The sequence below is a fragment of the Saccostrea cucullata genome, unplaced genomic scaffold (assembly GCF_032062105.1).
Source record: "Saccostrea cucullata isolate Sc308-1 unplaced genomic scaffold, CSIRO_AGI_Scuc_v1 ctg459, whole genome shotgun sequence".
NCBI classification, from domain to species: Eukaryota; Metazoa; Mollusca; class Bivalvia; order Ostreida; family Ostreidae; genus Saccostrea; species Saccostrea cuccullata.
In genome coordinates, this window is record NW_026928692.1 from 87,229 (window position 1) to 231,407 (window position 144,179).

At 35.0% G+C, this 144,179-nt stretch overlaps 4 protein-coding genes across 4 annotated transcripts in view; 2 read left to right on the forward strand and 2 right to left on the reverse strand.

Annotated features, from left to right (window-relative positions):
* Positions 1-14,711: 14,711 nt before the first annotated feature.
* On the forward strand, positions 14,712-15,965 carry LOC134278461 (uncharacterized). The gene has a single exon (XM_062760777.1). The coding sequence runs from the start codon at positions 14,712-14,714 to the stop codon at positions 15,963-15,965; it is 1,254 nt and encodes a 417-aa protein (XP_062616761.1).
* An 18,903-nt stretch (positions 15,966-34,868) lies between these two features.
* On the reverse strand, positions 34,869-121,663 carry LOC134278473 (uncharacterized). The gene is given in 55 exon segments (XM_062760792.1): positions 34,869-36,379; positions 37,546-37,575; positions 38,008-38,157; positions 39,364-39,498; positions 39,748-39,892; positions 41,963-42,083; positions 42,221-42,289; positions 42,810-42,959; positions 43,191-43,292; positions 45,588-45,649; positions 45,926-46,110; positions 46,227-46,355; positions 49,096-49,807; positions 50,050-50,194; positions 51,649-51,715; positions 56,428-56,545; positions 56,647-56,680; positions 56,770-56,888; positions 57,182-57,317; positions 59,056-59,211; positions 59,354-59,490; positions 59,753-59,876; positions 60,372-60,603; positions 61,460-61,603; positions 62,393-62,527; positions 65,067-65,238; positions 68,516-68,803; positions 71,570-72,019; positions 72,111-72,195; positions 73,689-73,797; positions 80,180-80,253; positions 89,942-89,965; positions 97,174-97,265; positions 97,710-97,799; positions 98,158-98,244; positions 98,440-98,494; positions 98,872-99,001; positions 99,259-99,346; positions 101,210-101,329; positions 101,544-101,645; positions 101,793-101,989; positions 102,270-103,798; positions 108,113-108,243; positions 108,430-108,585; positions 108,697-108,846; positions 109,074-109,277; positions 109,481-109,573; positions 109,774-109,867; positions 109,954-110,067; positions 115,471-115,530; positions 117,480-117,613; positions 118,437-118,544; positions 119,576-119,691; positions 119,880-120,656; positions 121,485-121,663. Coding segments are annotated over 54 exon segments (9,156 nt in total). The 5' UTR covers positions 120,205-120,656; positions 121,485-121,663; the 3' UTR covers positions 34,869-36,137.
* Positions 121,664-131,532: 9,869 nt separating this feature from the next.
* Positions 131,533-135,598, reverse strand: LOC134278474 (GDP-Man:Man(3)GlcNAc(2)-PP-Dol alpha-1,2-mannosyltransferase-like). The gene is made up of 4 exons (XM_062760793.1): positions 135,192-135,598; positions 134,752-134,970; positions 132,275-133,197; positions 131,533-131,866 (listed from the first exon to the last, which is right to left on the reverse strand). The coding sequence occupies exons 2-4, from the start codon at positions 134,967-134,969 to the stop codon at positions 131,589-131,591; spliced, it is 1,419 nt and encodes a 472-aa protein (XP_062616777.1). The 5' UTR covers position 134,970; positions 135,192-135,598; the 3' UTR covers positions 131,533-131,588.
* Positions 135,599-138,955: 3,357 nt separating this feature from the next.
* The window catches only part of LOC134278476 (BTB/POZ domain-containing protein 17-like), a 7,284-nt gene continuing 2,060 nt past the window's right edge, over positions 138,956-144,179 (forward strand). The window contains exons 1-2 of the mRNA XM_062760794.1: positions 138,956-139,719; positions 143,431-144,179. The exon at positions 143,431-144,179 is cut by the window's right edge and continues 2,060 nt beyond it. Coding sequence (XP_062616778.1) covers positions 139,621-139,719; positions 143,431-144,179 — 848 coding nt within the window. The 5' untranslated portion in view covers positions 138,956-139,620. The remainder of the gene's footprint in view (positions 139,720-143,430) is intronic.

Here is a 144,179-nt window from a genome sequence, read left to right on the forward strand (position 1 = left end):
ATATAATGATAGAAATCACACCTATACAGCACAGCTGATAAAGGGAGATCAGAAAGCTGACTGTAATCTCAGAGCTGGTGTCCCACAGGGCTTTATAAAATATACCCCAGGGGGGTGCCAGATAAACAACAATTATCCACTTATTGCTTGAAAAATTAAGACACATAATTTTAATACAAAATAAATTTAAACACTTATAGACATGTACATCAATGTAAATTGACTTTAAAATTAAAGAACTTCTTCAAGATTTGTTAAATGTTTGGTCTAGCTGATAGATGTTTTTTAACAATTGGACAAAAATCTTTTCATATAATTAATGAAGCAGGTTCCCTCAGGTACTGAATTTTTACGTTAATTTAGTCAATTTTTAAAAATTTTTAAATACTTAAAAATACAAGGGACAATGTATATTAACAACCACTAGTAACAATATCTTCGATTTCACATTGTATTGCCTATATTTTACCAAACAAAGGGGAAAATATTTATCTAGATTCATAGATATCTGAAACTGTCTCAGTTTAAAAAGTACCTCAATCTCATAGAAGATAAACAAATATTTACTTACATAAAGCAGTGCATGAGAGAAATATAAAGAGTTAATTAGGCTCCACAGATTACAAAACCAACAAAGAACTGGACTCACTGGATTCCTGTAGAAACTGGACCCCCGATTGATGTAGCGGTCCCTAACAGATGTTCACTCTGTTTATAGTCTGATTGTTTATGGTCAGTTTGTCAGACAATAGTATCAGTGTAAGATTGTGCTCTAACTGTGACATACAGGTAACTCACACCTGTGTAATAATGCAGCATTCCCAGCAGGTGAAAACAGGTGACACACAGATGATAAGGTACACAATGACACTCACAGAGTAAGGAACTGATAAGGGCCCTCGGAAAACGACAGGGACCCCCCTGAAAACCCACGCAGGGCACCCAAAACGACAGATCGGATATTGACAAGAGGGGATTCCGATGACTCAATATTCACAAATTCTGTGTCAACAACAAACATAGCGATAACACAGAAAAAGAATTATTTCTGCAAAAGAGTGAGCACCTGATGTAAATAGACTGCGCTGAATTTTAAATATTTACATCTCAAAATAATGAACAGTTCAAATTCTAATTAAAACTGTTAATGGAAAAGCTTTCAGTGAGTAAACTGTGTAGAAAAAAAATCAACAGACACTTAAAAGGTTGTTATCAACAGAGAGAGTAACAAGTAAAGGATTATTGGACATTAGGGGGGCCTCAGATAACTATTTCTTTATTTAAAAGAAACAGAAAGTGAGATGATTCTTACAGATATGCTAAAATGGCCCCGAAAAATGAATAATGTCGCAGTTATCAAACAATGCGATCAAACACTTTGATATTTGGACAAGAGCTTCACCTTGCACAAAAGGTCTATAGGCAAAGTTAGTGAAATTATTAAAAAAAAAAACTTTCACCTGGAAATGATTCTTAAAAGTAAATTTTCAAAGAAATAAATGAAAATCTGTACCTTTTGCTGCATTGTGACTGGTAGGTCTCAACAGGCTGCTATAATCCCTGCCACTTCAAACAAAGCCATAAAAATGCTGGTAAACATGTAATAATGCTCTGAACACAAACTCGGGGGATGACAAAATCAACACTACTGCATTCTACCAACTGGGCCTCCCTTTCAACCTTCTATTCACCCGTGTTTACCCACAATTAGTAACTCAACAAGCACCAATCAGCCGGCAACAAGAGGACCCAAAAGTTCCCAACAGTCCCATGATGCAAACAAATCATAAAAGTTTGGCTGCCATTAGCGGCCTCCATCAGTGGCCCAGATTGGATTATATTTACTCACTACGGTAGACCTGTTTGTTCTGTGGGGAGATAATAAGCTCTCAAATTACATTATGAACTTGTGTTGCCACTTCCCTGACTAAGGTTCCATTATAGGTATATATAATACATCATATGAAATCAAATCTCTATCATGCATCCAATTAAATAGAAAACTTGTAACCTGATGGTCCCTTCCGACTTGCAATTCTAGCTCTATATGGTAAACTGGCATAAGACACACCATCATTTATTCATAAACTAAAAATTAATTAAATAATGTCACATTAATTTTAACTAATAGTGAGACTCACTTAAAAATTTGTGATAACTTTTAAATGTATTGATTGTGTCACACTGTAAAAATCACCCACATGGTGCAGAGGGAAGAGCATTTTCTCTAGAGTCACAAATCAGCATGATCAGTAAGGAGTCAATCCTTTCATTGCTGGTTCATATGTACTATGTAGCAAGGAGACTGGTCTTTTGGATAAGCCCATATATAATAGTCCCTTAATTGACACAGTAGTTCGAAAAAAGTACCTCATTGCTCAATGGCTAGCAGTGAAATTTGAAAATAAATAAATTTAAAAAATACACAAACTTTTAAAGAGTAGAAATTACCTCCTCAATAGCTCCTAAAGTAAGCCCTTAGTTGTGCACACTCCTATGTTCACTAGTCCTATATCCCCAGAAGAAGAGGTCTCCCTTCCTTTAACTGTTAATTTCTACCAATGCTCTGTTTGTATAAGGACTTACTACAGAACACATCAGAGCTCCAATCCGCCAGGCAAAACACATCTTTTCTATCGGCAGAACAATTAACATTTAAACCTTTACACAAATACCCCGCATATTTTTAGAAAGTGAACTGAGGATAGGGTTTAACATTGGAACATATTTGTTATCTTGTGCATTTCACAAAGAAATTCATTATATCGGGCAGGTACTCCAACAATATGTAGTCGATGAGACCAATGTATACCCTCAGATTTCTCTTGTGTTTGCAGATTAAAATCAGTTTGCATTAAAGGCAATATAAACAGCAGTTTGCACTTTAGAAATGAAATGAGAAAAAGTTTCCAAAAAGGATTACGATTGTGGATTCCTTTTTACGGGATTGACAGTGTTGCGGAGTGTAATCACCAATTTAAATGAAATCATTCATCAGAAATGCAAATATATCACCAGACCATTTATCAGGTTTTCGCTTCCAAATGATAAAAATCTTGATTAAACTAAAATTTAAATTGAACATGGTAGTATAAAGCAGCTGATAAAGGAACCGGAAATGATAGGTAAAATTTTTGACAATCCTAAATATGATATAAATGACATGTACTTATTGACAGGTTATTAATAAGCGATTTACATGTACGATACAGCAGTGACGTAACCTACGAAAACTTCCGAGATCAGCACACGAAAAAGTTACTGAGGAGTGATCTAAAAATTGTCAAAATGTGAGATGTTCGGCTCCCGATACTAAGCTACATAACTGTCCCCCATAAATATGTAAAGACACATGGCTCCGGTGACAAAATCTGGTGTAGGATCTGATAAAATCAGAGAAAAGAAAAATGAACTCCATTGCCTTAGTCCTATGTTTGTAAAAATCAAATATACTAATCAAGGTCTGAAGAGGTGGAACAAACAAAATGACAAGGGGATTAAGATAGATAAACAAAAACAGACTTTATCTGGCTGATAAAACACAACTCTCCGTAGGAGACAAAGCAGTGAATCACACAGATAACAAAAGTCTACATTTAATGAAAATTCCTACATCACAGTATTGAGGAGTTACATGTACATGTGGAGGGGGTAGAGAGAGTGTCATCATTACATTAGTATGTGTCAACATGAAAGTCAGAAAGAGTACAATATGCCAGCAGCAACAACACCCACCCATTATCTGTCAAATCCCAGCTCTGTATGCAGAAAGATTCTGAAAGGAAAAATTCCAGTAGGGAAAAAAAAGAGACACTGAACATATGGTGATCAGTTGGGTTTGATTACCAGTGGCCAGTTGGTTCAGTGGTAGAGCACCTGACTAGTCAGAGGGCCCAAGTTTGAATCCTGGTTTGGTCCATTACATTTTCTTCTCTAAATTGTACAGTTTTCCTGAGAAGGGGAGTATTTATCAGGAGCTCTTGATGTCCACCATTATCCTTAATTATAATGCAATGATACAAAGGATTGTTCTTTATTACCTAGTATATATATTCACTAAATGTTATGCAACAAAATGAAGTAAAATTCATTACTTAATATAATCATTCATTTTTTTTTTCTCCTTGATTTTCTTCACCAGCAAGACTGAAGTATTTTTTAAAATTTCACCAAAGTATCTAGGTTTTATCCCCCCCCCCACCCCCAAGTGACAATAAATCATTATGAAATTTAAAAAAAAAAATTGCCAGCATCCTTTTCCCCATAACTTTGTTAATTACTTCAACACAATGTTGATAATTACCCATTTTAATTTCTTTGAAGTAGCTGTGACAGTAGACAAATTAACTGATCCAATCTTACCTCATTAAGACCAGGCAGACATCCCTTTGATTTGAAATTTAATGTTGGAAATTTATCATCATTTCTGGGAAAGCGGGCACCTGAATTGAACAATTACCTGAGCAGAGGTGAACAATTACCTGTAGCCAGGTAATCAATAGCTGAACCAATCAATCACCTGAGTTATCCAATATAAATAAAGCCCCTCCAGAACCCGCATCCAGCTCTCCACAAAGCATCTGATGTAACAGGACGTTTGTTTTTGTTCTCTGACACCATATTTACTAATTAATAAGAACAAACAATTAACAGACTCGTTACAATCTATCCATAGTGCCCCCTAGGATTTATCTGTAGTACTTGAAGCATTGTCAGGTTTAATAGCTTGTAAAGTCGCACTTCTACAACATACTCTATCAAACTAAATAAATAATTTGTGGCAAAAAGAACACAGAATTGTATAAATCCCTAACTGAACACAATAACTCCGTCTAAATTTGTAACATATTGCAGTTTTCAAGTAATATTATATGAAGAAATCTTCAAATTTTGTCTGCAACAAAAATTGATATTTTCTAAGGTCCATTTCATTAAAAGTGACATTAATTGTATTAAATACAATTTTATTTTTCAAGTATTATTATCATGATTATTGTTTGAGCTCAAGTCAAAAGAAGACATCAGAATTTGTTCAATGCATGCAGGGGGCTGCTTGTCCAGACATTTCATTAGCCACTGCAATCGAGACCCACTCGGGTCTGAATTATTTAAACTAATGCTATTTCTGAGCACAAAAGATCTGCGTTAATTCAATAATCGGCCTCATCCTGGAGAAAAAATGTCCCGGCTGAATGATGCTAATTCCAGCTTGTATAAATAATTTTAGTTTATTGGCAATTATAAAATTGTGTTAGGAATCTAAGGTTCTCAATTCCTTGGATAAAAGAGGACCTTACTTCAACCATGGAGACTGGACGCTGTGTTCCCATGACAATCAATATTAGTTACACCATAAACAGGCAAAACGCAGGAAATTCAATCATCTATTGGACTATATAGTTCAGATATGCAAATAACACTAATGAGGCATTCACTAAGGCTAGAAGAATAATCAAGGAAATTGTTTTCTACAAGCACCTACATTTATTTGATTTCCAGGGTACTTAAGCTACATTTTAAAGAACTACAAATAATCCATTCCAATGAATGTAATGCTGCTTATTTTTTTGTATATACACTTTTATGTTTGTTTTTAATAAGTGCCCCCCTTCCCTCAAAGAGGCATGCTTTCTTAAATCATTTGACTTAAGGCAGCAGTCTATAATTTTTTTTAAAAATTGTGTAAAGTGAGACTCTAAGACTCTGTATCACTTCATCATTGTGTCTTGTATGGTGTCCACAATGACTATTAAACTGGTTCCCACTTGACTGATGAGACGTCGCTAGTGTCCCCTGCTTGCCCTCTGATGTCACGATGATAGCGTTCCGCTAAAGGACAATCTCACAGTTCAGTAAATATCCTTTATTTCTTTTACAGTTTTTGTTTCCATTTTTTGCCTCTGTAATTATTTTGTGATCAATTTCCATCATATTTTTTTCTTTAGCGAAAAAAAAAAATTTAATTGAGAAGGAAACTAGTTAGAAATAATGAGGAACTGTGACAAATGTGGAACTTGTGCATCATCAATCTTTGTGTGATAATATGATTTAAATGCTCAAACTGGAAACTTTGTAATAGTTTCTGTATTTTTCTCAGGAAACAGGAATTATCTTGTTCTATTTGTGTTTCTTTGATTTCAGGAAACTTCTCACCACAGAAGCTTGGTCAGGAAGATGAGAGAAAATGATTGAGACACATGACCACATTGACACTCCTCACCATGATCACTTTGATCACAATTGGTTCTATAATTTTTTTAAACACTTTTTCATCTTATGTGCATGGTAAAAAGTTGATGAATTTATCTTGTTCCTACAACTTTTATGATATCGTTGAGTGCAATAATCTTATTGTCCCCTTATAAAATACTGAGGACATTGACACCATTTTGTTACATAACATAAATTAAGAAGCTTTATACAAAGAGCTGAAGAATCAATATTTCATTTTATAAAACTGTCCATGCATCTCAAAACTGCAATGAGGGATTATATACAGCCCCATAAAATGCAAAGAAATGTTTGCTTCATCAACACTGAAAGACTTATATCAAGATTTCAAAGAAATGCCCATTTAAGTACATAAAATACAGAGACAGTAAACAGCACCAATCCCAAAGCTTCACAGAAAAAAATAACACAAACGATGAGCAGAGAAACAAGGACATCTAAAACATCAGAGGTGGGATCAGGAGCCATAAAGGAACATCCCCTGTCAAACTAATGTTGCATATGATTTTCTTTCTCTCATATTTATCCTGATATTGATATTTCTTGATATTCTAGGAATAAGACATAAAGTTCCCTAAATTAGCCTTAATTTTTTTCCATAAATCATCTTTCAAATACTACAGTAATCCTCTTTGAGAAAGAGAGAGAGAGAGAGAGATTTTAAAGGCAGTTAAGGTTCAATGGTAGAGTTGCTTCTTAGATGACCTCTCCTCCATGGCTCCATGACCCATTTCCAGAGTCCAAAGATAAGCAGTGCCACCACTGCCAGTCTCTAATAATTCTCACATTTCAGAAATAGACCAGTCTACCTCCACAACTGGAGGTGCTGGGACTAAAAATTCCTCCAATGACTGGAGAGCTCCTTATCTTCACAGTCACAGTCTTCTAGAGCTCTTACAATGGAGACCCAGTAAATCAGAAATCAAGATTGACAATTCCTAATTAAAACAATCATCTTCCATGCAAAAACCCATTTGGACTGGTGATTTGAAATAATTTGCATATCTTCTCAATTATGGTGGTTGATGGAGAGTCAATCTGTTACAGAGACTGAAATTAATGGATTTTCTTGCCAGAGTAGTCAGTAACCTTCTTAAAGTCTAGAAATAAACAATTTTTATTATCACTTACTCCTTAATTTCAAAAAAAATTATCTGTATATTGGCACTCTATTCCATGTAAAACAATAACTATGTTCATGTAGATAATTCCTTCTCAAGAAAGTTCACTTTAAAATCGGCATATTAAAAAGAAAACCTAAATGCACCACGTAATCATTATCTTGTGCAATCTTTTTTTCCTTTCATTTTGAAATCAGAGTTAACTCAGAAAGGGAAGATGTTGGCAACATTGTAAATTAAACATAAAAATGCTAAGACTTTATATGACTCAACTCAGCAATGTTTTGGATGTAATTTATGTTTCTCTGGGTCCCTGTAAATTTTAAGATAACACAAAACACAATTAGGGAGGTACAGTTACAATGACACAATGTCCCTCGTAAAGAAAATGTGCTGCAAGGAAATCTTACCCCCAAATACCTCGGGCCCATGCAGCTCTGACACAATGCAGCCAACATACCTAACTCGTCAGACACAGGGAACTTTAATTATTACCTAAGATTAATGCAATCAAGGATCAATTTCCCCTAAAATCCTGGGATCCAATGATCAGAATACAGATCACACAATAGTCCTTTGTATGGTAGAGAGCAGCTTGGCTACAAGAAAGAAGCAATTTTGTGCCCTCTTCTTAATAAAGTCATGAAAATGTTTAACCTTTTCATACCCAAAACAAATTTAACATTTTACATAAGCTCTGTTTTGTTTACTGCGTGTCTTATGTGCAACAAAACCACACTTTGATAAAATTCTTGATCTGTTCTAATAGCAGCTGGGTTTCATTTTCCCAGAATCTATCAGCAATCACTGATAAAACAACTTTTTGAACATAAATCTAAACTTCAATTGACACATGATTTTTGCTATCTTACAATGAACTCAGATCATTCTGATAACTAACACATACATTAATGTCAGGCCGTGTTGAAAAATAAATTTGAAGTCTCCGAATTATGCTCCCTTTTCCCAATTACTTTTGATTAGATTGAGATTATCATGAAGAACGAGAACAAAAATATATGGCTTACCTTTCAAAGTTGTTGTCCAAAAAAATCAGGAAAGAGAGTCTTCATAGCTCCACAATTCATTTGGAAAGTATTGAGTATTGTACAGCTACAAAGAGAAAAAGTCCAGAGTTAAACAGAAATAGTCTACACGCTTCCTCTGTATTGTATCAAGGTGGGAGAACTGATCCAGTTTGTAAATAATGACAACACACACACAGCTATTGGACAGAGTGAAGCCCTGGACTACAGGTACACAGATAAACCCGTCTTAAACCTTCACCAAAGATAAAGTCCTTGTCACCTGCTATCACGTATTTAATCTCAAGAAGCTCTTTTTTTCTCCGGAGTCACAGAAATGTGGCTAAAGTCGTTATAGAATTAAGGGATCCCTCCTGCTGGACTTGGTCAATAAGTAACTTCTTTGAGAGGACTTTTCACCGTGTCTTATAAAATGCTCTACCGACTGTCTCCTTAAATCTACTTCTACTGTGATAACCCAGTATGTTATCTCAGAAAGAAAAAAAAATCCCTTCACTGATTTATATGCAACTTCACTAACAATTTACCCGTCAATAACTTATCCATTCATCCAGTCAATTTTTTAAAACTCAATTTAAATAGGGGGAAAAAATATCTTCTCTACTAGCGTTGTTGGTTCATTGTGCGGACGGCCTAATTGAGACACACATACACATTCAATTTGTGTCAATTGAGGCTATTAACTTTCTGAAATACCTCTTGTGTAAGAGAATCGGTGTTTTGTTGTAAAGAAGGGATGCCTCTGATAATTACTCTAAATTCAAAGCTGGAATTATTTTGAGAAATTGAAAATGGAAATCGATTTTTGACTTTACTTAAATTAAAACGCAAATGATTGTTTCCACGTAAAAGGAATTAAATTTTCTTTTTGTCTGTGCGTGTAAAATCATTTTAAAGCCATATTTCTTGCACAATAGGGGTTGCTCATAAACATGCATTTTAACTAATAGCTCTGCTAATTGTGAAATATATCTTTTAGAAATTACTAAAGAGGCTCGGAGAAGCCATAATGCCGGCATGTCAGGCAATGTCTTCATTGATCGGCCACGGACGTAAAGAAGAAAGCCCGACAAGATACCATCCTCAAGGAGAGGTCTATCAGACTGGTAATGTAAGGAGATTTTGGTAAGAAGCAGTATGGAACTTTCATAAAAAAAATAAATTAATAGTTACATTAACATCTGCTGTCCAGCAGAAACCATACAAAAGAATAAACTATTGCAACGGTAGATGCTAGATTACATTTACCCTATACAGATACTGCCTACCTTTGACAAGAATTACATCAAAAATTTATCTCCAACAAAAAGGGGTATAGCACCTTAAATATTATATACTAGTACCCTACGACAGAATAACCGTTTAAGTGATGTGGTGGTATATCTTGGTCCATTTTTAAGTGGCGTAGTAGTGTACCATAACTCGGTCGGTAGGTCAATGCCACAGGTGCCACATACCTCTGCTGCTTGTACATTTCCTAGTTAACACCTGTTTATTGTTCAGACACCTTAACCATTGTACTGTTTGTTTACTTACAACTATAAACCATCTCAACATTGGGATAATAAGTACCCTCAAAATCAAGTCACTGACCGACTAAAAAGCCAGCAATCCTCCCCAAGACACAAACCATCTTAAAATTCCATTTACTAAAATAAACTCAGACAAGCTTTTTAATCAACTGACAAGAAAAGGCTTTTTTAATTTACTTACAAAGGGGTTTCCTGTCTAATTCTTCATTCACACTTTTTCATGACATTATCATATTGGAAGGTAAATGTTTTGCACTTATTCTTTGGACATCAGTCAGAAACCAATGATTCAGAAGTTTTCTTTTTCAGTTCAATATAAGGATCACACTGTATTTTTCCCTTCTTTCTGCATGATGTTCATCTGATGTAAAGACAAAGTCAGATAGATATAAAAACTCAACACAACAGATTCGATGGAAAGACAAAATTTTCCAATAAACAATTGTTACAACAGATGTTCCTAGAATGATGGGTCAGTAGGGAAACTTCATCAGAGCTTCTAATGTTTACAGAACCTAAATAAACATGTACCTCTGTCTTTAAATCAATACTACTCCCTCTCTTTACTTGACACAAATTTAAACTGTCTTTTAGTACTTTGTTCATAGTGATTAAGTTTTACTGCTTATCAACTTCTCATCACCCATCCCCCAACTCCAATCTTCTTAGTGTATTGACAGATAATAACCAGCTACTAGTATTTCATTACTTGTCCAGGAGATGCAACAAATTTTGAAATGGAAAGGGTTTATTTTCTAATAAATCCCTGGACTGACTAGTTAATGCACATTTCGAGAAGTTAAACTATAATATCCTAGCTCTGCTAGATTTCAATATACACCAAAGCTTCTTCAGATCTTGGTTTAAGATGAGATAAGCTCTACAAAACAGAAAGTGCTGCAATCAATTCCAGGGCATTTATCCTGAGAGAACTTTTAAGTCTCTTTATTCACCTCAAAGACATCAGGAAATTCCAGCATATGCACATCATTTATTTTAAGAACCCAGTCTTACAGGATCCAAGACACATAAAGCCGTGACCTGCAAGTGATTTCTAATGGATAATGCTGGAGAAATAAGCTCTTAAAAAGGCACAAAGGAATCGACTCAAATGAAATGATTATGCGTGAATCATGAAAACTGAACATAGGGCTTTTTGGTTGGTTTCAAGTGAACAAAATTGCACCTGATTTACCAGTGTATAAAGGTGTATCATACTGTCTGATGTATGCTGATGGAGCCACACTGCCTACAGATAGATTCTCACCGATGCCAGAGGACCTTCTTTTGTTAGCCAAGCAGAAAAACAATGCAGTGTAACTTCTTAATGTGCAGAAAGACTGATAGATTAGGGGGCTGTTTACATATAGATCAGGTATCTAATTGTGGTCAACACTGAAAGATTACATCACTCTTAAATGTTTTAAATTTCTACTGTAACACCAAAAAACAGGAGTCACTGCAGACTCACTAACCATACATCTTAGTGAAAAGGTGAAAATCAACAGATTCTTAAAAGGACAAAAATTGACCTTGACCTCAAAAATATTTGTTTGGAAGGTCAATCTCAGGTTTTAGAACTTCACAGGTTGCGGTATCAACAGTACAAACCAAAACCATTTACTGAAACCTCTGACCTCATACTTGCAAATTTGTTAAAATATTTTAAAGTCCATATGACTAATGTTTTAAAATGTTTGTTACATGCTCATTATCTCTACATGATACACAATAAATATGATACAAATTACCTCATCAGCTCCACAAAGCAGCTGCCAATTCTCTAGTTAAACAATATCAGTGCCCCAGCAAAGTAATGAAATTTGATCACTTTTTTTAATGTTACAGTTTTTCAATCTGTTAGAATTTGATCACTTAACAGTTTCAGCTGTTGAATTGGAGCAAGAGTATGCATTACGCAGCCATAAAATATTCAGCACATTAGAAAGATAAGACTCTCAGATAGAGCAGTTAGCTGTAATAAATAAAACAGTAACAAATCTTCATAAAAATCTCTCTCTCCATCTCCATAAACTTCACACATAAACAAAGAGTAAATGACTGGTTATTTTTAACATCCCCCTTGTGTTGGGATTCTTATTAAAAACAATCTTCTCTGGTCATATATCATAGAACAGTCATAAAATAGGGTTGATCTTAAATAATTTTCACCAAGGGAATTCCAAATGAGATTGTTTTTATTTTCTTTGATATATAAAGCAGAATACTTTCATCATAATTCATAATTCATTCATGATTTTCCTTTATGTAGTTGAATACAAAATCAGAGACAAGTGAAGTACAATTAAATTGAATTTAAACTTTTGTCACCAACAAAAAATAATGTCCACAGATGTCCTTTGAAACTAAATTCATACACTAACAATTGTCTCACATATGTGGCAGAAACAAATCTCTCTAATTGAGGAGTCTTTTGTTGGAGCCTCACAAAGTGCAACATGTTGCTGGGTCAATCAGCTTACCGTCTTTACGCCCTGATGTACCACAAATAGGACTCAAATCTGCCGATCAATGCCAAATAAACAACTAATTAAACTGCAACAAAAACTGACTGTCTGCCACCACGGACAGAATGGAGGGATAATTTGTGCTCCATTGTTGTGGGACACCATGCGGGGCCTTAATCCTCCCAGGTCTCCGGTATATACTGGGGGACTGCGAGATATCATCTGATTGGTCAGTCTAGCTAGAAAGTCTGCTTCCTAAAACTAATGGCCATAGTTAAATTTACCTGAAAGTGGGCTAGAAAAGTCTGCATGATCCATGAAATTGACAGGTCAAAGCCTAACGAATATGGTCAAATTTTACCTCAAAGTGGACTTGATGATTGCAAATATAGGTATATCCATGAAGAACTTGAGCTGGGATTATTGTAGGTCTTCAAAATTTGAAATACTATTTTTTTGCCCTTTTTCAAGACATGCTTTATAACGGCACCGTGTAATTCATGGACTGGAGTCTTGGAGTGGAGTTATGGAGTGGAGTTTGGAGTGGAGTTATGGAGTGGAGTTTGGAGTCAATTTTTGGAGTCTGAGAATTTTCTTTAAATATAATTATGCAGAATTTTTTTTTCAGAAACGGCATTTGTATGATTGTCTTCAATATTCTAAAATAATTTATTGGCAAGATAAACCTCTAATTTAATATTTGGTACATTTGTATATACATGTACATTGTAAGTATGTTGAACATTATTATTGAACTAATAACCACCTAAATCAAAATTAATCGATAACTTCCTACAACTACTAACCTAAATAAAACTGATTGATAATGTGGTCAAAGACCTAATAATTGTAATAAACAGATGTAATATCTGAGAACAACAAAGTCAGCTAGGGGTCATGTCACTACATGTAAAAAAAATAAGTCAATTAAAGCAAGGTAATTTTTCAGTTTATTATACCCCTCTTAAAAACCAGGAGGGTATATAGTAATGAGATGTCTGTCCGTCCATCTGCCTGTACCTCAATCCGTCTGTTACGCTTTGTTGTACCCTCAGGGAATCTTTATTATATAATGCCAATGTGCACTTCCTATTTTACTTTTTGATCCGGCACATATTTTGGGTTTCCCATAGCAAAACATGGAAACTGCCATTATATTCATATGTGAGGCAGGGGTATCATTTATGTCAAATAAACCAAAAAAAATGAAAAGAGGGTGCAGTGTGTTCCGCTTCAACGATTTTTTATGGTTGTAAGGCACTCGTATCCCTTATGCAATACTCTCAGAATGTTTAGGGTTTTATTTTATAAGACCAACATAAAAACAATAGAGGTTATTATGTATGTGTACAAATTTCCAAAAATCAAACAACCTTGTAACAGTTTACTAATCTACATATACAGCTGTGTGGTACAAATCCTGTAAAAGTTTCAACAGACATAACAGAGATGTGAGAGAAAGATATATTTTAGATTAGGGGTTTTTATCACCTTCCAATTATGCACTGAAAGCAATTGGGTTCATAATTGATATAACAGTTAAATTTAATTAAACAGGATATACTGTCACTGTTTTAGGTAGCATAATAATTAATAATGAAAGATCTTTCAGTTACATAATCTCAAAGAATTGTTATTCTAAGTGTTACACTCAAAAATTGAACCCAATCATAGCGATGTCAACAATTTATTCCATGCGTGTAACATTGACAAGAATTAACTGAAGACTGAATAAAATTTCACTTACAAAGGATTATGAATATGAAATCTATGACTAAATGGAATTTACGGAAAGTTACACAGTTTCCACGGACAGGATGTGAATGAAGCTAAAATATACATAAATAAAGATAACGTAACCAGCTTGATAATTACATTGAAACAAAAGTCACGAGAGTCCCTTAACTGGAAGAGTTGTAGCAATTAAAATATCAAATTGTTAGGTGAACTGTCAAATTCGTTTACCGGTACTCACATCTGGTTGATAAACTCAAAATGCTGAGTTAGAAAGAATAAAGGGAAATGATATCTATATAGATAATTAACAGAATTTTGGATTTTTGGGGGTAAAATCAAAGTTCATTTCAATATTTACACTTACCTGCCTCCTTAACTATTTGCAATTTCCCTCTAGTTCCCCATACAATGCGTCGATATATTTTTTAGAGTAACTACGGTATCACCTCCAGTTATCCCCCTTAACTATAACTCTTCAGTTTTCTCTCGACGCCATATTGGACATGCGGTTTTCCTCATACAGTGCAAAATAAAGTTTATATTGGCGTTTTTGGAAGCGTTTATCCCGTTGTAATTATGGAGAAAGAGTTTAAAGACTGTTCTAAATGTTCGGGTAAGATGAACATTCTAGATGATCACGTTTTTTGTTATAAACATCGTCTCTGTAACGAGGCCTTTCCATGTGACACTTGTAAAACCTGGTCAAAGGAACGGCGGGATAAAATAACGAAGATGATCGAGAAAAGTGTACAGAAAACAATTAAAATGAACAGTAGGGTGCCTCAGTCCGTCTGTGGAGACGGCATGGCAGTGCAGGACGTAAGTCCGTCTGTGGAGGCGGCAGTCCAGGAGTCAAACGACAATGCCTTACTGAATGCCGAACGTAACAGACCCGACGTCGTGGATTTATCCGCAATTATTCAAGAACAAGTAAGACAGCAGGTCGAATTGTTACTTAAACAAAAGAATGTTGATGAAAATTTTAATGATCAACATAACATATCGGCATTGGCAGCAAACGAGGCAAGGTTGACCAGAGGAAATGAGACCACCAATTCCAAAACGGCAACCATTAGCAGACCTCATTTTGACAAGTTTAAGGCTTATGATGAACATATGTCAGCCTTTGAGTCCAGTGTTGCAGATGTGTTGTCTGTTAATGCACGAGATAATGATTTTGAGGATATAGATTCTAATGCATCATTTGGTGGTTTGTGTACCAATTCAGATGCGGCCGTAGAGGTGCCTTTTGGTGCACCAGATTCTTCTGATCCACTACAGTGGAACGGTTTTGTTTCAAAGATGGCAAAAGTGCTCAATATTGATCTTGAAGCTGAGGATCCATTAGAAAATGAAAGAAAATCATTTATTTCTTCGCGATTGAAGGGAGACAAGAGTGACAAGAAAAAGTCTCTCCTTAAAATGCCTATTGAAGGAACACTCATTGATATGATTAAGACGGTTGAGAAAGAAGCTACTTCGGGGCATTTGAAAAATAGGTCAGTACGTGGCAGAGATGATAAAGCATTTATGGTTAAAAAGGATGACTTTGACGCCTTTTGTAATCCTCCAAAGTTGGATGACAACATTGAGGAGGGATTAGTAGTAGGCCAGAAGGGTAGTTTTGGAAAATCAAAAGTGAATCTTTCTCCTTTTCATAAGGAGTTAGATAATGACTTTCGGCGAATTGACAATTCAGCAAGAGCCTTATTCAGAGCCATTTCATATGGCACTATGATAGCAGCTTTCTTAGATGAGGCTGAATGTGAGGATGATGAGTGGAAGGACGTAAAGCCCTCATCAACTGTTTCAGAAGCATGGCTGATTTGACAGCAAGAGTGATGGCAAATTCAGTCTTGAGTAGAAGAAAAGTTTTTCTTAAAAATGTAGATTTTATAAGCAAGGCAACGGAGAAGAAATTGCTAAAACTACCCATTTTTGGCAACCAGTTGTTTAATGGACAGTACTTTGATTCTCTCCATACTTCTGCAGAGAATCTACGAGATGCTAGAGAAACCCAAAATGTTTACAACGCATCAAAGGGTTATAATAAGAACTACAAGAGTAGAGAGAATAGGAACTCTACCGAGTTGAGCAGAAAGAGGAAAGCAGATGTAAATGAGACCTCTGCTCATTCTGCAAAAGTCCCTAAGTCTAATGAGACTAATGCCTTAAGTTCTGATCACAGCAAGGACAATTTTCGTTCAGGACAAGGGAACAGGAAAAATTCTTTTTCCAGGCGAACCTTTGGGAACCAGAAAGGGTTTCCAACTCCAAGGAAGTAAATCTCGTAAACAGCCAGTCTGTAAATATGTTTCCCCAGGTAGGGGCACGTTTGCTAGAATTCCACAGGAAGTGGACCGTAATCACGCAGGATCAGTGGGTAATAGAAACCCTAAGGGAAGGGTTAAAATTGGAATTAATGATTCAACCCAATGTAAATATCAAGGAAACATGTGTACCAAGATATGGTATTCACGAATCAGTTATTTTAGCAGAAATAAACATGTTGTCAGGAAAAAATGTTATAGAACCTGTGCCTGCAGGGCAAGAAAACGAAGGGTTTTACAGCACCATTTTTGTGGTGCCAAAGAAACAAGGAGGGCTTCGGACAATTCTAAATCTAAAACCTCTAAATCAGTTAATAGTGCCTCGACATTTCAAAATGGAAACTTTGTGTTCTATAATGAAAGCAATGAAAAAAGGGGACTTTGCAATCTCACTAGATTTGACCGATGCCTATTTCCACATTCCAATTCACACAGATTTCCAGAAATTTCTAAGATTCAGATTTCTAGGCCAGAGTTACCAGTTTCGAGCAATGCCATTTGGACTTCGTTCTGCTCCAAGGGTCTTCACAAAGATAATGGCAGTTCTAGCGGCACACTTGAGAAAAATGATAATCCAAATATTCATGTACCTAGACGATTGGTTGATGATCAATCCAGACAAGAGAACTCTTCTTCAACAGAGAGACTATGTATTACATCTAGTTCAGGAGCTGGGGTTATTAGTGAATTGGGAAAAGTCGTCTCTAGTGCCATCCCAACATATAGAGTACCTGGGAGCACATTTCAATCTGGTAGAGGGCATTGCGACACCAACAGAGGCCAGGTTTCAGAGTATTTCAGACATAGTGCAGACTTTATCAATAAGTCAACACACTCAAGCAGTAGTTATCCTCAAATTGTTAGGACTGATGGCTTCATGCATTTATTTGGTTCCGATGGGAAGGTTACACATGCGTCCCATACAGTTATACCTGTTGGCAATGTGGAGACCAAAGATTCACCCTCTTACTCATGTGATAGTGATCCGGCCAATCCTAATTCAGCACCTTCAGTGGTGGATGAATCGGGAAAACTTTTTCAAAGGAATGCCTTTACAGGATCTGCCAATTCAACTGACATTGATAACAGATGCCTCAGAACAGGGTTGGGGAGCACACCTGGAGAACTGGGAGACGTCAGGGGTCTGGCCGCAGCAATATCAACAGAAGCATATAAATTGGCTGGAGCTAAAGGCAGTTCAGTTGGCTCTTCAAGAAGCTCTGTTTTTGATAAAGGGAAAAGTGATCCTTATACGGTCAGACAACACAACAGTGATAAGCTATATCAACAAACAAGGGGGGACACACTCACCAGAACTGTGTTATCTAACTTGGGAGTTGTTCCAGTGGTGCATGGAGAACAAAATTACAATACGAGCTGTTCACATTCCAGGGAAGAAGAATTTTCTTGCAGATGCACTTTCCCGGGGGAAAAAAGTTCGAATGACAGAATGGTCACTCAACAAAACTGTTGTAAATTTATTGTTCCAACAATTAGGAACTCCATGTATAGACTTGTTTGCAACTGCGCAAAACAAGAAGTTGCCAGTCTATTGCTCCCCGTTTCCGGACATCAATGCTTTTCAAGTAGATGCCTTAGCAATGAGTTGGGAAGGGATTTATGCTTATGCATTCCCACCACCTATTCTTGTGCCCAAAGTCTTGCAGAAGATACGGGAAGAGCAAAGTGTTGTACTTCTCATTGCTCCAATGTGGCCCAGACAGTCGTGGTATCCTCAGATAATAGATCTTCTGATCGACGTACCAGTCAAACTACCACTGTGGCCAGATCTTCTCTCTCAAAATCGCAATCAGATTTTCCATCAAAATCTAGAAACTCTCAATCTTGTAGCATGGAAACTGTCAAATTGCAACACAAGTCAAGAGGATTTTCTGAAGAAATTGCAGAAATTATGGCAAATGCCAGAAAGACATCTACACAAACAGTTTATGATGCAAGACTCAGAATATATAACAGTTGGTGTAAAGAACAGGGTGTTAATCCCATTACAACATCTATACCAGAGTTAGCACAATTTTTTATGTATCTCTTCAATGTGAGGAAGTGTAAACCACAGACTATAGCTGGATACAAGTCAGCAATAGCAATAGTTCATCAGAATGGGAGCAGTATTGGTACAAGTACAGAACTGTCTTCATTGTTGAAAGGTTTGTTTAATAAACACCCATCTGTACGTCAGTTGACACCGAACTGGAATTTACCACTGGTTTTGTTAACTCTCACAAAACATCCATTTGAACCACTAGAGTCAGCAGATCTAAAGTTTTTGACTCTTAAAACTGTTTTTCTGGTAGCCATAGCTTCAGCTTCGAGAGTGAGCGAGATTCATAGCCTCACTTTAGATGATGGTCACTTTAGAATAGAGAGGAAAGGAATAAAAATGTTACCAAATATGGAATTCCTGGCAAAGACTCAAACTATAAATAGACCATGGGACCCTATTTATATTCCTGCATTTGATTCATTCGCCACAGATTCAGAGGATTTAAAATTGTGTCCTTGTCGTGCATTGAAGATTTATATCAATAGAACGAAAACTATTCGGAAGTCAAATAGGTTATTTGTGACATACCAACAGAATAACCACAAGGAAGCGTCAAAAGACACTATTGCAAGATGGATAGTTAGCATGGTTCGTTTTGCTTATGATAATGCAGAAGAAGCAACATTGAATCTAGTTAGAGCACATGACACTAGACGTTTGTCAACTTCCTGGGCTTTGTTCTGTGGTGTATCTGCAGAGGAGATTTTACGGGCAGCACACTGGGCATCTGAATCTACCTTTACATCATTTTATCTGAAAGATGTTCCAGATCATCAGTCCATTTTTGCCAAGGCAGCAATTTTGGATTCATCAAGGAGAGGGAAGCAAAAATAGGTAATTATGTACCTTTTATGTACTTTTGTCACTTACTTTTCCTCTCCCACCTCCAAACTGGGCTGCAAATTCTTTTGCAAATAGTTAAGGAGGCAGGTAAGTGGAAATATTGAAATGAACTTGGATTTTTGGGGGTAAAATCCGTGTTCATGAGATATTTACACTTACCTGCCTCACCCAGCCCACCTCCCCTCTCGAGGAAGTAAGGTCAGGCTTGTTCACACAGTTTCAGAGATGCTGATTTAACTGTGGCGAATGACCGTTTAATTTTAGTCTATGTAATGTCAGGATACCTTAATCCAAATAAGCTGGGGGACACAGAGGGGTAATTGATATTTATGCAAGCATTACAACTGCGAAATACGTGAAAAAATTATTTTTACAAAATATGAATATGCTAAATATCAAAAATTTATTCCTCATGGTTCAATTATCACCATATATGAAAGTAAGAAATATTCTTAAAAATTCTATCAAAGGTTATGTCTGTGTGTTTTTGATTGTCTTGTCTATTTATTAATATGTCTATTCATCCCACAGTTCAAGATAAGGTGTTATCTATGGACAAACAGAAAAAGGACGTGTGTTCCATTAATGTTTATGCTTTAGGTGAAAAAACTAGTTTCTTCTGAACTCTATTTCTATTAACAAACGCAATTTTGCTTGACTCCAAAAATTGACTCCAAACTCCACTCCAAACTCCACTCCATAACTCCACTCCAAGACTCCAGTCCATGAATTACACGGTGCCCTTTATAATATACAATTCAGTGCAACTTATCACTGAAATCTGGAATGTGTGTATATGAAGCATGCATTCTATTTACTCTAATATAAGATCTTGCATCAAAGCAGATATTTTTGGTCTCCTGTAGCAATTAAATCTACTTTGATACAAAACTCCAAAACAAACATCAAATTCTGATCCTGTTTATTTTTAGGTATACAAATAACTGTAATTTTCATAATCAAATTCGGTGAATATTGCTACTTTATAACATAATACAATCAGAGCCCGCAATCTAACCTGTCTGCATTGAGAGTGTTACAACTCTTTGTGTTCTATGACATCTGTTTGGCAAATTTGCATTCCAATTTCTTGATAAAGAAGTCATACATCATTTCAGACCTTTTTCTGAATTTCCGGAGCCTGGCCATAAAAGTAATCAACAGTTCTACCCCAGTTGAAATCTGCGGTACATCGGGATGGTTCGTGACTCGAAAGCAGTCAGGCATCCATATGATAAGCAACCCGGTCCTTATAAATGATTGGCTATAATTGTGAGATAATTATACTCTATTCAATATGCAAGATGTTTTGATTAAATGCATTTAATGGGTCTCAATGCTGTACTGTGTTTCAATATTTATAATAGTTTGTGGGTTTTCTTCCTCTCTGACTAATAAATCAACATTGGAGGGCCCGTCTATTACTCACGGAGACTGACAGATGATGCTGGAAAAACAAAGGAGATTATCTCCACTTGTGGGTGATTTAGCCACCTGTGACCTGTGGACTGGACACAATAGCCCCCAGAGACAGGCGGATTTCTTGTGAATGTCACAGCACTGGTCAACTCAGCATCCATCTTAATCAGCCTCACTTTCATCTTAAGTCTCGGAACTGTTTCTCCTGTTGTCTTATATGGTCTCATATGGTCAAGCATGCTTTATTTATTTTTCACCCTAGCAATTTGTTCTTTTAGGTCATAATGACATGTCAGGTCATCTTCAATTTTTTTTTTTTTTTTTACAAAAATGAAGTGTTTCATCATGATGAATTTATGCAAAATCACATGCTTGTTCATAGGCTGTTTTCAAGAATAATTTAAAGCACCAGATAAAATATCAATGTTATTATTTGTCAGAACCAGGCATATCTGTTTGTCCAGACATGTAATTTCTGTTCTCACCTGACAAAAGCTTTGGCCATGGACTAGAAGCAGATGTAAACTTAGGGTACTTATCCTGGTCTATGTACCTTACATAATGACCCTCATGAGACAGTCTACTTATGTGATAAACTAATCAGCTAGAAGACACCAGATCCATTCACTGATAGGTCTGCCTTTGAAGTCCTGGTTATAAACTAATAACCATATCCCCCTCCAATGGCTGGTTGGTGATTAACTCATTGAACTAACTATCCATAAAGCACACTAAGTTTAGGCTCAGACCAGTTCTCAAAAGGGGAAGCTCACAATTAGTCTAATGAAATCACACTCCTGAAGTAAGCTCACCATACAAAGCTTGTATAGGGGATCTTATTATTTTCTTTTTTTCACCTGAGAACTGTAAAACCCTTGGGAGATTTGTTATTACAGACTTTATGATTTTCCGTATATATTCTTTGCAAATTGTCATATCTCATAAACTCGGTGAATTCTCAGATTTGTACTTTATTGCCACTCAAGAATCAATACCAGGATGAGATTTCCTGAATATGTTGCACTGCAGAAAGCTTCTAGAAAGTCATTAAAATATTACCGGAAATTTTGAATCTTTTTCAAGGTCCCTCTATCTTCTTAATTTAATAACCTTGAAAACTGGTAGCTGATGTAAACGACAGAGGATTAATTTTAAAACTATAGGCCTAACATTCAGTAAAATATTACCAGAAATTTGGAATCTTTTTCAAGGTCCATCTTTCTTCATAATTTAATAACATCAAGGCTTGTAGCTGATGTAAATGACAGGGGATTTGTTTTTAAAGTATAGGCCTAACTAGGTGGCTGCTTAGGCAAATGGATGCAATAATTTAATGCCACAAGAAATCATAACTTCCCTTTATAATGATCAGGGGCTTTTGATTGTCGATGAATTTTCATTGGTACTTGATGACAAGCAATTACTTTGCGCAAATGAATTTCATGAGGAAAATTATTTTCTGTGAATCAATTTTCCCAGAGAGCCATGGTGCTTCTACCATGTCAGTCGCTCTCTTGGTCTGAGACTTTGGTCCTCCAATCTTATGAATCATACGAAGTATTCATAAAAGTAAATATTGCCCACTTCTAATCAACAATGTTTGTCGATTTCCGAAGAAGACAAAGCGAGATGAGACTATATCTTTGGTGTTTCTCCGAATACGACAGAAATGCCCGACAGCGGCTAGGAAATAGCGGCGGTTTGACACGTGGTCTCTCTATAATCAGATACGTACATCTGTCAGTGTTTTGTATATTGTGGGTGGTACAGGTAATATTTGAGTGAATGAAGTCAGTGAACTGTACATACCCAACGCAATCTGTTTACCTGAATATATCTACATAAAACACGGGATGGCTCATGACTAAAGACAAATGATTTGCAAAACAGCCCGGTCAATATCCCAACATCAATTATTCAGGCTGCATCAAATTCATGCATATACATGGGAGATTTTTTTGTCCCAAGTCTTAAATATTGACAAGGACAAATATTTTATGAAGTTTTGAGATTGAATAGAAAAGTTCAATACATTTCAGATCAAAAATCTCTGTATGAAAAGTTCATACACAAACAATACAATTCTTTGCTATATGCAGGCCTTCTATAAAATTAGAATAAGATTTCTCCTTTTGCTTTGCACTCTGCTTCAATCCCCTCTTCCCTTGTTCAAATTAAACCCTTTAATATTTCCATAGGTCTGACTCTGGAGCTCTATAGCCCGAGATCATAATGAGTGGTCATGATCAGGATGTAGGGGTCGGAGGCCACGAGTCACCTGTCCCGCTCAATCTACCACACAAAAAGATCTCAACCAATAATTACAGTTATTTCTTCAATTCCACACACCATGATTATAGACTTTAGAAGATTAAATACTTAATGAGAACAGAGCATGTTATTTATCTATTATAATACAATTCATGAACTTCCTGAAGTTTGGCTATAAAAACGATTTGTGTGAACCATGGTATCTTACTCTTAAAAAGGATATTTAGAGAAATAAGCTTAATCATAAGAAAATTGTCCTATTAAAAATATAAAGTTATATATTAAGAACCATCTCAACCATATAGTAACACACAAGGGTTGCTGACTGAGTAAATTTTACAAAAGTGTAACATGTTACATATAAAACATCATTATTAGCTATTTTGGCTGGCCAAGGGCAGTAATCCCCCCTTATCTCAGCAAGCTATCCTAATTACATTTACTTATCTCAGCACACAAATTATCAGAATTTATGATGCTTACCTATCTCAGCACATAAACTAGCGAACTATTACATTTACCTAGCTATCTCAATCAGCACATAAGCTGTCAGACTATTACTGTTACATATCTAAGCATACTTCCGAAATTATTCTCACGTATATCTCAGCACTCTTAGACTTACCTTATCCCAGCATGTGACAAGAATTAGCTAGAATGTTGCATTACTTCACACTCTTTTACACAATTTCAAAATGCACTAAATTTAAAGAGCCTCAGAAATGAAATTCGTACTCTTTGAATCATGGGAAAAAGCTCAATTCACAAAATTCACAAACCCTAAACAAAAGCCGATTTCTGTTGAAGCTTTCACTTACCTAACCATGAGTTCATCTGTTTCTGAATTCCTAGTGCTCAGAATCTATACAAATCAACAGACCTCTCTGTGACTGAGGACTTCACGACCAGCCCCCAATAAACATGTGTTATTTGATTAATCCAACAAAACACACTGGCATGCTATAAAACAGGCCGATATTGGGCTTTCACTAGAAGACTGGAATTATTCAATACTAATTAAATCCAATTTCTGTCATGCACAATAGGTCCCGCTTTTGATATGATTTATTAAAATTCAATTTTGCGTTTCTGTTGATCTGGGCACAATCTGATGGCCTTTGATTAACGATTTAATTACGACCCGTGTTCAATTTCAAAAACTAAATTCTCCTGACTTTGACATATGCAATCATTTAAGGGTATTGGATAATTCACTGTAATTACATTACATACTCAACATTTTTTTTTTTTACAAATCTTGATAAAAGATTTCATTTTTTATCTATACCCAAGGACAGGAAAATTATATAACAAGTCTATTAATATAACACAGATATATCTTCATGAAGCTTTGGTTGGTTAAAAGGTGACAACTGCCCCAGAGGGAAAGTGAACAAAAGTTAATCTCATATGTGTTATTGCAATGACCGGAGATGACATTTGTATATTAAAAACATGACAGATTAATTAATTAATTTACGTGTTAATGATCCCTTGGTACCTCTGGTCATTTGCCATAGTCTTACATTTCATCCAAGTCTTTTATTCCTCTCAGACAACTCTTAAAACGCCAGGGGTGTGCAATTAGCATCACCCGACGCCCGGGGCTACCACTTTTTGGGGTCGGACTAGTGATTTTCTGCATAGAGGTAGCCCGTCAGGCTAGTAAAAATTATAACTACACACGCAATACATGAAAAGCACAACCTATATTTTCACTCGTTTTTGCTATCAAATTCCCAACCAGTGAAAATTTTTCTGACAACATGCTCCTACTCTCAATAAATCTCCATAATCTTGTCTGTTTTGCAGCACTACCTGACTTATTTATTTCCAAAAACAATCGTCTTTTCCTAATCCGAATTTCCTCTATTCTTTCGTTTATGGTAAATACATGCAGATATCTCATTAAATTATTTACGATCACGCAATCAACTGAAAGATAAGTGTTTTATGACTCAAATTTCATTCCAAATGAGCTAGTGCAATGTTCAGAAAAAGGGAAGATAATTTATTTAAATTCATTTTAATCTTCTTTCATTATAATTCATACATGATTTAATTTCATAGTGAGAATTAATTTTAAAAAGAATGACCTCAGTACCCTGACTTTTTCAACAATTAATTTCTTTTCAACGTATAGTTTTTTATTTTAATTTTTGCCCCTATATTATGGCTAGTAACTTTTCACTTGGGGCTAGTAACTTTATAGCTGCCACTAGCCCGTGGGCTAGTTATTGATTTTTCTAATTGCACACCCCTGAACGCGATTAAATATACTCAGTGGGCTGATCAAGGGATGCATTTTCAAGGCTTAAAAAAGTTGGAGAATTTTAAATGATTCTTGGCTTACAGAGATTATAGAAAACTGGTGACAAACTATCGGGGAATGTGGACCTTCTATTTGATGGGGTCACAACAAAGGAGACTCAGGCATCTTATATCAAGACAAGATTTTACCAAGTCTGCATCACGTTTGAACTTTGTCCCTACAATAGAACACATGCAGCTTAGAGCTGTACCATTTCAAATAATTGCTGTCATTACATAACACGGTAAGCTTTTGCGCTTTTTTCCAGAGAGGGAAACATGTAATTATGACTATGTATAACCAACTATTATTGAAACAATTATTCACAATAAATTGCACTCCAAAATAGTTCATATCCAATTGCTAATTAATACCCTGCAACCAAATGCAATTATTTGTACCGATAGCATCACTAAATAACTGGATTAAATTTCTAGATATGTTACCATGCATTCTAAATAAAACTTACTACTTCATACAATCCTTTGAAGTTGGAATATCTGATCAACACAAACAAAAATGTACCTGAATAAAATCACTCACCTGTGACAAGGTGTCAATCAATTCCAGAGGTGTAAGTAATATTAGTGTTCTCATCAGTCAGCTGTTGTCTCACTGAAGTGGGCTCTGTCAGGCATCAATCAATTCCCAATACACACTTCACACCTACTGCCAGGACAGTTACACCACAATAAACACTGATCGGTCCTGGTGCATTACCTTAGTGCAGTCACTCCAGGTCCAACACATCACCTATAAACTGTTTACAATATCAAACAGCAATAGTAGTCCATCAAAATAGCGATTTATCACTTTCACATCAGAATGTAAACCAAATTAACTCCCTTACAAAGTGTATGCATAATCCCCCTTGGCTATACCGTGACATAACGAGAGGACTCATTATTAATCAGCTTCGCCATCATTTCTTTCCGGCCCCGAATCGCTGAAAGTGAAACCAAAATTATGTATGATCTATAGGCCTTTCGTACAAGAGCAAACCACAATCTCTTATCGCAAGATATAGCAAGGAGTTTTTAAAGCTATTCGAAAAGACATATCGCTTAAAACTATTTAAAACATTAATTAACCACAAAAAAGATTGATTAATGTATGTAATGAAAATAAATAACAGTTAGATATTTGACTCTGGATCCTTAGAAAAAATTGACTTTAGTCCTCACGAACTTCCAGCAGCCCAAACGTCACGTGCCCCCTGGTTTCAGTGACAGTGGTGCCCCCTGACGGTCACGTCATGTAATTGGTCGTACGCAGGTTCTGTTATACAAATGTACGACATTGATTTTTTTTTGTTGTAATCAAATTGTCGGTTCGTCTAAAATTAATCTCTCCAGGTTCCTCTAATATAGACTTCTGGATAAAGCCCTCAGCTGAAATTGATCAGGCACGGCTTTTACTTTTTCATTTGATTTTATGTCCACTGCCCCGAAAGCTCGCTTTTTTTTTAAACTTGGAACACGACAGAGTTAGTATAGTTCAGTTCAGTTATGGAGTTCCCTCCTATGTATAAGGAGCACCCGAGAAGGTGGTTTCATAAAAGGCATAAAAATTAAAAATAAAAGAAATAAATTGATGAAAAGACAGTTAGTAAAATTTATTCTATATAGTGCTGTAAAAATAAAGTTAGAGGTGATAGACCAAACTAAAATAAAACAAGAATTTACAGACTATACAATAACTTAGCTGGCCCTAAAAGTACTTAAAAAAAAAACATAATTAAACAGAAGCTTAACACCAGTATCGTGACTGTTTCTATTTTAAAAGTTAACTTTGTATGTGTACTCTATACTCGTTTACATTTGGACACTTAATATGGAAATGAATATTATCTTCTCAGTTTCATTTTTTTTATTAAAATCAAAGGGCCATAATTAATTTCATGTGTATGTTTTAATTTCTTCATTCTTTTAGTTTAGGTCTGTTTGTTTCAGTAATAAAATGTTTTCAGTTTTAATCCCCCCCCCTTTAACGTTTAATGGCATCGGCATTCTTCATTACCTTGCATAAGTTTTGCGATTATAAACACTTAACATAGGGTCGGTACTAATGCTATATACGTTTTCCCGGGTGTGTTCGATTTTCTTAGTAACAATCACACATCACTGGGTGAACTGATGACACTAGGTTTTCTTACATTACCACTCTCACTTTTCTTGATTATAGTTCTAAACGCCCGATTTTCAAGCGTAGGATATAATATAAATAATGTATTAAGGTCAAGGTCACAAAATTTAAAAAAACAAAAAACGAGTACCCTCGGACAGACCTTAAAACAGGTAATGGACATGGGCAAAAATAAAGGATTACCTGCTCTCATTCAAAAGATATCTGATTCAGCAATTTTATTTTATTTTTTTTAATATTAGGCCTTACTTTTGAGTCAAGGCAACTGTTAAAAAAAATCATGACATCACTTGCATTTGGAAAGGTCTTGCAATATGTACCAATATAAATGTCTTATTTTCTGTCATTCAGAAGTTATCAGCAATGTTAATTTTTTTTGAAAATTAGTTCAAAATCTAAGGTCAAGACCATGGAGTTTAGAGGAAAATCTTGTCAAGGGAATTGTACATATTTCATTGTTATATATATATATATATATATATATATACAATGGGATTGGACACAGGTTCTCAAAGGGTATTGCACAGGTCAAGATAATAGCACTCTTACTTCTCTATATATTCAAAGGTTATACATCGTATACGACAACGTTTATTTCTTTTAAATATGGTCAGGTCTCAAGGTCATTTGAAGTCAAAGGGTAAAACATCATGGCAGAAAATAGACGGACGCCTTATCAACATGCACAAATACAAGCTTCTAGGCCATTTGGCCACTGCGAAATCTAATGATAAAACAGTAATAACAAGCAAAAGCAAAGAATTGTGCCCCCCCCCCCCCGCTTTCGATGTCTTTGTTTGTGAGATGTTATTAATTATGTCATTATTTATGGTATATTTTGTCAAATATGAATGCCCTATCATATGTTAATCAAACGTAAACACCAAAGTTGTTTTTTTTAAAGGGTCAAACATGAAGGTCAAGGTCAAGTGGTCATAAATTATAGCATGCTCGGAAATATCTTGTCATAGATAATGCACATGTCAAATATGAGCCCTATCTCTTCTCAATCAAATGCTATAACGAAAAAATAAAATTTTTGAAAAGGTCAAACGTGAAGGTTCAAGATCAATGGGTCAAAAATCATAGTGTATTTAGAAGGCCATGTCACGGGTAATATTCATGTGAAATGCACGTGAAAGCCCTATCTCTTCTCTTTCAAAAGTTAGTTTTTCAGTTAGATAGCTGAAGATAGGACCGAAAAAAGATAGCCACAGTTCCATCAACATTCATTTTTGGTCTCAAAACTTCATATATACATGTTTATCAATTCTGTCAAGTTAAGAGCTTCTTTGGGCAATGATATAAAAATGTGATGGACAGACCAAAGAGCCACACAGTTCCATGAACTATTCATGTTTTTGTAAGAAATCAATTTTTTTTTCATTAATGTGAAAAAAAACAATTCTTGTATACATGTATATCAATATCTGTCAAGCTAAGAGCTTCTTTGGACAATAATATAAAAAAAAGCTTAAGATTAACTTGTGCATTGTGTTTAGTTGAAGTTGCTTAAACAAAAACAGATGGTAACAAATTATTGCAGAATTTTATAAAGTCATACACGTAAAACTTAAAAGCAATTATAGGATGAAAATCTTAAAACTGGCCCTGGCATGGCGTTTTACAGCACTGGCAAGTCATCTTGATCAATTTTTAAAAATGTGGTCCTTCCATTTAAAAAAATTTAGATCGGAAAAAATTTGGCCACGTTGGGAATTTCCAAAGAAATTAAAGATACATTAAGTGGATGCAAAGTGGCACACATTACAGTTGAAATGTTAGTTCTAACCAAGTTAAATAATAAACTTTTAAGCACTGGTAGTTTAACTTATCAGTAGCATTAACCCAACTTAGTTACTGGTTTTGCATGGTTACACTATGTTACCATGGCAACCATAAAAGTTATTTATAGAATAATAATTAGTCGTTGATTGAGTTTGAGCATGTAACACCTACCATTAGTGAATGCTAGATCTCTAAACAGTTTCTTTACAGTATGTAACTTAGTGCCATCTCGATTTTTCAAATACGTAAGAAATTTTGTTTGAATTTTTTTTTTTCAGTTTCATCAAAATCGGTGACCATGCGTGGCAACGAAGTTTAAGTGGTTACAGAGAATGGTTATTAATGTGTATTTTGTTGCATTTGAATTGTAAAACCAATGGGATGTTTATTCCTGGGAATAAAGCACTGAACAGAAGAAGAAGAGAATCAATAAATAAAAGCCAGACAGAAATGTGGTCAGGGAAAATTGTCCTTAGAATGACCACTCGTGGTGGCCAATAGGTGGACAACTGCTTCCGGTTATGGAGGACAAATGAGGCTTTGTTTCTGTGTCCGAAGACCAAAAGAGTGAACTCAAAATGTTAATATTGTGATTTCTTGGCTCTGGTTATTGCCACACTCTTAAGTTAATGCCAATCGTCCAACAGTCAAACATAATACATCTATTAAATGGATAATGTTGGCCCTTAAAAACTCAATTTCCGGTGAAAGATGACTGCATTTCGAACACGCGATTTCAACGCCATTTGTAGCAAAATGCACGGATAATGGCATTAACTGGGCAATCAGTGATTAAAACGCAGAGTCGATCAAGAAAGGGTAGTAAATGTTACTCAAACGTTCTCTAAACAAGACAATGGCATGAATGGGATGAGCAATGCTCTAGAAATTAGCATGTTTGACAGCCTGATTTTAGCAGTAAATGTCCATTATATCCCTATTTATAAAACACATTTCCCTTTTCCGTGAGTGTCCGGACACCGCGTTTCTTTCAGGATAAGTTTGAGAGTTCACTCAGCTGTATTTGTGCATGAAAGCAATAAATGTCAATAAAATAATCTGCATCTTTGTCAGAACTTCTCACAAATGTACAATTTATACTTACAAATCATCATTTTTAAAAATACACTCCACACTAAGGAGTTCTAGTTACGTGGTTTTTATTGCATTTTGAATGACAAAATACATATTTTATTGCTAATATCTAAAGCAAGTATGTATAAAATAGTTCTGACTTATAGTATTTAGGAATATATAAATCATTTATTGTAAATTAAAGAAAACTCTTTCAAAACTATACCATCTATACATGTATCCTCTTCTCCAAGTAATATAAATCTGCAATGATGATTAAGATGCTGTTACGGGTTGCTAATGCTAAACGCTAATGAAGTTATACTTCAACCATTCTGTTGCAGCCATACTTTAACCATGTTGCGGCTATACTTAAACCATGTTGCGGCTATACTTTAACAGTGTTGCGACTATTCTTTTAACATGTTGCGGCTATACCTTAACTATGATGCGACTATACTTTAACCATGTTGCGGTCTGCTTTAATCATGTTGCGGCTATATTTTAACTACTAGCATGATGAGGCCATACTTTAACCATGTTGCGGCTATACTTTAACCATGTTGTTGCAGATATACTTTAACCATTATGTTGTCGGTATATTCTAACCATGCTGGTGTGGATATAATTTATATAGATTCTGTTGCGGATATATTTTATTTTACCGATATATTTTAACCATATAGAGTCAGATACACGAAAAACCGTGCTTTCAGATATTTAACTTCGCTGTTCTGGTTTACATGCTGTTGCTGTGTGGCTCTGCTTTACATTGTGAGTTCTGCAACAGAATTAATACTAGTAATTAAACATGTATACGTAAAAACACTTATCGTATATATAGAAATTGCATATAAAGAGTCTTAAAATTTGCCTGTTGGAACACCAAAGGGGATATCTATGTCCATAGATTTAAATAAAATGACATTTTTGTTGTATTTGCACGTACGGTTACCATGATGTCATCTCGCTTGAAATAGAAGAAAAGATTTAAAGAGTATTACACTTCCCATTTAAAATTGTCAAATATCTTGTACCAAATAAATATATGGTATAGTAAATATTTTTAATTTCCGAATGAGATGGGGAGTGCAGAAAGACCTATAGAGTTGGCTTCATTAAAATAACTGTAGGGAAATGGATCCAAGGAACGCGGAAATTCTCACTCCTTGTTTTCCCCCCAGCTAATATCCCCAATTAAACAAAACCAATTAAATTTTCAGGCAATCTACAATGCAGATTATGCCACACTCTTGAAGATGCCAAAATCGGAGCAGAAACAAGGGAGATAATTAATGAAAGAAAGAATCTGGGTTGAAGAAATTGGCACCAATTACTGGAGGACCGAGAAAAAGACACGTTAGAGGAAGACGACAATCCAGAAACTGTCAGCAGGGGTCAGTCAGAGTGACACATTACCTCAACCAATTACAGAGGCCTTCTACAATCTAATTGTCACCTCAATCCTGGAGAGAGAGAAGGGGGGGGGGTCCAGATTCTCTACTTCTTTTCCCTCACCAGACGGATACATTTGTTCATGTAGTTGTACGTAAATATTGTGCATATACCCTAAACAACAGGTTATCCTGTTGCTGTTCAATTACTCGAACAACTAAGAGATGTTAAAAATAGCTTGAAACCGCGTGAACTTGACAAGAAATGGAGACTGTCCGATGGATTCTTGAACGTGTTCAGCAGGTGAATCCAGGATTTGAATTTAGGGTGATGGAATGGTTAAGATAGGCAGGGAATATCATGGCCTCTTTAAGAACCCCATTGGGTCCATGGAAAAAGCCTTGGTGGGAGTCCAACCGGAATCTAGAAAAATAAAGCCCCTTAAGTAGACAATTTTAGTCACATCCTTGAATCCAAAATATTGGTCAAGGGTTATACTCTTGCCAAGTTTGGTTGAAAATAGCCAAGTAGTATAGAGAATGAGATGATATTGTCATTACAACGATGAAGACAGTCAAGAGAAAATTTCGATCAGAACAAAAACTTTCCGCTAAAGTGAGCAAATAATATGAATCGCATATATACATGAAGCATAAAAAGCAAATAAAGACACGACCAGATAGAGAAGCACTATCAATTGTTTAAAAAATTGTTGAATTATATTATGCATATTAAAAAATGATCAAACTTTTCCCATAGAACATGTAAAAATCATAGAAAATCGCATGAAATCGAACCAGTCCCGTGTACACCAGATTTCTGTGCTTTCCTCGTATTTTGATTAAAAAGAGTGAATACAGAGTAAAGTATATCATTGTTCATGGAAGAAAATAATATTTAATTTTATGATCTCAACCGCCTTTCTATAAACACCAGAATACGCAATCTTCGCAATTGATGATGGGTTTACGATACATGTATATAGAAAAATATCTATCAAATATTATATCACTCTAGATCAGCGTCTTTCAGTCTGTCATATGATGAATGGCTGGTCGTTATTTGGGTAGTTAGCTATACCATCTCTGGTCCGAAATCATGCAATTGTCCAGGCGACCAATATCTCTTGTGTCAACCTCTAGAGCTATTAAGACGAGAGTAAAAAATCACCAATACTCAAAACAACCTCCTATATGACAACAATTTATATATCTTCTTCATAACTGGTGGGAAACTTTCCATCTCTTATTATTAAATGTCACTCACTTGATGTAAAATCAGGGTCACCGATTACAGACGTGTTTGGGAGGAATCCTCCCAATAGTTATAAAATCCTAGCTTTTGATATGAATCGACTTTCTAGAGTCTTATATTCCAGAAAGTTTGTAGAGTAAAACATCACCCCTCCCAATTTATTAAAACTCCCCAATTTAACCTTTTAAAAGGAGAGGATGGCTACAAAATAATTTCCAGTGAGCAATATTTTAAAATAATTGCTTTCCCATCTCGTCTCAGAATCAATTAACAAAAATTAATAAGTACAGGTAGATATAGAAATATTTGTTTCCCGAAGACTAAAAAAAAAAAAAACTGAATCGAGCGGTTTCAGTTGGACGGTTGAAGGAGGGCAAACAAAGAATTTTTCAAAGATGGCCTCAGCAACCGCCGTCGCGCAAAGTTTGCCATAAATCATAATCAATAACTATTTTCCATATCTAATAATCGTAATGCTGGATGTCGTGTGCCCATATTTCTGGCGTTTTTCTCTTTGTCAGCTGATCGTGTAAATTGTGGGTAATAATGGCCACAGCTTTGTCTACGACTGACCATGATAAATATTGTCCAGAACAATCCACTGACCCCACTAAGGTCCCTCATTCATAGTTCTTTGTCTGGGCGTAAGATTAATCATTTTAATATAAAATGTCATCAAATTATTAGAAGCATGTGAGCTCTTACAAACGCCAGTGCGTCTGCAATTAGAACACGTGGTGATCAATGAATATGAAATATATCTTTCCAACAGTGGTATAATTTTACAAAATCATCGGAAGAAAAAGTCACTCCGAGCTCAATTCTAGATTCTGTGGAGTAAGAAGTATACACCCTAGCCTAACTAGTATATTTAATGAGTTGATGTATATTTGGTCAGGTGATATGATTAAGAAACCCAACATTCTCTTTTTCAGGAAAATTTTAAACATCTGTTAGAGTTCTGTACAGTAAAATTAAGGACATTTTCAACTTTGCAGAGACAATAATTTGCGATTGCTTAATGTTTCAGTTCATTTGTGTAGCAGCACTAACAGTTTTCATGTCAATGAATAGTTTTTGCCCTGTACGTCCTTCTATTCAGATTTTTTTCAGCAAAAAATTGAACCTAGAAAGTCATTTTGCAGATTTTATTTGAAAACTGAAACATATTTGAAAGGACACTTCACAACTTTCCATTTTTAAGCTTTGACTTTTGAGTCTGGCATAGTTTTGAAGAACTTAAACCTTTAAGGCTTAAATGGTCATAACCTTTGAAAAGTTGGTGCTAGGGGTTTCATATTTTACATAAAAAATCTTGTGACAAGTCTATCTGTTGGTTTTTAATAGTTCTTGACCTTAGAGGTTGACCTACTTTTGAAAAACTTTAACCTTTTCAACAACTATAGAATGACTGGTTCTAGGGCTTTTCTATTTGATATATGTTTTTCTTGTGAAAAAACCATCTCTTAGGACCATTAATTTTGACCATTTGACTAACTGAAAAAAAAAGTTACCATAATTTTTCAGCCCCAATAATTGGAGATTTATCAAAAGAGCACACAAGTGTGACTGGTGAACAGGGGATGCTATCCCCTTCATCACACCTGATCCCACCTGTTATTTTCAGAGGTCCACCTTTGTTCTGGTTCCTGCTTGTATAATGCTCCAATAGACTTTTGAAGTTGAATTCTGTCAATATCTTCAGATTTCCTAAAGGAACACGAGTGGAAATCTGAACTTAAAATCCGACAATCTTAAATAATAAAGACAGGTTTAAGCTAACAATATTTCTTTTTTTATTTAAAAAATATCACAGTCTTAATCTGAATACAAAGTAAACAAACAAATCATCTAAAAACATATTGATGTAAATGTCTAATGTAAATATTCTAAGTCATCTGTGTGCACATAAATAGATCAAGTCTAAAAAATCCGAAAATCATTCTCAGAACATCAAAATATATGCATATGACTTCCTCCATAAAACAAAACAAAACTTAAATTGCCATGTAAAGTCTTAAATATAAACATACAAGCAGATGTCCTTATAAATATATATGTAAATGTACAAAATGAAACAAATGTATCATTCAATAAATACAGTAATAAACAGATGTATATTCAAGGTCATGATATGTTATGCCATCAAATTTACTAAATAACCTGACAGCAATATTTTTATTTCAATAACAAAGAGAATAATAATGTTTATTTTACCTGTTTTTTCTTCTGTGATACAAAATGGTGAATAAACCAGCTATTTTCAAAAAGTCTCTACTATTAAGAAGTTTTTGTGCTTTTTTCCCTATGGTAAAATAGTTGTCAAACTATATTCACCAGCAGCCATAAGATTTCCCTCATGTTTTATCTCGGAAGTGTTCTGGTTTTATCCATGATATGAGGATATATCCAGTAGATGTAAAAATATATATAACACACATGAAAAAAGTGTTAATTATTTGATATAAATTGGCAGGAAACACCATTTTTATACAGTACATATAAAATATAAAACAATAATACTGATTTCCATGTATCACAGTAAATGCACAAAATAGTCGGAATGCTGTATTTCTCTCACTTAAACAATAAAAACATAAAACAATACAGAAAATCAGGGATATGTGTGACAAACTGCTGGAATGGATAATATGCTTCATTTTAGGCAGATAGTCACTATATGTGTGTCCATTATAAACAGGGTTTACTTTACAAGAAACATAAAGGTGTTGCCATTCCAATTTTTTTGTTGGCACATTTATTTACATATGCCCCATGCGCTAATGCCTTCATAAACATTTTACTGGCATCAACAATAGCTATGTACAGATAACTACCATAGCATTTTTTTTTTCTAATTTGTACACATTTACATAATAATTTATAAATTAGCACAGAAGTCTGTGTATTACATATAATACACAAGTCATATAGAGGACATCTTTTTTCTTTTTCGACTAGATAAAGAAAACACTGGATTTCATTCATCAACGATTGTAGCAAAGCATTAAATAATAACTTAAGAACATAGATATTCTTTGTCCATGACTTTGAGCAATGTGTCTCTAGTTTACATATCAGAAATCATCACTGCTGAAATGACGCGGCTAGGTCGGTGATCCTCGCTTTATGGACGCGGCTTGTTTGGCCTCCTCCGGCGTCACGACGACGACCTTCTTCTTCTCCTTCTCTGTCGTCGCTTCTTCTTCGCGGATCGCCTTCATCTGAGCGAGGTCCTCCGTCAGTTTCTGTTCCTTTTCTTTCCGTTCTTGCTCCCGTCTCTCACGACGAGATTCTATCACCAGTTTGGCGCAAACTTCTAGAGGTGCCTTCTCCACATATTCACTTCCTATTAAAAGATCAACAAAAGAGAATCAGTAACTGATGTTTTGTTAGCATTGTCCTCAGCTTAGACATCAACCTTCAGAGGCAAAGTACAGTTATCTCTCAATTATAGCTTTTCATGTCCATTCTCATTCTCAATGCCATTTTTTTCAGAAATGTTTTTTTTCTCCTATATAAAATTATCTTTTTAATGCCTCTTTTGCATATTGCCATCTGCCAATGTTTTGATTACAAATGTCCTTTTCAAAGGGTTTTTATCTCAATATACTGCAACATGTACATGGTTTCAATGAAGTGGCAAATTTGTTGTCACTACTGATAATCCAATAATTAAACCATGAAAATTAAGAATTAAATATGATAATTTTCTTACTATATGAAATTATATGATTTTAATTTTACTCTAAAAATGATTTTATTTTTGGGCATGCCATGACTTTGATAGATGCCTATCTCTGAAACCATCCAAAGTGCAATGAGGCAGAAACTTTCATTTTAAACTGGATTTTTAAAACAACAAACAAATATCAGAAGAACTTTTAACTGTCATTCCTTATTAATACTGTATAACTCCCATTTGGGCGAATTTAAAACGGGGCAAATTCAAAAAATACAGTATAAATTCTTAAACAAAACTATGACTGGGCGAATTTAAAACGGGGCAAAATTGTTTGCAAGTGTGAAAGGGCGAAAATAAGACGGGGCGAAAATAACCCTGTATACAGTAAATGGTAATGGTTTATCAAGAATTTCAGGAAACATAGAAATTTTTATAGAAAACAAAAAAGGATAAGAAAGATACTGCATGCAACACACTTAATCCATTAGAAGTAGATAGAAAAAGAGATATGATACACAGATTGAAGAGAATATAGAATACAGAGCACTATGGTCTACTGGTTATATAAACCAGCTATACGCATTCTGATATGAATAAGATTATTATCAGTCTGATAACTTACAGACAGACACAAGTTAGGTATAGTGCTAATTTATACATCCTAATCATAGCTTACTGAGATAACTCTTGCATCATTAAATATAAGGGAAGAAAAAATGTCTACCAGGAAAATGAGAATTCAAACAAAAGGCAGAAAATCATGCATTAGATGGATATATAATACAGATTCTACAATTTGACTATCTGAGGATTGGGATCTGATGCCTTACGCTTTTTTCCTTTCTTGTTAGATGCGTTGGCTGTAAGCATTCAATCAAACATTTCAGTGAATACATTTTTTTAAAATACACTAACCAAAAATAATAATTTAACCAACATAAAATTTGAAATTTTCAAAAATTTATAAATCTGCATTGGAATGACTGTTTTCTAAGTATTGTTCATCATTTTTTTATTCGCAAGAACCTTTTAAATTAAATTCACATAAGTATGCCAAACCATTTGCTTACAAAAGTTTCCTTCATGCATTTATTTGAATTGTTAAGGATTTTTAAAATGCAACAATGATCACAATTCTGGAAAATTTCGTCTCACTTATAAAAACCAAGTTGCTATCTTGCAAAAATTAGGTGTAGCAAACATATAGTGATCTCTAGTATAGCTCTGATACATTCTCCTTATACATATCTTTTATTTCTGAATCCACTTTTACGTGGATAAGTTCCACTGACCTATGAGTTTCCTGGCCTCCACTCCGTCAATGATGGGATTGAGCCATGTCGACTGTCGTACATTGGGTAGCCCTGTAGCCGACGGTGTATAAATATAGAACACCAGCTCCATCACTTCAGGCTTCAACAGGCCACGCTTAATCTGCTGACCTAAACATCAAAACAGACAAAATTGTTAAATTGTTTTTAAAGTTTAACTGATGTAACATTAAGTTATATTTGCATATCCACTGCTCTCTCCCACTATGAACATGCAGATTCCAACTGCGTTCACAGTGCTATAGACGCAATTGCTTCTGCTATGTGTAGAACAAACTCTACTACACTAGTTACAGGTGTTAAGAAGTATATATATGAAATATTTCATAAGAGGAATAAAAAAAAGTTTTTAATAATATTCTTTGAAAAAAAAGGAAATTCAGAATATTTAAAATTGCTGATTTATATCTTTAAAAATTCTATTTTGGTCAATGTATTTAATTGTATAAGAAAACTTTTTAAAAATTTTTAGAACTGCCATATTTTTATTTTTTCGTATCATACATATTTGTACAAAGAACGATAACTCTTTACACTTGGGTATAATAACATTCAGAAGGAGATTTCTTTTTAACTAGTATATCTACATGTATTTCAAGAATGATATCAGCTATTAAAAATAAATAGAAAACTAAAAAAAAATAATTATAGAAATGCATTCTGGCGTAATAATCATTATAAAAGCATTCTAATCTTTCATCATAGTGTAAAATTATTGATTTTTGTCAGAGGGTTTCAAACGTTGATCGATGACGTCACAACTGCATCAAAACAAAGATTAAGAGAATGTGATGACGGCACTGCTTGTATCCAGATAACTGTGTTTGAGAGGAAAATACTTAAGTTTATAAATTGTGTGTGATTTATTAGAGAAAAGGAGCATTGATCATGTGTACTGATTTTAAAGCCGTATATTTTTCTTTACTGAAGACAAGAAGCCGCGTCCTTATGTAAGTCAGGATTTCCTCGGATATTCTTTTAAAAAATCAAAAAATGCAAATATAAGTAATAAACAACGATTATTCAGTGAACATGGCATTATGAATAGCAACTGCTCTGCTGGCATATTTTCCATGATGCGCTAGCGCGCATCATGGAATATGCCAGCAGAGCAATTGCTATTCATAACGCCATGTTCGCTGAATAACGTTGTTTATTGCTTAAATAAAGATTTTTTCCTTAAAAAATCGTTTTTGCACATATTACAATTAAATTGCTATATGTGCAAAATTTGTGCAAATCAATTTCTGTTTATATTAAAGATTTGGAGATTAAATATTTTCAAGTTTGAAACAATTTCTTTCCGTAACTTCATACCATTGAACACGACATCAATGGCTTCATCAATCTCAGAGGCTGAGGGGTACATGTCACACTCCTTGAAGAAAGACTCCAAGTCTCCAATCTCCAACTCTGAACCAAAGGCTTTTTTATCAAACACACTCTCATACCCTACAAAACAATATAATTATATTCAAAAGGTTCAAAAGCTCTACTAAGCACAAATATTGTAAATTTGAATTTTTTCTATTAACTACTCGAAAGTTATTGTACATCTTTCCAACATTAAATAATAAAATTCATTCACAGCTCATAAGATTTTTTTGCTGAGACAATCTTCAAGGAAAATTTCAATCTGAAAGTTTTTAAAATAAGAAACCACAAAGGAAAGACAATACTACTTCTACAGACAGATCTTACGTCTTCTCATGTCGAGGTACTCGTTCAATTCACTGAGACTGAAGGGTGTCTTTGGTCGGTCCACTCCGTGCCTAAGCTGACATTTCCTGAGCATGCTTTTGTATTCCTTCACCATCTTAGGATAAGCTGACCCAAGCCACACACACTGAAAGGAGAGAGGAATAGCAAGTGAGTCTGCAAGTCTTCAAGAAGTCACAGATCAGTCAAGTCTTCACTAAGTGAAGTCACAGATCAGTCAAGCCTTCACTTAGTGAAGTCACAGATCAGTCAAGTCCTCACTTAGTGAAGTCACAGATCAGTCAAGTCTTCACTAAGTGAAGTCACAGATCAGTCAAGTCTTCATTTAGTGAAGTCACATATCAGTCAAGTCTTCACTTAGTGAAGTCACAGATCAGTCAAGTCTTCATTTAGTGAAGTCACAGATCAGTCAAGTCCTCACTAAGTGAAGTCACAGATCAGTCAAGTCTTCACTTAGTGAAGTCACAGATCAGTCAAGTCTTCACTTAGTGAAGTCACAGATCAGTCAAGTCTTCACTTAGTGAAGTCACAGATCAGTCAAGTCTTCACTTAGTGAAGTCACAGATCAGTCAAGTCTTCACTCAGTGAAGTCACAGATCAGTCAAGTCTTCACTTAGTGAAGTCACAGATCAGTCAAGTCTTCACTCAGTGAAGTCACAGATCAGTCAAGTCTTCACTCAGTGAAGTCACAGATCAGTCAAGTCTTCACTTAGTGAAGTCACAGATCAGTCAAGTCTTCACTCAGTGAAGTCACAGATCAGTCAAGTCTTCACTTAGTGAAGTCACAGATCAGTCAAGTCTTCACTCAGTGAAGTCACAGATCAGTCAAGTCTTCACTAAGTCAAAGGTATGGCTCAAGTCTTCAAGAAATCACATGTATGTCTGCAAGTCTTCAACAAGTCAAAGGTATCTCTGTACGTCTTTCACAAGTCAAAAGTATGTCTGTAAGTCTGTATGGCTCAAGTCTTCAAGAAATCACATGTACCTGGTATGTCTTCAAATCTTTAGCCAGTCTCAAGTATGTGTGCAGATAAGTCTGCAGGTCTTCATCATGTCACATTCAAGTCTGCAAGACTTCAAGAAGTCATCATTATGTGCATAAGTCTTCTTCATTAAATACTGTGACATCACAAATTTTCCTGGGAGTTTAATTTTCATCGTTTTTTAGGTATGGAGAGACCACCACGGAACATAAGCCTGATATGCATTACTACTGAAATTTTCCAACCACAAAATCAAATCTCCACAAACCATTTTTTTTTTCCTCAAACCTTGAAAATTTGACCCAATGAAAATATGTGATATTACAGTATGTAGCATCAATTGTAGAACTTGGTACTGTACTACAGCTAATACAGAACATTTATTAAAGGATATGAAAAATATGAATACACTCAGCTTACTCATTATACCAGATAATAAAAGATAGGGGTAAAAGTGCTTTTTTATTATTACATAATAGTCTGGCAGAGTGGAGAAAATCTCGTAATGTTAATCATAAATGAACAATTCCTATAGAATGCTGGGACATTGTGACAGAGATCATTATTATAAATTCCTCACAGAGAACTAATTACTGGCCCACTGGGAATTACAGTTATTTCCTACGACCTTGTAACAAACAAATGATCAGAAATCATTATCCAATTTGCCAAAAAACTTGAATATTACTATAAATGTCATCAGCACATAAAATGTTGTTTTCTTTTACCATCTGTCTAATTGCAAATAAAAGAAAGAGACACTAACGATTGAAAGCAGCTCTCTCTCTTTATATTTTACGCAATAAATTACTGATTGACATCAACGTTTTACTGGACGTGTCAAAATGTCATGACGTCCTTTGTCACAATAGTGGAACCAATTTACCAAGAAACAACATAAAATATGTCTTCTTTACTATTTGTAAATAAGAACCAGACCAGTTAATTAGAGCTAAACATAAGACACTATATAACAGGACAACAACATAAAATAAAAGTTTGTTATGTATATACAGAGGAATGTAGAAATACTATTTATTGACAATTTGTTTCTGAACAAGAGGAAAAAAAAAATTATTTTTTGGGGAGAGTTGGGGATTTCCTTATGAGTATAAATAAGAATTCAATGCTCAGGTCCCTTTTTTTAAATGAAAGATTCATCAATTCTCCAAGTAAAGTCCAGTGAAGTTTAACTGACATTAAAAGATACTCACCTTCCTGCGGAGTCTTTCAAACCTCTTCCTGACCAGGAATCCTCTTATATATCTCTGAATATGAGTGGCGGCATTAAACATGTCGCGTTTTGTAGGACCAGTCTGCTTCGGATGATAAATTCTGAAAACCATCATAGAGGAGAATCTTAATTTACAAAATATTCAGAATGTTATTTCACGAGCGAAATTCAGACAAAATTTGATGTGGAATAGATTTTCAATGACATAGACCAAAGAAGGATAACTCTGGAGACTTACTGATAAATGTCGACATGGGGTCCAATGGAGGAGATTTTGGAGGCACTTCTCTGATAATTGAGCGTGTTACTGTCAATCAAGCAGAAAGTCAAGTCAAGCATTAACACCACCGCCCATGAGTATTACATATACATATCAAAGGAAAGCATTAATACACAAACAAAGTCAAAATTAAGCTAAACTAAAAATGTTATAATGTTTCAATGTCAAGATAAGAAAAAAAATGCCAACCCAAAACATCTAGTTCATAATTTTTAAAAAAATGAAAACTGCAGTTATTGTTCAAGCTTTATTAAATATTTATAATACCAAAAGAAAAATACATGTATAGATATTATAAGAATGTTAATCCATAACAAAACTGTATGCCATTTACAATTAGTTAATGAAAGAGTTATTAAAACTGATTAATTTGAGGGAAAAAAAATCTATTTTCCGATTGATTTTATCTGCCTTAGTTGCTTGCTCAATTATAACTACTTTTTCCTGTCAATAAAGAAACATTGAAAATTAATTTAATTATTTGCTCTGACAATTTTTTTAATGTTCGTACATGACACAGTTTTTTGACACGTAGCAGTGTTCTTACTTTTCGACCAGCGCCTCCATCTTTCTCTGCCTCCTATCGCTGTTCTCGTTCTGAATTCGTTTAAAGTTTGCTGCCCACTCTAAGTGCTCCTTCTTCAGTCCTGTTTGTTTGTAGATCTGAGATTTCCTGATCATGTGACCTCTATATCGCCTGTTAAAAAATGAACATGTGTTCAAGTTGTCTCCCTTCAAAGCAATTCATTGCTCTTTCAACGTAATATTACTGCTTTTTTTTTTACAACGCATACAGGAGCACTTTCAGGAATTTTCCTTGAAAAAGTTGTCTTTGATCATTAAGCTGATTAAACTGACACATTGAAATGGCCAGCAAATATAAAATGCTCAAACCCATTCCTGACTGAAGTCCACCACGATTCCTTACCTCTGAATTTCTACTGCTGCCTTTTGTTCATCTTCAAGTCTCTCTCTTTCTTCTCTCATTAGTTTTTTGTAAACATTTCTTGCAACATAACCCCGGAAAATTCTGCAATTATGAAAAAAAATCAAAAATTCAAACAATTCCTATAGCCTAATTATTCAAAACTTACGAGGGCTGTTCGGAAATTATTGAGACAATTACATTAACTCCATAAATGACGGAGATAATTTCATGAAAATTCATCCACATTTTATTTAGAACGAATAAAACACTTATGCAAAATTTCTTATTCCTATGATAATTAGATAAGTTTCGGTGAAATGATAAACATACATATGTCTATTGACCCGGAGCAGCATCGCAACGTCATTTTACAGTCACGTCAGTCGGAGATGTTTTCGTATGTAAAGTGATCGGGAAGTGTTTAATACTCTTCTTTCTTTGTTATTACACATAAAGTTACAAAAATCAAACAGTATCTTTTCTTAAATTATTCTTTAAAGATGTATGCTGTTGCTACCCCAGTAAACAGTTTTATTTTTTGGGAAATGATGACTTAGGATCGTGCAGTGCCGAATTATGCAGTGCGGGTTTAATAACGTAACATTTATATCGTACGTAATAACTCATGGTCGAAAAGGGCTTTCAAATTTACTCTGGTTGAATTCATTGTGAAATAAAATTATACCAATGAAATAACAAACTATAACACATTATTTTATTCTCCATGTTATTGGTTTTGTAGGTCGTTCAGTCTGGTAAAGGGGTCTACATTGCGCTACACAAAATTTTAGGTATACCGGCTGCTCCCCATAGACGTCAAAATGAACATTGTCGTTGTTTGCAGATTTCTCTACCACATTAATTTTTTTTCTGTATTTCTGATCAAAATTCTATCAAAGTTGCACAACATGAATTTGAAATAAAGCTGAAATATTATACACCTAAACTGATTTATTTTCGCTCTTATTATGGATCCACGAAGGGTAAGAATGTTGGTGTTACTTATTTTCAATATCTGATTTCCTGACTGCTCCGGATACCCCTACTATTAACGCATTTGTATACCATTGTAGAGAAAATATTTAATATTTCTAAAATATTTCTTGCTTTTATTAATTATTAGTGTTTGTCAAACGTATATGCAAAATTTCACCGAAAGACGTTCATTAGAAAGCAATATATACACAATGTCTCAATAATTTTCGAACAGCCCTTGTATGTATATATCTAAAACAATTGCACTGGTTGCATTATACAAAAGTAATGTTAAAATATTTCCATTTCTAATTTTTTTTCTCGGTGATAACTCTTTGAAAGTTAGGGGAGTTTATTTCTTGATAATTCTGCCGGAATGTAAATTAGGCAGGTCGATAGGTCAGGAGCTAAGGAGGCCTAATATGCATGCAAATCCTGTCTCTGTGTCTGATGCTAAGGAGGCCAAATATGCATGTAAATATCGTGCGGCTGCCTTTGTGTTTGACGTCAGTGGACCAGGACTATTGAAATTGGCATGGAACTCCTCGTGTAATTTAAATCTATATATTTACATTCAGTGTAATTTTCTTTATTGAATCCATTAGAAATCCACGACGTTCAAATTTCTGTAACACACGCGAAACCTTGTCACAGCGCGGTAGAATACACAGTAGGAACTACACGCATTTTCAATATTTAGGAATACCAAAAGGTATATTGTTTTGACTCAATTTCATTTTTAAAAACTACCCTTTTAAGATTAATATAAATAAAAATACAGCAAATGTGCATTAAAAACTTATTTTTCATTTTATTTCCTATTCTTGTAATGTTTATTTGCGTTATTTAACTTTCCAACGTCACAAACGGCTTTCCAACATCACGACAACTATTACGTTTATTAAGCACACCAATACCAAAGGGCGCTAAATTCACATTAAACATGAAGGAAATAAACAATTATGATAAAGGAAAATTAGAAAATGTAAATATAAGCATTGAATTCATATTTTGGGATGTCTTCGGTCGTACAACACACCTGGCCGTGCCGACAAATTATCATACCGTGCTAACGCGTGGTATTCAATTTGTCAGCACGGCCAGGTGTGTTATACGACCGAAGACATCCCAAAATATGAATTCAGTGCTTAAATGTCTACATTTTTAAAGTCTAAATCTACAATTTTATTTCACAATGAAATGGAAATATAAGGAATCACTGTCTAGTTAGTATAGTATGCCAGGGACATCAACGATATAGAGAAACATGGAATAATTTATGCGTAAGAGGCTTCGCCCGTTATGCAAATTATCCCATGTTTCCCACTATCGTTGATGCCCTGGCATACTACACTAACTAAGACAGTGATTCCTCAGTATATTAATTAGCTCTCCAGTAAAAGGAGGAAGAATTATACAGACCTCTGGATATCAACTGCTGCCTTGGCCTCAAACTGTGTCCGGGCTGCAGCGGCCTCTTCATCCTATTACAGATCATAAAAAAGTCCTCTATATGTTAGTACAGTATGATAAACTTGAAAGTAAGACAATTTTGTTCTTTGTTAATATGCTTTGCATAAATTCATTGGCAAAGATAAAAAATTTACAATGAAATGTTATAGTATCTTTCTTCAAGTAAAGCATTTAGTTTCTTTTGCAGATAGCTGTGTGTCAGGCAGATGTTTTTTTTTTTTTAAATGAATATTATATATTTACAGACTTTGTTTTGAATCTAATGTCCCCCTCATGCCGTCTCTTACCGGGTCTGGTATCCGTGACACCTGAGCAATGGGTCGACCGATGTGAGCTATGGATTGCAGTGAGGAGCTGGAATACTTGGAGGTGGTAGAGATTAGACTCTTCTTCTCCTCCATGGATGGCTCATGTTCATCTAGAAAAGCCACCTTCTTAGTCTCATTTCCATCTTGTTCTTCACTTGCCTTCTCTACAAATTTTGGACAGGTAAATCAGACTTCATGAATTTGAGAGCTTAACATGAATGCTGACCTTTATTCAGGATATATTTAATATCACTTTTTACTCTAGAAGGGGGTAATTTACCCTCTAATCCCTCTATAAGGCTCCCTCTGGTGGACAGTCGACACACCTGGAGGGAATCCATTAGACTGTCTTCTCTGTTGAAATGGGATCCAGGGGGAGCGGACACAGTGTCCTTCCTTAGATCCACCACTGCAGGGAAGAAATAGTACAATTCATACAGACATCATATTTAAATCAGAGAAAGAAAGAAATTAAGGGTAAAATTGGTAAATAAAAAAAAAAAAATTGTACTTCTACCAGGATAAATCAACTACAATTCACAATTAACTATTTATGAAGTTTAAAAATAAAATTTTACAATTTAAATTTGAACAATTTTAAATTCCTAAGACATAAAATATGATTATTTTGAGAATCTACAAATGGGAGACCAACTTAAAAATTTTGGCATATTTAAGGTAAACAAATCTTGATTTGACTACCAGATAGCAACTGTGTATACTATATAGAAACCAGAAGTCTCTGTCGAGACTGTAGCTCTACTGGTTTATACTTAATAAAACAAAGGAAGAGAAAAGTAGCAGTTGGGACTTGAAACTTTAAAACAGCAATAAATACAAAAATGATCCTTGCCGCTCATCAAAATAAAAACCGATGCACAGAATTAAGTATCTCAGTATAGTCTACTTGTGTGCCAAGTTATATTGAAATCGGACTGAAACTGTAGAAGGAGTAGCATTTTGAAAGATTTTCACAAAAATTGCTATTTTTAGTAACCACAGCAACACTGTTCATCGAAATCAAAAACTGATATACAGAATAATTATATATCTTAGTGTAGTCTACTTGTGTGCCAAGTTATATTGAAATCGGACCAAAGCTGTAGGAGGAGAAGCATTTTGAAACAATTTCACAGAAATTTCTATTTTTAGTAACCATGGCAACACCGTTCATCGAAATCAAAAACCAATGCACAGAATTAAGTATCTTAGTATAACTTGTGTGCCAAGTTATATTGAAATCGGACTAAAACTGTAGAAGGAGTAGCATTTTGAAAGATTTTCACAAAAATTTCTATTTTTAGTAACCACGGCAACACCGTTCATCGAAATGAAAAACCGATATATACAGAATAATTATATATCTTAGTGTAGTCTACTTGTGTGCCAAGTTGTAAGTTATATTGAAATCGGACCAAAGCTGTAGGAGGAGTAGCATTTTGAAAGAATTTCACAGAAATTTCTATTTTTAGTAACCATGGCAACACTGTTCATCGAAATCAAAAACCGATGCACAGAATTATGTATCTTAGTGTAGTCTACTTGTGTGCCAAGTTATGTTGAAATCGGACTAAAACTGTAAGAGGAGTAGCATTTTGAAAGAATTTCACGGAAATTTCTATTTTTAGTAACTACAGCAACACCGTTCATCGAAATCAAAAACCGATGCAGAGAATTATGTATCTTAGTGTAGTCTACTTGTGTGTCAAGTTATACTGAAATCGGACTGAAACTGTAGAAGGAGTAGCATTTTGAAAGATTTTCACAAAAATTGCTATTTTTAGTAACCACAGCAACACTGTTCATCGAAATCAAAAACCGATGCACAGAATTATGTATCTTAGTGTAGTCTACTTGTGTGCCAAGTTATGTTGAAATCGGACTAAAACTGTAAGAGGATAGCATTGAAAGAATTTCAGATTTTTGTAGCAACATATGACAAAAACCTGCAGAGAATTTTATATGATATATATGTGTCAAGTTTCTGAAATACATGTAATACATTTTGTCACAGAAACTATTTTTACAAATCAAAACTGAGAACACAAAAAAGCTACCTTCATTAGCAAACACATGTAATTCTAACACATCCCCATTACCTAAAACTATACAAGCTATTACAAGTCTACTTGTGTGCCAAGTTATATTGAAATCCGACCAAAACTGTAGGAGGAGTAGCATGAAAAATTGTTTGTACGGACGTATATCGCCATTTGTACAATATAATTGTTGTAATATAATTTTATATGATATATAAATGTAATACATGTAATTCAAAACTGAGAACACAAAAAAGCTCCATTAGGTTTAAACATTCCCCATTACCTTATACAAGCTTTTTTAAAAATTCACATTTGTGCAATATAATTTTTATAAATTTAAAGTTCAGTGCATTTTATTTTTTAAAAATATATTTGTATCAATTTAATATCTAAGATTGCTTTCTTTTACATTGCACCTGCATTCATAAGAGCAAAATATAACTGTTCATGGTTAAAAAACTACACCTGCTATCAACAATTGATTGAAACACATTTACTAAAACATACACAGAACTATTTCCATAATGATAAACCGGTATCAAACATACATGGAGAAAATGATTTTCTCTAGGTAGGCCCGCCCCTCTATCAAACATTTAATTATCGTTTCCCATCAGCGTCCTTAATAAAACAATATGAACCACTTCTTTTTAACTTTTAATGGCTTTTAAAAATCAACAGACAAATTGTTCATGCCAAGGTTTCTATTGACATAAGCTGCACGAAGCTAACACAAATAAAATTAAACAGCGTGCACTTCTGCATAGACAAATTTTGAAGTGAAAACTGCTCTGTCATTACAAAGAAGCTCTGAATCTACTCAAATCTGCTACTTTATTAAAGGGAAAGTAACTATCTTTTCATTTTCTTCTAGTAATTTTGATACCAGTTTTTTAAAGTTAATTTATCACACAAATTACCCGTTACAAATTCAGCGATATTGGAACCTTCAAATATTACAAAACAAACAAGAACTTTGAGTGTATATCCACAATTCTATTTACTTTTCCATAATTATATGTGTCTCATTAAACTGGGGTCATCATACTTTGAAATTTTGATTTAAACCAAATCACGACTCTAAATAATGATAAATTACAATCTTACCATGCTCCATGAAGTGTCGTGGACTTTTGACTCTCCTCGCGTGGTGTTCAAGTCCTGAGTTGTAGGTTTCTCCGTGTCTCGGTGACACCCCGGGCTGATGGTAGGGACTAGGGATAGAGGGAGGGGTTCTGACAGGAGGGGCTCTCCTAAAATAATCGTTCTGTTTACGGGCCATTCGTAGCACCTGGGCAGACACACTTTGTGGACGCCCGGGCATCCTGCCCGCAGTCCTGCCCACCTTAGTGGACATACTGTTGGGGAGACACTCAAAGCAATAGTTCTCTGGTTTCACAATTGTCTTATACCAAACCTCCCCCTTCTGGAAGAGGCCTGTTGTTTTTGGCGCCTTATGGTCGGGAATGTACTTCTCAGAATCCACCTCCTGTAGCTCTACGTCAGGGGTAAAATTCCAGGTTTCCGATCGGCTGAGGACCTGTAGGGGGCGCTGTCTGAACTCCTGTGGTGTGGGTGCCCGGCCGGCAGACGGCACTGACGTGACCTCTATGTGGACCTGTCCATTATGTAAATCCTCCGTGTGGAACCGAATTGGCTGTCGTGGTGCTATCTGGTCTTCCTCGAGTGTTGTGGTGGTTGTCACGGAAACATTGTCATCCTCCTTGATAATACCGATTATTCGCCCCTGATCGTCAATACTGACCGTTCCCACTCCAGGAACATCCCCCAAGTCTTGCTTTCCCTCGAGATCCTCCTCCTGAAAATATACATCACAACTCTTACATTTAAAGGGAAAATATTTAGATTTCAAATCTACATTCAAGGAATAAAAAACAAAATAAATTCCCTTCTTTATACTCTAAAATATTATTTTGGTGCACTTACATCAAATTTAAATTTAATCATGTACTTATTAAAGATTTAAAAGATAGATATTTTCTTATTTCAGAAATGCTTATTTTCAATATGGTGCTAAACATGCCAACCGTAAATATGTACCTGTAAATCTGGTGTTTGAAAATGAACAGTTGGTTGCTGATCTTGGTCTGGTTCTGGTTGGTTTCCGTGGAGACGGTGGTCCTCAGAAACTAGTTCTCCTTTGACTGGTTCTTGATCCTCACATATTGGCTGGTCCTCTAATATTCTACAGAATAAGAATTAACTGTAGCGATTCTGACTACACAAAGTCACAGAACAGCCGACTTTTGGCTACAGATAAATAAATATTAGAGAACACATCCTTGTCAGACATTTAAAGTGACAGTATTTTATTCGAGACTTCCTTTAGCTTTAGTAAGATTTAAATGTGATAAACATTAGAAAATCTAACGTGAATATATCCTGTTTAGGGAAAATCGGACAAAACATTAGAAATAAAATCATCAACAAACTCGGAGCCAAGAACTTTGGTTTTTACTGTGCTATTTGTATGCAGGTTATCAGTGATCGGAAGTTCTATGACTATTTACCTGTAATCAATTAAACATAACCTTACAACAAACCAATTTTATCACCTGAGGTTGTGATAAATTAAGCATTTAAATACAGGAGTCCAGCTCCTATTCCTATTTTCTGGTGCTCTGTAATGTTAATCTGCTCCCAGAAATACTTGGTTTGAATTCTGGTGCTTGCCGTTAGGTGTTAGATTGAGGTAAAGTGCACGCTGGATTAGCAGGGCTTACACTGGGCAAAAGCCAGACAACTAAACTGTAGAGCTGACACCTCAAACTGTGGCAAGGGGCACACAGAGATATATTTATTGTATCTAATCAAAGATTGAAATGTTATGCTTTGAATTTTTGAAGGTTTGTATGAACACCTTTATTTAAAGTAATAAATAAGTATATATACACTGTATGTTTAAAAATGAAACTGCATTTATTTAATTAAATTTCTTGAATTAATATATTAATTTTGTTCTTTGGCCTAGCTTGTCTGTTCTATGCAGAATATTTATTTATTGCAGTAAGTTACATCATGTAACAAGACATTATTATTAATAAAACAAAACATATTCTGTAACCTGTTTGATCCATATAAAAATACCTTCTAGTCATTCAAAACAGCTTTACATGTACTGAACTTTAACGAATCATATTTAATCTGTGAAAAATTAAGCCTTAATTACTCATATTAGCCCACTTCTCATTGACAATTCTTAAACTTAAAATATAAGTATGACCCAAAGTAGAAATTCCTGATCTTCAACACATTATTTCTTTACAATTACACTGGGGACTAGAAATCCCGCACATTTAAATGATATTTGTGATCCTCTGTTAATTCTGAGTGTTTACATCAAATCATCCCAGTTTTACTTATTGTTCATCTTTAACCAATACATTAACAATTAAAAATTTGTTATAAAAGAAAAAATAAATAAGTGGCAATGAAAGAATGTCTTCTTTTAATTGACTGAATAAGAAAATAGAACTTAATCATTTTGAAAAATTAAATAAAATTGAAAAAAGCAATAGCCAAATCTAAAATTATTGATTTAGGAGCAAATTAAGGAAATAAATACATCAATACAGGAATAATTTGTGTCTGTAAAATTAAAACTGCAAGTAATAAAAGATATAAAATGTTGTGACTTACTCGTCAACTCGACTCTCGGCCCTGGTTTCTGATCGGGATCGTGTCTGGCGACTTTGGGCTCGACTACCTGGGTAAAAATAAAACAATCAGAATCTGGTATACAAACATTGTGTCCTTACACAGAGCTCTCATCTCTCCGTGGCCAGTTCTAGCGCCCGCGTTTATCTGCCGTGTAAATTATAATGATGTCCTCAGACCGTCTCTAATCCACTTCAATGACATGATATACAAGTTTTCTGTTATTTTCAATTGTTATGTACACAATGTTATACATGTGTTCTTTACAGAGATAAGAAACAGCAAACGGTTCTCTTTGACAGTCACCAAAGAAATTCACTTCCTTCGCATTTATAAAGATTTTGTTTATGAAAATTAAAAACAGCCATCACCTAGTTTTAATGATTAGTAAGAAATGGACCACAAATAAAGATTACTTTGACATTTAACATTTCAGAACATCTTGACTGTTAACAGATCAACTCTCACATCGTTAAACAGTCATGTAATACGTACCTGCTCAATTTATAAAGAAAATTAAAAAATTTTCGATAACCAATACCTTGTTAACTTTCCTGAACTACTTATTAAACATGGTCTCTAAATATAAAAGTCAATATTCTGAAATTTAGTGTCCAAACAAAGTAAACTCAGGAGAGACATGGGTACACATCTAGAGTGTTTGGGAACCACATCTCTTAGTATATGTGTATTTACTATCTGACATTTGTAAAATAGATTTACCTTCACTTAAAGTTTTGGGAATTTTGAACAATAAAAAAATCACCTTGTTTCAGTTAACAGAATCTAAATTCAATTTTGTCAATTTATAGCTTTTAAGTCTTGTTTATGCCAGCTCATTATTTGTAAAACTTCAGGATATAAATGTAAACAACAGTGTCATCTTTGGCCAGATATTTAAGTTCCTGTCATCAAGGTTGTCTAGGAGATCATCCTTTTACGACTGTTTAATAAATTGAATCCTCTTAATAATTTCTGCATTGTTCGCACTCTGTGAACATTGAATTCAAGCTCAATAATGCTAAAATAAGGAAAATATCCTTATGATTTTGCATGAAATGAATGAAACCTGAAAATGCATTTCAGAAAAAAAAAGTTTTGCAAAATCTGTTACAGGGTATTTAATATACATTTTCTTTTAGTGTGAGATCAAAGGACTTTTTTGATGATTGTCATATTTCTGCTGAAACGAAAGGAACTTAAAATGCATGTTAGATAAAAGTTTTGCAAAATCTGTTACAGGGTATTTAAAATACAATTTCTTTGAGTGTGAGATTAAAGGACTTTTTTTTTCATGCATATTTCTGCTGATTTTTAAAAAAAATAATTTTAATCAGCTTTGCCAAAAATAAATTTTCCAGATAATTAAAATATTAAAAATAGTGATTATGTATGTATAACAAAGGCTCACAAGTTGGATAAACATCATATACTTAATGTGCAAGTTCTACTAAAAATACAATAAAACTTCATTATCTCAATGGGATAAAAAACTAAGAAATCAGAGGCTTTGAAATAGCTACTGCAAGGGTGGTATATTACATTAAGAAAATGCTTGAACTGTCAACTCACTTGGACATATCTATCTTATTAATACAATATCAAAGGTTGAGATAACAAAGTTCCACTGTATCTATAAAGGTGATACTGGATGAAAAAAAAACACATATTGGATAAAAATCCAATCCAACACAATCTATGTATAGCAGATCCTATGTAGTCTTTAAAGAAGGGTCCATATATTGCTCCTTACAGCACAGTCTGTTGATTATTTTAATCAAAAGTTTAGAATTCACGATTTTCTATAGTTCAGAAAGTTGTGCTTCTTTTTAGATATGTTATAAAGTCCAACCACATCATCTGGTACTCAAGACCTTTAAGACATGCAAGGATTTGAGAAATCAAGGTTTACATGTAAATACTTAGAGATAAGTTAGGAATTCCACTTTATATTTTTTAAGGTTTCAGTGTATATTTGATACAGAAGTTCAACTGTATGTAGAAAATTTGACTGTAATTATTTTTTTGTTGAGCTTGAGTACTGTTCATTAGCTCCATATATTTCAAAATTCTGAAATTTGACAAAAAAGAGTTTGGGGAAAACGTAAATTGTATTTTCAAAAATGAAAACTGGCAGAAAGCTTATTGTAATCCACCACCAGAAAAGTAAAACTTTAAAGCAATCACACTTATAAGCAACATCTTAAGAAGAACAAATAATTATTACAATAAAAAATAAATTCAGATCGTGTTACTATCATCAATCCTTCAATTCAAATACATGGTTATTACGATCGCTGACATATAAAATGGACACCCACAATGTTGGTCATAATACTACATCTTATAAAGCAAAAATTAGAAAAAATCATCCTGTATATAGCCAAACTAATATCATTTTAACCTACCTTTTCCAAAGCGAATATGTTTTTTATTCACTGAAAAATCACAGCATTGTCATGAAACAATAACATCACTTCTGGATTTAGTAAAATTTTACAATTTCTTTTGATGAGTTTTAAATAATTTTGACTGTGAGTCGGTATTTTAATGACACCTGTAAACACGGATTTCAAATGTCATGTTGCCTCTTACATTCCACTTAATTTCTGTCCAACTCTGACCCACAATAAATAGTGGGTGTTACAGAATATTATCATTAAAAAGAAAATCAGATACGTTTACAGCCTACCTGTCTTATTTTAAATAGGTTTCCAGGAGGACAAATATTAACCAGCCCTAGCTGATAAAGTCAGCGGAATATTAAAGAGATTAAGAGTTAGTGATAATCCCCTGGATTATTAAAGGCCAGAGTAATTCCAATCAGCGGATACACAGTACTATACCCGCCAGAGAGTCAAGTATTTAGAGCACCTTGCGATATATTGAGTTCATATAGACCTAATTCTATTGCTATATATATTCTGTATACTTGGTTATTTGTTCCAAGTTTTGATACAAATGATTTCAAGTTACAGTTGTGAGATAGGAGGGCATTGGTCATCTTATTAATGTTTCCTTTAATCAAGTTCAAAGAGAAACATTGATTTGTAAAAGTAAGAATCTAAATTTATAAAGACGAATCTGTAAAAAAGAATTAACATCATAGAATTTAATGTATGATGACCATGTTCTGATATGAAGCAGTGACCTTGACACAGATACAAGATATGTGACCCATGTAACCAAGCTTACAGCTGCAGACCAAAAAAAAAAAAAAAAATGCCCCCCCCTCCCTTAAATGTTTTATGGATAGGCGAGGAGTGAGGACCAAAATGTTGATATGAAATTGCTTACTTACAAAGCTAGAAAGAGTAATTTAAATCTGAGACATTTTCAAAACCTCCCTTCTTTTGGTTTCAACATACTTACTATAATGAGTCAAATATCCAACTCACAAACTAAACCAAATTTTATAACAAGTTCTTCTGTGTTCATAAGTTATGGAGAAATATCAAAAATTGTCAAGTCATTGGGAAAAAAAATAACAAAATGGGCAAATATTTATCTCATTTTAAAGTTTCATTGATAATCCTTGAGAATCACCTTGGATGTCTTCTTTCACTAGACGGGGGGATATTACGGGATATTTGGGGGTCCAGTACTGATAATGGGCTTAATGTAATTCAACCCAACTTTACAAAGTTACAATCAAATAAAGCAATGTTCCAAAGTCCAATTACCCCCAAAACACTGCCAAAAAACATTCAAGGTTCTCAGCAAATTGAGAAAACTTTCCAATTTCCAGGCAGCATGCTTAAATCTTAGGAAGTAAAGTGAGGTAGTTTTTCTTATGAAGATAAGAGGCCCTCATAGACGTATAATATTTTGTTACGTCATTAGCTGTAAGTGGGTATACATACCAGGAAAGTTTAATTCATCTGGCACCCAAATTCTTACAGGTAAATAGAAATAAATATGCTTTAATATGACTGTTTGCTTAATTCATATAAGTAATGTTATCCTCTAGGATTTTGTTGCTTGGTGGGGCAAATATTTCCATAAACCTTTCCTATCAAGAAATTGTGTTTTTATTAAATGATGTGTATATTTTACTATTCAAAACTAAGAACTAGCTGACACAGCTAAATTTTGTACGATCATGGAATGAAGTGAGAAATATAATATTTAAATTTCAGTCCGTCTGTATTTCTGTCTGTCTGTAACACTTTTGTTTCTGCGCAATATCTCAAAAAGCTTTTGAAGTGAAATTTTACACAACTCCTTAAGCCTACGGAATACCCCTACTGATTTTAATGTATAGACACAGCCTTTGCATATTACCAGGTAGTTTTACCTGCTATAATTTTTGCTGAGACCTTGTTTGTGAGGACAATCATAATTATAAACTTAAGATTTTGAGACTAACAATATCTAAAGATCCAATACAATTTTGCTCTAGTACTGTTAATTTCAAAAAAATCGTAAAGTAATAACCCCCTCCCCCCTTTTTTACAAAGTAAGTTTACAGGAAAACAACATATTCATTGAAAGAAGTATTTCTTTCTTATACATATTTCAGATGCATATCAATATTAGTAGAAAATATTTCACAATTTTCTAATTAAAAGGGTAGTACATGTATTTCTAAGCAATAGCATTTTTTGCTCCAGGCAAATAAAATACCCATCTTACCATGCAGTGGTGGAGTCACTCACAAAACTGGTGTACATCTGATATTACTAGTGTCTTATAAGGCGAACACACAAAGAATAGGGACATACTCCATGGGTACAGGGGTGGTGGTGTTTATAGCCTTACCTGCCAGGGAGCGCGGTGCTGAGGACACAATAGGGACATACTCCATGGGTACAGGGGTAGTGGTGTCCGTGGTGGGGTGACCAGTATGCCTGCTACCACTCAGAGAACGCAGAAAATCCTACAGGAAAAACGGGCATCAACAAAAGTGTTAGCTGGTACAAATAAAACAATGAATGAACAGTTTTAAAAAAATTGTTATGATTCAAAGTGATGGCTTACCTCATCCAGTAATATAGAACTCATAGACCCCATCCTGGGAAAGAAAGACAGCAATTATTTGAACTGCAAACATATTCTGTTATTTATTAAAACTCTCTTTAAATATCCTTTTAAGAATAATACCCTGTATTCCAGTTCTCGATGGGTTGTACTCTCATCAGTGAGTCCATGGCTTTAGGGTCCACCTCGGTCATGGTGTTAGTCGCTGCCTGAGACTCCACTCGTGTGTTAGAGTCGCTGTCCTGTAATAAACTCTCAGATTTAGTCTCAGACTTATCTCCTTATCTCATTAAATGCTAAATTACACTGGTAGAGTTAATGTTCTTGGTCAGCTACCACTAGTAGAGTTAATGTTCTTGGTCAGTTACCACTGGTAGAGTTAATGTTCTTGGTCAGTTACACTTTTTACTTGTCTAAATATTTGTTACACTTTTTTTACTTGTCTAAATATTTGTTTTTTACTCTAAAGATGCCAGATTTTTATTTTTTCAGCATAATGTATTCCTGTTATGTTGACAAGGTGATGTAGACTTACCTTCTCTATTTTCCAGCGTTCATGAACAGACACAGGAGCTGTTTTTGGCCTTTTACCAGCATGTGTGGCACCAACTGGACGCTTCCCCTTCATTTTCTTGACATACGTATGGTCTCCAAACTTTGACTTCTGCCACCTGAAAGAAAAAAAATTCTTTGAATTACATACTTCTAATGACCTGAAATATGATTTAAACAAAAAAGAGTAAACTGAATGATTTTTGGGAGTTGAACTATGTTCAATCTCCCATGGTCATCAGGCATTTAACATGCGCAGTAATTTTTGTGTTGATTATATAGAGCCGAAAGTGAGGCTACTGTGTCGACCAATTTACTCCAATGATATTCAACAGAAAACATGCATAAACATCCGCCACAAATAGCTCATGTCATTTTCTCCTGAATTGATCTTATTTTCATAATTTGAAATGTAAGTAAATGTAATGATAAAGTAATCTGATTTTGAATATTAGATATCGTTCAAAATAAAACTAAATTATAAAGAACCTCAAAAGTTTTTCGTAATGGAATTCACTTTTAGTGTAGCGTCATACACTGAAAGAGATACGAACGACAACTCTACATACTGACGGCAAGCGGTAAATCTAGTCTTCCCGACGCCCGACTGTCCCGTATTTTTAGCAATTTCTTTTTTACCAGTGCACAGAATTTATTCAAACTTTTCATGAACATTTTCTTTGTTTAAATGAATTCATTAATGCATAAAAACTTTAGGAAACATGCATATTTATTACTAAATCAGCAGCATCACCTGCCAAAAGCGGTAAATCTAGTACTCTGTTATAAATGTTAAAACCAAAAACGGACACCGATGTTTTCGTAAAATCGCGATTAAAAACAACAAAATGAAGTCTATTTTTTAATAAAAGGAAAACCTCATTTACATTCCAGATACTTTGTATGCACACAAACTCTCACATATACCACTGTTTTTATGTTTGGTCATTAAATATTTGTTTTTAACTTGGTATTGCTTTTTTCTTCACAATATTAAAAAAGATTAAGTTCTGATGTACTCCATGTATAATGTTCGTGTAATTGAAATAGATTTATATTCACAGAGAAGTTTTATATAACAAACCTGTTAGCTCTTAAAAGGATGCTTTGTGAAAATCCACATTTTATCAACATTGATATTATTCCTGCCAAACTGAAATTTTCATAACACATGGGTAAAGGTGCCAAGGAAAAATATATAACAAATTTGAAGACTGTGAGCAGTGAATTATATAAATGATCAACCACCTCTAATATGAATATAATGACAGTGTCCATGTTTTGCAATGCGAAACCCAAAATATGTGTAGGATGAAAAAGTAATAGAAGGCGCACAACGGCAATATGTAATAAAGATTCTATGAAAATTTCGTTCAGTGGTGTAAGAGGAGTTGCGGATAAGAGATGGGTATACCTAAAGCGTAACAAACAGATGGACGGAAATCCTGATTAATAAATACCCTCCCGCTTTTCAAGCAGGGGGTATAAAAAAAGGACTAATGTAGGCAGGCAAGCATTATGGCCCATGCATTTTTTGCTATTCAATGTCTCTGAATGTCTTTCTCAAGATTGTTGCAACACAAAAAATCTGAAACAGTTGTCTGTATTTGAAATAGTAATATTGTTCACTCACTTAACCTCCCGATCAAAGATTTTATTTTACACCATGTTCAACTCCCATGAGTGCTTTCAGTACTTTAAGTTATATACCGGTAATTAAACATTTGAAGGATTCCAAGTCACTTATGGAATAATGTCTTAACGAAAGTTCTTTTTGACTAATGAATGTTCATTATACACAAAAAGAGATCAATAACTTATCTTTAACATCAATTCATATTACATATTTCTACATACTTAGCCCGTTCTGTGTCTGGAATAATCTTCCCTCTCCAGTCTATGGCCTCGGCAGTCCTACTGGGTGTGCCTGACCTTGCAGATTTTGGGGGGTGGGGCTCAAGAAATTCAACACCATGGGGAGAGAAAGATGTATGTGGTCTTGGTCTGTCAGTTCTAAATTGACAAAGGAAATTGAAAAATAAAACAAAATTTTCAAATGAGTAGTCTCATTAATTGAAAAAAAGCTAGTGAAATAGATATTGATGCATTGACCAGTAACTGTTTCAAAGAACATTAAAATAATCCCTAGACTTACGCTATTTCTGGTGAATTAGATCTTTGTATTGGGCTAGGTGACCTATGACCTGTAGCTGTTGCTGGGCGTGACAGCGGTCGTCTGGATACCGTGTTACTGGCGGGTTGTCTGAATCCCGGACTAGGTGCTGGAGCAAGCTAAGGGAGGTAATACAGAAAATTACCCTAACACGAGACACCGAAAATAAAGTGTTTCTGTATTTTTAGTACTCATACTTTAGTACTTGTTCATATATAAATCAATGTTTCTATCACCCTTCACAGGTCAAGGCCAAGGTATATATAGCATCCAATCAACATCTAGTAGAAAATATAACATCTGTTCTTTCTTTATCAGCTTTGAGATTTAGGAAGCACATTTCAAATTTGATGTTGATATCCAGACTGTGTGAGAGCTTACCCTTTCTTTGAAGTAGGTCATGTTTTCCGACACGTCGTCCACTAACTGTACCACTGTGTCCAGCTTGACTGATGACGTCGGTTCAGGGGGAGGTTTGTTTTCCTTTTCACGGAGCTCAGCTTCACTGTCAGAAACAAATTCATATTTTTTGTGAAGTGGATCCTGCCCTCTTTAAAAATTATTCCCCCCCCCCCCCAAAAAATAAGGTGAAAAATCCCATTGGCAAGGAAATTGAATTTTCTGTGATTTTTATTGACATTTAAAATTACTGTCAGTCTCTTTGAGGTATGAAGAGACTCATAAATCCATGTCCAGCACAAAATGTTAAAATTCATAAATACATAACTACTTGTATATACTAACAACAATCTTTTTATCTTTGAAATTAAATCCCAGAAACCCATATTTTCCTCAAGTCATGATAATTTGTTCCTTCAAAAATAAGTGATTTTACAGAAAAGAAAATGTAAGCCTATAAAATTCAATTGCACATGTATTTTCTTACATTAAAATATTTCAGCAATATTTTTACCTTTTTTATTACATTTATTTCTAATGTAAAATTCCCAACTAAAAGTTATAAACATGGTCATATATCAAAATCCCTGTAAACACTCACGCAGCATCTATGAGCTGTTTCCCGAGGGGCTGGAATTTGGGTTTTTCTGTGGTCCTTGGCGTTTTGTCTGGGGTTTCTGACATGCGAGTGGATGCGGCCGATTTCGGCTTTGAGTACACGGGTCTGCGATATTTTGGTAGTCTGGGATAAAGGTTGTCAGCCATAACATAAAACTCCTCCAGTGAATTCTGTGTATACAGCTCCTGGACTTCCACAGGTCGCGGGGTCAAAACTAACCAATCATAAACAGCCATATTAAAATCCTCATATATACAGACATGTTTTAATTACAGTATGTACATGGTAATATTTAACAATTAGGAGATAAATACTATATCATGCATCATGCATACACATTGAATTTTTGTTAATTAAAAGTTTTGCTCTAACATCAGTTACTGTGATATATATATATAAAGGATTACAAGATACATGCAATTTCTACAAACAGAAATAAACTTTTATGAAGCCAGTGAAAAGTCAAAAGGAAAAAATCAGCTGTTAGAAGTAAAAATTGATTTTTTAGAAAGAAAATGTTATATTAAAATTCTACACAAATGATTAAATTGTCTGTAAAGCAATATACTTGTTTGACAAAAAATAATAAGCATAGAAATCAGCAGAATCAGACACAAATGTGTCTTAGATTGTGCTAACAATATGCAGTGATTTTGCACAAAATAGACTTCAGTTTTCTAATTACCAGGTATTTTAATTTTTCAGTCCCTTGTAAAACTTTTATCTTTTTCTGTATAGTGATAAAATATGCAGTAAATCTGCACAAAATAGACTTCAGTTTTCTAATTATCTTAATTTTTCAGTCTCTTGTTAAACTTTATCTTTTTCAGTTTATTGGTAAAATAAAATTGTTTTTGTAAATGTTCCTCATGCAGAAAGTCAGATAAGATAATTGCAATGAATAGCAATGAATATAAAAGTTGTGTTGTATCATGCAAATCTAATGTTTCCTGCAAAGTGCCAATAAAGATTATAAATATTTAACTGTTGGTGGGACAATATCTTGGAAAGGGAAAATATAGCATGTGCAATAATCATCAGCTGTAAATGTGATATTTATAAATATCTACCCTTGGCCATTGGTACCGACTTTGAATTCTGAGAAAAGAATGCAACGACATGTTTTGTCATCTCCTCCGGCATTTCTCCGAAGTCGTGGGCAGTGTAACGTACATCCATGGCCGTACCACTGCGACCAACGAAACTCAAGTCTCCTTTGAGGTTAGAAACAAATGCAAGCAAACAATGGTTATAAGGTTGGCATTCATGCAAATTAAAAAGAAAAGAGACATTAAAAATCAAACTAGTGATATGCAGAAATGAAAAGATGATCCTGAAATGATTGATATACAGATGAAAAATTGACAGATGCAACTAGATTTATGTCAAGATAACTAACTGACTGTTGAAGCTTAAGCTAGTCTAAAACAATAAACTATTGCTGAAAATTTAATTAATAATACTAAAAGAATCTGACAGTACATGATTATACATTAAAGTATATTTTTTAATATCAATAAAATATCAATTAAGTCTCATCTAACTATTCAGTATTATAATTGCATACATGTATTTTTAAAGACAAAATTTTGATTCCTTTTTAAACCTGAAATTTCCGTAGTATAATTTGAATATACCACGTCACTTGTCAGGCTTGATATCAGTTTTGGATGAAGATGATTTTGGATGAGGGGTAAGTGGTGACAAAATCAAACATAAACACAAAACGTGACTCATCAGATGGTTTTACCAGTAGGGGGAGCAGTTAAATTCAGTGACAGGGGTAGATTATATCCTCCTGGGATAGGATAAAACAAGTTATTTATAGACACCCTGTTACCTTGGTAACGTTTAGACCCCCTCCGGACAATTCTAGGTGATCGCCCTGTTTTTATCATTATGTCAATTTATTCATTCTTCTTTAAATTTTATTTGATAAAGAGCAAACATATTTCTTTTTTCTTTTTTAGATATTTAATTATCTTGATCTCTGGATAGCTTACTTAGTATTTCCTGTCCGTATGACCGGTCCTTGGTGTAGGTATTCCATTGGTTCATACTGTCGGGGCGGGAGGGGACCGCTGTCATTGGTCTGTAGGTTGTAGAGGTATGAGGTGTGGACGAAGACTTGGGAACAGCTACAAAAAGTTAATGCTTATATTATCCTTGTTAAAGCTTAGTCCATCAAATAATCACAATGCATAAATTAACTGTACTGAGTGAGTGGGCTCACAAAATTTATACTTATTAATATTCCGGAATACTGAACAAATGATCTTTAATCAAATGTGTTAGGTATAAAGGCAGACCTGTGAGGTATCCGTCCGCTGCGCCAGTTTATACATATTAAATACCTGAGGCAGACCTGCTGAGTATTTGCTGTGACAGACACCTGTGTATTACATACCTGAGGCTGACCTGCTGAGTATTCACTGTGATAGTTTATACACATTACATACCTGAGGCTGACCTGCTGAGTATTCGCTGTGACAGACACCTGAGTATTACATACCTGAGGCTGACCTGCTGAGTATTTGCTGTGACAGACACCTGTGTATTACATACCTGAGGCTGACCTGCTGAGTATTCGCTGTGACAGACACCTGTGCATTAAATACCTGAGGCTGACCTGCTGAGTATTTGCTGTGACAGACACCTGTGTATTACATACCTGAGGCTGACCTGCTGAGTATTTGCTGTGACAGACACCTGTGTATTACATACCTGAGGCTGACCTGCTGAGTATTTGCTGTGACAGACATCTGTGTATTACATACCTGAGGCTGACCTGCTGGGTATTCGCTGGGATAGTTTATACACATTACATACCTGAGGCAGACCTGCTGAGTATTTGCTGTGACAGACATCTGTGTATTACATACCTGAGGCAGACCTGCTGAGTATTCACTGTGATAGTTTATACACATTACATACCTGAGGCAGACCTGCTGAGTATTTGCTGTGACAGACACCTGTGCATTACATACCTGAGGCAGACCTGCTGAGTATTCGCTGTGACAGACACCTGTGTATTACATACCTGAGGCAGACCTGCTGAGTATTTGCTGTGACAGACACCTGTGCATTACATACCTGAGGCAGACCTGCTGAGTATTCGCTGTGACAGACACCTGTGCATTACATACCTGAGGCTGACCTGCTGAGTATTCGCTGTGACAGATACCTGTGTATTACATACCTGAGGCTGACCTGCTGAGTATTCGCTGTGACAGACACCTGTGTATTACATACCTGAGGCAGACCTGCTGAGTATTCGCTGTGACAGACACCTGTGCATTACATACCTGAGGCTGACCTGCTGAGTATTCGCTGTGACAGACACCTGTGTATTACATACCTGAGGCTGACCTGCTGAGTATTCGCTGTGACAGACACCTGTGTATTACATACCTGAGGCAGACCTGCTGAGTATTCACTGTGATAGTTTATACACATTACATACCTGAGGCTGACCTGCTGAGTATTTGCTGTGACAGACAATTGTGTATTACATACCTGTGGCAGACCTGCTGAGTATTCACTGTGATAGTTTATACACATTACATACCCGAGGCTGACCTGCTGAGTATTCGCTGTGACAGATACCTGAGTATTACATACCTGAGGCAGACCTGCTGAGTATTCGCTGTGACAGACACCTGTGTATTACATACCTGAGGCTGACCTGCTGAGTATTCGCTGTGACAGACACCTGAGTATTACATACCTGAGGCAGACCTGCTGAGTATTCACTGTGATAGTTTATACACATTACATATCTGAGGCTGACCTGCTGAGTATTCGCTGTGACAGACACCTGAGTATTACATACCTGAGGCAGACCTGCTGAGTATTTGCTGTGACAGACATCTGTGTATTACATACCTGAGGCTGACCTGCTGAGTATTCGCTGTGACAGACACCTGTGTATTACATACCTGAGGCAGACCTACTGAGTATTCGCTGTGACAGACACCTGTGTATTACATACCTGAGGCAGACCTGCTGAGTATTCACTGTGATAGTTTATACACATTACATACCTGAGGCTGACCTGCTGAGTATTCGCTGTGACAGACATCTGTGTATTACATACCTGAGGCAGACCTGCTGAGTATTCGCTGTGACAGACACCTGTGCATTACATACCTGAGGCAGACCTGCTGAGTATTTGCTGTGACAGACATCTGTGTATTACATACCTGAGGCAGACCTGCTGAGTATTCGCTGTGATAGTTTATACACATTACATACCTGAAGCTGACCTGCTGAGTATTCACTGTGATAGTTTATACACATTACATACCTGAGGCTGACCTGCTGAGTATTCGCTGTGACAGACACCTGTGTATTACATACCTGAGGCTGACCTGCTGAGTATTCGCTGTGACAGACACCTGTGTATTACATACCTGAGGCAGACCTGCTGAGTATTCGCTGTGACAGACACCTGTGCATTACATACCTGAGGCTGACCTGCTGAGTATTTGCTGTGACAGACATCTGTGTATTACATACCTGAGGCAGACCTGCTGAGTATTCGCTGTGTCAGACACCTGTGCATTACATACCTGAGGCAGACCTGCTGAGTATTCGCTGTGACAGACATCTGTGCATTACATACCTGAGGCTGACCTGCTGAGTATTTGCTGTGACAGACACCTGTGTATTACATACCTGAGGCAGACCTGCTGAGTATTCGCTGGGATAGACCAGTGTTTTCTCTCGAGGCATGGTATTCCTCTTCTGCACGCCTGGCCTCCATTGCTGCCAGCTGAGCATGAGGATTCACTAGACTCGCAATAGGGTGAACCATCTTCTTGGGGATGTATGTCGATAAATTGGAAAACTAAAAATTAAAGAACATGTTGAAGTCAAACTTTGTATTTCCTACTGCTATTGCAAATGTCGAAGTATCATCTCTACTTTAGTCTCCTATCTATCCTAAAATAATATACATTTCCTACAAGTATGTTTATAAATATGAAAAGGTTTTAAAGAAAATGTTTGAGAAAAATATTTGCTATAATAATACTGGATACTGTGGAATCATTTTTATTCGTTGGGGTCAATGTTCGTGGGTAGCCATAAATTTTCTGGTTCGTGGGGACGTAATTTCGTTGGTAACAAGTTCCATTTCGTTTTTTTTCCCCTCCAACATTAAAACAAAGAAGGATAACCCCGTCAATAATGCTTATTTAAGTTATCTCTCTTGTGAAAACAAAAATGTACCGGCGGCTTGCACCGACAAATTACAACCGAATGATAGGAATGATAATTAGTAATATTAATTAATTAATTAATTAGAATTCACCCTGTGACATGAGAACTACGACAAAAATGCCAAAATTGACTTAAAAACCTTTACCCTGAAACCAAATCATGCTAATTGGCTAATTAGCACCCACTCCAAAATTGCAATAAAAATTGACCCCATCGAAAGGGCATTTGAGAGTGTTGGGACTACAATGTAAACACTACTTAAATTTAACAATTGTATTTATCATTAAGGTCTTCCGTCTCCAACGGAAGACCTTATTGTTTTCGTTCGGTTTCTTTTTCCCTATTATTATTATTATTCTTTTTTTTTCTTACCGATTTTGTGCACGCGAGTTCTCGGAAACGGCTCGGTCGATTTTCACGAAACTTTCAGATCTGATAGATATTGGTCTGAACCTTATTGGAAATTTTTTATATGTACGTCGTCACTTCCGGTCGTGAGATATGGACCATTTACTGATTTTCAGAGGGTCAGCTTGTCCTGGCAATCACTAAAATACGAATGAAGATATTGACTTGAGATTTTCAGTGAAGGTAGAGGAAGGATATCTGAATTGCTTTTTTGAGTCTATATTTTTCTAGCGCAAAAGGCGTTGAAGCTCTCTTGAGCTCATTATTATTATTATTTTTCTAACCATCTAATTTCGTGCACGCGATTTCTCGAAGACAACTGGATGGATTTTCATGAAATTTGCAGGAACAATGTATTGTTATCTGAAGTTATTTTATCCAAGAGATTATTTTGAAATTCCTTTCTGGTGCCAAGTTACGGACAATTTTCTGATTTTAAAATGACATTTTGTTCGTGGATAATCTCAAGAACAGTAAAAGATATCACTGTGAAACTTTCAGGGATTATAGATCGTGATAAGTGCTATCCAAGACGCGATCATTTGTACGTCGTCTCTACTTCCTGTCGTAACGGCAAGCAAATTCAAAAAGTCGAATTTTTCAACTTTTTTTGTTTTTCAATATTTTCAAATTGTATCAGTATGGTTGATAGAAACATATCTCGTTAGACTGAATATATAATTTGTTTGTAAATTGATAAATTCAAACTCGAGATATTAACATTCAAAAATATGAAGCGGGATCAAAATGGCGGCGGTCTTTGTCAATTCCGACATTTCGCAATAGGGGTTTACAGAGGCAGCCGAGCATTTGCTTGAACGAAAGTAACATAAGGAACAATGAAATGTGTAGGGATACTTGGATTGTCACGTCGTAGGTTCGTTGCAATTCTGCGTTAAACTTCATTTATAATCCAAGGTCTCCTTACAAGTCTTCTTTAATTGGTTTTGGTTGGTTCTCAAAGTAGAAATAGAAAAGAATTAATGTTCAAATTGAGTACAATATCTACTATCTTCTGTTTTGCATCACGGAAACACATAACTTAAATCGTATTTATAATTAATATTCTCTCAAGAAACAATATATATAGTAAGTACAAAACCTGACCACTGTTTTCAAATGCACACTTGTGTCATATTTGAAGCTCGGCTGGGCTCGAAAAATAGACTCACAAATATCTCGCAAAATTTGACACGCTTTCTTTGATATCTTTGTACTTGTAAATTTGGTTAAAAGATATATAATAAAAGTTGTTCAGAATAACAAGTTCTTTTATTTAATAAAAAGAAAAATGGTCTGACCCCTCAAATAAGGGACCTAGAGGGACAATAACGTTTTAATTTATAACTCTTTAACTATCAAGATTCTGTTATATATTTCTACAAGCAAAAATGTTTATCTTAAAAATATACAACAATACATTGATGAAGTATGATCATACGTAATGTAAAAAAGGGTCATAAGGAGCCAAGATGCTAAATCTTTGCTTCTTTTTATCTCCAATGAGAGAAATATTTTGATAAGGAGTATTGAATAAGATATCTTTAGAATCGTATTATAAACAATATACAACCATTCAATTTTTGCAAAATGGACCCATTAAGGACTTGAAGGGGTGGCCTCTATATATTTCTATTCTGCGTAGCTCAAAAACGAAAAGAAATTTCTGAATAGTTGTTGAACAAAAATCGTTAAAGTTACAAGCCGTATCATTTGAAATGAAGAAAAAGGAGCTGACCCCTAAAATAAAGGGCCCAGAGGGGCCAAAAGAATTTCATCTATAACTCATTGATGATATAATCTAAATCAAAAGGATTTGATCAAAAGAGAGAAAGCATGATATCATTATGTTTTAACAAAGATCATATCAAAATCATATCTCATCGAAAATTTGGACGGAAGACCTACTCGTTGCTCGCAACGAGATCGTTTCTAGTTTTATTACTTATTGTATATAGTTCTCAATGTCTTTGATACTTAATATTTTTTTTTATTTTGGTTTCGCGTCAATAATTAACAACATGCAGATCGTCTTCTTTATGCGCGATCACTCGAACGCAAGGGTAACACTTATTTTACGATATAAATAACTTTTAACAAATGATAAAACAAATGTTTGTATATACGTTCGTGGGGATGTAAATTTGTGGGTCAGGGTTACCCACGAAAGCCACGAACATTGGTCCCCCACGAACAATGATGATTCCACAGTATATTAAAAAAATTATCAAAAACCTTTTTAGACAAGCTCTATTGGTTTATTCTTATTACAAAGGAAAAGAAGAACTATATAAATAAGACTTGAAACTATGCAACTTACAGCAATGATCCTCATTCAAGTCTCTTTTTGTGTCAAAATGTTTTGCAATCAACTTTAAAATGTAGAACAAGTAGCCTTTTGAATGAATTTTACAAAAAAATCTTGGTTTGGAACCATGGCAATATTCTCCAAACCAGCCTTTCACAGACTACTAAGATTAAAGAGGAAATCTAACCTGATCCTCGTGTGTAGGAGCAGACACAGCTGCCCTAAAACTGGCCGACATGGTCTGCTCTCGTGACAACTTCCTACGCATCTCTGGCAGTTCCATGTCAATATCTGCGGGCCCGGAATCGTCCACTTCAAACACGTCTTCTTCGTCCTGGTATTGGCTGTCGACAGTGACGCTCTCGATGTATCGCTGACTGTCTAATGAATCGTGGTCCTCCTCCTCCTGATTATGGGGAGGTAACTCTGGGGGAACATCATCAAGGTCACCAAGGGAACTAGCCAGCTGCTGGAGCTGAAAATAGTGAAACTAACATAATGAATCAGAAAAATGTCACCAATACCTGGGATTGGCAAGACATCGCCTGGGTAGAGATAACTCAAAATGCTTAACCATGAAAAATTCGATAGATTAATAATTCTGTGTATCAATCACTTCAGGTACAAAAAATATAAATCACTTTCAGTACATGATGCATAAACTTTCATAAAAAAATACAGATAGCAGAATTGATCTCCAATACTTTAACAAATGGTTACTCTATTAAACATTCCCTGCCCACATAAAATAAATCCCAAGTAAATATCATCCTTAAAATATGCCATTATCAGAGTGATAGCAGCAACACATTAAATATTGCAGCATTATTGAATCAATCAGATTTATTGAATGTTTTCAAAAAATATGTTTGATGATTTATTCATGGCTAAAAGATAAAATGTAGCATTGAGTCTCTTTATAAAAGGCAGTCAATTTTTAGGGAGAGAGTGTCAATTGTAATGGACAGTAGCTCCTGTAAACAATGTTTCGATTCATTGTAAAAAAAAATTACACATGAAATAAAAGCATATTTAGATTTAAAGAAAAAGCTTATCAATCACAATAACAACGTAAGTGTAAAAATTGTCAATGTGACTTTACTTAATGTGATCATAACTGGTATTTTTCTAGGAAATTATAAAAATATGAATTTCATATTTTTTAACAAATGACCTTGAACTTGCTGGAGTTATCTAGTCAAGGTCATGACCAAGTATAAGCTTCCAATGAGTCTCAATTGCAAATTAACAACCAGGACTTTTTAAAATACTTTTTAGCAAGTAATCTTGAACATGCTGGAATGACCTCAGGTCAAGGCCATGACAAACTGAAGGACATAAGCAATCTTTGTACCAAGTATGAGCTTCTACTTAATCTCCATTACAAATTTTTAGCATAGATGGATGGAAAAACAGCTAGATTGACTGACAAGCAGACAGGGAGATTCCTTATATACATGTACCCCAATAAACTTTGTTTGCATGGGTCTAAAAAGTTCTTCTTGAAAAACTGTAGGAGGAGTTATCCAGAAAATTGGGATACACAATATACAGTATTTTGCAAAAATAAATAAAGTTCAAATGCATGTATTTTTCTCGTAATAATAAAAAAAGAATTAAAATCAAAGCAATAAACAGATCTTTGATCTGAAAAATAAAAAAGTTCCTATCTTGAAAACCCTATGAGGGGTTATCAAGAAAAAAAAGGGGTACCCTTTTGGTAGCAATCCGCCTGTCATTTTGCCTTTTTGAAAAAGCAGATTTTTCCCTACGGAAAAACCCACTTAAAAATTCTGCATATGCAATCCCAAGATATTTCAAAATTCAAAAAATAAATATATAAAACCTGGGAGTAAAACCAGTTTGACATTACAAACTACAAAAGTAGGGAAAAAAAACTATTATTTGTAACAGATTGGTATGTCAAATCTTTATAGTTTGTCATGAAATGAAAAACATTTGAAACTGTGTTCAATTTCTACTACATAAATTCTTAATTATTTCAACTGGGGACATTGTTTTTAAGGGGGCGGGGTGCATAACCAATTTCCAATTTTAATAAAAATTATCATTTTACTTACCTAAAAACCATCTAATTTCTGATAAGTAACCCAAAATTCTTCTATTAAGGAGATTTACAAAAAGAATCAGTAGCTAAGATGTTCAGGACAAATAGTTCACTTAAATAGCTACAAATATGTCCTCAGAGTAATCCAATAAGATACAGCAAACAGTCCATGCCATTAAATGTTTGATATTCACTTTCCTAACAATTCCTTGCTACTTACAGTAAGTAAATAAATAGTATTGACAAAATGTTCTGAAATTTTTGCTACACCAATCAAGACAAACTCCCCATTGGCCAATGCTTTACAATTTCTTTTATAATCAAGGCCTTCCACATTGTCTGTATGTTCATTTGGAGAAAAATAAATGTGTTTAAATAAGGCATTATCAGCCGCAGTTTAAATTTCTTCCATTTGTAAAGCTGTACATTAGCAATTCTGTGTGCACTCCACTAAAATCTTCAGTCTGCACAACCCAATCAATGCTGAACAATGGGGCAGATTAAAGTCTGATTTAGTCACTGTTTGCTTAAATGCAGCACACACAATCCCATAATCCACCGGACTAAATAAGACGAAGCCATCACCTGTCCCTACTTAACACTAGTCACCCAGCGGTTAGACAGAGAAATCCCCACCTGGGAGTCCAATATAGACTCCAAATACACAAATCAGATCCGATGATAAAATGAACCATTGTCTTAATATTACAATGCACATAGCACTTTTAAAATTTTCTAACCCATTTCACTTTATGAATATTAACACTTAGGAAAAATGATCTGTCTGAAAACCCAATTCATTTATTGAACAGTTCATTGCTTGCCAAGAAGTTTACTTTTCTGAATTAAATGTTACATTGTGAACCAGTCACTTCAACAATAAGTATTGATCACCTTAAATCTACCCACTCGGGGATTTAAAAAACTGCCGAATGGGAAACTAGAGTTACTCCCCTTGTAACAATGAAATTTTCATAAATATCACATATCTTGCTTTTATATGGACTAAGGAGATATATCTATTGTTCATGCCATTCTAGCAATTAAAAAAAGAAATGCTTAAGCTATCAAATTACTAAAACAGAAAGTTCTACCCTACTACTCCACTTTTCAGACTAAATCATCATCATTTCCATTTTTTTAATCCGATGTAAAATTTTGATTGGAACTGACCTCGAGGTCTGGGCCATCGTACAGACTAGGACTGTTGATAAACCTCTCCATGGCCGTCGTTCTGTCAGAGGGCACCTGGTCGTTCATGTAGGCCCGGTGTGAGGGAGTCTCCAGGGTGGAGGGCCGACCTATCCCAGAAATCTCCCCTGCCTGGAAAAACCGACTGGTCAGGTATTCATTGACATAATCCTTATTAGATGGAAGGTCAAAGTTGAAGAAATTTTTGGGTGTTTCTGGGTCATTAGGCTGGGTAGAAGGTGTCACACTCTGAAAGAATTTCCTCATTCCCTCCGCAGACTCCAGGCGAGTGATGGGCTTCGGATCCTCCTCTTCCTTTGCCATCTCCGTAGTGACGACCTTGCTCTTCCTGGATGAAGATTGCTGTGTCGACCCCTTGGCTTTCTTGACAACCTCTGAAGCTTCTTTCAACTGGTAGGACTTCCCAAAATGCTGTCAAGAAATAAAACAGAATATCATAATCTGGATACACCATGTAACTTAAAGGTCCTATATAAAGTGAATTTGTGCTGTGTGAACTTACCGGCCCAGTGTGAAGTGTGTGTTTGTTGGCCTTGAACCATGTAAAGACCTTCATTAGCGAGTCCTTCTGTTGCCCTGTCCTTAGTCTGAAACAGAGAACAATCATATCAAGTTATAATAAGATGAATGGATTTCTCATGTAATATATGCAGGGCTATATTGTGATATACTAGGGGAGAAGTGATACTGATGAGATCAAAAGTGAGCTCGTCTAAGTTTTATGGCCCCCAAGCCAGGTTTATCCATTTAGCTATTAGAATATAATTAACAAGAGGCCCATGGGCCACATCGCTCACCTGAGCACTAAGGGTAGAAAAAAGTAGAAAATGGCTTTTTATTGTAAAGTTTAAATCCAAAAGTAGTCCCATGATCAATCGTGGACTTGCTATTTTTTAGAAAATGATTTTTAAAGAATTTTTCTATATATATCTTTAAAAACTTTGGTAGGCCATTTTGGCCCCGCCCTATCCCCGGGGGTCTTGATTTGAACAAACTTGAATCTACACTACCTGAGCATGCTTCCATATAAATATCATGAATTATGGCTTTGTCATTCTTGAGAAGAAGATTTTTAAAGAATTTTCCTATTTATTTCTATGTAAAACTTTGGTCGGCCATTTTGGCCCCGCCCTACCCCAGGGGGTCTTGATTTGAACAAACTTGAATCTACACTACCTGAGCATGCTTCCATATAAATATCATGAATTATGGCTTTGTCATTCTTGCGAAGAAGATTTTTAAAGAATTTTCCTATTTATTTCTATGTAAAACTTTGGTCGGCCATTTTGGCCCCGCCCTACCCCAGGGGGTCTTGATTTGAACAAACTTGAATCTACACTACCTGAGCATGCTTCCATATAAATATCATGAATTATGGCTTTGTCATTCTTGAGAAGAAGATTTTTAAAGAATTTTCCTATATATTTCTATGTAAAACTTTGGTCGGCCATTTTGGCCCCGCCCTACCCCCGGGGGTCATGATTTGAACAAACTTGAATCTACACTACCTAAGCATGCTTCCATATAAATATCATGAATTATGGCTTTGTCATTCTTGAGAAGAAGATTTTTAAAGAATTTTCCTATATATTTCTATGTAAAACTTTGGTCGGCCATTTTGGCCCCGCCCTACCCCCGGGGGTCATGATTTGAACAAACTTGAATCTACACTACCTGAGGATGTTTCCCCATAAGTTTCATCTTTCCTGGCACAGTTGTCCTTGAGAAGAAGATTTTTTAAATATGCCAGCAAATTTTCATTAATTCCCAATTATCTCCCCTTGAATGAGGGCGTGGCCCTTCATTTGAACAATCCTGAATCTCCTTCACCCAAGGATACTTTGTGGCAAGTTTGGTTGAAATTGGCCCAGCGGTTCTTGAGAAGAAGTCGAAAATGTGAAAAGTTTACAGACAGACGGACAGACAGACAGACAGACAGACAGACAGACGGACGCCGGACAAAATGTGATCAGAAAAGCTCACTTGAGCTTTCAGCTCAGGTGAGCTAAAAACACTGGAAGGCAAAATTTTATTTTTGACATTTGACCTCTCTACTTAGAGATTTGACCTTTGTACTTACAATTTGACCTCATTCATCATCTTCAGCAGAATCTGGTAAAACTTTGTGTCTTGTTCAGCTTGGACCCTAGAAAGATTCATATACATGTATTACAATATACAATTATGGACTGTTTAGAAGGGAGACATCACCAATTATCAGGTCTGAGTAGGGTTGTCACCCGAGGGCCCTTGCGCCCGAGGGTGACAACCCTACTCAGTCCTGATAATTGGTGATGTCTCCCTTCTAAACAGTCCATAATAGTTTTATTATACTGAAGAATATACAATTATCAATTAGATAGAGTAGAAAATAGTAATCAAACCTCTTGTTTTCTTCTACTCTGCTTCGATTCCAAACTTTCAAAATATGTCAACAGACAACTTTGACGTCATCGTTAGAATTTATTGTTTACCGATTCCGCATATTTAGCCATTGTACTTATAAATAGGAGTTATTTCGCTTAAACCTCAGTAGTTTTATTCAAAGGGCGACAACACAGTTGTAACCCTGCATGCTCGCTTACGCTATTTCATTGTCATCTGAAGGGAGATAACAGTTGTCACCCTGCGTGTGAGGGAGACATCACGAGTTGTCTCCCTGCACGTGACCTTCTCTAAACCAATCAGAATGACTGTATAATTCTGAAGGATAATAATACCAAATACAGCAAATAAAGAGAAATAACCTGACAGGATCTCTTTATCTCATTTCTTGGTGCAATCTGAACATAAGCCAAATGGCTTCATCCAAGTGATATCATACCGTGAACCACTGAATTTAAAAGTAAGATATTCTATATTCAATGACTTGAACAGTGAGTTATTCTCACTACATCTCATTGACTTGAGAAGTGAGATATTTTATTATAGTTCATTGTCTTGACTAGTGAGATATTCTTACTAGTATATTAACTCATTGACTTTAACTGTAAGATATTCTTACTATAACTCATTGACTTGACTATTGAGATATTTTTACTATAACTCATTGACTTGACTAATGAGATATTTTTACTATAACTCATTGACTTGACTATTGAGATATTTTTACTATAACTCATTGACTTGACTATTGAGATATTTTTACTATAACTCATTGACTTGACTATTGAGATATTTTTACTATAACTCATTGACTTGACTGGTGATATACTCCAACTATAATCATTGACTCGACTTGTAGATATTCTTACTATATCTCACTGACTTGACCAATGAGATATTCTAACTATAACTCACTGGCCTGACCAGTGAGTTATTCTTATTATAACTCATTGACTTAACCAGTGAGATATCCTCACTATTAATCAGGGACTTGATCAATGTTTCTGTAAACTCTTGACTTTGCCAGTGAGATGTACGTGAGATATTACTATAAACTATAGCTTTGACCAGTGAGACATTGCTGCTGGAAATCATTGACTCAATCTGGAAGAGTATCTTCTGTAAACAGTCTGATGTTCTTCTATAAATGCCTCTGTTGACAATTCATATATTCTGTCAGAATGGTATTAAACTCCTGGTTTGATCAATTAGTACTTACTGTAAATCCTTGGCCTGACCGGTTAGATGGGCTAGCTTTAGATTTCTGTGGTGCTTCTCTATGGCCATATACATATCCTTGTACTCCTGTATACCCATCAACTGAAAAAACAGCAAGGAATGTGGAAATTAGGTACGGCATTTCATGATCACTAGATTTTATATATGTTTTCCTACATACTATTTTACTAGTATAGTAATTAAAACATGCTTATAAGGAAGACCCAGGGATGAGCAATTTTGCTTTGTTATATAACAGTGACAAGCATAGTTCGATATGTCTGTTAGCTTCAAAACATATGTTTAAACCCTAGCTCGAGAAGAAAAATCACCACTATATGTGACAATTGAATTAAAGCATGTTTGCTAAAAGCATGTTTTACTGTATTTACTTTATGAGCAGTACATGACATTATCTGAATAAGGAGCAATTATCTTATATTGTTAAGGTGACCTTCACTGAATTGGTAGCTGAGATGCATGTACTTCAAACATTAGTGTGGACCCCAGCCACCCGGTCACACTGTGTAGGTGTGTAGATATGAATGGTATCGCCTTACTGCAGGTTGACAGCAGTAATAAATGGAGGTATTGTTATTTGTCAGGACAAGATGAACATGGCCTCATGGCTCAACATGGTACATTTAAATCATGTTCAAAGCTTAGGTTGTTCAACAATAAAAGGTTTCTTTCGCAAGTTTTGTGTTTAAAAAAATCCTGACTTGAGTACAAAGATTTTTATAGATAATTGTAATCACAAGATCAGAGCCAAATAAAACCAAACGTTGATAATGCATTTCAAAAAATTACTTGAATTGTAGTGTGAACAAAAAAAAAAATCTACAATTCAGAATATCACAGATTTTTTTGGAGAGATAATTGACTTAATTGTGAGAAAACACAATGACCAGTTTTCAATGTAGATTGCAATGAATAAAGAAATACATATGCAACCAATTATAAATACCTAGGCATTAATTTTCGTCAAATTTAATACACAGTAAATGAAAATCAATCAATATATATGCTCTTTCAAATCATAGAAAGGGCATTTAGATATCAAACAGGCCTATGATTTTGAACCAATTCCCTTTACCTACTAATTTACATGAAGTGTCTATCTCCAATAGCAATATGTATTGAGATACCAATAAGAATACCCCACCCCAAAAATGTCATTAGTTTAATAGGTTTGAATAGAAGTACATATATATGCTATTTTTCAATCAGTTGTGAATTTTTTTCGAATAAAAATTCACTACTGTTTGATTTTTTGTCCGCTGCTTGAAAAGTGGGGGATATTACTTTGGGTTTGTCCGTCCGTCCGTCTTTCTGTCTGTCTGTAATGCTTTCGTTTCCACACGATATCTCGAGAACCCTTTGAGCTTTTGCAATGAAATTTAGCATAGCAAATCCCTATGGACTAAAGAAGAACCCTATTGATTTTGAGGTCAAAAGGTCAAAGGTCAAGGTCATAAATAAGCAAATTCTGTCTGTTATAATACTTTCATTTCCACATGATATCTCTAGAACCATTTGAGCTATTGCAATGAAATTTTACATAACAACTCCCTGTGGCCTAATAAAGACCCCTATTGATTTTGAGGTCAAAAGGTCAAAGTTCAAGGTCGTAAATTTACACATTCTGTCTGTGTGTAACACTATCATTTCCGGGCGATATATCAAGAAGATTTTGAGCTTATTCAATGTAATTTTATACCAAAACTCCCTAGGACCTCTCTCACCCCTCTCAAAGTGCCCCGCCCCGTTTGTTTTATTAGTATTTATAGTATTACATGTCGCTATTTTTAGCACTGAGGCATGAGGAGAGTTATTGCATATAAAACAGGTTCTCGGCTGACTTTATGTTCTTATTACATCTATTAGAACTGTTTAATAAAGGCTAAATAATCAAACACCATGGATTGTGTAAACTTTTGACAATACCGAACATGAATATACTCATGTATGTGACTTCACTTCTGCATATACTTGACTCCATGTAAAGCGATTCCGTGGTCTAGTGGTATGTTTCTCACTTCCAATGTGACAGGTCCTGAGTTCAAGTCCCGGACGGACAGCTTTTTTTTTGAAATACTTTTTTTTTTAACTAAATAATAGTATTCAGCACACGAAATGAAAAATTTACGAGGTCTGGCTTGTACAAACTCATAAAATCATCATTACAGTATGATAAATATTCCATATAAAAAGAATTTTCTATACACATAATAAAGAATAAGCAATTAAATCTTCATATCCATAATGGTATATTTTATTTGCTTCAGTATACATGCATGTACATGTATACATTTAATAATTCTACAAATTCAGTGAGGGGGATCCAACTCTCCCCCCGAACCGCGCATGTTTTACTTTTTCCTTAAGCGGGGGACACAAATTCTCTGAATTAGCTTGTTTTCCCCTTCAAATGCTATTAACTCCAGGTGTTAATGTTAAATGTTCTGATGTGTACTTGTATGGTTTAAATGTGCAGTGTTTATCCTTATGTTCAGTACCCTTTGTAACACTGCAATCCTTAGCTGACTGCATAAGAACTCGGTAAGCCCCTCAAAATAGGAACAACTATTAAGTAACCTGCGCTAAAAATCACATTGTTAAGCCGCTTACAAACTGAACCTAAGTTCTAACTCTGAACAAATCCCCAAGATTTGAAAATCATGGCACATGATTATACTTAATATTAAGAATAATAAATAAAGGAGAACTTAATTTTATTGCCCAGAATAAACTATTCTTTTCCCTTTAAAAAAAAAATTACTACAGCTACACAATTTTTGTGCTGTTTTATGGTGGCATATTTCTGCCCCTTGTGTGCAAGTTGTTTTTCTATCAAATATGTCGACATGCAAGATAGCTATGTTAACATGCAACATAACTATGTCAACATGCAACATAAATATGTTGACATGCAAGAAAATAGCAATAAAATAAAAATTATAAAAGATCTTCAAAAATCTCAAATATTGCCCACATGTGACATCCAACATGCTAAATGCAACTTATTTATGTTGACATGCAACTTATTCTTAGTTATGTTGACATGCAAGATAAATATGTTGACATGCAACTTATTTATGTTGACATGCAACTTAATTATGTCGACATGCAACTTATTTATGTCGACATGCAACTTGGTTATGTTGACATGCGAGATAAATATGTTGACATGCAACTTGTAAGTTGCATGTCGGCATAACTAAGTTGCATGTTTACATAAATAAGTTGCATGTCAACATATTCATCTTGCATGTCAACATAACTAAGTTGCATGTCAACATAACTAAGTTGCGTGTCAACATAACTAAGTTGCATGTCAACATAAATAAGTTGCATGTCAACATATTTATCTTGCATGTCAACATAACTAAGTTGCATGTCAGCATAAATAAGTTGCATGTCAACATAAATAAGTTGCATGTCAACATATTTATCTTGCACGTTAGCATAAATAAGTAGCATCTAGCATGTTGGATGTCACATGTGGGCAATATTTGAGATTTTTGAAGATTTTTTATAATATTTATTTGATTGCAATTTTCTTGCATGTCAACATATTTATGTTGCATGTTGACATAACTATCTTGCATGTCAACATATTTATCTTGCATGTCGACATATTTGACAGAAAAATAACTTGCACACAAGGGGCAGAAATATGCCACCATACTGTTTAGTTTGTTTGCTTGATTTCAGTCCCCTTTGAGAACTTTTCCATCATGCTGTGATGCCATCAAGCACTGATAGAGCTATTTTTGTGCCAGCAACTTCTGCAACACAGTAGTGCAACTTTACTTCATTTTATATGGACATATTTGTTTCACGGTTTCCAAATCCAGCATCCTCACAATGCCAGGGGTCCTGAGTCACCATGTTACCACAAGACCCCCAGCTGGCAAATACTGGTATTCTTGTTGAGCTTGCTTCTAGCTCTCAGTAAGAGGCACCAATCAAATTAGGGCTTTTATAAATAATTTTAAATGTACAGGTAAACAGAAAGAATTTCAGTTGACTCTGTTACAGATTGCTTATCATAGAATGGCTTAATGTGACTGGTTGAGAGTTCCCTACAGTCAGCCCATGATATTTTTCCAGTGGTCCACGGTATTGTGAGGATGCAAGTTCTGTAGTAGAATTTGAACCAGTAACTTCATGATCAACTTCTTTCTCCACTCCTCCAGAGGAGACCTTTTTGAATCACTGTGTCACCAGGTGACCAAACATGTAGTATTTCGTGATATCAGAAATGTTCAAGAAACCTAAAGGTTGTCAAACACCCTAAATAAGATGTAAACATTAATCATTTAACTCAAAACAATCCTATACACTAAACCTTTTATATTAAAAGGCATGTGTTAAGAAAGAAATCTATTGTGGTCCCTATTTGATGTTTTTCACAAAACCTTCTCACAAATTAAATTTCCCCTGGGTGACACAAAATCAATTAAAAAGTTAAATCACCTTTTTCAATTCAAATAATGCCATAATATCTACCTTCCATTTGCTTAAAAAAGAAAAACTTTATACAGGAGGAATATTTTATCTTGATCAGGCCAAAAACTTCTCCACCACAGATAAATTTCTCAAACAAAGGAATATAAATTTCATAGATATCATAAAAGAATATAAAACTCGACTGAATTCCTTGATAAAAAGCTCTTGCCTTTGATAGCGATTGGTTTTAAAACTTTGGGAGACATTAGTAGACCTGTATTTCATGCCCACTAATCTTATGGAGAGTGTATTGATATTTCTATTTGTTTTTGACCCCAGTCTAAATCCCATATCTCTGACAGTTATTCAACATTTGCATGTACAGCCAATATTCATACCTTATTTTACATTTGCACAGATCAAAGTATTTCAAAGTAAAAGTTTGTTTATGTTTGTTTGTACTTCTTAATATTTCACAGGATTTAACATTTGAATTTTTTATTTTTAGCTTACCCGTGACCTTTTCAGGTCTTTCAGCCCCGTTTCCAAGCTCCCGAGTTCGTTTCTTAGTACCAGCGTACCCATACCTGAAGGTCTCAAACAAGGTACCCTAAAAATAAAATCAATCGGTCAACAAATGCTATCAAAAATCTAATTGGTAAAATAAATATTAATTTAAATGTAATGGTCCTCTGCTGTAAATTTCTACCTGGCACCTATCATGCCTATAGCTATAGATTATTTCTTCTCCTCAGTTCTTCCTAAACTGGAATTGGAGCATCATAACTTTACCATTCAATTTACAATATTCCCTCCTCCCAACACTATAATTGTAACTGATAGACTTAGTGGTCTGAGTAGGTGAAATGATTGGCAATTGGAAATGATTCTCAAATCTCAAATCATTTCAGTTTAGTAATAAGCGATTAAAGGCCCTGAAAAACCACTGGAAATGAAGACCCATATGCCGGGGGTTATATATTTTTAGCTTACTCTAGGTATGGATTATCAAATCAAAGATCAAAATTCCCCCCACATCCTGAAAATTACTACAAAATGACCAAACTTTTCAGCTTTTTTTTCAATTTCTATTAATCACTTTTCATTTGTGAGAACTTTATTTTTGCTTAATTATGCAACTCTGCCTCCTCGCAAAAATTTTATTCTTGAGTATATTTATATTAAACAGAAAACATATAACTCCTGAACATTATATCTCGCTAATACTAATACCAAAAAGCTATGATATATCTCACATAAAAAAGTATGGGGAAAATATAGTGATTTACAGTATTTCATTTAAAGGGTAACCTTTGATTTAAATTGTAAATTAATATTATTAATGATTTCGTAGTTGAAGACGACAAAACATGTTGTTTTTTTTATGAAGGGGTGAATTCCTACTTTGAGTTTTTGCAAAATGTACTCGAATAAGATAAAAATACAAACCATAAAAATACTTAATTTCTACATAAAGCTATAATGGATCATCGATAGGCATAGTGGGACAGAGAGAGAGACAGAAGAATGGCGCAGGGATTATAGAATTTGTATTTATGGAAGCAAGAGCATGTAAAAGTAAGCATTAACTGTTAGATTTTTTAGCTTCATGATGATGATCATGCAAGCAATTAAACACACTAAACTATTTGGCCATCGCTAACTGAATCTATCTGAGAGTCACTTTCCTTCCTCCTTGAAGGAATTCGGCCCTCAAGGTCACCAAACCAGGCCCTGGCAGGTCTTCCACCTGTCACTTCCAGGGTCATCCTCGGAAACCCATGGGTGATCTCGTCTTTACTTATCAAGTAAAGACGAGATCACCCGTGGGTTTCCGACGATGTTCCAGGGCATATGGCATAGCACCAAATGTAAAGGGAGAGGAGAAAAATGTGGCGGTCAATTGCCAGTGACCAGATAGCACAGTTAGTAGAGCACCTGACTGGAGATTCACTCAGGCCCTGAGTCAGGGGGGCCTGGGTTTGAATCCATGTCTGGTACGTCTGCTACATTTTTCTCCTCTCCAGGTTACAGTTGGAATCAAGCCCAGAGGTTTAGTTTTTTCACTTAATATTATTAGTTACTTTTGGAATAAACCTAGATTGATGTAAATGTAATCAGGGTGGTAGATACAGCCATAAGTTTATGAATTCACTCATCACCGGCTCAACTGAGCTCATTGACAATTGTTTTGAGTCAGGCAACCTGGATCCACATTCATATATTGGATCATGCCAAGTCCATACGTATGCCTGACACTACCAAATTAATTTAAAAGTTTTCACTTTTTAAAAGTTTTCATATGTGATATGACGGGCGATTCATGTTTTGGTCAAAACAGCCCATGCAGGTGCGCGCGGCACACAAGTTTACAAAACTAACTAAACTTACCTTTATAAGTTATATCTTCTATTGTATTCAGTGAGGAGTTTTTCCTCAATCCATAATCAATACTGAAATATTAATTCTGTTATGATGATCCATAATGAACCAAGTGAACATGTGCTATATGGTACGAACTTGACAACTGTAAAGCTTTATCACGTGACAAGCTTGACGGGTATGGGAACGCATTTCGGTTTTCAACGTAAAGAGCGCGAAATATTTAAATCATATGCGCTTGGTTTCAGAATGGTGTATTTTGTGTATTATGAGTTTTTCTACGTGACAGTATGTCTGAATACATTCATTAAAATAAAAAGAAAAAGAATTCAGTGAGCTTTTTAAAAATATCATATACCAGGTAACTGCATGTAACCACAGGAGTTCGCGTACCTATCAATTATACCGAAATTTTCATTAAATAAAAAATACGTAATATTATTATAGGTATTACGTATCTTTTTTATTTACCGAAAATTTCGGCAAAATTGATAGGTACGCGAAATCCTGTGATGTAACCTACATAAAGACAATTCTTTTATATATTTAAATACATTAAAATTCATTTTTTTAAAATGTGCAATTAAAAAAAAACAAACAATTTAACTGATTAAGAAATATTTTCAGCAGAGACATAATGTTTACAGAGGCGTAGTCACAAACTTAAAAGGGGGGGGGGGGGGCTCAATCAAGAAATTCTTTGACAAGCGCAAATCCTACGAAGCAATGTTCAATGTCTATACTAAGCATAACTATATATCTGGAAAAAAAGGGGGGCTAAGCCCCACCTAGCCCCCCGGTTCCAAGGCCGTAACTACCATTGAGGCAAGTGAGGCAAATGCCTCACTAAATTTTTAGAGTTTTTTGAAAAGTGAAAAGTTCTACATTGTTTATGTGTGTCTTCGTGCTAAATTAATATTTTCAACTTTTATTTCCATTTCTTTAAATCGTCCATCTCACCAGGTACCTCATTTTCATTTAGAACGCATGTAAAATTTAATTCAAAATGTTTATTTAGTAAATTGTTTGATTATTCAACACCCCTTCTAAGAATTTCTCATTCATATTGAAAAACTTGCCGATGGAGGGCTGCAAGTTTTAAATCTGTACTGGGCTTTCAGGATCACTGAGGATGACTGAACAGCGAGAGGTCTTGTTAGGATTCGGTTTTTACGGTCTCATCCGAAGGACTAGTCTCTACATCCCGCAGTGGGATTCGAACCCGTGATGTAAGGATCAACTCCTTAGTCTGCGACTCTAGAGCATACGCTCTAACCACTGCGTCATGCGGGTGAAAATTCAAAACGTTAAAACTTTTTAAGATTAAATCTTTTATTTTCTAAAACCCAGGTTTCGGGACCTCCCTCCCCTTGGAAACCTCAATCACTGGTCATGAGGTACTATCCTTGCCCCGTCTGAGACTAGGAATGCCCAGCACCCTTGCCTCACTAAAAATTTGAGCCTAGTTACGGCCTTGCGGTTCCGACGCCTATGATCAAAATTTTATAATTAAAAATCCGGAGGTTTAATTTAACAAAGCGTACTTTGTGACTATGTGTGAAACAAGAAATGGGATTTAGCAAATAAATAATGACTTTCAGATTTCAGCACACGGGACAGCTTGTGATTCTCATTTAATTTTGTTAGATAACAGATGCTGAGTGAAACAAAAAACGTCTAAGGCCAAAGTTATTTTATCTTTAGGTTTACGGATTTTTTCAACCAAAATGTCCATTGGGTGGTGACAAAATAAAAATAAAAATAATTTGAAACTTTTTTCAAACGGAACATCGCTGATTTAAAAAAAACGACACAACCCTTCTTTTGAATTGTTAAAAATTAGAATCATTTCCTGAAATTTGAAAAAAATTATTTGTAGTAAATTGAGAATCAAATAAAAGGAACTACAAATGATTTTACTGAAGGTTTACTTCAGATCTTATTTGAAATCTTTAAAAAAAAATCTCTTTTTAAAAATCAAAGATGTTGATCATAGAAGATTGGGAACATGATATATTCATTTTTTTATTTTTTTTTTACAAAAAAAACCCAACTAATTTACTTTGATTTAGATTCATAATCTCGTAAACTATATTAAATTAATTATCACGATGAATTCAAGTCACAGATTATCTTTACTTTATTAGTGAAACCCTACACTGTTGCCTATTTCCTTTTATCAGTTTTATTAGAGTGACCTTTTAGCTACATGTACCAATGGTGGTCAAAGCAAAATGTCAACAACAAGGCATGTATCTGGGACCTATAACCATGAAAACGATCTATTTATCTGGTTATATTGATTTTTTCATTGTTTCATACACTTATCACAAAATTTAGCATGTCTGGATTTGGGAAATAAAATTCAAGTTAAAAAAACGTTCATAGTCTTTGTGTGCAATATCCACAATTTCTGTTCAGTTTCAACATATTAATTCCTTACTTTCGAATTGGAAGAAAAATATTACCAATGGGAAAAAATAGCGAAGTTATGTCATTGAAACAGCTGATGTTTGGTGGTTATTTTTATTTCCATAAAAATCATACAAGATTACGTTTTTAACAGGACTCTTTGGGGAGAAGAAATATTGCATCTCTCCTATAGTTTGCTCTTCTTTCATTCTCTGTGAAAAGTTTCTGGACAGCGTGTTATCTCCAAGACATTTTAACCGCACTTTAAATATACGAGGGGTGTTAGAAAAGTTCGCGGACAAGTTCTATTGTGAGCGCGCTATTTCAACGAAACCGGTCAAACTTTCCAGATAAAATCTTTACCTTTTTTCCAATAAATATACAAGAATTTGGTGCTCTTCGGTGATTATTGAAAAATATATAGCTTTTATATTTTGATAAAACTTGCTTCACGGAGCATGCTACATTTTGGCACGTTTACATCACAAAGACTCTTTATCAAAATTAAAAAATTCACAATTGTAGTGCAAAGAGATTTATGATATTTTACCTGCCGCTAAAGTATTCATGAAACGTCACTGGGAGAAATTTTGAACTAAATTGGAGGGTATATGACTGTTTTATAGCCGTTTATAAATGATCAACGCATAAAAACACAGCCAAAAATCGGAACGTCATTGAGCGTCATGGAGCACTGCACTACGTAAAAATTGTGTATGCAGACTGGAAAATGTCTTAAAAAGGAATAAAATGTTCAAGATGATGCCGGGAATTTCTACACCTACAAAGGACAAGTTTTCAAATGGTTGTAGCTTCAAAAGAATGGAAGGATTAACATTTTGAATGATTAACTCCATCGATACTTCAATACCACCGTATCGCATGGACGTTTTGTTGCGCCTATGGTATTGCATAGTTTCGATACCTGATCGATTAACTGCATAGACTTTTTTTTAAAGATCTCAATAAAATCCGAATCAGTTACAAAAGACATTATAGAAGAAAAGTAACATGTCTTGATATAGATATTTAATTTTACAGTAGAAAAAAGATAAGAAATATCTGAAGAAATGAAAGATTTATAGAACTGCGACAAAGCTTAACGGGTTAAAATCTGGTTGTCACGTCGCCTTACGTCAAGTGATTGCTCCGTGAATCCCATGACCTCATAGTAAAAATCGTTGTAAATTTTCAAGATTTTATAATATGGACCTGATTTTTTACATACCAATAAACAAAATGTAGGAATTTATTCAGACATAGGTCATACTTCACAGTACACAACAGATTTTCCGTAATTCAATGTGTCCGCGAACTTTTATAACGACCCTCGTAGACATGCTTGCCGCCATGTTTATACGTTTCTGTTTATAGTCACTGAAACGTTTGAAAGAATGATACGTTTTATTACATGTTTGGGACTCAGACGCATTATAAATATTAAAACCCTGATGATCAGGCATGAATTTTCCGGAAAATTATCGAAAGTGGTGATAAAATCCATTAGGCCTAAAAAAAAAAATTGTGTGTTTAGGGTAACACTGATGAAAAAATTAGGGTAGGTAGGTAGGGATTTTTTTTTATTTTTTTAATTTTTTTTATTTCTACGAACACTGAAAACAGATTTTAAAAATCATGATAGTATTATTTTATGTTATATTAAACCCCAACATGTTTAAAAAACATCAAACCTGAACAAAATTTTACAGTTTCATATAATTTTAATTGTTCATTTTCTTGTCATTTCAGCTACAGTGCATGTATTTCACAAAACCTTTAATAAAGAAATATCCGTGTCAGAATTACCAGTATAAATTTCACCATATTCTATCATTACTAAGAAGATGTCAGACTTTATATCACACAGATGGGAACATTTCAAAAGAGAATTATTTAAAGATTAAACAGTTGAAACAGACAAAATACCATGAAATCATTCTTTGATATCAATCAAACATCAATTTCAAACTTTTGCTTTTCACATTTATATAAATATCTGAATCTGCCAAGATTTATGAAAACATGTATTAATATAAACTTGTTGATGTTTTACATACATTTGTTTCAAATATTAATCAATAAAAAATATTATGTCGGATACACATTTATTATAAATTTTGCAACTATTTTGTGATGAAAATGAGAAATTTACAATTAAGATAGAAAAAAAAATCAGTTATAACACAAAGTATTTAACGGCAAACAGCAGGATTCGAACTCGGTCTTGATCTCAGAGCGGAAGAGGCACCTAAAAAAATTATTTAATAGGTTCACTTTTTGGATTTTTTGCCATATGGTCGCAGAGTAACAACTTGTTGGCCCATGTCCTTGCAGGTTTGACAAAGTGGTAAGACTGTTTTGAATTCTTTCTTTAGTTCATTGTCTGTCTCTGCATTAGCAGCCCCACAATAATAACAAAGGTCCTTCCTGCCAATTGAAGAGCTAAAGTATGCAACCTCGATAGGGCTTCCACAGTTGATGTTCATTCTTGTTAAGAGCTTACCATGCAAGGAGTGCTCTGGTGGTGTCACTGGGCTTCCACAAGTGAACTCAAATTCTGACAACAAAAGAGCAAGCTGTACTTTTTGTCTTTCGGTCAATTTACTTTTGCCATAAATCAATCTTGGTTTTTCACACTCTGTACATGTTGTTGTATATCTGGCATTCTGCGCTGTAAATACACTAGCTTCACCTTGTAACGCTGGATCATCTGGTATAAGGTTAGTAATTGGATCAGTTCTTGTCTCTTTCTTCTGTTCCTTCTTTTTGCTGTTTTTTGGCTCACCTTCATTAGTTTTTTTCATCAATGTAGGTCTATCTTCTTCTGTTGTCTCTGTTCCATAGACACTGTCAAAGCCCTTGTAGTGATTTTTATCTACATCCAGAACTGGATCAGGAAGCCAATTCCGATTTGACAGAGATGGTGAACAGCACTCAATGTCATTGCACTTTCTGACCTGAAAACTGTACTGCCTAAGTCTACAGTGAATCTCTACCCACTTCTGGTATTCTTCTACTTTACTTGTATGACTCTTGACTAGTTTGGTCTTGTCCATATTTGGAAACATAATATCGATATGTCTAGACAAATAATCAATTTCATTGTCTTGCATTGGACTCAATATCTGAAAGGGTTCATCCTTCAAAGCAAGTTTTCTGAATCTATTTTCCATTGTCCTACGCACTGACTCCAATGAAGTTTCCCATTCTTCTCTGATTTCTTCCCCTTTGGATCTAATGTTATCCAACGATGTGCATTTGGACAGTGTTTGTTCAAATTTTTCTGACCCCTTCTCTCGAGATAAAGCACAGTTTTGAAGTCCTATATTTAATATAGACATAATTCTCTCAGCTGGATTTATCCAGGACTGGCCTGGAGCACATCTGGCTGCGACATATAAATCTAAATCCAGTTCTTTGAAAAGACAGATAGCTGCTAGCTTCACATGCTCAAGATTGGTTCTATGGTCTGTCCCACCATCACTAAACTTCAAAACAACCTTTGGTTTCTCTTGCAAATTCTGGATTTGTTTCAGCAGAGCTGTTGCATGCCTCATTGGATTTGATGACTGAAACACTGAGTCATTCACAACCACAGTAACTTTTCCTCTGTAGAAAGGTTTGTCAATGCTGTCTGGTACATCACATTGCATATACACTGATGGTGTTAAGCTGCCTTTGTGGTGCAAATCATGGTCAGTTGCAGCAAGAGTTGTGCTTGTTAATGCTAGCACTTTCTTTCCCCTAACCCCTGTAGACAAAGGAACATCAGGTTCTCCTATCTGTACTTTGGCCTTGTCATCGCAAAAAAAAAAGGCACAGTCTTTTCCCAGCTCTACAGCTAATGTTCTTTCATATTTAAACAAAGCATTGCAGTAATGGTCATCAGGGTGAGCAATCCTTAACTGTCGTCTTTGGATCTTGTATTGAACCTTAATTTTTGATGTGAAGTTCATTGCAGCATGGGAGTAAGGATTTCTCGGGCAAAATTGTAATCGTACGAGAGCAGCAGAAGGGATCGGCGTATCCACTGGGCACCTTTCTTTTGTCTGGTTAATCAAATCTTTTAAGGACAGAATCTCTGACATGTGTGCAATATTGTGTCTTCTGTCATCCGCTGCTGTGTACTCCTCAATCAAGTCTGTAAGGTTTTCAAAGAAAATGTCATACTCCCCTGATGGCCTGCCTTGGTTCAGATGTCTAAGATCAGGTAACAGTCCAGTTTCACCCATAAAAATCATCCTAATTCTTTGCTGGGTAACAGGGTGTGCATCTTGGGATGCATCAAGTGCAAGTTCTTTGTATATAGTATCTAACAAACCAGGCTGGACATGAGCAACATTGCTGACCTTCAACTTGAAACTTCTTTTCATTTCTCTTGTGTGGTATTCAGGAAATTTTGGCTTAATTTTCAGCAGATTTGATGCAATTTGTGAGCATTTGTCAATCTCAGCTCTGTTATCTTGAACTTTTATTAAACAGTATACTGTTACAATGCTTCCACCAGGACTGTACTTGTACATGTCAACATTCACAGAAAGCTGAAAGTTTTCAAAAAACCTGTGTCTTTGCATGGGGTTTTGAAAAGGTTTTGATAAATGTTCTTTTTCATCAAAAAAAACTGGCTCATTAAAGTCAGCTAAAGCAATAATTTTGTCAATATGCTTATACTCATCACGGATTCCAATCCAGTTTCTTTGAATACACCTGACACTAACATCTTCTGACACCTGGCGAACTGGATGGTCTAGATTTTGATTGAACTGTATTTTCTCATTCTGATTTTTCAAATATGTGCTATAAGATGAAAAAGATTCGGCTAAATTTTTCATGTCTTGATAAGCCTGTTCCCATGCAGGTGTGCTTCTCATATAAGGCTTACTACATAAGCTTAATAAAATGTCTGAGTGTGTCTTCATCTGTGTAGCATCTAGGGTTCCACACTTCTGTTTTTTTTTCTTATGATCATTATAGCTTTTAAACTTGTCAAACTCTGGTGGGATTCCCAATACTTCTTTCTCCCTCCTGCCTCTCTCATTTATTGTGTTGTGGTGGTTTGTTACATACCATAGAGCATTTGTCAGGACCTGAAAAAATTATTTTAGACTTTACTTTCTTGTGTCTGGTAAAACATGTAACAGGTTATAGAAAAAAATATAAATACACTGGTTTAAAAAATAGTATAAATGAAAACATGTTTCAAGCACCGTAGTTAATCGTATAATGCCAGACATATTTTAGACAGACACCGAGTTTTAAGTATTTTAATATAAAAATATTATAAATGAAACGCAAACATTATATTTTCATAAAGACTATATATAGTCTTCATTCCTCCAACTCAATGTAAAACATTAGACCACACATACACATGACTACCAATTCAGCATTAGTGAGTAGAGTATTATTAAATAGTACAATAATTGAATGCCATACATAGTGCCAGATTTTAAATAAAAAGTATAAGCAGACCACTCCCACATAGATATCAGAGAAAGGGTTATACTAAAAGTTATACTGTATTAAAAGGTGAAAAGAAAGAGTGTGTTTTGAGAAGTAAAGCAGCAGACTAGAGTTTCACAAAGCTTTATATATATATGGATTAATCCCAGCACCATTTTATACGTTACAATTTAACTGTACCTGACTTGTCTGACCATGACACTGAAAAAATCAACAATAACAAATTCATAATGTCTTCCATAATAATTTGTTTATTGAATAAAAAATAGTTTAATACTGCATACACAAATGATTTACCTGTGCAAAATATTTTCCTTCATTGTCTGCATTGAAAAAAGTTAAACTCTTTTCCTCCATCCACGTGATTATATCATTAAATAGCTCATCCTTGTCAGACAGGCCATCTGGAACACCAGCACTAAATATTTTGGAAAATACATATGCTTCAATATTATAATTAAATCTGACAGCTATCTTCAATATAGCAAACAAATTACAATGCCAAGGATAAACGTCACTGTCAAACATATTAATTTAAAATGTTTTAATTTTCTTACAATAACTAATATTATATGACTATTATAATATCGGCTAATTTTATGCATATACCTGGAACGTTTTTTGCTGGGTACGCGAGGTTTGGTCGACATTCCCGCATTTGACATCAATATTTGAAATGCATTTGGGGGTGGGGTTGTAGCTACTGGCTGTGATTCTTCAACTTGATTCTCAATACACTCAAGCTTCATGTATTTTGTGTCAGGAAATGTCCCGAATACAACACCCATAGGGGCCTGATATAAATCGGATAAGAGGTCGTCGTCGATGGCCGCCCATGGACCTTTTTCTGAAGTGCTTAGGTATATATTGAGGAAAGAATTAGGACACTTGAATCTCGCCTCGAACATATCAAAAGTTTCCTTGTGTTTTACAACACTTATAAGTCGTTCTTCCGCTCTGTGAGAACATTTTTTGCACCAAATATTTACGACAGAGCACATGCTGTCTGGTTCTTCGTATTAAAAAAACGCTTGCATGTTGTTTTATAGATCATGTACACTTAAGCGTTTTAACGACGTTCCTTATAAACGAGAAAAAAAATATTCTGATAAAAACGGATTTTACATAGAAACAAGAGGATTTTTAATCGGATAAAAACGGACATCGGAAAAAAATGTAGGATCGGCGCATTTTTCTAGGCTAGGTCGGGTTACCCGAAACACAGAATTTTTTTTTTTAGGCCTTATTTTTATTTTCTAGTCCCTGAAAAAATCGGGTCGGCGGATCCGTAAACCGAAAGATATAAAAACTGTGGCCTAATCTAAAATTTATGACCCGCACTCCCTATCCCAAACTGGGGAACACAAGAGGTCTTGACAGATTTAATTATAATACTATATTACATTTTGTACATTACTATATTATGCAACTATATATTACTATTATTATCTGACAACCAGCTAGCCCTGCAACAAAAACTTGATATGTTATACAAATATTGTAAAGAATGGTGTTTGGAAATCAATGTTAACAAAACAAAAGTAATTATTTTCAACAGAAGTGGGCATTTATTAAAAGAAACATTTTCAATTAATGGTATTAATATAGAATGTGTAAAAACGTATAAATACCTAGGTATAATACTCTCAAATTCTGGTTCTTTCAAAGAAGCAAGGTGTAATTTATATAACAAAGCTTTAAAGTCATCATTTAAAATATACAAAGATATAAAATCAACAGATCCACCCATTAAAACTTTACTTCATCTATTTGATCACATGATCAAGCCAATAGCTACCTATGGATCCGAAATATGGGGTGTATTGTCATCATCAATGCAAAGAAAAGAAAAATGTTTATTTGATATATTTAAAGATTGGGAGATTGAAAATCTTCATATGAAATTTTGCAAATTTATCATAGGGTCTGGGAAAAGAAGTACCAATATTGCAGTTCTCTCTGAACTGGGTAGACAACCAATATTTTATTCTATTATTATAGCAATTATATCTTACTGGCACAGACTGGAAAACATGCCTGAAAACTCTTTGTTATACAGTGCATACAAAGAAAGCATTATCTTGGACAGTTGTAATGTAAATAGTTGGTTTTCAAATGTAACATATTTCTGTAACAGAATGGGCATAGATTTGTCAAGATGTAAATCAATGAAACTAATAACTTTAAAGAAACATCTGAAAAAAATTATTAGAGAAGATTTCCTTCAATATTGGTTTAAACAAAGAGATGATGGTTGTCTATCGGGTAAACTTACAACATATTTCTATATAAAAAGAAGTTTTGAAATTGAAAAGTATTTATTATTAAAAAATTTTGAACAAAGAAAAATTATATGCAAATTTAGAGTGAGTTCACATAACCTCAGAATAGAAAGTGGAAGGTACGAAAAAAAACTAAACTCTGCTGGAGAGCAAACCACCCTTGCAAGAAATGAAAGAATTTGTAGAATGTGCGACATGAACTGTGTGGAAGATGAGATACACTCACTGATTGAATGTCCATTATATAAGCATGATAGAGATGACTTTTTTAATATTATTGCTAAAAGTAATAAAAATTTCTATACTTTAACAAATAAAGAAAAATTTTTATGGATTATGTCTAATGAAGATGACATGTTGCTTATCAAGCTGGGTAATTTTTTAATCAATATCTTTAAAATAAGAAATAGCAAATTATGCAATGTTAAACAAAGAAACAAATAAATACAAAAGAGTAATATATAGAAATACTTTAAACAAACTTTTATTTACAGTATATTGATTATGTATGTTGTAATCCCCAACTGCTGTAACATCATTTATCTTTTGTTAAATACTGCTATCAATTTTGAATTTCTGCTTGTATGTTTTTTTTTTCCTTATTACTTGTATGCCTTGATGGGCCCCAAATTGGTATTAATAAATCTTATCTTATCTTATCTTATCTTATTACTTCAAGAGAAATGCTTACTCATGCAGTTGTTGTTGAAAATAAAATACATTTGCCATAAAATGAGGTTTAATTTTAATTCAACCTAGCTGTGATTTTGTTCTACATTAAGTGGGGGGGGGGGGGAGCTCAGACATACTCTTGCCCCCCCCCCCCCCCCGATCTGAAAGTGGGGGGGGGGTAGTGCCCCCGCTGCCCCCCCCCTTTGACTACGCCTATGTGTTATTTACCTACAAAATAAATAATACACAAAATACGGCACCGTGAAACCAAGTGCATATGCAATTATTTAAGGTGGTTCATTACATTGTCAGATGTTCCTTCTCATTCTTAAAACATTAAAGAGCTTTATCTATTGAAATTTATGAACTCTAAGATATGAGACAGGCACGTGGCATCGATTTCGAAAGGGGGGGGGGGCAGCCACAGAAATTTTTTTTTACTTACCTGAAAAAGTTGACAAGCAAAAAAAAAAAAGGAAAATTGCCCAGAGTCGAAAATCCTATTTCGTGGGGGGGGGGGGGGGGGGGTGTGGGTACAGTCAAACTTTTTTCACTTCCAATTCCTTTCAATATCCATTTTTAAAGCTTATAATACTATATTTCCTTCATATTACTTTACTTTAGTATAAAGTGGGGGGGGGGGGGGGGGCAACCACCCTTTCAGTACACATTTTAAATAGTAAAAAATTTTTTGGCAAAAAAGGGGGGGGGGGCAGTACCCCCCCCCCTGTTGCTACGTCCCTGTGAGATACCTTCGAATAAATTTTTATTTGTAAGGGGAATTCATTGTCCAGTGCATTTTAAATGTTTAAAGGAAAGGGATTAAATCTTTTATCCGTATACTTCCGCAAATGTTATGACCGTCGCCAAGTCTGCAGACCATTGAAGTTATAAAGACAAGAGGTGAGAATCAGTCTTTTTGAAATCAATGTATTTACGTACTAATGGTGAACTGCTTTAATTTGTATAAGGTGTGTGTACGAGGCCTGAAAAGGGAGGGGGGGGGGGTAAATGCAGAAAGCCTTTTCTTATTATCAGTATTGAATATGAGATAGATTTAAAATCAAATGATTCATTCTTGTCAAGCAACAGTATCCCATTATTAATTTACCAAATCATTTGGCATTGATATCAGTCATATTTATCAGGAGGAATGGGGTTGAAACCCCACACCCAAACCCCTCCTTTCACTACCCCTTTCACATTTTTATGCCCCCTTCGAAGACCGGAGGGCATATTGCTTTGCTGCTGTCATATCAGTTTCCGTTCATTTTCTTTGCAGAGGTTGCACATCTTTAATGAAATTTAATATACAGATTTATCATAAGAATATCTAGGTCAAGTTCTGTTTTGGGTACAATCTGGCCATTTTAGAGTTATGCCCGTTGGGCTTAGAAAAATTCCAATAATTTGCAGTTTCTGTTCACTTTCTTTGCAGAGGTTGCACATATTGAAATGATATTTGGTACACAGAATTATCAGAAGAATATCTAGGTCAAGATTTGCTACTGGTACAATTGGGCCATCTTTGACAGAGTTATGCCCCTTAAACTTACAAAAAATTCTAATAATTTGCAGTTTACGTCTATTTTCTTCACAGAGGTTGCACATACTGAAATGAAATTTGGTATACAGATTTATCATAAGAATATCTAGGTCAAGTTCTGTTTTGGATACAATCAAGCCATTTTTGATACAGAGTTATGTCCTTTTGACTTAGAAAAATTCCAATTATTTGGGGGAGGGGAGCATAAGTGTTTTACAAACATCTGTTTTTCTGATTATTAATGTTTAGTGATAAAATAATAATTATTATATTCTTTTGATAAACAACAGCATATCTTCTCAAACTGACAAAAACTTTTAGTGCCCAGGACTCTTAACATATTGATTTGAAAAGGAATTTTCATATAAAGTTTTTTTTATTTCTTCCCCTTATAATTACAGGCTTTGAGATGGCAGCCCCACTATCCTTGGCACAAGATGTGATCACTTGTGATCTTTGTGACAATGCTACCCAGCAGTATTGTAACAACTGCCAAGTCAACCTGTGTGTCGATTGTGTCAGTAAACACGTAGACATTCTGAAATCCTCTACGCACGACATAGTACCCTTTGCCAAACGAAAGATTCAGCTTGTTTTCCCAGAGTGCACCTCTCATCCTCACCAGAGATGCGAGGGGCATTGTGATCAGTGTGACGTCCCAGTCTGCTTCAAATGTCTCACCGGTCCTCACAATAAACATGATGTCACCGACATGGCTGACATTGTGGCCATGACAAAAGAGGAAATCAAGAAAGACATGGAAGAAATTGAAGACGTTCTTCTTCCCAAGTATGGACCAGATGATAAAGATTCAGATAAAAAGATACAAAAATGTAGAACCAAGTTTGTGAAGATGGAGGAAGATGCAGAGAAGACAAGGGCACTCTGGCATCAGGCAGTGGATGATATATTTAACAAAATCAAGTCCACTCTGAAGTTAAAGAAGGAAAGCTGTGAACTGGCTCTGAAGACAAACCAATCCAAAATGAAGAAGGCCTTGCCAAATTTGAATGAAACAGTCAAACAAAACAAATATATTCTAAAATCTAACAAAGTATCAGAAATCACAAAGTACAAATCCAAACTGGCAGAATACAGGGAAATTTTCACCGACATTGATTTACTTTTGCCAGAATGGGAGTCCATTACTGTCCCAGGGGTTAAATTAAGCATACAATTAGGAGAGCACAAGGCTACACTGACACAGACATCCATATCCAATGCAAGAGAGGAAACGCCTTCTCCATCTCTGAATGAGTTTTTAGATAAACCCCAAGTTATTGCTGATCTCCCGACTGGAATCACCCCCCTGTACTCCGTGTCCTGTGAGGGAAGCAGTGAAGTCTGGCTGTGTAGTAATGATCAAATCATAAGGCGGGTAGATCTACACAAGACAATAAAGGATGTGGTCACCACCACCTGTATAGAATGCCCCGGAGACATAGCCATGTCTGTAAAGGGGGAGCTCATCTACAGTGACTTTGACAATAAAACAGTAAACATCATCAGGAGTGGGAAGTCTGAGAGACTGATCACGGCACCACAGGACTGGCTGCCACTAGGTCTCTGCTGTACCAGATCAGGTGACATCTTAGTCAACATGGCAACCAAAAATAGGGAGCAACACAAGATTGTCCGATATCAGGGACAGTGGGAGAAACAAGAAATAATGAAGGATGAATATGGCATTCCAATCTTCAAAGGGGGTTCAAGTCCCTTGTATTTGGCCGAGAACAACAGTGGAGACATCTGTGCCTCTGACTGTAATGCTATGGTCGTGGTTGTTGTCAACAAGACGGGAAAAGTCCGATTTAAATATAAGGGAGAATCTGCCAAGAGGAGGAATTCCTTTGGTCCAGTTCAGATTGTGACTGATTCATCAAGTCAAATCATTGTATCAGACGTATTCAATGACTGTCTACATATTCTGGATCAGAATGGATATTTCCTCAGGTGTATTGATGACTGTAGACTTGTGGCCCCTGGAGGGCTGAGCTTGGACTCTGAGGGAAGGGTGTGGGTGGGGTTAGAATCAGGCAATATGAGAGTGATTCAGTACTTAAAATAAACAGAAATACCACACCTGTTACATCAGTCTTCATAGAATAGATTTTTCACAGTGACTGAAAAGCTCTTTTAAAATGTATACATTAAAAAAAAAAAAAACTCAGTTATTGTAAATTTTCTTCAATGCTTTTTTGACACCCCATTTACAGTGTTTGCAATAACCATTACCATGTAAATGTGTTGGAAGGGAATATGTTGGGATGTTTCTTTTTTGCAGATTGAAAAACTGTGTTCTACAGCTATGAAGACTACTGGAACAAATATACAGACAGAATCTCCCTGTAAAAAATTTTATTCACAAAATTCATGCCAGGCATGCTTAGATTTATTCAACAAGCTCTTTTCACTCATTCAATAAATAAATAAAATACTTGTATTAAATCTACATATACATCCAAGCATACATTTTCACAGGATTTTAAGTTATAATAGTGTCATTATCTATACATGTATGTATTTTTAAGTGTGTATTCTATCAGTAACTTCCACAGTTTGGTGTTGGATCTATACACATTTCTACTATCACACTCTCATTCTTAAGCCATATGACTAAACATGTCCATTCTTTTCTCAGAGTTTTATCTGAGTCTATAATATCTCACTACTCAGGTTCTGCAATATTCTTCTTTCTCCCTCTCATCCTTCCTTTCTTCTAGTTTTATCAGAGTCTATGATTATCTCACTACTCAGGCTCTGTAGTTTTCTTTTTTCTCCCTCTCCCCCTTCCTTTCTTGGGGCTGTTTTTTCTTCTGTTCTTCATTGTAAATGTTATACACTGAAATACAGACATCATTATTCTCAATCAATATAGTCTCAAAGATAGTGTTACATAATTAATATGTGTGAAACATTGTTATTCCTGGCTATTGAAAGACAACATTATTTTCAATGAATACAGTTCAGAAGTCTCAGATTTTGACACATAATGATGTTTTATCCTAAATTACTTATTAAAATGTGTTAAACATTGTTATATCTGATTATTGCAGTATTTGACATTGATGCCTTTGCCATCTGTTGTTTGTAAGCAATTTCCATGAGGATCAAAAGTAATGTTGGGAAACCAACCGATGAAATAAAAGTATAAATTTACTGGTATCCGTTTATTCACCATTATTCCCAGGACTGCTTTATTTCACTTGTGAAATGCTGCAAATTTCTTGCTTAAAATGTTACAACATTATGTATTTCTATCTGTTACAATATAATTATGTAAGACCTTTTCATCCAGGTAATTCAGTAGTTTTTCCATGGAGCATTTGATTCCAGCTTCAGTTATCTCCCTTTTCAATACATCAATCTCCAATGGCTGTAAGGAAATTTTCTTTTGTAAGTTTAACATGTGATTCACTTGACGCTGTTTAAAATACCTCTTAAATTTAATGTGGTATTGAAATTGTACATTTCTGGTTGATGTCCAGAAAAACCAACATTTAAGAATAGAAGTATCATAAGTGTACTATGAGAATTGTTATTACATACAAAGTGTTTAATATATTCAAGAAAAACAAAAATTAAAATACTGCAGCTCATTTAATCATTCCACACTTCCTATTCTGAACACAAATATTGTTGCCCACATCACCACAGCATCTCATAGTACAGGAGTGTGTGCATATATAAACCTATCTTTATTATATTCCACTGTGTTATATCACATGACCTACCTCGTACATCAGTACTCTCGTGTACAGATCTGGTGTATCCAGAATAAACTGGGAAATTCTTTGAGTCAAATCTGATGACGACGATCCCTGTAAAATATATATCTGCAGAGTTTTGAATGTATCAAGTTCACAGATTTATGATTTATTAAATGTATCAACTTCAGAGATTTATGAGATCAAAATTCCCACAATCTCTTATTTTTGTTTAGACTCTGAAATATTTAATTAGTCTTTGAGTATTCTAAAAATTAATAATCAGATCATAAATCAACAAGAACTCACAGCCTGGGATGGAGTTATCTCCTCTTCTTCTATCATACTCTCCTCCAGTACAACGCTAACAAGGGAAGATCCAGCATTAAAGTTTAGTAACAATGAAACATTTATTTTCATCTGATTTCTTTAATTTAGTTTTTACATATTACATGTCCAATTCTTTGATTCCATTCTAGTGAATATTTAAAGCGTATAAATTACCAGTACAGAAAGAGGGTATTCTTAGTTTATAATAGACAGTGGGTATGATGTTCCCTAATCTGTGATTGGCTGTAATATTAGTAATATATCTAGTCAGTGTTTGGCTGTGATAATTTTATAATATCTAAATATTGATTAGTTATTATAATTCTATATCTGGTAATGGGCACAGGTATTTGTGGACAGGATGGAGATTGGCTGTTATAATTGACATTGATTAGCTGTACTGACTGTTACCTTCTGTCCGATTCCTGGCTGCTGCTGATTTCTTCCTCCTCCTCATCAGAGACTGAGATCGGTCCCCCCTGCTTACTCTGTTCTACTGTTGTCTCGTCCACAGATAACTCAAACTCGCTGTCTGTCTCATCTGTAAAAACAATCTCAGGTATTAAAACCTGACATCTTTTTTGGGGGGAATTTTGAAAACATTCATAGATCTTCCAAAAACAGTTTTATTACACAAGTACACAAAATTTTGTATTTAAACATTTCAAGATTATAAAACTTAATTATGAAAAAGCTTATTTTATCGTTAAGTCGGTTTATGCTAAAAAAAAAAAAGCTTTTTTAAAAGCCCAAATACTTTTTAAATGAATAAAACATGAAGATCTTTATTGCACATACATTGATGGGTTTGATGGTAGATGTCCTTTAACAGAAGAACCATTCTCTTCTTGCCAACTGGTTTTACCCCTATCTTCTGAACTTCTCTCTGAAAGTTAATATAATAAAATGATAACATAAAAAATAAGCATGGAGTTACAATTAAAATTTATAATGGAATTAGTCCAAAGAAAAAAAATTCTAAACTTTTGCAATAACATTATAGAATATAAACATAGGTAATCAGAGATTACAGAGCTCACCTCAACGAATGTTGTCTTTAAGTAAGGCAAAGTCACAAAATAACCCAACAAAAAGTGTACATCCAAAAATGCAAAATTTATGAAATTTTGATCTAAAACTTTGGAATAGACCTATATAAAAACTTCAAACTAGTTCTTCATCACGAAAATGTGATCAAAATCCAGCATCTGAAGCAAGCTAGTTTAAGAGTTTTCATCCCTTGATGCATCATTTGGGCAAGTTTGGTTTATCTAAGCCTTATAGTTTCTTGGTGATAGACCTGCACCCATAACTTTTACATGGTCCATTATCTAGAAACGTATGTCGAATTCAGCAAGTCCATTAGTATGCATCCTAAGATGTATCATCCATGCGAGTTTGCACAACATATGGCTAATAGTTACTTAGAAATGAAATCTGCATAAAAATTAAACCTTTTCACTCATCCAAAAAAAAAGTAGGTTAGATTGAGCATCTGAAACCAGCCTTGTAGAATGCATGCAACCTTAGATGTATCATCCATGCAAGTTTGGTCATTAAAGAGCTCATAGTTACTTGGAAATGAATCCTGCATCAAAAACTTTAACCTGTTCACTCATCCAGAAAATGTAGGTCAGATTCAGCATCCGAAGCAAGTCTGGTAGTATGCATCCTAAGATGTACCATCCATGCAAGTTTGGTCAACATAGGGCTTATAGTTACCTGAAAATGAAACCTGCACCAAAAACATTAACCTGTTCACTCAACCAGAAAATGTATCAGATTCAGCAAAGCAAGCCTGGTATTGTGCATCCTTAGTTTTACCATCCATGCAAGTTTGGTCATTATAGGGCTCATTGTATCTTGGAAATGAACACTGCTCCAAAAGCTTTAACCTGTTCACTCAACCGGAAAATGTAGGTCAGATTCAGCATCCGAAGCAAGCCTGGTAATGTGCATCCTTAGATGCATCATCCATGCAAGTTTGGTCAACATAGGGCTTATAGTTACTTGGAAATGAGGCCTGCACCAAACACTTTAACCTGTTCACTTAACCGGAAAATGTAGGTCACATTCAGCATCTGAAGCAAGTCTGGTAGTGTACATCCTTAGATGTATCATCCATGCAAGTTTGGTCAACATAGGGCTTATAGTTACTTGGAAAACAAGACCTGCACCAAAAACATTAACCTGTTCACTCAACTGGAAAATGTAGGTCAGATTCAGCATCCGAAGCAAGCCTGGTAATGTGCATCCTTAGATGTACCATCTATGCAAGTTTGGTCTACATAGGGCTGATAGTTCCTTGGAAATGAGACCTACACGAAAAACTGCACCAAAAATGTTAACCTGCTCCAAAAACATTAACCTGGTCATTCCTTTGGTGAAATTGCAGCATCTGAAACTTTGACTGGTACAATGAAACACATTAGAAGCATCTTCCATGCATGTCTAAAAATTAGGACAAAGAAGTACTTGAAAAGAAAACTGCTCCAAAAAACTTAACCTGAAAAACCTGGGACGCCGAAACATTTGACACCGATAAGGGTATTATAGAGCTCCCCCAACTTCGTTGAGGTGAGCTAAAAATCATTTTCCTGACCAATGAACTCAATAAATTAATGAAACTTTAATCCAACAATTAATATTTTGTTACTTTTGAAAACTTTTCCTCAGATTTGACAGGATCATGATAGTATTTATTTGGAATAAAACTTACACATCAGTGACATTATTTTATTCTATGTACCTTGAGTTGTGGAGTGGCCATACTGTCGTAGCTTGGCATGGGGGTAAAGGGTGAAGGAGGAACCCAGTCTTTCTTGGATCTTTTGGGTCGTCTGCACTCATTTGGAGTCTTGAAAGAATTCTGCAAAAGTCCAAATGTTTGAAAAATTTAGTACAGAATATATCTAAAATACCCTACATTTAACTAAACAAAACTTCCAACTAAAATATTTATAGCTAATACAAATTAATCCAATTCATGTTTATCATCAAATCATTTTTTTTACTTATAAGGAGGAACAGATTGAGCTGTTCCTGTTTTGCCTGGAATAAATTGTGAGAGTCAAATGAGATACCAGATTGTCTGTCTCTTGTTCCTCCACCATTTCCACGTCAAAGCTGTCATCCTCAATGTTCTCCTCCATCAACTGGTCCTCAGGTCTCGGGGGCAGGGAGTTCTGAGGCAAAGAAAAATCCAACATTAAATACAGCCGTGGAAAACATCTACCCGAATATAGAGCTTAGAAAAAATGAGTAGTAATTGGTATTTATAACATTTCAACATCAACATTTTGGTTGACTTTCTGTACAGAAAATACACATACGTGTTTTAAACCTGGTTTTGAATTTGTGGGAGTGTCTAATTCAGCTACAGGATTGGTTGGTTTTATTGGTGTGTCATACTTTTCTTCATTTCTATTGGATGACTGTGAAGGGATGGGGACATCACAGGTAACAATACATCCACCCATCCCACTGTCATTAAAGTCCTCCCATACATCCTGGTCTGGTTCAACTAATTCTGAAAAAAATACATACAGGTGAGTAAAATAACAAAAAAGAAAAAATGACTTGAAATACTGTAAAGGCTGTCATTTTTAACTTGAAAAAAAACCCAAATTTACTCAATTCAAAATAATTTTCCCGTACTGTGGCATATCAGTATTTCTTGAAAAAAGTATTTGAAAGGTATCAACTGTAATATTAAGCATGTAAAATTTTTAAAACAAATTGAGCTGAATCTACAAATTAAATCTTGTACAAATTCAAGGTTAATACAAGTACGAGTATATCAGACATACCTAAATCATTTTCCACAACTTCAGGCACTTGTTCCTCTTCTTCCTGGTAATGCTGACTAGATGAAGCAGCCTCAGGTGGAGACTGATCCACATGACATATTACAACTGGCTCTTCACTCTTCTCTGGAGATAGAACTTGCCTTAAATTGACTTTGGAAGGTTTAGTCTTGGTAAATTTGAAGGTTTTTCTTTCATTACTTTGTTGCTGACCAAACACTGGTGAGCCAACAGCAGAAAGCACCTGACATTTGTCTTCTATCACAGATACTTCATCATCATCATTTCCTGAGTTTGTGGAAGTTACAGAGGTTTTAGGAGTAGTAACTTTATTCCTTCTACTATTACATTTAGTATTATCGTCTACAGATTCACTTCTAGGATCATCATCCTGCTGGGGACAAGAGAATTCACATGTATTATTTTCCTGATCACTGTATCTAATACATCTCTTTGATTCACTTTGATGTGATCCTTCTACAGATGTTTTGGTTTTTCTGTGTTTACGACCTGGTGTGCCACAACCACGGTTCTCCTCACTGGCTGCTGGATCTCGTATTGTGGATGCCTGCATGTCTGGATCAGCTTCTGGATCCAGTCTGGACAATACTGGAGACTCAAACAAATCCAGACCAGATGAGTCCAGAGCCTGAGGGTTAGGTGATCCTACCTCTCCATCATTCCCCTCTGCAGAAACATCCCTCTCTGGTGATCCGTCATGACTAGAATCACTGTCCACTACCAAGGGACTGCTGGCACGTCCACTTTTGTCTAGAACCTGTTGTTCGGCAGATTGTCTGAACTTGTCTGATCCTAAACAAGGAGGAGTGTCTTCTGTCTCACTGTATATAATCACATCCTCATCTTGATATAGAATACTATCAGCATGTTTCTCCTGTACTATATGTTCTTCATTGTTTTCCTCTGCTGATTCTTCATTGCCTTCCTCCTGCACCTGATCAATCTCCATATCTTCCTCAATCTCCTCTTCAGTATCTTCTTTATCCTTTTTCCTCTTTTCTTCCCTTCCTCCCATCAGATTTTCTTTTCTAACAGAATGATCTTCATTGCTGACTCCATCATCAGGAAAAGCCTCCATGTCCTTTATTTCAGATTTCTCTTCCAGACCATCATTATCCTCAGAAGGTTTGACATAAGTCCCATCAAAACTGTCGTCATGGAAGAACAAGGCTATTTCTTCCTCACTGACATCACTCTTCCGCTCCTCTGGATCCACCACTGATCCTCCTGAATCCTCCTCTCTTCCCCCTTCATCAGAGTGGCTGTACTTCTTCCTCTGTGTGAGTCTGATGTCATTATAGTCCCGATCTGACAGCTTCTCCCAGTCATTGTTATCACTACTACACCCCTCAGTTTCTCCTGGATCCCCCTCTCTATCATCCTCTGTCAGGTCTGTAAAGTTTCTCTCCTTCTGTTCTTCTTCTTCCCCTGTTTTATCCTCAATTCTGTCTTCCTCTTTCTTTTTATCAATAACTGAGGAGCAAATCTCTACCAAATCAGTAATCTCTAATCTAAAAAAAAAATACAGCATACATGTCAATCAATATTAAAATATTTATTTATAATGTAAATACACATCTTTCTGAGAATTTATTCCGCAATACTGAGTATATAGAGCTATTTCTTAATAAAGTGCCACGCCACAGCATGATACGCCCGTCAAAAAATTACAATTAACTTAAACAGTTTAGAGTGCAAGAAAATCATGTAAACCTTGATTCTAAAATTTCCATGATTTTTTCTATTCCTTAAGATATTTGTTTATCCATCGATATCCCCTGTGGTGTAGGCATTAATTATAACAAATTACATCATTGATAGATTTCTATACTGGTTGTATTAGACCTTAATTGTCAAATGCTCATCATATTAAACAATATCAAATTAGTCTTAACAACTTAATTTAAACCAAATTAATTTTGAAAATAAAAGGCTAGGCCATCAAATGACATATGCTATTTAAACTGACCAGCAGTTCTTCTGTCTAATTCTCAAAGGATACAGATAAGAAGATGCTAGCTAGCCTTCCTAAATTGAACTCATTAATTAATCTTTGACTGGATGCTTGTCTTCTCATTACTATAGATGAATGAATCTGCACTATCTACCATAAAATATTTTTAAAACATATAAAATACTCAATGATTTTTTTTTTTAACATTTAATGTCAGAAAGGTTTAAATATGCAATTTGTATGGAAAATGGACATGCTGATTCCACCCCTATGAAATTAGTTTTTTAAATTAATAATATTATATAATATTAGATTAGTTTATAATGCAATATCAAATTAGTGTTAATTACTTTTCATCAAAATCATTTTAAAACTTAGGCTAGCCAACAAGAGCTATTTTTAATCCAACAGGCTTACCCATCTGCCCAATTCCCAAAGGGACATAGATAACACCGATGGTCTCCAGTTTGCTCCTCACACTAAACTCATTAATTTCTCTCTAATTTGACATGCAATTTTCTGTTATCAAAACTCTTGACCAGTGCTTGATAATTACACTCATGGGAGACATGGGATTTCTCTTAACATACATAATATCTGTTATAGATTGCTGTCAAGTATATGCTGAAAAAAATAAGTATTTTCTTGATTTAACACTTTTTTAATAAGGATACAACTAAACTTTTGCATTTTTTAGGATTATGAAATTCAAAATTTAAAAGACTTAGTTTTTAAAAAAATTTCACTTAAATTAAAGGTCACAGTGACCTTGAAATAGGTCGCGACACACCTTCTACCCAAGATGTATACATTTGCCAAGTTTGATAGTTCTAGGTCTAATAGTTTACTAGTTATGAGCCGGACAAGATTTTTCCATATTTGGCCATAGCATCTTAATTAAAGGTCAGAGCGACCTACTTTTTGTGCGCGACACACCGTCTACCCAAGAAGTATCAGTTGACAAAGTTTGATAATCCTAGGCCTATTAGTATTGAAGTTATGAGCCGGACAGGAATGGACAGACGGACGGACGGACACGAAGCCTATAACATAATACGTCCCGTCTTAAGACGGGCGTATAAAAATCTAAATCTTCATCTCTGTATACCAGTATATTCAAATAGCCAAAAGAAATTATTTACTTGAGAATTATCATGACTAAATACAAGTAGACGCCGGTCATTTTGCACCTCAAAAGTTTTTGAAGAGTTATCTCCCCTTGATGAAAATAGAAAATTTTTAATTTCTCTCAGTTTCTGTGGTAAATGATTTGTTTTATTTCATATTTTAATAAAGAGAGAGTTTATGCATATTTTCACCAAGAGATTTGGTTGAAATTCAAACTGCTTTTCAAAATATCTTAAACAAGAGGCCCATGGGCCACATCGCTCACCTGAGTAACTTGGGTGATGCAGTTCTTCAGCAGATTTCCCCTCTTGCTATACCTATCATGCCCCCCTACCCCCTCCCCTAACATGATTTTTATACTTTAGAATCTACACTACCCAAGGATGCTTCCATATAAGTTTCAGTTTTCCTGGCCCAGTAGTTCTTGAGAAGAAGATTTTTAAAGATTTGTTCTATATATTTCTATGTAAAACTTGCATTCCCTATTGCAGCGATGCCCAACCCCGGGGGTCATGATATTATCAATTTAATATCTACACTACCCAAGGATCCTTCCATGAAAGTTTCAGCTTTCCTGGCCCAGTAGTTCTTGAGAAGAAGATTTTTAAAGATTTGTTCTATATATTTCTATGTAAAACTTGGATTTCCTATTGTGGCCCGGCTACCACCGGGGGTCATGATTTTTACAATTTAATATCTACACTACCCAAGGATGCTTCCACATAAGTTTCAGCTTTCCTAGCCCAGTGGTTCTTGAGAAGAAGATTTTTAAAGATTTGTTCTATATATTTCTATGTAAAACTTGCATTCCCTATTGTGGCCCCGGCTACCCCCGGGGGTCATGATTTTTACAATTTAATATCTACACTACCCAAGGATGCTTCCACATAAGTTTCAGCTTTCCTGGCCCAGTGGTTCTTGAGAAGAAGATTTTTAAAGATTTGTTCGATATATTTCTATGTAAAACTTGCATTCCCTATTGTGGCCCCGCCCTACCCCTGGGGGTCATGATTTTAACAATTTAATATCTACACTACCCAAGGATGCTTCCACATAAGTTTCAGCTTTCCTGGCCCAGTGGTTCTTGAGAAGAAGATTTTTAAAGATTTGTTCGATATATTTCTATGTAAAAATTGCATTCCCTATTGTGGCCTCGCCCTACCCCTGGGGGTCATGATTTTTACAATTTAATATCTACACTACCCAAGGATGCTTCCACATAAGTTTTAGCTTTCCTGGCCCAGTGGTTCTTGAGAAGAAGATTTTTAAATGACCCCACCCTATTTTTGTCTTTTCTTGATTATCTCCCCCTTGGAAAGGGACTTGACCCTTCATTTTAACAATTTAAATTTCCCTAAATCGAAGAATGCTTTGTGCCAAGTCTGGTTAAAATTGTGGTTCTGGAGAAGAGGTTGAAAATGTGACAAGTTTACAGACGGATGGACGGACGAATGGACGGACAACGGACAATGGGTGATCTGAAAAGCTCACTTGAGCTTTCAGCTCAGGTGAGCTAAAAACATGAGCTGCCATTAACTGGACAATAATCAAAATTTGGTAAATTCATTTAGTAGATCATTTTATTTGGTAAAACCTTTAAAATGCTACGGTGAAAAAAAATACCGGACCACTCACTTATTAGGTACAAAATATGGTCATTATACATAGAATCCCTTAAACAAGTAACCAGTCACTCCTTTGCTCACCAATAGGTCTGAGTAATGAATACTAAAGTTTTGACAATGCAAATTTCTTAATACCAATTTCTATAAAGAATGGGTATACTTAACTGGCCAGAAAAAATGCCGTAAATTTAAGTTTTATAAAATCTTTATTTTTTTTCCATCATATAAACCCCCAATATCTTAACTGTGTATTCATGGTACGGACGTGAATTTAAAACGATCTTTTCGAAGTAAACTAAATAGATATCGAAGGCATGGTGCCTGAAGATTTCTTGAATATCAATAGATAATCAGGGTCACGCGTTTTTCATCGTCTGAATACATAGTCAGCACATGTTTGCCGGCTGTTCTTACGAAAACTGTAGTTGTATATTGAACAAAATAATGTTATATTTAAAGGAGAAGTGCCGACAAACGTGCGCTCACACTAAATTTTACAAAAAACATGTTCAAAATAAACTTCACGCTTCCACTGTTATGACTGCAATTGACCTGTTAAATATCACGTGATGTCCACCTGCGAGTGTACTCGTGAAAACAGTTACATTGTATTCTTCAACCTGACCTCGATCTAAATCGTGTCTTTGAGCGTGTTTTGTTGCCGTTTTCAGAATTTAGCAATTGAATATTGTTTTAATTTTGCATGTCATCACATTTTTAAAATAATTTCATATTGACATCGCTGTAAAATGTTAAACACGTATTCGAATTTTTGGAGAGAGAGAAGGATAGAGAGAGAGATGTCAACAATGACGCTGATCTATAGCCCCGCCTCCTATAAATATTGATTGTGTGACATAAAAACCACTACGGGTACATGTCAAATTCCAGAAGACGACACTCATGTATCATTGCTTCAATGTTGATACATGACAACAGGGCATTGTTTTTGCATTAAAGTTCCACCTAATATAACCAAGTATATGTAGCCCTTTCCATTGCTCATAATATATTTGGGATTCACTTCATTTTCAGCTTGGTAGAGGAGTCGCAAAAAGATCCAAAATAGGGCATTAAGTCCACCCATTCTTTGCGATACTCAAAACCAGCTGCCTGACCTTGCAGCCAAATCCTTTACTTCTTGGACCATTCCTTTAGGGAGACATATGATCCCTGCATACAGAAACTTCATAACTGTTAACACTGTGTCTGTGGCAAAATCTGTCAGCATTAGTTCATCTTTGCAGTTCTACAAATTATAGAAATGTCATGAGTTTATGATTTGCAAACTCATTTTATATACATTGCATGTATCTTAATGAAGTATGCATGTCTTTAAAGATTCAGTTTTAAAATACTGGCACTTATTTTTTAAAAAAATTGTTCCAAAACCTAGAGCAACAACACCCCAAGTCAAGTAAATCTGAGAACTGACCTGGATTACATTGGGACACTTAACATTTAGGATCAGTCTGTGAGCATGTATTGTACCATCACTAGCTTTAATCTTTAGATCACTTAACACATGATTGTTCACCAAGGAAGCCATTTTCTTCTGGTGATTCTCTGAGACTTTCTGCTTTGTACTCTCCTACAATAAATTTAACAAATAATTTGAATAAAACCTCCAAATAATCTGTTATGTAAATAACAAAACTGAATTCACTCTTTTTGTTTCATATTCAATATATATACTCCTCACCTGCACTCTGATTGGTGAGTCTGGACAAAAACCACTACAGGTCAGGTCAAGGTCAGGTGTTGCCATGGCACTGACCTCTAGTTCAGCTAGTACTACTGCAGTCTGTGTAGAGGCCAACAGGGTGTCACCATGGGCATCAGTAGTGCCCAACTGTTAGTGATGAAAAATATAGAAAAAGTTAAAACATGCACCATACTAATATAAAGTACTTAACAACTTTAGATACTAAAGATAAAACTTGCTGATATAAAAATATTAACTGTTGTCAATTTTTCCCCCTAAAAGTTTTGTCTGACTACTTGAATATAACTAAAGAAAAAAAATCCCTCATTGCTAAAATACATTTTATGAGTACCAGTATTTTAAGTCAGACTCACATTAGCTTCTTGTTTCTTTGTTAAGGCTCTGTAAGATGACTTTCTTCTTCCTGGAATGTCCTCCATCTTCTTTATGTTAGAGCCGACAACAAAGCGACTGACAGAAATAGGTGGCATCAATCTCTCTACGTAAAACGTGTCTTTGTTTTCCAAGCAAGTCAGTCTATCTGTTGCTAACTCACATCTTGTCCACAATGAAGGAAACTAGAGAAAAGGTGAAATATGAACATGGAGATTGGATTTTTTAATCTTTCTGTTTATAAACTGATATTTTGCTTCCAAACACATGTCTGAATTAGTATGTTATTAAAATGACACAATATAAATACATTTTTTTTTTTAATTTCAATATTCATAATGTTAACATTTTAATAATAAATATTACAAACATTTGACCTTCTGAGTACCTGATTATTGTCATTGGAGTATTTATCTTTAACCTGACTCTCAGATAGAACTGGAGTCAGATATTCCACATCCTCCTCCTCATCTTCTACTTCCTAACAAAATAAACCAGCAGGATTTAATTACCTCTTCACAGTACAAATTGCATATTTAAAAAAATCATTATAATTATGACAGCGTTAAAGATGTTGCACCAACTTATTGAGGATGATATTTAATAAGCTAACAAATTTTCTGCCTGCTACATAGATGTATTTAACTTGCCATTAAAACTTGTGGATAGATCATAACTAACCTGAGGAATAAGCATGGTCGCCACTCTATCTGACCACCGCTTCCATTTTTCTTCCTCTGTCAGCACCACCAGCAGTGGGGGTGGGGCTGACTCTCTAAATATAAAACCAAAATACTACTTTATCATTCTCTTACTGGAGAAGCTACATCAAATACTTCACTTTACATTCCACAAACTTACGTCTTTTTCTTCTTCCCCTGTTTTAGAGGTTGGATCTCTGTTTTCTTACTGGATTCGGAATTATGCAGAGAATTGGACAAGGCTAAGGCAGTCTGTAGCTCCTCATCATATTTACTGGTGGAAAGAAATAACAAAATCGATCAATGAAAAAGATATCCTCTAGTGTTTATCTTTCTAGAATAAATCAAAGGCCTGAAAGACCACAGTGGTGCAACATAGTAGAAAGGATAAAATAAGTTAAACTTCTCATGTTTTACATGTACATACAAAACTTAATTGATTTTAATTGCTTTTTACAGCAAAAAGAATTAAGTACGTTAGTTATTATGCGGAGGCCCAGTATTTTTCGTAATATAATATACAGGTTTGCCAAAATTTTAAATCTATGTGCATGTACTAGATGATTGGTAGTTTTAGAATATGCGAAGCAAAATTTCCACACTCTGTTATTTAGACGTATAGACCACGTTTAAAGATCCGTTTTTTCCGGATATTGCTAGTTTTTCCACTATTTTCGACAGATATTTCTAAAATTGAAGTAGTGCACACCCCTCAAGCAAAATAAAACACGTATATTTCGAAACATTTTGATGAAAGACAGATGAAAACAGGGATAAGATTTTGCTCGAAGAATGTGCAGTATGTTTATTTTGAATTTACAGTACTATTTCCGGTGGCGGATTGAAAGTTCATTGAGAGGTGTATTTTTATTTATGTGAAATTATATAACCATAGTTCATAAAAAATGTTAATAAATAAATAATCCATGCAACGGCAATATATTTATTTTTCATGCAAGTCTATTTGTCAAGAAAAATAGCATACAAAGTTGAAAATACGAAAGAATAATAAGACAGATGACGATAGGCCCAGCGATGTGTAGGCCTAACTTGAATCTGACAAACATTTCCAATAAGTATCAAGAACCAATGAAAACGCTAAATAAAAAAAAAAATCAATTGATTAATCTTATTAGCACAGAAGAAGAAAACGGGTTTGTATTTTTTGCCAAGGGTATAATTTTATTTAAGAAACTGAGAAAGTTCATATAGCTCAACAGATGTGAATAAATTACGTAATGATAACAAAGATGACGTCACAATAGATCCCGTTTGATTTTCTTATAATTTATTTTTTTTTTATTCAAAACACTTATAAAATATAATCCTTTGCAATTCTGTTCAAATTAATCAATATTCTGAGGCCATATATTGTTGCATTCATATATAAACACACATGTATATGTACGTTACGGATAAATTTTAAATCATATCCTTCCCACAGTCAGATGGTTAATATAAAAAAAAAGATACTCCGAAAACGTTGATCAATACTTAATTTCACGCTCTATATTTGTTGCTTATTGCGCCTCTAGATAAACTTTTGAATGCACCGGTCTATATTTTTAGAGATGTTTATATTCCACGATGAATTAACAAAAAAGGCATATACTTCACCTATTACTATTTTATTAAATAAAGATTACTAGATAAACTAAAAATGACTGTCATTAATTATCTGTCAAGGAACCTGAAACGTCAATAGACGACAGAATTGGGAGCAACATATAAAAGTTAAAAAGAAAATTCGAACACAAAACCTGGGGGGGGGCAATTTGGATGAGGGGGATCGTTGAAACAGTTATTCTAAAAAATAGGGCCGGGGGGGGGGGGGCATATTGCAAAGAAAAAATACTCAGTGCGGCGGCCCTTATAGATATACCGGAATTGTCATTCCTGATCAGTCCCAATTTTCATCCAATGTTTTTGTGTCCGGGGAAAAGAGCTGTAAGACGTCATTTCAGACATATAGTTCCCTTTGTTATTTAAAAAAAAAAAAAAAAGTTTAACAAACTTTATTCTCATTAATCCGTATCCATTGAATTTGTAAGTTTTCATCATCATCTTGTAAAGGTATATTTTCAAAGATATACATGTATATGTATTCCTTGTAAACGTGTGTTGTGCAAAAAAAGTCAATTAAATTTAAATGTAATGTTCACAAAGTACTTGTATATTCGTTTAATCACGAAAATCCTTGCTTTCAAGCCATAAACGGCATGCAGACTAAATAAAATTAAACAGATCTTTCTATTTGTTTTGTTGCCTTACATAAATATCGGAATTCCTGTAAATTACACAATTTAAATCAATCGCGTTACATAGATACTCAGTATCACAAATTTAAAACAATAACCTATTTATTTATTTCCGGCATGGATAAAAAATATCAGACACAGTTTAAAAGTCAATTTAACCCACAGAAACTTGGGGATATTTAAGTTCAAATTCGTGAAAAAAAAATCAATTTGAACGTAGATAGCAAATACAATCTTAATCTACACTTAATCTCGTAATTTTTTTAAGCTCAAATACGCCATATTTAGCTTTAAAATTTAGTTCGAGTTTACATTCTCAATCAAATTAAAATGACAACTTGTTCGTGTGAAGTTATGTTTCTAATCAGAAATATACAAAAAGAGATTTACAAGTGTTACATGTATATAACAGGCACGTAGCATCGTTTTTTTTAAACTGGGGGGGGAGGGGCAGAGAATTTTTTTTATTCACCTGGAAAAGTTGACAAGCAAAAAGAAAGCATTGCCAAAACTCGAAATTCCTATTTCGCGGGGGGTAGAGGCCAATTTTTTTTCAGGTGCCGAGTTTTTTCAGTACCAGTTTTTTGCATACAATACTGCATTTCCCTTACATCACTTTAGGCCAGATAAAATCAATCTTTAGATTCTCATCCCCGCCCGCCCCTCTCAAAGTCTCCCGCCCCGGCATTTTTTATTTTGATTTTTGGGTGTTAGTAAAGGCATTTTCATGTATTTCTATTCAGTAAGAATTTGGGTGAAGTTTAAGAGTTATCTCCCGTCTGTATTAAAAGTCGCGTGTCGCTATTTATAGCAAAGGAGCCATGTGATGAATGGAGAAAAATCGGCAATAAAAGCAGTTTAAATATATGTAAGGAAAAGATTACTTGTCAGTATAGAGAAGGCAGAGAAAAAAATAATAGCATAAACAGATCTAGATACCATCACTGGCATGAGCAAGGTTTTTAAAGATTTTTTTAAGACTAAGTATAAAAATAGACATGGAAAATGACACCGGGTCAAGTTTTAACGATCTCCAACTATGTGTGATTTTGATTTGAAAAAAAAAAATCTTGGGCAGACTTTAGAGAATGTTTAGTGCTAAGAAAATGTTAAATCTTAAAACTGTTGAGGCCTAGGTTTTTTCGGTAGGATATTTTATTAGAATATTTTATAGATTTTGTAAATATGACCTATTTTATTGTCGAACATGTCAAGTCTCAGGAACGATCCAATTTTTGAGGAAGGTGGAATTCTATGATATTTTACAGAAAACAGAGGGATTTGTAGATAAAACTAAAGGGTATTTAGGGAAAGACCGATGAGAAGTCATGCATACAAAATTTACTGGTATCAGAACCCCACCTCATTTTGTTTTGCGTGTGCCGTATATGTGTACTTGATAATTTGTTAAATTAACAATAAATATCTAATTATTTAAGCAAGAATTTTCTTTAAGTATTTAAAAGAATATGAAAAAAATAACATTTATTTATATTGGCATAAACATAATGAAAAAATGTGTACGAAGAGTCCATGTTTTGTTGATACTTACAATTTAACAATTATAAAAAATAAAAAATAAAACCCGCCCACCCGCCCCAATTTTTTAGCAAAGTAGGATGAGAATCTAAAGATTAATTTTACCTGGCCTTACCATAGTAAAAGCTTGGGGCTGAGCAGCTTTTCAATAAACATTTTCAGTAGTAAAAGTAATGTTGGGAAATAAAAGTGCCCCCCTCCCGTTGCTACATGTACGTGCCTGTATAACTCTGAAAGAATCTATATCCCGCATTTTAATTTTAAAGCATTATTATGTCAATGGAACATACTTATTAATAATATATATCGATGTTTTACCTCTCGCGAATTTTTTACTCATATGAAGACGCCACTTTTTGCCATGAAGAGCAATCTTTTTAAAATCAGATTTCTTTTTCGCTCCGAAATTCTGATAGTCACAAGGTGTACAGCAATCAGAATTTCGGAACATAATAAAGATCTGAAATAAACATTGAACGCAAGTCGTTAAAAATACCAAGGTTAGATATATTTGCATTTAGTAATTGTAAACATGATGGCAGATCAGTCTGCAATTAAAGAATGTGCATCATATATGATCCAAGAAAAAGGGGAAGTTCGGGGGTTTTTTTGGGGGGGGGATGCTAACCATGATTCAATAATGCTGAAAATCCTATAGTAAGAGTGGATTAATGATTTCAAGCGACTTGTCAGAAGGGAAATTTTCAATGCTAATTACTACCGAAAAAGACTTGATCGTATATCCTTTGAATGTTTTTTGCATATCCTGATGTTCTTTTTTTTGGTTTGTAATTAAAGTTGAAAAAAATATGTTCACGTATGCATATACATGTATATGTATTCTCAAAAAGTAAAAGTCGAAACTGAAAATTGTGCTTTGTTAATTTATATAGTTACACATGGTATCAACAAACTTCAAATTAAGATAGCCATCTTTATCATAAAAACCATCATAATAATGCACGAACAATATCATATGCAGTTAATTATGCATGTATAATGTATGTCCTCGTGTTTATTTTATATTTAAAAACTTACACTGTATACACACACACACAAAACAAATTGAATATAAGAAAGATGTATCGTTCATTCAGAATTATAAGATTTAATCGTGATCAAAAAATTGGAATAATGGACTTCAAGCTAAAAATTATGTTCCATTGACTTTCTTAATGAATCGTTTTCTCGGAAAAACTAGCAAAATCAATGACCAACAAAATTTCCAGTAAAGACAAATAATTTTTAAATTCAGCAAAATTTAAACTCTCTCCACATTTTAAGAATAGCTCACGAAGGAAACAGAAGAGTAAGCTATAGCTTTTTTCAGTTCAAAATTTATTCTTCTTTTACACTGTATCGGGAATAAAACGTTCAAAATCCGATAACGTCAAGTTGACGTCATAACATCATTGCGTTATTTTCTTACGAAAACTACCTATATTTAAAGAGCTCTCTTGGGGAAATGGTTTGAGATGATAACAAAAATTAAAATGACTTAGGAAGTGGTCATTCTAGACATGTTTCAAGAACAATTTAATTAGAATTTGGGACTGGGCGGATTTTTGCTCATACCGTACTTTCTTCTTTCTCTTTAGATCTGATGGTACTGATTTTTTCTTCACATGGTCTTTATACACATACCACCTTTATGCAACCAATAAGCTGGTCATGTTTTTCTTACATTTTTTTTAATGAAGTATTCTACCCTTCTCGGATATACCCTTGAATCAGGTCAATGATGTGGTAAAAAAAATAAAGACTGTTTTCTCTTAATTCAAGTATGGCCCCATCAACAAAACATTGAGTGAGTCAATCAAGGAAACTCATTCATTTTGAGATCTCTAGCTCTGATTAAACTACTCAATTCAGAGCCTTACCTGTTGGGTTCTTTTAGCTTCTGTTTTTTGGCCTGCTTGTTCAGTTTGCCAATGCCTGTCCTGGAATAAATACACAAAATTCACTCATTAGAAAGTTACAAATTCCAGTAGTCTATTCTTACACTTACGGAGCATTTACAAAAAAAATAACGTAAAAAATAGTGTTTGGTGTAGTGTTTCTGAGCATGGTGTCTCTTCCTTCCAGCTACCATGTCTGGCTAGCAGCAATGTGAAAAGAAATATACTAAAGGCTTGCCTATCATTGCTAGTATTTACAGCCTTTTTATAATAAGAACTAGGTAGTGTTTCCTTTTTATTAAAAAGATATGGGACACCTTTCAAAATACAGGTAACAAGTTGACAGGAACTGGCAGGTACACTGTAGTTCTCCAAAGAAAAACTATTTACTAATAAAAATTTACAGTAAAATATAAGTGCTCATTATGTTTCTTAATGAGTGAAACAAAAGTGCAACATCAATACTAATACATTGTAATTCAATCGTAACATTTTTTTTATTTCTGCATTAAAGAAATATATTGCAATTATGTGTCATGACACTGCAAACTAATTGTTGAAAAAAAAATCATTATACAAAATCAAATTAATCTTGATATATCAAATTCATTTTGAAAATAAAAAGCTGGTCATCCAGTAATGAAGTGCTTTGACAGACAATAAATTACAATTAAGAGAATAAGAGAAGAGAGATCTTTAATTCTTGTGCCTTATTCCCTGGAGATTTGATAACACACACACGCTTGATAAGAGATATGCCTTAACAACCTCCAACACCAAACTCATTAATCTATCTTTAACTGGATGCATGTCCAGTCATTATTCCCAAGAGACAAATGAATTTACATTATCTTCTATGTAATGTAAAAACTGTTTTAAACACTTGATGATGTTTCTTTTTTTTAGTTTTAATGAGTTGTTTTAAGCTGTACTAGTTCACATTTTTGTACAGATATTCTAGATTCTATCTCTCAAACCTTATAAATGAGCCAAAAATGAACAAGTCAATTTAAATAAAAAGTAAAACCTGTAAAATGCAGAAAAATTAACAAATAAAGTTGAAAATTCCAGGTGCATACCTTCATATGGTGAATAATAAGTGTGCAAATTTTCAGATAAATCCTTGCAATAGTTTGTGAGAAACGGTCTGCACAAGACCACAAAATAAAAATGAAAAAACACCTATAAAATTCAAAATAATGATCCAATCAATATGAAAATAGCAGGTGCACACCTTCATATGGTGAATAATATGTGTATAAATTTTTAGACAAATCCTTCCAACAGTTTTTGAGAAATCGTCCGGACAAAATCTCGTCTACAGACAGACAGACAGACAGACAGACAGACAGACAGACAGACGGACGGACAGACGGACATGGTGATTCCAATATACCCCCCCTAAACTTCGTTTGCGGGGGGTATAATTAACTCAGATCCAAAACCACAATCAGAAGTAACTATAGTCATATGTAAGACTCTAAAACTCAGGTTAGCCATCTGGAGTTGAGGTCAATCACCTTCTTTTACAGAAGATCTTTATTAGGACAACCAAATCAGAAAATTGTCTCTCTTTCACAGGATGTACTACCAGGTATATTTTTTGTACTAATGATAATACATGTATTGTCTTTATGGGAGCTTGGCAATGGCATGGAAAAACCATCAGAATTCAGACGCTAAAAGAAACAACCTAACCCTAACGCTAAAAGAAACACAGAAACCCACCCTAAACAACGCCAAGAACACATCAAGTAAGGTCACAGAGGGAGATGGTGAACCAATATGGGAAAGTCCAGTAATGAATGAAAAATAACCATGGATATAGAGGGAATCTGAACAAGGAACAAACCTGACCAAGGCTAACAAGGATAAGGTGATCATCTAGCTAAGCTACTTTATACAATGTAGCATTTATCTAGATACATACTTGACTGACAGAGGGACCACCCTGGCTATACTACTTTATTGGTATTTATCTAGATACATACTTGACTGACTGAGGCACCACCCCAGCTGCTATATTTATCTGCCTCTCTTCCTCCTGTTTCCTGATCAGGTCCAGGAGTTGATCTGTAGAGACACCAAGGTTCTGACTACATTTCTTCATGTGAACTTTCCTTCCCTAAAAAAAGTAAAAAAAATATTTGCCAAGTTTTATTTCATGTGTAATAAAAACAATAATTTGTAATAAATATTTTTTGTATATCTAAACATCAGACCAAAAAATTACCCATCAGTAGTCATTCATAAAATATTTTCAAAATTTCAAAGTAGTGCTTAACTAAAGAGATGTTTTTTAAAGTCTGACAAATTCAAGAGTGTGTTTTAGATTTATAGCAATTCATTTCTAGCAGGAAGTCATAGGGTTTTTCTTCCATATGAAAATTTACACAACATCTTTAAAGCATCCAGATGACAGAAATGCTGGTCATTTTGAGCGATAATATTGGGTAATTACTTTTGTTTCTCTATAGCTTATCTTTCATCATGCAAGCTGATGAGCATAGGTATAAGAATAAATAATCACTTTTCAAAAGAATAGGCCTGTCATTTTGAAATTTTTCACTGTCATGATAATTTTTGCATAGTGTTTGAAAGGATGTATTGACCTGTGTGCTTAATATTTGTCACAAAGATGCATCATCCCTAATTTTTCTGCACAGACATCATCTGTTTTAATACCTGCCCTCCCCAAACTGATTCAACAAAAGACAGTTAAAATCATATCAGTAGCAAGAATGGACTCTGTAAACATGAAATATCACCAATTGTAAATATCTTTTCATAATATTTCTTTTCAAAAAATAAAAGAAAGATATGGAATTAACTTTCTTAACACCCTTTAGAACACTCCAAACTTGCATTTGACTCAATATTAGAACTTTCTAATATTATAACAGAGATTTATGATTGGTAATCAATGCATGTCCCCCTGATTTACTCACATTTTCTGACTTGAGGGTCCTTCCACACATGGGACAGTCTAGTACTGCTATGCGAGCCTGCTCTAGTTCTACTTTTTTCTGCATTTCCTTCTGTTTTAACTCCTCCACCTATAAAATTATCAAATATGGTAACAAGGCTGGAATAACAAGCCCTGTGAGGCCAAGACTGTTCCCTACACTACTACAGATACTGTATACAGGGTTATATTCGCCCCATGTTATTTTCGCCCTTTCATACTTGCAAACAATTTTGCCCCATTTCAAATTCGCCCATTCATAATTTTGTTTAAGAAATTATACAGTATTCTTTGAATTCGCCCCATTTTAAATTCGCCCAAATGAGGGTAGGGCGAAACGGGCGAAAATAAAACGGGGGCGAAAATTTCCCTGTATACAGTAAGCATTACCAATCAATTATGGTCTGCTATGGGCGATAACTCTATACCATAAAGGTTTTATTTTTTACAGTCATCTATCTCAAATTTTTTCATCTTCTTTCTTTCAAGTAAATTTGAATTTTATTTTATATCATTATCTTCAGGTAAAAAAAAATGAAATTTAAACAGAAATATTTACATTACACGTGTTTTCTGTATATAAAGTGAATGGAAATCTATTGCATTCAAAACTCCATAACACAGACAGGGTGCCAAAAGGTTAAAGCATGCATTTTATTTTGACGTCACAATCATTGAACACCGAGGAAGTGCAACATCTTAATCGAAAATAAAAAATCACGCTCATATTAACCAGAAGCTATTACAGTTGGCTCTACCATTAACTGTAGCTCATATGAAGGATAATACACAGGCTTTTAAATATAAATCACATTTGCAGTCAAGGAAGAGAGTTAAAAAATGTTAATATAAGCAATGATTCATTATTTTTTTTTAAGATATAGTCTCATAACTGCAACGATGTGTGCAAACAAATATTCATAACATGTTAATTTGTTTGCACACACCGTTGCAGTTATGAGACTATATCTTTCAAAAAATAATGATTCATTGCTTAAATATTCTTTTTCTGATAGCTAGGTTCACTCTCTCTTATCCTAATCCATGCAGAGATTACCTGGACTATGCATGGTTTACCTGCACTGTACCTGGTTTACCTGATCTAAACAGACAGTACTGTACCTGGTCCATGCATCTGTTTAGATGCTGTGTTTTTCTGGCTGAATTGTAGTGAGACAGATCCTTCAGACAAAACTGACAAGAGAACTTCTCCTGAGGAACCACATCCTCACTGGTCTCTAAAATGTACAAAAATTTCAACTATCAATATAATTTACTGTAAAGTATATTATATTTGGTATACTTAAAGATAAAAAAGAGCAGTAACCACAATTTGTGAAATTTGAACTTGTAGAGTACTTATCATTTTAAAGACTTAGTACAAATAGGTTTAATCAAAGTGGTACCTTGTTTTAGACAATCCTACCTTTTTTCTGGAATCTTTCTTTAAGACATTCAGTGACATGATGCTGAAAAGCTTCTCTGGGGAAGCTTAATTCACAGGTAGGACATTTTTTACAGTTATCTGTATCTACATCTACCAGTTTATTTTCTGGTTCACTGACGACCACCTGACATACTGTTGACTTTTGTTCCTTTACGCTGCTACTTTGTCGAAATTCACACGTCTCATTTAATACATTGTGTGAAACTGACAATATACTTTTCAAATCTGTTTTGGCAACACTCTTTTTCTTCTGTAGCGATAATTTGGACTTGGATTTTTCCTCATTATTCTTCCGCGTTTTCATTTTTTTTTTTTTTGAAAATTATACTGTTGAATATCAGATATCAAAAACAACAAGGACAAATCCACAATGAATCATGTATCCACAACATCACACATGTATATGTATTGTGTTTATGTTTTCTAATCTCCTCATCCCTTTACTATAAACAACAGAACCAAAAAATCACATCACAAATGTAAATGAAAAAAAAATAATCACAAATTTCCTCATTTGAAATGATACAGTTTATATTACATTCCGTTCTGACATTCTCAAACATATGAAAATGTATACATCTGCAGCTATTTCCCTAGACTAGATTCTTTTTGTCTGAAAATGCCGAATCTTCTTGTTGTTGTATCATTTTTTCAGTCTCCTCCAGGAGGAACTGGTAATCTTCTTTAATCAATGCATTCTGACGCTCCCTTGCACGTTTTACTCTTTCTGATTCTACTTGAAATAAATCTGGAAAACTGAAAGTAAGAAATTTTTTATCAGTTTGTGCGTTTTTCTGTCAAGGCTTCCAAAGTTAGCAAGTAATGACCAGTAATAAATTGAATGACATACATGTCTGCATGCATACATATACATTTTTTTATCAAAAAAAATAAACTTGACTGTACATATAATTTACATGAAATAAGGCCATATCTTTCAAAAAGAAGTTTGCTTATACTTTCTTGACTCAGAATAACAAAATGCAAAAATTGAGTAGATAGCACAGGCACTTGATTCAGTAATAAATTTTAACCTATAGTATTATCATTACACAAGGTATCCAGCTCTGAATATACATAGATTACCCCCTCCTCAGTATTGCACTCATTTACACTTTCAGGGGAAATGCACTGGCTAACTTTTTATTACCATCCAATGTCTTCTACGATAATTTATTTTCACAACTGTGTAAATTAAAACTGAATAAGTATCTGATACTTATTCTGCGCTCACCCCAATGGTCGCATTGTCAACATAATAAATTATACTGTGGTTTAAAACTTATTAAGGAATCAAGTGCTTGTCTTATGTAGCAAAATCGAGCTTGTAAATCAAATGCATTATTTATACAGATTATGAAGATAAATCAGTTATCAATAGCCTTAAAAATAGGAAGGAAAAGTTTTGGCATGTTTGGAATGGGTTAAAAGTTTCCTGGCCGTAAAAAAAAGTTTTGAGTCTGCCTCGATCAACCGTTGTAGTCAGTGGGTTGGAGAGGGCAAATAAACAATTTTAAAAGATGGCCCAAGGAATAATATATTTCTCAATCTGTTAACAATTTATTTTGATTAGCGGTTTATTACCTATATAAACAAACCACCATTCCAGTTACAACTGTCAATGAAATGCCTAACGCACTCTTCTTAAACAGCTTAACCAATGGTGTCGTAACTCTATAATCTGGATCGAAACGCCGTGTTTTCATAATTTAAATATATTAATCACAATTCTATTCTAAAATTGATTATTTGTTGCAGATCATTGGAGGTATAATATGAATACATTTTTGTATCTCGTAACCAGCCTCTATAACCAGGCAGAGCGCATGCGCGCAACAAATTTACATCGAGTTCGGAAAACAGCAGAGAGGAAATTCGGAATATATAACGAAAACTAGTAATGCTATTCTCAGATGCAGAAATTTATGCATAATTCAATAAAATTTTATCTAAAAAGCCGAAGAATTAATAAGTCGACAGTGCAATTAGTTTTTTTGTTTATTTAATCTTTTATTTATTTATTTATTTATTTATTTATTTATTTATTTATTTATTTATTTATTTATTTATTTATTTAATTGTAATAATTATTAATAAACTAAATAAATTATTCATTCATTAGGAAATTTATATTTCTGTTTATTTATGAATACATTCTTTTCTTCATTAATTAATAATTTATATGAGTAATCAATTCTTCTATATATTTATTAATCATTTATTCTTTTATTTAATTAATAAATTCATAGATTAATTTATTATTTATGTTTCAATTCATTTATATTCTAATTTGTTTGTTTATTTGTTTACTTACTTTATATTTTTCTTTATTGTTTATTTATTTATTGGTGTTTTTCTTTATCTACTGGTTTATTTATTATTTCTGATAATTAAGTACAGGTTTGATTTACTAATAAATAATTTATTTTATTAATTTATCATATTTATTCCTTTTTAATTTTATCTTTTAGAATTAATCAATTAATTAATTATCTTTTTTATTTATTTATGTATTTATTTATTTATTTATTTATCTCTCTCTCTCTCTCTCTCTCTCTCTCTCTCTCTCTCTCTCTCTCTCTATCTCTTTCTCTCTCTCTCTCTGATCTAGACAGGTTCTGTTTATGTATTGCTAGGGTTTATGTTCCCATCACCATGGTTTGTATACCCAACACCAGGGTCTATATACCCATCAATAGGGTCTGTATTATTAATAAGCAGGGTTTATAAACCCATCACCAGGGTCTGTATACCCATCACCAGGGTCTATATACCCATCACCAGGGTCTGTATGTACCCATCACCAAGGTGTATATACCCATCACCAGGGTCTTTATTATCTATCACCAGTGTCTGTATACCCATAACGAGGAACTATATACCCCTCACCAGGGTCTGTATACCCCTCATCAGGGTCTATATACCTATCACCAGGGTCTATATTCACATCATTAGGGTCCATATTATTTATCACCAGGGTTAATATACCCATCACCAGGGTCTGTATACCCATCAGCAGTGTCTGTATTATCTATCACCAGGGTCTGTATACCCATAACCAGGGTCTATATACCCATCACCAGGGTTTATATACCCATCACCAGGGTCTATATACCCATCACCAGGGTCTACATACCCATCACCAGGGTCTATATTATCTATCACCAGGGTCTGTATACCCATCACAAGGGTCTGTATACCCATCACCAGGGTCTTATATACCCATCACCAGGGTTTATATACCCATCACCAAGGTCTATATACCCATCACCAGGGTCTGTATACCCATCACCAGGATCTGTATACCCATCACCAGGGTCTATATACCTATCACCAGGGTCCATATTATCTAACACCAAGCTCTGTATACCAATTACCAGGGTCTATATACCCATCACCAAGGTTTGAATACACATCACCAGGGTCTGTATACCCATCACAAGGCTTTGTATACCTATCACCAGGGTCTGTATACCCATCACCAGGGTCCATATTATCTATCACCAGGGTCTGTATACCCATCACCAGGGTCCATATTATCTATCACCAGGGTCTATATACCCATCACCAGGGTCTGTATACCCATCACCAGGGTCTATATACCCATCACCAGGGTCTATATTATCTATCACCAGGGTCTGTATACCCATCACCAGGGTCTATATACCCATCACCAGGGTCTATATACCCATCATCAGGGTCTTTATACCCATCACCAGGGACTATATACCCATCACCAGGGTTTGTATACCCATCACCAGGGTCTGTATACCCATCACCAGGGTCTGTATACCCATCACCAGGGTCTATATACCCATCACTAGGGTCTATATTATCTATCACCAGGGTCTGTATACCAATCACCAGGGTCTATATACCCATCACCAGGGTTTTCATACACATCAGCAGGGTCTGTATACCCATCACAAGGGTTTGTATACCCATCACCAGGGTCTGTATACCCATCACCAAGGTATGTATACCCATCACTAGGTTCTTTATACCCATCACCAGGGTCTATATTATCTATCACCAGGGTCTGTATACCCATCACCAGGGTCTATATACCCATCACCAGTGTCCATATTATCTATCACCAGGGTTTGTATACCCATCACAATTAAGGGTCTGTATACCCACGAACAGGATCTGTATCATTTATCACTAGGGTCTGTATTATCTATCACCAAGGTCTGTATACCCATCCCCAGAGTCATTATACCCATCACCAGGGTTTGTATACACATCACCAGGGTCTGTATACACATCACCAGGGTTTGTATACCCATCACTAGGGTTTGTAGACCCATCACTAGGGTCTTTATACCCATCACCAGGGTATACTATGTATCTCTCAGGGTCTTTATCACAAGGTCTTGTGTATAACTAATATTACGGTATCACCAAGGGTATGTGTATCATTAAAGGTCTGTGTACTACCACCAAAGGTGTCTATCACCAACTGTCTATGTATCCATAAGGGACTATGTATCACCAAGGGTATAGTTATTACCAAGGGTATGTGCATCATAAAGTGTCTGTCAATAACCAGGGGTCTGTGTTTCAACAAGAGTTTCTATCATCAGGGGTACTGTATATGTATCACAAAGGGCCTATTAATAATCACCTAGGGTCTGTATCGACAAGGGTAAATGTATCGCCAAGGGTCTATGTATCACCATGATTATGTGTATCACCAAGATTATGTGTATCACCAAGGATATGTGTATCGTAAAGGTTCTGTGTTCTACCAGGGGTCAATGTATCACAAAGTGTCTATGTATCACCAGTGGTCTATGTGTCGTCAAGGGTCTTTTTATCACCAAGGGAATGTGTATTACCCAGGGTGTGTGTATCACAAAGTGACGGTGTATCAACTAGGTTCTATGTATCACCAAGAGTATGTGTATCAGTTAGGGTCTGTCTATCACCAGTGGTCTTTGTATCACCAAAGGTCTGTGTATCACCAAGGGCTTGTGTATCACCAGTTGTCTATGTATCACCAAGAATGTATATATCACCTAGAGTCTGTATCAACAAGGATAAGTTTACTTAGGGTATGTATGTCACTAAGGGTCTATATTACCAAGGATATGTATATCACCAAGGGTTTGTGTATCATTGAGGGTCTGTGTATCACCAAGGGTATATATTGTATCACTTAGGGTCTGCGTATCAACTAGGTCTGTGGATCACCAAAGGTCTATGTATCACGTAGGGGCTGTGTATAACTGGTGGTCTATGTGTCATCAAGGGTCTATGTATCACCTAGGGTCTTTATCAACAAGGATCTGTATCACTAAGGATATGTGTATCACCAAGGATTTGTGTATTATTGAGGGTCTGTGCACCTTTGTTCATCAGCAGGGTTTGAATACCTTTCATAAGAGTGTGCATGTTTATTACATATGTCTGAATAGCCATATCAAGGAAATTTTTATTCTTGCAGGGTTTTGTTGCATTATTTTGTAGGCCTATATGGGGTCTTACATAATCTGCATTATTAAAATGAAATCCAATATTAAGAAGGTTTCTCGATGTGTTTAGTAAAGTTCACCTCTTGTAGAGGAGGCATGATCGAATTGTATAAAGAAAAACATGTATATTGATTTTCTCATGATTAAAATTTCTTGATTCTAATATTGATCTTATTTACTTTTTTTGTGTAGTGTAAGCCTGTTAAAGAGGATGCAAAGGACATTCAAATTAACTTAAAACGATGGTCAAAGAGTTTATTTATCTGGATTGTGGAAATATCTCTTCATTGTTAATGTGAATCATGATATATTTGATTCCTCATGATGTATTTTGATTCCTCTTTTGGATATTCCCGTGGGGATCCGGGTTAGAATAGGTCCTCAGTACCCCTTGTTTGTCGTAAAAGACGACTAAATGGGGCGGTCCTTCGGATGAGACCGTATAAACCGAGGCCCCGTGTCACAGCAGGTGTGGCAAGATAAAGATCCCTCCCTGCTCAAAGGCCGTAAGTGTCGAGCAGAGACCTAAATTTGCAGCCCTTCACCGGCAATGGTGACGTCCTCATATCAGTGAAATATTCTGGAGAGGGACGTTAAACAGTATACAATCAATCAATCTATTAATCTTTTGGATGATTTGAGACATTTTTTTTAACAAAATATTTATTTACACCTTAGTCGACTATTCATTTACTTTAAACGAATAATAGTTGAATATTCAGGACATTTGATGGAAATAAAATTTTAATAATTCAGATATCACTCGTTCATAAATGAGTTATATTTATAACAAAAACCTCCTTACCTGCATTTATAAAAAGTAACATGAAATATTTATGTGTAAGTTTCACATAGATGTTAAGAGGCACTTAACGTATTGACAAGGCACGTAACAAGGGGGGGGGGGGGGTGTTGCCCCCTTCCCCCTGTTATCTAAACGCATCATTTAACTTTTGAACATATTCATTGAAAGGTCGACCCCCTATACTTTTCAGAAGATCGGACTCTCATATTCAACATATGAATTATCTATATTACAAACCGTTTATGAATACTTAATTTTTTTATCTTATGATAATATTTAATTTTCAAACACTTATTGTAAATCAAAAGCGGCTAAGGGTAAGGATAACAATTTTATACGTAATTTTAATTAGGCGATTGTGGCCGGTGTCAACCCTTTCCTGTCTCAGAAGAACCTGACAATAGCCAGCAATTGTTCTTTCAGCAACAAGGCAGGCTAAGAATTACTAGTACCCTGATCAAAGCATAATTCACCCGTGTAATGCCCCTGACAAAACTATTAGGAGTCCAAATTATTTTGCACTTTGATCTTGGCCAAAGCTTTGCATTTGATGCGACAGGTCTTTTACATCTTCATGTGAAAAGATTTGACAAATGAACTTTGCCATAGACGACTGCATCCCATTCAAAAATTACAGACACAGCATATCATTTCCAAGAAGCAAAACTACACTTTGGTTTTCTGTTTGACAAAATGTCATTATTCAGAATTTGTAGAATGCATCTATTTTGGCACTTTTGTTCTACTGTCATAAACCTCTACATCGAACACAAATGAAATTTGAACTTTGTGTTGGTAGATCTACTTTAATGAGGATTTCTACCATTGTACACTTTATTCATTAATTATGAAGAGATGTATATGTTCATATTTTCTGTGGAACAAATGAACAACATGATGGAATTTTATCATTTCTATCCATTTATGAAATAGATGATTCAAGATACATATTGAGTCATTGACCAAAATTTTCAATGTCAAAATATTTCCACATAAATAAAAAATCTTTGTCTATCTATATAAAGTTCAATGTCCTTTGCTTCCTCCTTGACAGGATTCAACTACAAAATAAAAAAAAAAAAAGGTATGCTATAATGACAACATAAAATAATAACTTTAGATCAAGAAATTTTAATCTCAAGACAATCATTATAGTTCATTTTACAATTCGATCAGACCTTCTCTACAAGATGTTAATCTTGTAAGTGAACACACCCAAAGACACCCTTAAAAGTACGTGTAATTAGATTTCATTTTTATAATGCAAAAAATGTTGAACATCCTACAGAAAATAAGGTACTTCGACCCCGCAAGAGGAAAAATGCTTAATATGGTTTTTCAGACTTGTGTAATAAGTATACACACTATTTTGATAGGTTAATGATCATTGCTGATGGACAAAAGTACACAAACCCTTGGTGATACACAGACTCTTGGTGATATATAGACCCAAGGTGATACATAGACCCTAGGTGAAAACCCTTGGTGATACACAGATCCTTTTTTATACAAAGACGTCAGGTGATACACAAACCCTTTGTGATACACAGACCCTAGGTGATACACAGACCCAAGGTGATACACAGATCCTAGGTGATACATAGACCCTTGGTGATACAAAGGCCATTGGAGATAAACAGACCCTTTGTGATGCACAGACCCTCGGTGATACATAGACCAATGATGATACATAGACCCTTGGTTATATATAGACCCAAAGTGATACATAGACCCTAGGTGAAAACCCTTAGTGATGAACAGATCCTTGGTGAGACAAATACGTTAAGTGATACACAAACCCTTTGTGATACACAAACCCTAGGTGATACACAGACCCAAGGTGATACATAGACCCTCAGACCCTTGGTTATACATAGACCCCTGGTAATACACAGACCCTTGGTGATACATTGACCCTTAGTGACACACAGACCCTTGGTAATGCATTGACCCTTGGTGACTAATAGATCCAAGGTGATACAAACAAGCACTTGGTGATAAACATAACCTTCGTGATACAGTCACTAATTGGTGATGGGTATATATATAGAACCTGTAGAGTGGGTATGAAGACCCTGGTCATGAGTATTAAAAATCCTGGTGATGGGTATGAAGACCCTGGTGATGGGTATATAGACCCTGGTGATGGGTATATAAACCCTGGTGATGGATATTAAGACCCTGGTGATGGGTATACAGACCCTGGTGATGTGTATACAAACCCTGGTGATGGGTATATAGACCCTGGTGATGTGTATACAGACCCTGGTGATAGATAATATAGACCCTGGTGATGGGTATGTAGACCCTGGTGATGGGTATATAGACCTTGGTGATGGGTATACAGACCCTGGTGATGGGTATATAGACCCTGGTGATGTGTATATAGACCCTGGTGATGGGTATACAGACCCTGGTGATGGGTATATAGACCCTGGTGATGGGTATACAGACCCTGGTGATGGGTATATAGACCCTGGTGATGTGTATACAGACCCTGGTGATGGGTATATAGACCCTGGTGATGGGTATACAGACCCTGGTGATGGGTGTATAGACCCTGGTGATGGGTATATAAACCCTGGTGATAAATAATATGGACCCTGGTGATGTGAATACAGACCTTGGTGATGGGTATACAGACCCTGGTGATGGGTATACAGACCCTGGTGATGGGTATACAGACCCTGGTGATGGGTATACAGACCCTGGTGATGGGTATATAGACCTTGGTGATGGGTATATAAACCCTGGTGGTGGGTATACAGACCCTGGTGATGAGTATACAGACCCTGGTGATGGGTATATAGACCCTGTAGATGGGTATACAGACCCTGGTGATGGGTATATAAACCCTGGTGATAAATAATATGGACCCTGGTGATGTGAATACAGACCCTGGTGATGGGTATACAGACTCTGGTGATGGGTATATAGACCTTGGTGATGGGTATATAAACCCTGGTGATGGGTATACAGACCCTGGTGATGGGTATACAGACCCTGGTGATGGGTATATAGACCCTGGTGATGTGTATATAGACAATGGTGATGGGTACATACAGACCCTGGTGATAGATAATATGGACCTTGATGATGGATTTATTAACCCTGGTGATGGGTATACAAACCTTGGTGATGGGAACATAAGCCCTAGCAATACTTAAACAGAACCTGTCTATATCAAAAGAGAGAGAGAGAGAGAGAGAGAGAGAGAGAGAGAGAGAGAGAGAGAGAGAGAGAGAGAGAGAGAGAGAGAGAGAGAGAGAGAGAGAGAGAGAGAGAGAGAGAGAGAGAGAGAGAGAGAGAGAGAGAGAGAGAGAGAGAGAGAGAGAGAGAGAGAGAGAGAGAGAGAGAGAGAGAGAGAGAGAGAGAGAGAGAGAGAGAGAGAGAGAGAGAGAGAGAGAGAGAGAGAGAGAGAGAGAGAGAGAGAGAGAGAGAGAGAGAGAGAGAGAGAGAGAGAGAGAAGATAGAGAGAGAGAGAGAGAGAGAGAGAGAGAGAGAGAGAGAGAGAGAGAGAGAGAGAGAGAGAGAGTAAAAAAATAAATAAATAAATAAAAAGAAAATTAATTAATTAATTCTAAAAGATAATAATAAAAATGAATGAATATGATAAATTAATAAAATAAGTTATTCTATTAGTAAATCAAACATTTACTAAATTATCAGAAATAATAAATAAACCAATAGATAAAGAAAAACACCGATAAATAAATAAACAATGAAGAAAATATAAAGTAAGTAAACAAATAAACAAACAAATTAGAATATAAATGAATTCAAACATAAGTAATAAATTAATCTATAAATTTATTAATTAAATAAAAGAATAAATGATTAATTAATATATAGAAAAATTGATTACTCATTAGAATTATTAATTAATGAAGAAAAGAATGTATTCATAAATAAATAATAAATAAATGAATAAATAAATAAATAAATAAATAAATAAATAAATAAATAAATAAATAAATAAAAGATTAAATAAACAAATAAAAACTAATTGCACTGTCGACTTATTAATTCTTCGGCTTTTTAGATAAAATTTTATTGAATTATGCATAAATTTCTGCATCTGAGAATAGCATTACTAGTTTTCGTTATATATTCCGAATTTCCTCTCTGCTGTTTTCCGAACTCGATGTAAATTTGTTGCGCGCATGCGCTCTGCCTGGTTATAGAGGCTGGTTACGAGATACAAAAATGTATTCATATTATACCTCATCATTGGGGGCACCTTCACATTCACACACGTTTAAAATTAAGCGGATATCTTAAGTACACGATAAAAGAGAAAAGTAACACGGGCATTTGATATATTCCCGGAATAAATTAAACAGTGTTAAAAAGTGTGTGACACAGTATTAACACGTTTCCAAGTGTATTAAACACGCAACAGAGAATTCTGAAGAGAAAAAATAGAATTCCTAAGGTGACCTTGCAGAACTGTGAAACTGAATGCCTACAATGAACAGATAAGGTTTGAACTGTAGGCCTAGTGGTCAGATAGCATGTGTAGTACTAGGTGGAGCACATGACGGGAGATTCGGGAAGGGGGGGGGGGGTAGATGTCCGAAATATCTGATATTTTCCTTGCACTTCAAATATCAAAATCGTAAAAAAGCCTGGAGAATGTCAAATATTTCAGACAAGGGGCTTAGTGGGGTAACTCCAGTCTGGGATGCTAGCTGTCTTCAGTGGCAGTGTCCTAGAAGACCTTTAAGGATCGAGGGAGGAATGTGGTGGTCAGACAGGTTGAATTGCCAGTGGCCAGATAGTTCAGATGGTAGAGCACCTGACTGGAGATTTCAGGGAGCCGGGGTTTGAATCCCAGTCTTGTCTGTCACATTTTTCTCCTCTGACATTACAGAACTAAGCCTTAAACTCCAGCTAAATGCTCTACCAACTGAGCTATCTGGCCACTGGCCATTGAATTGGTCTGACCATCACATTCTTCCTTTAAAATCTTCACAGCTGAATCTATTGCAATTGGCAGGACTTTGAACTGTAAGTCAACAGACAGACCAGCCCAGATTTGGACTTGACCCCTGAACTCTTTACAGATGATTTATCAGCTTATAATATGGTTCGGCTTTACCAGCTATTACATTTGCCTGACCACCACATTCCTTCCCCTCAAAGGTGTTTGCCCCCTCCAGATTAGTATGGTGCTTGTAGGAATATTACTATGGTACCAGAGATACTGAGAAAATGAACTTTTTAAAAAAAAACTGCCTGTACAAAGGAGGATGCTATTGATTTCATTTCATTTTTGAATTTTGATAGATGCATTCCTTTATGTTCATGTAATATGTATATCAAACACTTTAAGCACAAACAAAAAATCTGAATGATAATATTTTATATTTAAATACACATACAGCTGTACATAGAAACCTCTTTTTAAGTTTTTGTCAGTAGATTTTCATAAACATCTAAAAATCCACTTTCAAATTCTGAGTCTGAAAATTTCTGGACTGACACTCTAGCAGTGCGTTGAATATCTGTCCTTTCTTGCTCTGACAATTTGAAAATTTTTGACATGGAGCTTGCGTAGGAGTCCACATCAGAGGCCAGGAACCCTGTGGGCTGACCATTGACAGGTACTACAATGTCCAGCTTAGGTCCTCCTGAATCATGAGCCAGGACAATACAGCCTGCTGCCATCAACTCCACAACACCTAGAACGGAATGGAAACTTTTTATAGCTGGTATGCAGGAAGTGATTATTATAAGAAAGACTGAAAGTCAAAGAATACTGAAGCTCTTTCTATCCATGTAAAACAGACCATGGAACATACAGCGTAATTGTTATTTTTGTGTACATAATACTGTATACAGGACTATTTTCGCCCCCTGTTATTTTCGTCCTTTTACACTTACTAACAATTTGGCCTCGTTTTCAATTCGCCCAGTCACAATCCTGTTTTAGAATTTATACTGTGTTTTTTCAATTCGCCCCGTTTTAAATTCGCCCACTTGTGAGGAGGGCGAAAGGGGCGAAAATTAAACGGGGGCGAAAATTTCCCTGCATACAGTATTCTTCAATGAAGTTTACACCTTTCTTAAAGTTACAAATATATATTTACCTATTCCAAAGTGTTCGTTCCACATGGTATGAAGGCCGACCACTGAGGTAGACATGAGAGATTTAAGGTCATCAAAGCTGACATTGAGCTTAAATTCCACATTCTTCATGATATCCAGATCTGTGCACATCTTCTGAAGTGCATCCACTCTCTCTCTGTCACCTTGGTTACGACAGCTGCCGACCAACAGCAATTTGTAAAGAGGTCTCTGATCCACAGCAATCGTCGAGAGGAATTTATGGAATGATCGAATTTGTAATGGGTGATCTTTCTCTGGTCTGAACTGTGATATTGACAAAATGTAATTAGATCGCTTGCCATCAAGTGGTATTTTCACAAATTCATTTATATCACAGGGGGGATACACAATATGTGTCCTATCTTCCATCTTCCACAATTGTTTGATGTGACCAAATGTCCAGGTAGAGTTCACAATAGCCACATGGCTCCTTCTTCCTGCCCAACCATACAGAAGTGCGAACAGTTTATAGTACTGCACCTTCAGCGAGGAGAGAAACCAACTCCTGGTGATAAAGGAGGGGTTATTGTGCCCCTCCCTTCTACTAGACACCTTCTCTAACATATCTGTACTGATGGTTGGATAGTGAACATAACATCCCACACGACAGTTTCCTAGGTAACGGAATAAAGGGAAGGTAAAGGCGTAGCCCATACTATCAATGTAAATGTCCGGTACACACTTCCACATGGCCTCCCACCCCAGCAGTACAGACCCCAGACTCTGTCCCAGCAGGGTCAGGTAGGGGTACATGTAAGCCTCCACCCACCTACGCTTTGTAAGGAATATAAAGGTGACGGGGCACTGGAGTACGATGTTAAAGCGCTGACGAGCTCGCTGCATTATCTCCTCCGGAGTGGCGACAGTGTCTCCTGTGTACACCACCACATGAACTGAGGGGTACCTGGGGGAATATAATTCACATATTTTAACATTTCAGAACTGGTATAAAATTAAAATTGAAATATGAATTATTTCCCTCTTTTCTTTCCTTTTGAAACAAAATATATCTGCAATCATTGCTTTGAGTTCTTATATGTATACATATTCATAAAAAGTATGATTTTCTTATCCTGCATTGCCTTGGCGACCAGTCTGTTTGCATGACTTACTTCTTCTGTATTGCTCTGACTACCTGTCTGTTTGTCTGTCTGTCTGTCTGACTTATTTTTTCTGTATTGCCCTGACTGCTTGTCTGTCTGTCTGACTTAATTTTTCTGTATTGCCCTGACTGCCTGTCTGTCTGTATGACTAACATTTTCTGTATTGCCCTGACTGCTTGCCTGTCTGTATGACTTACTTTTTCTATATTGCCTTGACTACCTGACAGTCTGTATGACTTTTTAAAAAAAAAAAATTTTATAATGCTTTATTTTTGAAAATTTTCATACATACAAAAGAACAAAAATACACTCACAAACACACCCTCACACACCACACACACTCTGTGCACCTTTCCCACAATACCAGCTTTTCATAATTACATCTAAAGTGATAACTGATTTTTTTTCTTTTTATGTATGACAAATCAAATCAAACATTGCCCATTTACAATACATTTTAGTTCTACAATGAAAATTGTTCTCACAATATTTTTTCAATTTTCCTGTAATACTTAAAGATGTTAACAGCTTCTGTAAATTTAGGTAGAGTACACTCAGTACATTGAGTTCTTGTGTAATACAAGTACTTTTTTCCTAACAAGATGAACAACAGTCTGTATGACTTACTTTTTCTGAATTGCACTGACTGCTTGTCTGTCTGTCTGACTTACTTTTTCTGTATCACCCTCAGGCTCACTACCTGCCTGTCTGTCTGACTTACTTTTCCTGTATTGCCCTGACTGTCTGTCTGTCTGTCTGTCTGACTTACTTTTTCTGTATTTCCCTGACTGCTTGTTTGTCTGTATGACTTTTTCTGTATTGCCCTGACTGTCTCTGTTTGTCTGACTTACTTTTTCTGTATTGCCCTGACTGTCTGTCTGTCTGTATGGCTTACTTTTTCTGTATTGCCCTGATTGCCTGTCTGTCTGTATGGCTTACTTTTTCTGTATTGCCCTGACTGCCTGTCTGTCTGACTTACTTTTTCTGTATTTCCCAACAGCCTGTCTGTCTGTATGACTAACATTGTCTGTATTGCTCTATCGGTTCGTCTGTATGACTTACTTTTCCTGTATTTCCCTGATCTGTCTGTCTGACTTACTTCTTCTTTATTGCCCTGACTGTCAGTCTGACTTATTTTTTCTGTATTGCCCTGTCTGTATGACTTACTTTTTATGAACTGTCCTGATAGCCTGTCTGTCTGTATGACTTACATTTTCTGTATTGCCCTGACTGTCTGTCTCTCTGTTGGTCTGACTTAATTACTTTTTCTGTATTGCCCTGACTGCTTGTCTGTCTGTCTGACTTACTTTTTCTGTACTGCCTTGTTTGATTGCCTGTCTGTCTGTATGACTTACTTTTTCTGTATTGCCCTGATGGCCACCCAGAGGACTCTTTCCCCTCCCCCTCCAGCATTACAGTAAGGATGGAAGAAACCAACCACACTCTTGCCATTGACAGAAGCTTTGTAGGTTTTCCTTTTGTGTGTGAGCCAATATCTCAGAAGTAAAACAGTCAGCAACAGAAAAATTATACAGCTGAGGAAAGCATATAGTAACCAGAGTAAAACAGGCATTCTGGAAAAAAAATGTTGTAATGTACACAGATTATTGAAACCAACTGATTATAGGTAATATAACTAGATTACCATTCTGATACAAGTATATCGCTGAAAGCGTTAGACACAAAAAATTGCAGGAATTTGAAAATTACAACGACAGGAACTGCCTTGAACAGTTAGCCCCCCCCTTACACACACACCTTCTTTAACCCATTCTAGAGAGAAAAAATAACAAACCTGGCTGTAGACTTTTAAAGAATTCACTACGATTTAAGCGATTATAGGCAATTAAACTCGCATCTTTGAAATGTGACATTTATGCATCATTTTCTAAAATCCACGTATGCATCCACATGCATAACGCAACTTTCGAAGTCTAGGCTACTTTCACTTTGCGGGATCACTTCCGATCGAGACCTCAGTGCAGACAAAGAGCGCACAGTGTCAAGTCAACACATCGCTTGTTGCGTTGCTTGGAGTTCTTCAATATCAACTGTTTTAGTTCATAGTCAAAGCGACCTAGGGCAGTTATATTCATAATATTGCCACGTCCCACTTTAGCCAGGAGACTATTACACACGTGTGTTGGTCACTGAAGCATGTCACATAAATAAACAAATGCACGAGATTGTACATCTCTGTGTTAGTTAAGTAAGTATGTTTTCTATATTTTATTCCCTTAAGTAATGTTTTTTTAAAGCTGTATAAATAAAAAAAATGTTCATATTTTTTCCTGATGTTTTGAATTCCCTGATTGTTTTTAAAAATTACGTTTATAAAATATCTCACCTGAGCCATATGAGATTTCCTGATCAAATAGAGTAGACTGGCCTTGTCTTTCTGATATGCGCAATCGTACGAAACAAATAGGCAATACCAGACTGATCAATTTCATCCATATTCTAAACATATTACGATTTTACCTTCTCCGGAACCGCTGGGCCAAATTTCATTTCAACCAATGTTAGTGCGAATTTGACATTGTACTTAAACTGGTTCAGGTTTTGGTTTAGAGTTTGAAGCTAATTTGCAAACGAATTATACTTCAATCCAGTTTACCTGCAGTAAAAGAAATAAACAGTTTACTGTGAAATCACTAATTTTCATTGTTTTCGAGGTATAAAGAGACCCACGAATTTATGCCCACCACAAAACGTAAATTTTCACATGGACAACTACTAAAAATGTTCTACATCCACGAAATCAAATCCCCATGAACCAACATTTTTCCTCAAACCACAAAAATTTGACCCCACGAAAATATGTGATTTTACAGTATTCAAGATGGCATCAAAAAGATGCATACATGATTACATTAAATATTTCTTGGGCATCAGAAGCAAATTGAAAATCAATGGGGTACGTGACTAATATGTAATATTGCGAGGATTGCAACTCTCTTTTGCAAGTGAGTCCAGAAAGCTCTAAATTTAATATATTTTGGCACATGCTTTGTTTTTTTGATTCGAACAATTTTATGCCGAAAGTACTATGTATTGCCAAGGATTGAACTCCAAATACACTGTAGTAGATTGTCCAAGAAGTAAAGTTTTAAATAAAATATTTTATCAGCTTTAAAATGTGACTATTTCTAATTAAAATTTAATGAGAAGAGTCCACTTATATAGTTAAAAATATTGTAAAAAATTCAACATTTTAGGATTAGCTCCTCTCAAAAACTGATTAGGCTGGTTCAGCGATTGTTTAGCAAGGTATTCCACCAGGATTTTTTACTTATCTGTCCACATATATTCTACAATGATCAATCTTGCATTGTATTCAATAGCACATTTGCCCCTATCTGACAAACGTTTCTTACCTCCATCACAAAAGAGTTTCGCTAAGTTAAGTAATCGCGATATCAAGTATCGAAGGCTAGGGGGGCTAAACCAACAAAAAAAGGGTAAGCCCCAATTTTCAATGTCTATATATTATGTCTATCTTTGAAAAAAAGTTGGGGGGCGGCTAAGCCTCCGTAGCCTCCCTGTTCCGATGCCTGTGTATTTTATGGTGTTTTTCATGCACATTTACAATGTAGGAACCTTAATATGAAAAGCTAGAAAAAACATACCACGGTATGTATAGGATCTCCAATGCTTTGTAGTTGGGTATGATTCAAGGAGTTGTGTGTTTTTTATTCCCAAGCCTTGTATCGATCCAAATTTTACTTACTATACAGAATAGATATATGGAAAATCTTTAAAAAAAATCCTCTTCTCAAGGAAAGGAAAGCCATGATACATGTAGGTCATATTTATATGGAAGCATCCTTATGTAATGAAGATTCAAATTTGCTCAAATGAGGATCTGGGAAGCGTTGGGGTGGTAGGGGGCTTAGGGATGACAGTCTAAGAGCAAAGGAACAAATCTATACATAGGAATAAATATCAAAATTCAAATTTTTTACATAAAGGATAATGCTATAATGACCATGAATCATTGCGATGAAACATTAATATAACCTGAAGAAAATACTAGGAAGGTCTTATCACAAGGCATATACCTATGAAATATGAAAGCCCTAGTACATGTAGTATAATGTACTAATGGTTCAAAAGTTATGATCAAGGTTTAATTTTTTTTTTAAATGGGTCATTCTCTAAGGTCAAAAGGTCCAATTTTTCACACCCATTGAAAATTAAGTCTTGTTACAGAGAGTTCTAGTACACATGTGAAAAATGAAAGCCCTAGCCTAAGCTATTAAAAAATTATGGCCAAGCTTAAAGCTCAGAAGATTTTGGTAAAAGTGGGTCAAACTCCAAAGTCACAAGTTCAAATTTGGTGGTACGTAAAGAAAGGTCTTGTCACAGGAATACACCTGTGAAATATGAAAACCATAGCCCCACCCAGTTATATCCAAGATTAAAGTTTTTGAGGACAAACAGACAGACAGACAGATAGATGGGCAGTCAGGGCAAAACTATCATCTACTCCTGAATAATCGAATTAGGGGCATAAAAATATTACTGAACTTTCACCTTCTCTTACTGTAGCAGAAAAATAGAACATTGCAGTGTGATTAAATAATGTAATAGCTAATTTAAAGTTCAGTAACTCATTCCTTTTATAAATTATGTTTTTTTCATTCTTCAGAGTTTTGTTTATTTTGAACAAGGCAATGATCCAATCAAAATAAAATTTTTAAAAAGTGTTGAAATTACACCTATATACTACTGTCTGATAATTTAAAGGGATACCTGTTAGGTTTCATTTAAACTGTTTCTCACAGAGAGGTGACTAATATTGCTCTCATGATTTTAGCTCCTCGCCTTTAACAGAAGAGGAGTTGGACAAAGGACTGAAGATCAACAGGGACGGGATCACTGATCACATGACTAGCAGATGTTACCATCCTCCTTTGTGTGAGTGTATGGAGGGAGGTTCTGGTAGATAATCAGGATTTCTGAAGGAGATAGAATCAAATGTGTTTCATTTAATTAAGTCACCCCAGCATGGAGTATAGTACATGTATTTCATCAAAAGTAACTCACCCAGAAAGTCCTGCATCAAAGAGATAAAAAGAAAAAAAAAGTTGGTAAGAAAAATATGAATTTTATTGATTTTTTATTTTTTTTATTCTCTAATGTTCATTTTGACTACCAGGTATACCGTATTTAGGAATTTCAGGTTCAGAAAATATTTTCAAGTCCACTATTTCTAGAAATTTCAGACACTTAGGCCAGATTTCTTTTAATGTTTTACAGTGAAGGAGATCAATTCGTCAATTCAAAGATGGATTTGAAAAAATGACACTTGGGATCATTTTCTACCTATAAAATACATCTGATGAACAATTTTTAAATAAATGAATATTGATTACCAATTTCCACTTCAGCAATGTGAGAAGTTTTACATTTAATAGAAAAATTCAGTTTAGCCTCACGTAAAAGAATTGTACAACTGGATTTACATAATCAGTATTATATGAGACATTTGATACTTTTGCATCTATTGGTACCAACAAATGTCCAATTAAATGTATTTTTGAATACTGCCTTTAAATAAATTGTGGGAGAATAAAGCAAGTGCACTGTAAATGTGAAAGAGAATACAATTTTTGGGTAAGTTTTAAATCTTAGTCAGTGTCAGAATAATTTTTATATTATTAAGTTAAATATTATAAGTAATTTTGTGACAAAGAATATAGGTAAATTGTACAGTAAGACAGGTGAAGGTGTATAATGTAGGACACCTTTACAGTGTAATTACCTGCTCGTCCAAGGTGTCATTCAACCCACTTTTACCTTTGTGTGTGTACATTATAATCTATTTAAATGTTTTTTTTTCTTTGTGTTGGAATTAAGTGCAGGATTTCATTTAATGAGGCGTGGTATCAATATATATGAATGGACACAAGTTTAGCTGTGTATAGACAGGTTCCCTTACACTTCATTGGTGGTATAAAAATTTTAATTAATTCAGAAAATTAATTACAGTTCTCGTTAACCTCCTGTCTACATAAAAGTTGTAGCTCATTAATCTTGGCTGAAGGGGATGTTTATTTACTGGATTTGTTTACTGGACAAAGAAATCACCTGTGGGTTATGCCACATATAACCACGCGGTTTATTTATTTATGTGAGTGAAGTGGATTAATCTGTGTTTACTTGTGGGTTGTCACACGGCCAGAGAGCCTACTGTGTATTGGTTCTGTGGTGATGATATAATGGGAGATAATCCAGACCAAGTTAATCCTGATCCTCCACGCGAGGAACCAAGTCTGGAAGTGGACAACTCGGTCACTCTGGCGCCTTACTCCTCTAAGGTAGTTCTCAGCTGTTATATACAACAAGTGTAGAAAGGTAAAAAGCTTAGTGGATAGGGGCCTAATTATAAGTAGACTGACCACTCAAAGTAGGTATTAAGTTACCAAAAAAGCTCCGGACAGAGAAATGAGTTATATGACACGGTGATGGGTAATTGATCGCCTGGTGACAATGTGTGGCTGATTTAATTGGAAGACCTAGACTGGACACTGGTCACACAGGTCAGGAATAGGAATTAGAATCAATATGACACTCGAATACAAAGATATACTGCAATAATATGCATGACTAAGGAGTTATTACTGTGTTTTACCCTCACTATGATCTAAGGTAAAAGTTCAACTCTCTGATAAGAATTAGTGTCAGGAATCAGACAAAAACAGAACATTAATTACACAAATATTTGCTGAACCAGGTATATGAAAGTGGAAGTATTGTGTAATTAAAGGTATTTTGGAAATTTTCTAGAGAGTGTACGTAACTACATGTGTATTCCAAATAGCATTTGTGTTTCCGTTGGTAAAAGCTATCTTGCACAATTTAGGAAATCCTTGAAGTTCTATTAATTACAGAACATTTGACAGCCTATTACGCGAATGCTATTGTGTGTAGGAGAAATGAGTATGTTTAGCATGTTTTAAATAATATAGCTGATTGATCACAGGTAAGAAATCAAGGTAAACCAGTACAGGTGATATAACAAAAAGCTGATCAAACTGTGGAATTAAAAGTTCCCAGAGGTATGAAAAGCATTTTTCAGTTCAATGATGTTAATCTCTTTTCAGCTACTATATGTGCAATTGTATAGAGTGATATTGTTGATAAAAATAGGCATGATATAACTGTGCTTGATGTGAGGGTGATTTAATTTGTTTTAGTTCATTATTTCTGTAGTGATTTGGTTGCACATGTAAATAAATACACATTTTGGTTACAACTGGACTTTTCATTGGAGACTTCAGTAAAGTGTGATCGGCCATCGGGGAGGGTAGGGGTCCACCCGGAATAAGTAGTGCACCCTACAACACTTGGTCACACAGTAACCATTAGACTTGGTTACTGTCCTTGACATAAAACCTTCAAGGATTAAGACATGAGTAGGAAATGTCTTTTCCAGTCTTTATTACAGGAATATGTACATTATATATACACATCTATGACTGGGTCTGCTAGCTGCATGTCCTAACTCTGGTTTGAACATATTTTATTGTATAAATACTATACAAATGGTTTGAACACAAGTTCTAACAACTTACTAGGTTCTCACCATACAACTGTCAATATATATACATAGGGAAAATAAGTGAAAAGGAAATTGATGTACAAACAAGTTTGTTAAATTGAAACATACATTTGTTACATAATTATGATAAATATATAATTATATAGATATATAGAGTGTAAGTGTTAGGCAGTAATAGTTAATTAAATCTACCAGAATCTCTTATAAATTTATGAACTGACTGAAAAATATATTTATTGATTTCTACATTTTGTGACTCATCTCCCCACAGAAGTAAATGACAATCAATGATGTTCAATTTGATATTTGGTTTTGTAAGACACAGTAAATCTCTGAATAGCTTTTCTCTAGCATATTGGTACTTATTGCAGACAAAGAAAAAATGATATGGGTCTTCTGGTGTACCACATGAACAGTTAGGACTCTCGATAATGTTTCTTCTATAAAGATCATAATTTAAAATGCAATTGTGTCGTAGTTTAGTATGTATGATATTAAGTCGTCTATTACCATGGGAGAAATAAGAAGGGGGGTCTGCTGGTTTTTTATGTATGTTATTTTTAAAGCTGCTAAAAGATATGCTGTTTCTAGTGGTGATACTCAGACTATTCCATTGGTTTATTGTATCAGGAACAAAAGATTTCTTGAATATTTCAAGTCTACATCTAGGAATAGTGTAGTCCTCTCTATTGCGTGTATCGTACTTTGATTCATTACGTCTTGTTGCGGGAAAAATACTTTTTAAATAATCGGGCACTAAGTTGTGATGTACCTTGTACATAGTATTAAGTTTTGCTACTTTTCGCCTATCTGCAAGAGGTTCCCATCCTGTTTCTAAATATAATGCATCTCTTGAAGCGATAATTGGTAACCCTGTAATAATTCTTGCAGCATAAAGCTGTACCATTTCTAATCGTTCAACATCTTGTAAAGAACACCCGTCCCAAACTATAGAACAATATTCAAGTAGCGGTCTAATGAATGTTATGTACATTTTAGATAAAGTTTTTCTACCGATATTGTATTTCAGCTTTCTTAAAAGACCTAGTCTTTGGTAAGCCTGTTTAACTATATTGTCTATATGATCAGACCAATTAAGATTTTGGCTCAAAAGTAAACCCAAATGCTTATGAGAGGTTATGTATTCTAGATTACATCGTTGAAATTGTAATTTTGGGAGATAATAATTGGATTTTAATGTAAAGAATAATGCTTTCGTTTTAGATGGGTTAAATTTCATAAGCCATTTGGAAGACCACTTGTCAAGAATATCTAAATCATGATTTAAAGTATATTCAATAGTTGCAACATTATAAGAGGAACTTTGCAACGAGTTGTCATCTGCAAACAATCTACACAATGAAATCATGTTTTCTGATACATCATTCACATAAATCAAAGAAAGTAAAGGACCAAGAACAGATCCTTGTGGTACACCAGCGTTAATGTTTCTGTTAGACGAAAAAATATCTTTGTACGTAACTTTCTGTCTTCTATTACATAGATAACTCTCTATCCAGGTAAGAATATTTCCACATAATCCATAAGTTTTTAATTTAAAAAGTAAACCCTTATGCCATATATCACAAAATACCATGCAACAAAATTTTCCTTCGTCGATATTCTTAATTATAGTGTGATAAGTTTCAAGTAGTTGGTAAACGGTTGAGTGACCTGGCAAAAAGCCTGCTTGAAATTTGTAGAATAAATTATTCTGATGAAAGTAATTGTACACATGTTTAAAAACAATTCGTTCCATAATTTTGCTAACACAGCTCAACAATGATACCGGTCTATAATTAGTAGCTACTGAAGGATCTTCTTTTTTAAACAACGGTAGTACATGAGCGATTTTCCATTTATCTGGAAATATATTTTCTGCCAGCGACTTATTAAATAACCAGCATAGCGGTTTAGACACAGAATTAATAGTAGATTTTAACATCTTCCTAACTCTAGCTAACATGCGTTCGATCTATCTCTAACTCTGGCCAGCTCTTACTGTCACTGACTCTCACCTGGACTGCTTTCTTAAGCATTTTACATATACATATATAATTACTTTTGAGTTTATCTAAATTATTAATATGATTTACTCAAATTGTCTTGTCAATGAAAGAATAGGTGACATGGACAGGTAAAGTGATAATTGTTGTCACACCTGTCGTGCCTCAGGTATAGATAATTAGGCAACTTAATTGACTTAAGAGATTAACTAATTAAACTTAAAAGGGATTAACAATAATGTGACAGCCAAGCCATCTGGTAGATCTCAATACTGTCATGGTTTAACTTTGACTAAAACAGATATAGCAAATGAAGGGAAATAAAATAATATTCTAAATTTCATTTTGTATGACCTCAAACCTTTTGGTTAGTGGCTATAAAAGTATCCCTCAATATAACAGTTTGATTGAGTAAGTTAATATTTTCCCAGCTTATTAATATTTTTTGTTGCTTTTTTCAGAAGATGGAGGAGAATATGGATCTTCCTGTGGATGGGGACGTGCTGCGGGATGAGGTCAACTTCATTCACAATGTGTCACAGTTCTTTAACCAGGAGGCACTGAGTGACGTACAACTAAAGGTTGGAGAGAGCATTTTCTTTGCTCACAAATTTGTCTTGGCAAAGTCTAGTGATGTGTTTCGAACCATGCTCTACGAGAGTCGCTGGTCTCAGGAAAACATGAAGGAAATCGAACTCAGCGAAACAAAAGAGTGCCAACCTGTGTTTGAAAAGTTCCTGAGATTTCTATATACAGCTGAAGTTGCAGTTACTGTGGAAACAGCTGTAGGGATTTTGTGCTTGGCAGACAAATATAATGTCACCTCCCTAAAACGACTGTGCACCAATTACATGGTGGAGTATGCCCGATCTCCAGAAATTAAAAACGCTGTGCAGTGGTATCCCTGGTCAAAGGCTCTAGGACTGACAGACTTGATTGATCAGTGTGCAAAAACAATAGCCTGGAACTCCGACAACTTACTGAAACTTGAGGAATGGAAGTCCATGGATTTTGATTTCGTGTTTGACATGCTGAAGAACTCAGAACTGGTCATTCCCAATGAGTATGTGCTGTTTAATTCACTCCTCACCTGGTTAAACCATGAGGCAAACCTCCCACAACTGAAAGAGAACGCATCAAAGTTGCTCCCCTTGATTCGGTTTCCTCAGATGATGGTCAATCAGTTATACGAGATAGAAAACTCTGCGAT

What these genes read in the sequence shown, in the direction of transcription:
- LOC134278474 (XM_062760793.1), bottom strand. Translation starts at nt 134,969, where the DNA reads ATGCCTGTTTTACTCTGGTTACTATATGCTTTCCTCAGCTGTATAATT. An exon ending in ATCAGGGCAATACAGAAAAA is followed by an intron (nt 133,198 to 134,751) that starts GTAAGTCATACA and finishes ATATTCCCCCAG; the next exon opens with GTACCCCTCAGTTCATGTGG. An exon ending in GAACGAACACTTTGGAATAG is followed by an intron (nt 131,867 to 132,274) that starts GTAAATATATAT and finishes ATTCCGTTCTAG; the next exon opens with GTGTTGTGGAGTTGATGGCA.
- LOC134278461 (XM_062760777.1), top strand. Translation starts at nt 14,712, where the DNA reads ATGGAGAAAGAGTTTAAAGACTGTTCTAAATGTTCGGGTAAGATGAAC.